The following is a 133,585-nucleotide window of genomic DNA, read 5'->3' on the forward strand; positions in this document are numbered from 1 at the left end:
ACGTCAGCAGCAGTAGCATTCTCTGGCATCTACACAAAGGCATCTAAGCACACACACACACACACACGTGCACATGCAAGTGCAAACTGTTTCTCCTCTTGACTCCCCTACACGCCGGAAATAGCTTGCTCGGCACTCGAACTGTTTGCATTATGATGCACTGCCTCCTCGGCACGCGGCACCCCTGCATCCCCTCCGGTCTTCATACCCTCTGTCCATAGGTTTTTATTCTACTTTCTGGGTTTCTGTTTTCGTTGGCGAAACAGCCGCAGCGAGTGGCTCGATCAGCAACTGCCCATTGGCAAATAGCAGTCAGTGCCTCCATTTACACACACACACACCCACCCTCTAGCTCTCCCTCCTGGCCCGCTGCTGCCAATACTTGCAATGAGCCAAATGGAATTTGTCTTGCCTGCCACTGACGACATCGAGTGACGTGCGGCAATTTGTTGCATGCTGCCTCAACTTGAACCTCAGGAAGCCATTGAGCGGTAATAGCCTCAGATGACTTTCGCCAACTACTTAAAGGCACCTCCGCCATCAGTTTTGACAGGAGCTGCTCCTCCGAGAGTCTTTCTTTGATCCCTTTGACATGTTTTGCCCACAGCGCAGCCCTTTTATTTCCCGCTGTAATTACTATGCATAATTGTTATTTAATTTAATTTTCATTTATTTTTATTTTTTCATTTTTCACACACTCGTGTGGTTCCCATTTTTGTAAGCCGCAGTGCGGCGTATTTAGTGGTTTGTTTTTGTGTTTTGTTTTCTTTTTTTCTCATTTTTTTTAGGCTGCCTTTAAATAACATTCTGCTAAAAACTTACTATATGCTATAGTATGTGCGTGTGTGCGCGTGTTTTGTGGTTTTAATAAGACTTTAGTTAATTGAGTTAATAAAGTTAAAACCTCTCAGATATTGTTGAATTTTAAATGTTTTCAATTTAAAACTGTGGCTAACAAGACATCGAAAATAATTAAAAATAATAATGATATATTATATACTGGCTTTGTGCAAGAGCGAAGACGTAGTGTTGAAAAATCGGAAGTGTGAAAAAAGCGTGGGAAGCGGCTTTATGAATTATGTTTGTGAACCCATCGCTTGAGCTCGAATTCATTTCTAATTTTCATTTGAAACTTAGTACGAATACATTCGCGACGTGCTTCACACTTTACGTAAAATACAAAACTTCTGGATGCAAAATGCAAGTAAATCTCATTATCAAATAAATGTATAAATAACTGTAATAGAAATAACTTTAGATAATATATTGCAGGCAGTTTGATATCTCCCACGAAATGTATGTATCTTAAATAAATAGAGCTCGGCAAGGCCAGGTAATAGCAGCTAGTTTATATATACATTCCCATTCTCATAATCATCTGTCAGTATTTACACAAATTACACAAATAGCAATGAAACGAAAATTCCCGCTTTAAAAGTTCAGCCACAATATCGTAACTCGGGATAACTAAGCCCGAATTGACCGCATTAGCCGAAATTCTGTGCAAAAAGTGGGTGACCGAGCTCAGTGTAGAGTACCTGGGGTGCATAACGAACTGTGACAGACACCGAAAGCAACAGCGACAGCGACAGGAACAACAACAACACGAACAACTCAAACAGCAAATCGTTTGACTGAGATTAGATTTCGTGACTTGCACTTTTCGTTCCCATTTTCACGAGCAACACCCACTTTTACTGCCGCTAACCTTTCCCGCATTCAGCTGGTTTTGTTTATGGCTTCCTAAATACGAGACAAGTGCGCGCTAACAAGAGAAATCATACGCCCCGTGTGACATGGCCATTGTCATTTGTTTATGCTTAACTGTGTGTGTCGCCTGTACGCTCTCTCACTCTCCCTTTCTCGCACCCTCTCTTTCTCACATGCGCCCCATCTCTATCAGTCTGTGTTACAATTTTGCCTTTGGTATTGTTTGGCTGGCAAAAAGTTTTGTATTGCAAAACACAATCAGACGCAGATGCACTTTGGGGGCCAGGCCGACACAAGCAGAGCACAAAGTTTAAGACTCTTTGTGTCACTTTGCCTGGCAATGTGACAACAATAATAACAACAACAACAATAAAACAGAGCAGAAATAAACACAAATAACATAAACAAGCTATCAAGTAGCCTACAAGGACTACAAGTCACGCCCTGGCTTATTCTGGGTGGACCAAAACAAAGGTAAACAGCATCTCGAGCGCTTATTTTCGCTTGGAGCCCAGTCAAGAGCGAACCAAATTTGTAAAAATATTATTTTACGATTTCTTTTTATATTTTCCAAATGATTTTTACAATCCTGAGACTGTTATAAGTGAAATTTTGCCAAGTAAATATTATATATAAAACAATATTTAATCAAATAAAATACATTTTCACATCAATTTAAAATTCAACTTTTACTGAATTTATAAAATTTGAGCACTTAAGCAAAATATATTTAGTTTTTAGATTAAATTTAAGTTCACAAAATATATTACGTAATCGAAGTGAACATAACGAAACTCGAGAGAACAAAAAGTGGAAAATAATATTTCAATATAATATTTACTTAAAAATAAAGAAAGAGTTTTATTTTTAAACAATTTTAATATGGAATGAAAATACGGAAATATGTTGAAGTATATCTGGAATTACGACTAAAACAAGCAAATGTCAACTAAAAATATATTTATTAAAAATAAATTTGTAAAAATAATAATAAATTAATGAAAAATTAGTAAATAGCCAAAAAAAATATATAAAGTCAAATTAGCTGGCTCGAGCAAAATAAAGATTTTAAAAAGAAAAGGTCCCCAAAATTAGCACTAAAAAATATATTAAAATATTTAAAAAGGATTATTACGATTTTTTTCAATAACTGGAAGCTGTGGTCTAGGAAAGTTAATAATTATTTTTTTTGAATATTTAAAAATATCCGTTTAAATTTATTAATGAGTTATAAGGGGTATCAAGAAAAAATTTATATTCTTTTCCGCTTTAAAATACGCTTTTTTAGCTAGCAAAAAATGATATGTGTATACATTTTTTTGTACATTTAAATGACCCTTAAAAAAGCGGCATAAAATTTGAAATTCGTTTTACAGCGTAATTCGATTAACTGAAGTGTTAAACAGACTGCAAACAGCAGGGTATTAAAACCGCCGGCAGCAAACGTTTACAATACAAACTAGGCAGCTGCTGTTGTTGTTTCTGCTGCTGCTAGTTGAGAGGGTGCGGGAAAAGGGGCGTGGCAGGAAATGCATACATCGGCCGTGGGGCGAAAGTCGCCGTTGCAGCATAATAATGTCAGACAGGCGACGTCTTTTTCATGCTGTAAATTGCAAAAATGCAGCCAGCGGGTCACAAACACAAACACAAACACACACGCGCACACATGCACACTGGGCGAGTAAGTTGCATAAACACATGTGCGCCTTTTTGCAGGTTTCAAGACCAAACGGAAGCGAGCGCCGCTCTGACAAGCGGCATGCCACACAGTGAGCGGCAGAAGTCGCACGGAGGAGGACGAGTGCCACAAGCGAAACAGGCTTGAAAAGGCAAGGTTTATGTACATTTAATGCGCGGCTACAGCAGCTACAGCGACAACAGCAAGGAAACAGCACAATAAATCCAGGATACATTAAATAACACACAGCAATACACGCACACACACAGAGAGACACACACACTTGCACAGTCGCAGAAATGTAGGCGGCAAGCGGTCAACTTCCCTTTTCGTGTCTATGCGCTTGTTTTGGCCACGCCAACTTTTTTGTTGTAACCAGAGTGTAGTTGCTTATGTGTGTGCGTGTGTGTGAGTGGCATTTCCTGTTTGCTTCTGTGTGTGGGTGTGCTTGTGTTTGTGGCAGCGGAAGCACAACATGGCGCTGCTGCTGTTTGTGGCGCATCAACGTCGCTTCAGCCTGCTCATAATAATTTCTTATTTAGTGAGCCAGGGAGCAGCCAGGTGATGCGATACACACACAGACAACCACACACACAACGAAACACACACCCACACACACACTAATTTAGTCACTATGTCCAACATATTTTCGCTTATTTTCGCTAGATTTTCCTTTTTTTTTTTTTTATTTTTTTATATTTTTGTTTTTCGTGGCAGCACAAACTTGCCTCAGTGGCACACATACACACACAGCTCCTGCTGGCCCTCACTCCGTCTCACTCCACTTTTGCCTCATTTTCGTGTGTCAGATTTATCTACTTTGTGCTCCTGTGTTTTATTTTTTTCTGGTTTACGTTTTTTTGTCTCTTGGATTTGTGTTGTGCACAAGAAGGTATTTAAATTCAAATTAAGCAAATGTCATGTTAAATTCAGTTGACAGGCGTCACCAGCGACGCCACCGCAACTCACACCCCCCCCCTCCCCCCACCCCCTCCCATACCACCACAGTCAACCAGATGCAGCTCTGGTAGGGACAGCGGGGCGGGGTCTCAGGTGTAGATGTCATTTTTGCTGATTAGCGTAAATTACTTAATGCATTGCCTTTGAAAATTATATTCACACAGATTTTATTATTTTTTATTTAAAAGCGTGTTAAAAATAATGTGGAATAATGGGAGTTTTTTTGTCTGCTTAATATGATTTAAATAATGTTTGTGTACCAGATTTCAATTAGGCTGCTAATAATTGTCATGATTTCTGATTTAAATTACTTTAATTTTAATAATCAAGAATTTTAGGGACTTTCCAACATACATATTTACTGTCTGCAATAGAAGACAAGTAAGAGGTTCCAGTCGGGAGCTCCCGACTAGGAAATACCCTGAACCCTCTTCTTCCAACATCAAATATATATATAACCTATTTTAGAAGCTACTTATATGTCAAGTTTGGTGACTCTAGCTCTTATTATTTACCAAAATTGCCCAAAAAAAAGGATATCGAAATCGATTTTTATCGATTGCTTGGAAGCGGAGTAAGTTATCGATTATCGGAAACAAACTCGATCTGCGCGGACCCTAGGAGCACCTACATCTAAGCTTTCAAGTCTCTAGCTCTTATAGGTTCTGAGATCCTGCGTTCATACATACGGACGGACGGACGGGCGGACGGACAGACAGACGGACATGGCTAGATCGACTCGGCTATTGATGCTGATCAAGAATATATATACTTTATGGGGTCGGAGAAGCTTCCTTCTGCCTGTTACATACATTTGGACTTTGCACAAATACAATATATCCTTATACCCATTTTTAACGGGTTGAGGGTATAAAAACCTAGAAAGATCTAGACTGGTCTAAAATATATATAGACTGGTCAAAAATATATATATATATATATCGGAGATGTCTCCTGCTATGCTTTAAACATTTCATGACAAAGGCTATAAAAATGTATTTAAATAAATTTTCGATTTAAGCCCTTAAATTGCCAAATAGTTATATGTATATACAAATACAAATACAAATACAAAAAACCTTCTCTAATATACTTTTATATTTGTGGAAAAATAACAACAATTATTTTTAAAGATTCGTTAAGGTCTGTTGACTCTGCCTGGAAACAATTTTTTAATCACAACTTTACTTTTAAATTAAAATAAAGTATATAAATTTAATGGCGAACAATAGAATTTGTATCCATGTCCAAGCTGAATCCTCCTGCTTATGCAAAGCACTTATAACTTAATTAAAAAGGAATCCATTAAACAAAAAGGTATTTTTTGTTCTCCCTTAAAAAAAAGGAAATCAGCTCACATTTTGTGTTTGGCAAACTATTTAATCAGTTAAGTCATAATAAAATGCTCAAGTATGTTGTGTGTGTGTGCGTGTGTGTGTGTGTGTGTGTGTGTGTGTGTGTGTGTGTATAAATATGTATGTCACCTACATTTGAGTACACATGAGCACCAGAAAGTCGTGTACTTAGCACGAACTTGGCTTTTAATGCGCTTGTGCACATAAAATTTAATTCAAATCAGCTCATTAAACGCCCGCCACTTGACACATTCATTCATGCGTCGACAGACACATAAATGAGCGGCCATTGTGGGCGGGGCGGTTAAAGCATTGCAGGCAGAGGGAAGCGGTGTTGCAGAGCCGAATAGGAAGTGAGTCGTGGCATGATTTTGTTTTGGCAAGGAGCGTAAAGCAGAGTTTATGTTGGACATTAAAGCGCGGAAGTAACTGCCGCAACAAAAAAAAAAAAAAAAAAGAGAACAAATACAAAAATAACAAAACTAAACTAAAAATGCAGGAGAAAAATGCGAACAGGACGAACAAGAAGAAGAAGCAGAAGAGCAGCAGCAAAAATTCAGACACATTAAATATGATATATTTGCAAGACGGCAACCAGGACACAAGATAAGTTTTATGGCTGGGGTGACCAAAATAAATGGGTATACACTCATAGGTTCATAGGTTGCAAGAATTCATGTTATTCACGCTATTCACTTTATTCACGTTATTCACGCTACAGCTGCAAACACGTTTGTCTTTTATGAAATTTAAATTTAGTTTACAAGCAATTATCTAGTCCAATTGGTCTTTTACCACATAAAATACTAAACACAAACTGCAAAAGAATTGTTGTTGTTAACATGGCAGCAGCTGCTAAGCCAGACTCCTTTCAAAATATTCTTCATATTAATAGTCCTGGGTGTGCCTTTTGTTTTTTTGAGATTTATGATCTTAAGGCACATTGCCGATTAGATTTTATTTTATTATATATAAATCAGGAATATATCTGCTTTTGAATATCTTAAGTATTGCATAAAAATAAATAGTATCAAAGGTTACTCAAGCTCAAACTTAACTGAAAGCCATTCTTGATGCTTCGGGACAAAGGGGATTCGAATCTTAGACAAATGGTAGTAGCTGTTACTTGATTGAAGACTATTTTAATGTTGGGTAGCTGCTCTTGCTACGAAACTATCAATTGATTTTGTTAAGACTCATTTACTTTCCATTTTTATGTTATTATACCCTTTATGAGGGTATTTTAATTTTGCCATGAAACTCATAGACGAAGACATCATCAAGTGTATTTTCTCGATCAGCATCAACAGCCCAGTTGATATATTCAAGTCCATCTGTCTGCCTGTCTGTCCGTCTGTCCATCCCATCTACCACCATCTTGAAACTTGTCACATGTTCATCTCTCCATCTCCGGCTAAAGCATATCATATAGCTGCCATAGGAACGATCGATCGAAATGTAGATTCTCGTATGACAAAATATTATGTTTTCCAATATACTTATTTTATCAAAGTCAGCAGTTACGAGCTTCACTATTTCTAGAAAGTTGTAAAACCGTAAGGCAAATGTCAACACAAAAGTTCTTTATGTTGAACAGGCAACCTCTATCTGGATAGTTCTAAGTTCAGACGCTAATATATTGCCAGAAGTAAGTGCCGCTCTCTTCATCTCTGTCAAATTACGTTTACTCCCAGATAGTACAATACGTTTTTAATATTATTGCTAGAAGTGCCGACCTTACCCCTCTGTCGAGGCAACTTCTCTTCGCTATTTGCATTTCTTAGCACACTCTTAGCCAATATATTAAAATGTAAATATTTTCAGCTACCAAGTCTTGCCACATGATTGGCAATCTCTCAAATTTGCAGAATATTTTAGAATAAATGGGATGAATGCTTGCAAGAAAAGAAAAGAAAAAAGAAAACTATTGCTGAGTGGACAAATTGCAAAAATGCCATTACAAACACCTACAAAACCCCTTTTCCATTACCGAATGCAGTAAAAACAAAAAACCATAAAGAGAAAGAAAAAGAAATATGAAAGAAGCATGGTATGGAGGGGACGTACAGGGGAGCGAAAATCTGTGCAGCTGCCAAGAGCTGTTCACATCGCTCGCGTAACTTTATCAAAATCAACTTGAGATGCATTTTTGTGACGCCAACAAGTGTTGCACTTGATCTTTTTCTTGACACTGGCCAATGGCAAAGGAATGGAGTGTGTGTCCACACACACACATACACAGAAACCCGCATGGAGGAATCGAGCACAAGGCTCGCACCCGCCCACTCTTTTGGGTCAATTTTGCTGCAATGATGGGGAAATTTGTGCCAGCGCAAGCGACTTGCAACTGCCACAGATTGCAGCGAGGTAAAGATTGAAGATTGAAGATTGGGTCGAATGGAATTTAATTTTGTGCGAAACTTTGTGCAAATACGTTGCACAAGCAATACAAGTATCCGTATCTTGTGTTGGGTTAACATTGTGACCGATACGAGAACTTGGCCAAGAACAACAGCCAAGTCCATCCGGGACTTTGTCATCGCATCAGCTGTTTGGCCAGGACAAAAGGGAGTGCGGCCGTGCGAGTGCAAGTCAGAAGGGCAGCTCTCCACACTGACAAGGACGTAGATGGATAAAACCTAATTTTTTGAAAATAAAATAAAAATCAGCAATAGGAAACTTAATACTTTCAGTGTGCTGCCGCGTAGATGCCCTAACAGACTTTGCGATCGAAAATAAAAAAAGAAATGAGTGTGATACAAATATTGGATCTAAGCAGCTGTTTATACTTATATAAGTCAGTTTATATTTATCTATAGGTGATTAAAACTGGCTTTTCTAGGGCATTATTGGTAGAGCATATTTGGTCACAGGTCAACTATTCGATATACTAATATATTTCTGCTTAAGGTTTTTTGTTTAAGATATTTGTGGCTCATAAAATCGCACTTTGCAGCTTCTAATACATTTGGCAACTGTAGTAAATATATAAGAAAACTTTAAGGTATAAACAATAGAGATTTATAACTGGTAAATCAAGGCAAACAATCTGTTTGTATGAGAGTTATACGATCTTGTGATCATCCGCATTAAGTTTCGTTAACATAACTCAAAAACTTGCAGAGTTTAGAGATATAGAGAGATATACAAGCCTGTTATGCAAAAGTTGATCATTGTTAAACAATATATGAACGTTAAATCCTATTTATAGATTCAAAACTATCCTTTTCTGTGCTTAAGAGACTTTTAAGATATCTTAGCATACCCTTTAGAAGAGCATTGGGGCAATAGAAACCAAGCGGGCGGGCAGCTGGCCAAGACAAAGTGGCAAGACAAAGCCCGTCAATGGCAACCAATTGAACAAAATCATTTCAAATTGTCTCTGTGAAAAGTTTTTCAGCCAGTTGCACTTAGAGCCAATGTCGAAATCAACGAGTTGTATCTGATGGATTGTTGTCTGGCTGCCAGCTGCGAGTGCCGTTATTTATTGTGATCTGGCAACGTATCTGGCAGCTCTGGCGCCGCTGGCAAATGTTGCCAATCCGAAATTAAAAGAAATCAAATGCCATTTAAGCGGCCTTCACTCGCATTTGCATGCGAGTTCTCGAGGCGGAAAGATGTGGGGTGTTTTGCACGAATCATATATATACTTATTCGTATATTCGTAATTTAAATGTTGTTTTGTCCAAATTTATTCACATATTCGTTTATGCAAAGTCTACTTACTTGAAAAACAATCAGCTTTTTGCCTTCTCCCTCCCCCAATAAGCCAAACTAAATGATGCGCTTCGGGGAGGGCTCGCATCGCCACAAATACACACACACACACACACACACACACACACACACACACGAACGCACTTGAGCATATATATAGGTATTTTCCATTCCGCACAGGTAATCGATTTTCGTGCTTTTGGCGAAATGCACAAAAGAACCAAACAACAAAAAAAAAAAGAAAAGCGGACCAGAAAAACAACAACAAAAAGCAAAGCAACTTTGTTGTGCGTCGGTTTTCCTTTTTACCTCTGCTGAAGTTGGTTTACACCCTTCTCTGCTACTCCTATTCTTCTGCTCTCTTCTCTCTCTCTGCTTTGTGCATTTTTGTTTTATTTCGCCTGCGTATACTTAATATTTATGTTGAAAACTTTAAGCAGTTAAGAGCTCTTCGTGCTTTAAATATTCCAACGGTGTGCGTTGAAGTTCGGCAACTTGTTGATTTAGTTTTACCTCAATTTGGAGGTCATGCGACCCTTGCCGCATTAAGAAATAAATAAATAAAAGTAAGAAAAAAGAAAAAACCCAAAAATATGCTTGGCATAATCACCATATCAGACGATGTGGAATGTTTTTGATCTTCTCCCAACTAAAAAGCAGCTCAAAATTGGGTAACGCATTTTGATATTCTCGGAAAATTACTTGCGACAAAGTTTACTTTAGAGGACGGCAAATAAAGTGTTTCATATACACAAAGAGCCAGCTTTTAAATTCCTTATGTGAAGCAATGAAATATAATCAATGAAAGCATAAGCCTTCGGTTATGGAAAAATAATACATATATTAATAAAAACTAGTCTCAATTACCAGGCATATCGGGGTCACATGAGTAAGGCAAGTGCTACTGCTTATTCTTTAAGGAAATTAACAAACTGAGTAAATTTGTAAGCCAGCGACTTCTCGTTTGTGAGTTTGATACGTAGACATCTCAATCACGCTGGTTCATAACGCCGTTGTATATTTTGTAATTTTTGAAAAGAATTTTGATATAAGCTTTTACCACAATATGGCGGCTTGGAGCTTGGCTCAGAGCTTGTCAATATTTCAAATGCCTTTTCAATAAAGTTTGCATTCAACATATTAAGCAAATAAATGTCTATCATTTTCACTTCCAGATCTTTATATCCCTTTTTTTGACTCACCTTAAGTACAGCTCAATTTCGGCCGAATTGCCACTCAACGACTTAACGGATTGTTGAAAGAAATAACAATTGAAAAGTGTCGAGCACTGCGACTGTCCCAGGAATCGCACCAAAAATATCTCTAAAATTGCGTGTAAAATTATTCAAAAGTGCAAAGTGCACATGTGGCACGAACAAAAATCCAATTACGAGCATCGAGCTGCGAATCGAATATTTTGACAAGTATTCAATGAATTTAATTTGAAATTTGCGAACATTCAGAGCAGCTGGCTAACACTCTGACCCAGCCCCAGCCCCAGTCCCAGTCCCAACACAAGCCCAAACCCAAACTGAGCCCGACTCGACCCGGCACTCAGATCAGCGCCAGTCAATAGGCAGATGCAGACAGGGGCAGCCGAATGGATGCCAATGCCATTGGCAACGAACTTGCCAAATGCGCCGGCTGCAGTCGCCCTGGGTTATCTGGGTGGTGTAAATGGAATAAGAGGCGGGCGGGGGGAGAACCGAATTAGAAATGTATAGAACAGAAGTTACTCAATTGCCAGTTGGAGGTCCCAGCAGCAGCAGCAGCAGCAGCAGCTATGAAAAATGTTTTGTGGCCATAAGAAGCTGCGAACTGGGAGCCGTTAGCTGGAAAATCTCTGTGCGAGACGCAGCCGGAAAGCAGGAATGATTTCCGGCCTGGCGGGCGATAATTCTTAGGCCAACATGCAATGGGGCGGGCGGTTGAAAACTTTTTGCAGCCATTGTGCCGGGTGTCAGTGCAATGATTTCGCCGGGCCCCAGCCCGAAGCACCCGCAAAAGGGTGTGACTAAATATGAATGATTTAAACAGCTGAGCTGCCGCCTCACGGACCCACCGCCTAGTCTGCCCGTCGAATTATATTCACATCTTTTTTTTCTTTTCCTGTAATATTTTTTAACATTTCTCAGAACTTTGCACGTTGAACATCAAATTTGAGCATACCGCAAACTTTGTCAAAATGTTGGGCAAAGTTTTCTTCCTCTTTTTTTTCTCGACGGTCGGCTAAGAAAAATTATCACTATTGTTACAGATTTGTAAATGGACGGTAAAAATGTGGTTGTCATTTCCGGTTCCATGTGGTTTGTTCTGTCGCAGCTTTAATAGAAAAATCAATGACTAGTTTACCTTTATAAAGAAGTTGGAATTTAAGCATAATTATTTTCATATCGTTTTTGGATATTAATAAGACGGTAAAATGTTTGATGTTAAGATTGAAATCGATCGAAATAAATTTTAATTTTTCCGAGGACTTAGCTTTGAAGATAAGTGCAAAAAGTGGTTTCAATTAAACATAATATTTCTCAAAATGAATTCAATGCCGACATAAATTGCTCGAGTGTTTTTCATTCCCTCACACAGTAGTGAAAAAGATACCCTTAGCATTAGATTAGCATTCAATTAGTCTGATTGACTAATCAGATAAACACAATTTAGTATAGAAAACAGAAATACATTCTTGGTCAACCAATATTATCATGCAGCACACACAACATACCCATTGTCTTTGTTTATTTCGTTAATAGCAAACATATGTTTTCAATATTTGACTGATATCTTTTAACAACTGTGCAAACATTTATTTCCATAGCTCTAAACGTTGATATTTCTTATCAACGATCGCTAGTTCATGGAGCAGCTGCATATCTTCGGGAACTTTGCAACCAGCCGTGTGGAGCCTCTTTAGCTCAGTGGCAGAGCACTGGTCTTGTAAACCAGGGGTCGTGAGTTCAATCCTCACAGGAGGCACAGATATATTTAAAATTTTGTAAATTTATTTTAAGTTTTTAATTTTTTGTATGTCAGAGTTACATAAACAGCATATTTGACCGCTCAGAAACAAAATTAATTTTATTTCTTTTTTATAGTTTTGAAATTCATTTCAATGAGTTTTATTTATTTTGATTCTATTATGTTTAATTTTTTTTTTTTTTTTGGTTTTATATATATATACATTTTTTTCCTTTGGCTTTAATGTGGGTTGACCACGGCAATCTCCTGTCTAGAGTTAGACCCAGAGACTTTACTTTTTTTCTGTTGGCAGCGTGTTGCCGTTTAGGCTAACAGAGAGGCAGGTTTTACGTCTTGTGGCGAATAATATGTGTGTTGACTTGTCTTCATTTACCACAATGTTCCATCTTTGGAGCCATGGTTCGAGGCTTGACACCTGAGCTTGCAGGATGACGAATGATCCGTTGACGGAGCTACAAGTGCAATGGCATCTGCATAGGTCGCGATGTGCAGGTCATCCCTGTCGATAACAGGATGGTCAGCTGTGTTTAGTTTGTATAGGACTGGGCCCAACATGCCCAGTGGTGGGGCCTTATGATGGCATTGCAGATGCCCTTAAGGAAGTCAGGAGCACGTGGAGGATGGAGCTTGATGGTGGCTGCGTCAATGCCGTCGGAGCCAAGACTTTTAGTTGTTTTTAAGCTGGACGCGACATTTTCGCCTTCTTCTACTTGTATGGGTCATGGGTATGGGTCAAGTCCATTTGGCAAGTGCATTGTGCATTTTAAAATAGCTGTGTGGCTATTACATCTGAGGCAGACCATATTATGAAGGGTGTAAAAATACGGTCCAGATGGAGTGCAAAGTCTAGGCTCTCTCCTCGTTGGAACGACACCAGGAGCCAGATAAGTTGAGAATAGGTGCAACAGCTGTAACAGCTACCCTTGACGTCGAAGCTGATTATGCCAAGAGCATTACTCTGAATTTTTTTTTTTTGCCTTTCCGTGGATAGAGAAAATTCTTCTAGAATTCCACACTTGAGGTGGCAGACCCTTAAGGTGGACTTTTACTCGTGGCTGTGGCCACACGCTCTCAGCTTCGCCGGCTGTTATATTGGCCAGTAGATCAGTATTCGGTTGGAAAAATATTATTTGATGAGCTCTTAAGTGCCGAAATTAAAAAGAAATCACTCCATGCGTGCTGGCATATAGTAATAAATCTGTTTATTACTCTACGGCCTTATGGCGTGCTGGCTTCGTCTCAGCATCGGTATTCCAAAAAAAGCTCTCCTATCAACGGTATCCTTCCAAAGCTTTTGATATTTAGCGTTGCCACATTAACTGATTAACAATTTTCTCTTAAGGTTACCATTTGAATGTACAATATTAAGAGTCAGCTGACCTCTCCAACTGAGCTAAAATAAATACACATAATTTTCTTATTTTACAAGGCTGCCGTAACAAGAGTCTTCAGGTCTTTGCATACGCTGTTAAGGGCTGCCTTGTCGCGAGGATTACGACTAAGCTACCGTATTCTGCGAAGACGACGCTTAGTTCTCAGTTGCTCGGTGACTTGCTCTGAGTGCAGATAACGATCTCTCCGCGGTTTCTGCATGTGAGCTGACCTGGTAGAGTACGAAGGAGTGCAAGAGTGCGCAGCGTCATGTATTCTACGTGTCAGAGTTTCCACAGCTTTCTCGATATCCTCACCAGAGTCTAGACTGATAGTGGCATCCATTGTCTCCTACACTCTTTCCTTGAACCTCTCAACATTTGAGTTGCTAGTTAGAAGCTTGGTGATTCGCTTGCGAGGTCGGGTACCTTCCAAATATCCGTGGAACCAATAGGTAGGATGTCTGGACGAGAGAGTGGTGAAATGCTTAGCTTGGATGCAGGGTAGCAGGGCAGTTCTCTTTGGGTTGCATAGCCTGAAGCCCCACTAGGTGTTTTTTGAATTAAAGTCACCCCCAATTAGAAACCTGTGTTCCAGAACAGGATTTGATAATTGAATCCCTAATTTGATGAGAATAGCTGCACCGCTCCGAGTATTGCCATTCAGGTGTTTTGCGAAAATTGGGCCACATCCGTTTATTTGAAGGTAATAAATTGTGTTTGCATTAATTGCACCATGGCCTGTATTTATTTATTTATTTTTTTTTTTTATCAAGTTAATTGAAATGAATTTTATATATTTCTTATATATTTGCTATATTCATTTTATTATTTATATTTTTTTTGACACTTTATATACAAAATTTGACCGCTGTTGAGACAGTTGCTGCCCCTGGGTAACAGAATGAACAAAATGAACTCGGCCAAGCTGTACTACATTTTTGTAAGCTCTTAAATATTTCAAATGTTATATATTATTATATTAATATATATTTATTTTCCCTTATATATTTTAAATATATATTTATATATTATTATTGTATATTAAAAATATTTATTTTTATTTGTTAAGTTTTTTAGGCTTCCCATATATCTTCATTTATTATTTATTCAAACTTTACTCTTTATTTACTACGCTTTTTTGTTTTATTTGTTTTTTTTTTTTTTTGTCCATTACAAGAACAAACCCAGCTTAATCTCTACACAACTTTTCCGGCCCATTAGAGCCCACTTTCTCCCAATTTACATCGACAATTTATTAAGGATAACTGCAGCTCCCCCTTCTGTCCACCGCACACCTTACACTTTTGCCGCTGGCCTATTGGAGATGAAAAATAAAAAGTTTCTTCTGACAAATTATATTTAAATGAGCTGCATTCGAAAAGTTGCGAGCGTTTGACCAAATTGACATGGCCAATGTCTTGGGCCCGACCAAAAAAAAAAAAAGATGACAGAAGTCGCCAAATTAAATATGCCAAAAGTCAAAGCAAATGCCAGTAAGAGAGATTCAAAAAGTTTACATTCGCCCAATTCTAAACTCTTTTTCAGCTCGCCAAGGGTACTTTTTGTTTGTTTGAGGGTTCCTTAGGTGAGGGGCTGCGCTATAGAGGGAAGCAAGAAAGAGAGAGAGATGCTTAATTTTGACATTTTACAGATTTGTTGCGTAAACGATTAAATGCCCGCTGGCTGTGCAGAGCGCTTAAATCTTTTCAGGCAAATGGACGGTGGGGATTGGGGAAAGGATGTTCGGTTTTTGAGGTTTTGTGTGCTGTTTTTCGAAATGGAATTAAATTCCATTTTCAGCTTTGGGCAAAAGTTGTTGTGCGCATTTTTATTTACAACTAGTTTCATGTGTGTGTGTAAAATGCAAAAGAGTTTAATTTGCAATTTGTCGCCCTCATTCAACGCTTAACTTTTCATCTCACACTCGGGCGCCGCTTGCGGTTCCATATGCAAATGCCGTCGGTTGAGAAAGCCATACCTTAACCAGCCCTCCCTCTCCCCCTTTAAGCCAGACTGTGCGTTAAAATGTAGAGAAAAGTTTCGCATTGAGGCGCCACTTGAGCTGGCTTCGGAGTTGCCGCTTGCCGTTCGCCGCAGTGCCAAGTGCGCAGTTTGTTAAATGCCTTTCAACGGCGTGGTTAGCCAAGCGCAGACCTTGAAATGCAACGCCCGGCTCCGGCCAAAGCAGGCCAAAAACTCTTAGCGCATGGAGCCCAGCAGTTGCCAACGGCCACTCGGGCAGCTAACCAGGCGCACAACTTTTCTGTGGGCAGCCGCACAACGCTTGCAACCAACAACAAAAGTCATTTTGTAGTTACTCCGGACATGTTGATTGCAAACAAAATGTTTTAATTGAATAACATACAACAACCACTTTTTTTTCTAACTTTTCTACAGCACTTTAAGCATTTAAATGCCAACATTGCGTATGCTTCATTTTCAGTTAGATGAGGCTTAAGGACATTTATTAGCTTTGAATTGGTTTTGATTTTTTTATGGACTTCTAAATTTCTGAGAATTTGTGTTTATATTTTTTATTCAGGCAACCGTGCGTATGCCTAATATACGCATATGTCAGCACGTACCATATATAATATAATCTTTAATATATAAGTTTGTTGTTGTTTCTACATTGCATAAGTTTGTTAAAGTTTTGATTACATTTTTAGTTTTTTGAAGGGCTAACCGTGCGTATACTTGATGAGTAGAAGCAACTTAGCATATTAAATCAAGTGTTTTTTAAAAAGTGGGCATAATAAAACTTCATTTTCTCTATTTTCTATATATGAATTAATCAACCTTTTATATTGTACGTTGTCGTTGTTCATGTGTTTTCTAAGTTACGCATTTAGGCAAGAGAACAAACGGAATTAATACAAAATTCTGGGCTGGCATATGAATATAAAGTTCTCCATTCCTATAATAAAATATACCAAAATATAAAGTCCTATACTTTATTTTAAAATTTACATACATATTTAATTGTTTTTTAAAAGTTACATTTTATGAAAGCTACAAAATGGAGAACAACAACTCCCGCTATATGTGCAATTAAATATTAATTGTAATCAAACAACTCGTATTTGTAATTCAACATTATTAATATGTAAGTACTTCACTCAAAATAAATGCACAACAATTGCAGAAAAGTTTCTCAGATACTTACGCATTCTTTAGCATTTATTTTAATTATTAAAACGTATTTAAAATACCAACAGGCTTTTGTCCGGGCAATTAAACGATTTAAATTAAATGAAGCAACAGACTGTTGGCCAAATTAAATGCTCATGTTTATGTTTTGATTATTATTATTGATGTTGTTGCAACTAACAAATATTCAATTTGATAATTTAGTTGTGGCCAGCAAAGGATTTGCATGCAAGCGAACTCCCAAGGGCTGGCGATCAATTAGGCTCGTAATTCGAATGCAATTTGCAATTTGTGCCAATGTTAAATCGAAAAATTTAATTAAAATTTTAGCACACAAATTTTTCAAATTGGGCTGCGTCTAATGAAATTGCTTTGAAATTTGCATTGATTGATGCCATTTTGTGATTTATTGTAGTTGAGACGAACTTGAGTTAAACAACAGGCGAATGTCCTGAGTTCAATTAGTCGCTGTGTCTTTGTGGGTGTGTATGTATATTTGTGAGTATGGGGGTGTGTGTGTGTGTGTGTGACAATGTCAAATGTCGTTCAAGCACACACACACACACGCACACTCAAACACTGACAATGTACATTTATTTTACTTGGTTTCATTTCGTATTTCTTTACATGCCGAACCACAATGATTGATGCGGACATGTTATCATCAAATAACTGTGACTCTTGTCAGATCTCGAGGGGGCTGCCAGAGGATTATCTACAGGGAGTGGGCGGAAGTATACCCATGTGCATAAGCCGACATATGTTCTGAGTGTGCGCGTGTGTGGGTTTGTGTCGTTTTGTGCTTGGTCAAAAACTCAATTTAAATTGTATTTATTTCCATTGTTTTGCGCAAGTTGAGCGCAGTTGCCATTTCTGATGTTGGTTACTGTCAGGAGCTCATTTATCTGGACTCAGAGCTCGGGGGTGACTAACTATCAGTCAAACCACCACAACAAAAACAACAACAACAACAACAATAGCAATAGCAACAGCAACAGAACAGATATGTATGAATACATATGAATTGGAGGACTAAAGAAACAAAATCAATCGACTTACACATATTTTCTATATTCTATAAGTATGGCCTCGATGAATATATGTGAAAAAGCTAGTCCACGTAACGAACCATGGATGAGGCAATAGTTTCAAGCGTGAGCCGAAAAGCCAGCAAATTTTCTAAGGTTTCCAGCTGTGAGTCTAATGAAGCTTGCAATTGGTTATGATATCTTAAGGCCATGAAATGTTTATCATATTAAAATTCAATTTTTGACCAATTGTGGTTTGATATATAATAATAAGCTTGCCTACAGGAACAAGGCCTCAATCGACACAAATGCAATCGAAGCTGCACTCATCGTCTTTTCAACTTAGCTAACTTAGCTTTAAGCACATCGGATATTTCAATTCCCTGTTCGCCACAGATCATTTAATTTTTAGTTGAACACACAAAAACAACTTGGATATACATAATTGAAAAGGAAACAAATGCTAACTAAATGTGAATCTAATTACCCAAAGACTTGAGGAACGGTCTATCATCGCTGGTCTCCTCGTCGTCGTTGCCATCCGAGTCGAATGCGTTGTCGGGAATATCGTAGAGACGTATCATGGGCTTGTTTGGATCCTTCATGATCAGATACTTGCCATCTGGCTGCTTAAGCACAATGTCAACTAGGCAACGCAGCACGCCCCAAGCATTATCCATATTCAGATTGATTTGAGTGGCAAATTCCTGTGGCTTGAACTGCTGCATGCCCAGGATGACATGACGCAGATGATCCTTGCCTGCGTAATGCGCTCTATATTTAGGCTATATCAGAGTAATATAATTGCATTAGTATAATTACGATTCACACGCGAGACATAGCCCAGCTTGAGCTGATCGGAACCGGCGAGCACCGCCTCCACGGTCCACTTGGCCAGCTTGCAGGCATTGTTGCGCAGCTCGGAGGCGAGAACAGCGCCGCGTTGGCTGTCCAGCTTCTGGCGCCACTCGACGCTGTTGGCCGCCTTCGAGTCCCACTCGTTGAGCGCCTTGATGGAGAGGAACTGCAACTCGCCGGCGGGCGATTTGATGACGCCGTTGTGTTTGCAGCGCGCTATTAGAACCACATCGTCGCCCAGTTGCCATTCCTTGTAGCGATAAGCAACGGAGGCGAGCTCCACGCCGGGCTCCTCGAAGGGATTGGGCTCATCGAACTTGTGCTTCGGCTCCTGTTCGCCAATCTTGAGTACCTGCTGACTGAAATTGTGATTGATCAAAGTGGCCTCCAAGGACAGGCTCTGCGGCGAATTGATGGAGCCTTCCTCATCCTGCGGCGGCTCCAGTGCCGTCTCATTGACCGTCAGCAAATCGAATTGGGCATTATCGCGCTTGTCCAGAAACACCTTGGTGCCCAGCTTCTCGATGACAATGTCCCAGGAGTAGTTGGAGCGTGTGCAACACATCAGCGTGGCAATTATATCATCTGTTGCGAAGACATTGCCCATGCTCTTCGACAGACGGCGTATGATAGGATCGTCTATAGTGCCCGGCACATTGATGATGCGATCGATCTTCTGCAGCGGCCGCTCGTTCTTTACATTAATGCGATCGCATTGCTTATCATAGTACTCCAGCGTACCGCAGGTGACCACATCCACACCGTCCTTAATATTGGGCAGCGACAGCTTGAGCAAGCGAGGAAAGTCAATCTCCTCTATGGAAACCCAGTCGGACCGAACCACCACAGAGCTTTCGCGCAGACGCACTGGCGCATTGCGCATAAAGCGGCGACCCATGTTGCCCCGTCGCATGTCCCGTCCCTTGCCATACTTGTTGCCGACCCCTGCTCCACCGGTACCTCCGGCACCACCCTGACCCCCACCTATGGCCGCATTGCCACGCACATTGCGACCGTGGACACGAACATTGTTACGCTGATTGGGACGATAGCGATTGCGTTGATAAGGCTTGAGCGCGCGCGGATTGCCGCCGTCGACCAGGTGAAAGGTGGCATCGTCGTCCTCATGGAAGTAAGCGTACTGGCTGTTGTTGCTGCCAAACGTCGAGGCATATTTGTTGGCGTACTTCTTCTCCTGCACGGGCATCATCCAATCGCTGATTTTGCCCAGGCGATCGCTCTTGCAGAACGGCTGATAGGGCACCTCCATGTCTGGCATATCGCAGGGTCCCCAGCCGAACTGATTGTATTCAATGTAGGGCTTGATGAAGGGCGCGTATTGCGACATGATTAATACTGTTTAACCAAAACACACTATTGAAATTCAGATCTGGAATTGAATTCCTGATCCTTTTACTAAAATTATTCAAATTCGAGCTAGATTTATTTATATACGTTTCTTGATTTTTGAGCGCTACGGAAATTGTGATACGTTTTCGGAGTGTGACAAGGTGGAAATGAATACTCAAAATTGATTCAAGTAGGGCGGCTACGTGATGCAAAAATAACTCTTAATCGAAAAAATATATAGTACAGGATATACTCATAAAAAAATATGGATGAAACCATGAAAATATTCCATATATTTTTTTTAAAGTTGAAATAATTTTAGCCTTAATTATTACTATTACTATTAGGTATTGTCAATGGGTATTTATCGATTGTTATGATTGATTGATTCAGTTAAGAGCATCACAAATCGAAAAAAATTTCTAAAAATTGCATAAAGAAAATGCAGAAAATATGAATTTCTTAATTTGAATTAATTTATTATATAAGTTTTGCTTATTATTTATAAGCTTTGCATTGCATATTTGTTCCAGGCTTATTTAAATATCTAAGTAGCCAAACCTTCTAGTATGTCAAAACAAAAAAACCTTAATTTTTTAACATAAATCAATAAATGAACTTTGACAAAAAAGATGGTTGATTGTCTGACGATCTATCGTTGGTGCATAAATACAATTATACTGTGTTTTTGTGCCATATTTATCTTCCTACGCATGTTAATGGCTATCATTTGCCAAGTCGGCGGAAACATTTACCGGTAAGTCGCATATTTAAGAACCATAAAACCAGGCTGAAAGCAAAGCAATCATGTTTCTCTCTGCTAGGTGACACCGAGTGCTAAGCTAAATACAGCTGAAACCTGGCACCTAGCGATGTATGGATAAGCAGAACCGGAACCTGTATTGAAACTTGGCACATAAAATCATATTTATATCTCTTATTAAATTAAATGCAATTCTCTATTGAAATATATACTTTTAATATAAATAATATATTCTAAAAATGTTGAGCATCAGAAAAGTATTTCTTGAGCTTTTGAATCGCCTCAATAACAATTGTAGTTTAATTGAGAAGCACATCAAATTAGTACACTTCATAGGTCTAACGACGTTGTCATGGGAAGTGTCTAGTGAAAATCTGATCCAGGGAAATGTACCCAAATCCCTTACGAACACCCAAAACCCGCACATTTATTATTATAACTTTAGTCCTTTGGCCATTGTGTGGCATTGAATATGAGAAAATGGGCAGCAGAGAAAATGCAGCACAATAGAAATGCGAGTACACGAATTCAAGCGCATATACTCGGATACGCATGTGAGTACTCGTGCTCATCTGAATGAATGCGAATGTGAATGTGGATGTGAGAGAAGAAAGAGGAGCTGGAGAGCATAAACAGGAGCAGGGAACATCCTGCATTATATGCTTGAATGCGGCACGTTTCAGTTACACAGAATGTTGGCTGCTCTCGAGTTGGAAAATCTGGCAACAATCTCGTTAAAAGTAAAGGCCAAATTATAGTAAAACTAACAGATGGTAAAGGTAGTCACATAAAGAGCTTGTTACATAACAATCTCAGTTGCCGGGGCAAGCGCAAACGGAAGCGGATATCAAAAAAAACGTCGAGCGTGTGAATGTCTCCCAGGGGGTGGCGTAGTGTTAGAAGGGAGGCGTTCACTGCATATATGCGAATGGACTTGGAATTCTGCTTCCTATTTTTTCGGCTTGGGGCTGGCTGCCACTCAGCTGGCTGCTAAGCTTTTGTCAGGCCGACAGTGTCATGTTGATGTGTTCATTGTGTGCCAGTGGCAGCTGCTGCTGCTTACAGGCGCCCAACCCAACCCCAGCCCCAACCCCAACCGTCAATCCCGAACCTCTTAATCCCACCCCTCGCCCTGACACCCTGAGCTACAGTTAACACACTTAAGCCACATACGCTCGGTTTGGCTGTGCGTGCAAGTTGGGTGGTTGAGTGGCTGCTCGCGTCTGTTCGTGTGGATTATAATTGCCATGCGGCTGTCAGTGAGTGCCTGCACCTCAAAATGCAACCGCTCTGCCAAGCCTCGCCCGCACGCAGCTGCGGCTCATGTTGCATATCATTTTTAATGCTAACCACATGCCACATTATGCAGCTGCATTGCCGCTGTGGTCGAGCTCCAGCTTCAGATCCTGCGCGGCTTGGTGGCGGCTATTGCTAGAGCTTCGGCTTTGCGGCCCTCCGCCTTCTGGAGAAAGTGTTGTTGCCGCCGCCACTGCTGCTGCTGCTGCTGCGGTTTACTAAAGGCACACGACGAAGAATAATGTTCACGCATAAGCAAGTACCTCTTCAGGAAGCGACAATCTGAGCACAAGTATCACTATCATTATAATATCCTGGGAAAGCTATACTCAAACTTTATAGAACGAGTTCAAAAGTGTATGCTATGTATATTTAAATAATATATTTAAATAATCAATGAGCAGCTATTATTTTAATATATATTATAAAATATCTCAAGAGCAAACGATTGGATTAAGACCAGACTCAAGCTAACATTTATATCGTAGCACACCATTCCCCATTTGGCTATTTAACTATAGGGTATATGCGTAGCAGCAGCAAAGTGAAAAACCGCTTGCATACTTTGCGGCGCTCGCAGGCGATAAGCGACGCTTGTTGCTATTGTTATTTTTGCTGCTGCTGCCGCTGCTATTGTTGCTATTGTTGTTGTTGTTGTTGCATTGGCGCGGCTGCTGTTACCGCGTCGGCTGCTTTTGTTGCATAAAAATTAATATTTATGCGAGGCAACTTGTGCAAAGCACTGCAAATGCCATTGTTTTCATCTGCACAACCCCCGACCAACCCCCCTGCCCTCCTCTTCGAAAGCCGCCGCGTCGGCTACACGCGTGGCAAGGACGTTCCGGATGGCCGCAACTGCATTCTCAGCTCGTCAAGCGCAACGCAACGCAACGCCAGCTGACAAGACATACATATTTGTATGATGGCATTCAATTACCTGCTTCAAGCCACCCCACCCTCACCTCTCCACCCCCCTTCAATCCATACTTAGGCAGATGAAAATAACAGTGCTCACACCTCGTCAGAAAGCGAAAAGCCTCCATTTACCAGACTCTACGCTCCGCTGGCCCACTCACCACAGCCTGTCGTAATGGCGCTTAAATTGCGTATAAAAATGCACGACAAGATGCAAATGTAATTAATAGCATATTAAATGGACCGACCATTAATAAAACATGATTGATTTATGCGGGTAATTAAAGCTGAAGTGCTGACAGGTGCACGACTAGACCATACCCTGCAGAAAATAAAAAAAAGTTTGTACTTGACAAACTAAATTTTAAATTGGCATTGGGTCAATTAAGCGAACAAAAAATGGTTAAGCAAGAGAATTACGAATATGTTTAGTTAGTCGAATAGGCAATACCCTGCAATAGGGTATGAAATAAAGGAAAATAAAATGCATAGGCTAAGAGCGTCAAACATAAATGGAGAAGAATAGTAAAAAGGATTCAAATTTAAAATTGTGTGAAAGTTATGCATGCAGATAAAAGAGGCCAAGTCCAATATATATTTACTGTATATATTAAAATTTATCTGATTAAAGTAGTAGTAGAAGTTAACTATAAAAACCAAAATATATAATTATTCTAATAAGTCTGCTTTAAGAATTAGAAACGTTTTGTTTCGAAAACTATTTAAAACTTTGTATTTCCAATCAGGTTAGGGTTGGTTACAGTATGTTCCAGAAATTCAAATTCAATTCGAAAGCAGGTGCTTCTACAAATTTTAGATTTTTGCACTTTGTTGTTAAAGAAATGCAAGCAAGCTGTTTACTACCGATGAGAAGTGACGTTTAGTTTGGGCACAGGCTATGCGTCGTCCTGTGAGCTGGATCATCATAAGCAAGCAACTCTCAAACCAATTAGGGCAAACAGATACAGCTATAGGTTGTCGTGCCAGCTGGACCCTTAACTGCCTGAAAGTGGGCAATATCATCGAAAGAAGGGACTGCCGTTGTCCTCGAACTATTAGGAGATACTCAAAGAGGAAGATGGAGTTGCCAGAGGGTATTCTAATTGGTTTCGGTAATCCGCTCCTGGACATAACCAGCATTGTGGAGGACACAATGCTGCTCGAGAAATACGATCTGAAGCCCAATGCGGCCATCATTGCCGAGGAGAAGCACTTGCCGCTTTTCGAGGAGCTGACCAATCAGGAGAATGTGCACTATTCGGCGGGAGGTGCCTGCCAGAATTCGATGCGTGTCTTTCAGTGGATAGTGGGCACACCCTTTCGAGCCCTGTTTTTTGGGGCCGTGGGCCGCGATAAATTTGGGGATACAATTGCCAAGCGGGCGCTATTCGATGGCGTCCAGACGCATTATCAGGTCAAGGACGAGGCATCAACCGGCACCTGTGCGGTTATCATATCGGGTCAAAATCGTTCCCTGGTCGCAAACTTAGGCGCCGCGGCTTTGTTCAGTGAGGATTGGCTAGACATTGAGGAGAACAAGTGTCTGTTTGAGCGTGCCCAGTATTTCTATGCGACCGGCTTCATTGTCGCCGTAAACTCACCCAGCGTACTCCGCATAGCGAAGCTTTCCAGCGAAACTAATCGCTGTTTTGTGCTCAATTTCAGCGCTGTCTTCGTGCTGCAAACGCACAAACAGGAAATAGACGCAATTCTGCCATACACCAATATGATTATTGGCAACAAGCAGGAGGCCATAGCCTTTGCCGACACACATGAATGGGACACCACGGACATCTTTGAAATCGGTAGAAAGCTGCAGAGCCTGCCCAATGAAAATAATCGGCCGCGCATTGTCATGATCACCGATGCCGTCTGCCCGGTACTCTGCTTCCAGGAGAACGATAAGGTGCTCGAGTACCCGGTGCCTAAGGTCGACAAGAAAATAATCGTGGACACAAACGGCTGCGGCGACGCCTTTGTCGGCGGCTTCCTTTCGCAGCTAGTCCAACACATGCCCCTTGACTACTGCATCCGCACAGGCATCTTTGCCTCGCAGCAGGTCCTGCGCATAGTCGGCATCCAAATCGACAAACTGCCCAAGTTTAGGGAGAGTTGCATTTAAGAGGCACATGCTCATTTTCAACCAAATTCAAGGGTATATTTGTATCTATTTTATAAATGGGAGCACCAAAAATTGAAGTTGATTTATTTATTATTTTATTTTATTTATTTATAAAAGGAAGAAACATTTTACTTAGACATCTCGAAGAAAGAATACCCTCCCTTGCGTACCCTTATACAGATGTGTGAGCTGAATTTGACCATAATATTTTACAAAACATGACTATTTCTCTACACATAAACTCAACCTAGAGACTTGTAGTTCAATATTGTTAGATACGACTAAAGATATATAAGGGGAAGAGGGAAAGTTATATGGGCCAAACCAAGATCAGATATCTGATAAACGATTAGGTATTTCATAAAAAGTCTTAGACAGATCATTCCCATATAATATATGGATCTGTTCCAACCGGATCCGAGATGGACAGACGGCTATATGAACTCGGCTGTAGATTTTGAATAAGAATATATAAACAATAAAGGGTCGCAGGTGCCTTTTTCAAATTGATTTAAATCTTGTTAAGTCCCACTCGAATTCTGGAACTTGTCTTTAAGCTTAAGATCTTTTTATCAAAATATTTCGTAATTTTGTAAAATATATTTTATTTTTTAATACATTTAAATAGATTGCAACCTGCCTTAATATTATATGTAAATCATGGTAAAAATAATTTCTGATTTTAATGTTAATTAATTTTTAATGCAAATCTCTGCATAAGCCCACGTTACAATTTAATAAAAAAAAAAATAATTTCTGCGAAATTAACAACCATATTTATTCATAATAAACGAAATGCCTTGATTTCCTGCAACTTTTAGGGCACATAAATGTGCCTTTAGCCTTGGTGCAAGGCAGCGTTTCGTTGTTATATGTATGTATATATATATATATATATATATGTATATATATATATATATATATGTGAAAACAAAGGGAATGTTGAAGGGGTGGTGGGGCTGGGGGAGTGTGGGTATTGAGCATGTATGGTCCACTGAGCAGAGCGCAGTAAAAAGAAGTGGAGTAAAAATATGCGTTTCATTTTTTGTAGCACCAATGTACATTTTACCACCCCCACCACAAGCTACCCACCCGCCCCCCTCACGACACCCCGTACCACGTTACTTGTCGCGCTTTGTCTTCTTGCAGCCACACAATCCAAGTGCCAGCTGTTGACTTTGGCCTGGACAAAATATTACGAGTCGCAACTGAAGCTGAGGCTGGAGCTGTGTTGCCTGTGTTGGCGCACGTGACCGTTGCTAGCTGGCAGCGGGGCGTGGCGTAGGAGGCGACTGTCGCCCACTGATTAAAACGATGCGTCCAGCGTTCGCATGACAGCGATTTTTTCTCGTTAAATCCTTAAACGTAGCTTCGTTTTTTAACACTTGCCAGCTTGTAACCTACCACCCTCTCCCACCCTCTCTCACTCTCTCACTCTCTGGCTTTCTCGCTTTCTTCGCCTGCCCACTTTGATTTCTTGCTAGCAGCTAGCAGCTCCAGCGCCAGCTCAAGCTTCATGCTATAATTTATGCATATATCCATTGTGATTTATGTCTTGATGCGCGCTTTTCTTCTTCTACTGTAGCAGCATTGTGTGCTCAATGGCTTAGCCATTTCTTGCCGCATCCTTCCACTTGGCCAGGACACACAATTAGCCGGGAAACTGAGCAGCGGGACAATAGATATGCCTAAGCCACAATCAAACAATGCAGCGTCAAGTCACAAGTGTCATGTGCTGACCCACCAGCCCGCACTTTCGCCCCACATTCTAGGGTTACACACACACACACACACACATAATCACACACACATGCACACAGCTTTGCAGTGGGCAACTGCAAAAGTTTCTTGTGGCAAACAAATTTAAATAAAACTTTATTTGAACCAAGTGGCTGAAAACTTTTCAGATTTGTCATATGCACATCTTCAAGCTAATATTCCTTCACACTTAGATGACATCCAACAAGTCGCTCGGAGTTATGTGGAACAAAGACAAAGATTCTTCATGCCATACTTTAGCAAATGCTTGGCAGCATTTTCTGACAACTTCTGCTAGAGGGCTTGCATAAAGCATCAAATTTTATACATTTTTCTTATGTATGTATATCAAAATGTCTGTTGGCCAATTCAACCACCAAGTAGGGGAAAATTGTAGTTAAAGTTTGTCTCAAAAATATAAAAATCAACGAAATCATATAATTGCACTTCGTAAACATAACGTAGTGTGCCTGTGTGACCGAGTTAGGTGGTTTAAACTCAAAAACGAGAAGTCGTCGGTTCAATTTCAGCAACTATTTAAGATTTTGACCTTATATTTATTTAGTTTGTTCTTATGCACAAAGTAAAAACAAATAAAATGTAGTTCTTTATATATAGGTTTTCCTTTTCAAAAGACTTTAAAATACATTAAAAACAGACAAGACATTGTTTACAATTTTTAAGTCATTCAAGGCATTCACAAGGCATTTTTTAAATGCTTCAACAATTACTTAAAATTTACGCATGATAAGAGTTCCTAGAATGCAATTACTTAGGCAGGCCTGTGCCCAAGGCAAATTTCTGCCACTAAGTGGACCCCTAATACGATTAAGTTCAATGGCAGACAAAAATGCAAAAGACAAGCAGGAAAAATAAAACAGGCCAAAGGCGAGGCAAAATCATGGGTCGCTGGCAAATTACCAGGGGACCTTTGACCTGAGCCCCGCTCAAAAAAATGCACAAGAGCAAAGGCAAAATCAAAGTGTATGATAAAACGTGGAACTAAACAGTTAAAGCGAACAGAGTTGAGATGCAAGACCAACACAGACAGCAAATAGTTGCATTGAGGTTTGGCTCATTTAGATTACTCCTACGCACTGGCGACCTCAGCAGCGGCAACGACTTTGACTTTGACGGTGACAGTTTTCAAATACTGCTTGTAACTTTGCTGCAACGAAAACAGCTAAACATAAACACAACAACAATTGGCAGTAAGTGTGTGTGTGTGCTTGCTTTTGTATGGAACGGCATAAGTTTTCTTTTTACTTTGTGTGCAGCGCTCTTGGCCCGGCGCAGACACCCACTTAGCCCCCTGGCAAAGCCGTCTATTCCCCACAGATGTCGCCTGCCATTAACCCAATGCAGGCAGTGCGTCGCTTATAGAGTCGTTCGGTATTCAGTCAAGTTCGCAACAGATCCTGGCCGGCATCGTAAAGACCTCAGACGCGTTTTGTCCTTGGCTTCCGTTGCTGTTGCCTGTCTGAAGTGCTGATTGTCTGAGACATTGCTGGAGGCTAACATTGAATCAGCACTTCCATTCCGGCTTTAGCTGCTTTAGCTGTGATTGTGTGTGTTTGTAGGTTATTTAAAATGATCGAATATATCCGACATAATGGCAAATCATGTTTCCATTGTTTTTTCATTGCTGGTAATTTGTTAGTCACTCGACACTGATGACACCAAGGATTCGAAACATGTATGTGAGCATCCATGACATTAAAAAGGATCTGCCACAAAGGATCTGCCGCTGACAGACGCTATAAGATTATATTAATTTAATTCGATTGCCAAATGTGATACGTGTATCAAGTACTTGAACTTCATTGCTTCAGTTATAGCATTGTTAAATTGGTTTCATTTATAACAATGGATATCCTCAAAAATGTTGTGTGCCAGTGATAATTCACCTAATTGATGTGCGAGTGGGGCGTGTGCTAAATATTTGATATTAACTTTGAATAAACTTCAGTAACTAACTGGCAGCGCTCTATTAAAGTAGTCCAGATTATATTTCTTAAGATATAAGAAATGAGATTCCGTTTAAATCGTTTAAGCTAATCTAGTTATTCTATTAGGGAAATTAAGAAACTTATATATAATCAAATATATTTAATAAAAAATATATAATATATGCTACAGATTTTTGTTGAATTTTGGCAAAACCGAATACGCACAAAATATTTTATAGATTTTTTTCGAAGGATCAAATCGATAAGCAGTTAATATACACACCCAAAAAAGTAAATATACAATTTGCATTTATGTAAATGCATGTTACATAAGAGAAAACAACTATAAAATACCAAATCTGTTAAAGCTTAACTTTAATTGTTCTCCGTGAATTTTCGTACAGCTCTTCTTGTCTTTAACTATAAATTATTTATTTACTTATGGGCGACACAAAGAGAGTTTCGTCACAACAAAAGAAAAACTTTTCCATAAGCAATCTAGTGCGATAATTTGCAGCAATAATATGTTTTATGGATATTTTTGTGCCAGTTCTTCTTCATGTCTGCGCCAATAAAAAGCAAACGAAACTGACAGCAATAAAAAAGAAAGAAAATAAACAAATGTAAAGAAAATATTACGCTACTGGAAGAGCGGTTGCGGGTTGGGTTTTATTTTCGAAAACTTTGTGCAACTCCATTTTGTTTATATTTTGATTGTCAGACAAGAATAAAAATTCGATGTCAGACGATAGACACAAAGCACCAAATACAAAATAAAATCCGTTTGCTTCACTGACTACAATAAGTAAGGCAAATGAAAATGGGAATAAAAATGTCAACGATATCAAAATTTGTAGCGATTGTAAATAAGATAAACATAATAAATATATCTATACACATATAATATGTAGCTAAAGAGACATTTTGAGCTGCAGCTGCAGCGATAAGCATGACTCGAATGCTACGGATTGCAAATTGCGCATACGCCATTCAAGTGTTGCTCCATTTGGTGCTTTACCGCTGCTGTTGCTGCTTTTGTTGAGCCACTTGACGCTAATGGACTTTAAAGTGTGTTCTCAAGCGTTCAATACCAGATTTTCAACAGACAGTTGCTAAATTTAAAGTGCTCCGCACATTGTTGTCACACATTGCGCATACGCCCCATTGCCTCGGCAGCTGCCAAAACTCCCCTGATAGTCATATTAAGAAAGGCAAAATCGCTTGCAAATGTATATACCAACACATAATTTGCTGTGCAAATAATAAAATGTCCTAATTCGGTATACGCCAAATCAGGCATACACACACACTGTGGCTGTGGCACAACAAAATTACACACAGTTCTGCTCAGCTGGTACTTTGTTAGTTTTTTCCAATTTTGCAAATGGCTTTTATCGCCACACGCAAAGACCAATGCTCCCTGTGTATCTGTGTGTGTGTTAATTAGGAATATCAACAGCTCTTAAATATGCTACCGATTATCAGAACAAAGTTTTCTTGTCTAAGGCTTGAGGTCAGCTTATGCGCTGGTTTTTGCTCTCAGCTCATTGTTTCAACTCTCAGAACAATCGTTTGGCTTTTATTTTTCGTCTGGCCAGTTACTTAATTTGAGTGGGGATAAATAATTGGATAACATTTATAATTTATAATAAAAATTCTAGCTCTTCAGACAAGATTCTAGAACACAATTTAAGCATTGACGAATCGATTCCCAAATACTTGTAGGCAAATCAAGCTATTCAATTCATTTTAATAAAACAATTTAAAATATAACAGTTGAGTAACACATTAATATAATTATTATATTTCCGCAGAATTGTATAACAGTCAAGTATAATATTTTAATAGGAGAATATGAGAATATATTAGAACAATAAAGGAAAAAATCTATCGTGTCGCTGAATAGTGTAACAATTTAGGTATGACAGTTAAGCTTTTCAATATAGTAAAACCAAAGAATCAAGCTGCATAGTAGCATTTTGTTGTATGGCGTTACTCATCTTAGAGTTTATATTGTCTTTGGTAAAACAATCTAGCATAGGTACAAATTTCAACAGCCAGGAGAAGTAATAGATTGGTATAACAGTCAAGTATAACAGTATTATAACATTATATTATATTAAAAGCCAAGAATAGTAATAAGGTGTCACAACATGGTATAACAAATACATATATAACAGTGTATATAACAAGTAAATGCAGCAATCAAGGAAACAGTGTAGCCTAACTGCAGAGCAAAACAGCTTTGACTAGGATAGTTCAAGTATAACAGTCTAGGCAAGTCTATTTTAAAAGTAATCAAAAATTAGAACACAGGAAGGCATTTAACTGAAGTTCTCCCTACTTCAGACTTAATGCACCTCTTTTTAAGCCAAAATTTAAATAATTTAACAACAACTCTCAACGAACGAGTGGCCCATTTAAGCTCCATCCGAAAAGAACTGCAAGTTCCCGGTTCCAGTTCCAGTTTCCTTAGCCCAGTCATAAGTATCAAAAACACATTTGCGCGCATTACACGATGAGAAGGAAATGGGTGTGTAAGTGTGTGAAAGAGGGGGAAATGAAATGAAAAAAAAGAAAGAAAGGAAAATGGCAGCAAAAGAAAACCAAATGCGCATTTAGCAGAAATGAGCTGCGTTTTCCGAAAATTAACTTTCAACAACATGTGTTGAAATGCATTTATCTTCCGGACTCATAACGACCATGCCCCTTCCTACCCCATGTCTCAACCGGACACTAAAACTTCGTTTAACAACTGCAAAAAAGGTGGAAATTAATTTTTGCCTAGGGCGGGGCCAAGCGGCGAGGAATTGCTGCTAGGAAAACCTGCCAAATTGTGCTAAATGAGCGCCAGTTGAAATTAAAAAACGAAATGGGCACACAAGAGCGCACGGCAAGGCGGCAGGGGACTAAGGGGACGCAAAGCAAGACGCAGCCGAGCTACCGTCGCGTAGTTGGAGCAACTGCCTGCAGCAAGTAGCTTCGCATTATGATTGCATCATTTGGGGCTAATTTGCATTTAAATACTTGGGCTCTGTTATTGTTCGAGTGCAGCATGGAAACTTTGCCACCACTTTCTGTGTTGCAACTGCTGCAAAGAAGCCAGCGGCGCAGCGTGCCAGGGTGCCGCCTGACTTGGCGCAAAAGTTATGCCGAGTCAAGGATATCATGAGATTGTCGTGCACTCGTGCCGGCCAACTTCAGCTTCAGTTAATGCGTTTGAATAATGAATGCAGGACTACTTTTAGCCGGCGTGCACCTTGCTAGCAAGCCTCCCCCCCCCCTCGACCATTTCCATCACCCCGCCTCCTTGCAGATAACAATGTACAAACTGGCGCCATCGCGCGGACATTATTTAGGGGGCCGTCCGGAGCAGAGCTTGGGACTTGCAACTGGCGGCCATCTGGCAGCAAAAACGCGTTAAGATTTATTGAATGCCAGATGAGCTATTTTTTCTTCATTTTCTGATACCCTGTACCCATGGTATGAATGAAGGGCATACTGCAGTTATTGCAGGCATTACATATGCCGGCGGAAGACGTATGTTCAAGCAATGTCGCCTGTCTTTAAATTCCAAAGTATCCTGAAATTATCTCAATGCACAGCTTACTTTAAACTATCGATAACTTGCACCCGTTTTAAATAATTAATTTGTTTTGATTGCAAGCCACGGTTTATTTTATCGGAGATTATAAGGAGTATTTATATGATAGTTTATGAGTACCTCTGGATGCCATATTTAATTGCTCAGATGGTGAAAGTGTGTGTGACCCGGAATATTTATAAGAACAACTCAGAGGAACGGACTGTGCACAAGGTATCTCCCAGTTGGATATTCGTATATAAAGCACTCTTAGTTGATCTTTTTTTTTTGTGCTCTGGCGCTGAGGAAACTCTTTGGCGTTGAAGACCTCCCCCGTCAGCCCTTCGTAGCAGCACCCCTCCCGGCAACCCCTGTTGCCCCACAAGCATTGCACTTTTAATAACTTGCATAAAAGTTTTATGTCTCTCGCTGCATGTTCGGGAAAAACTTTGCGTGTGTTTGGCACTTGAAAAGTTTGGAGCGAGCCCGCGAGCACTGTTTACCGCGTCGCGTTTGGGGAGTATGCAAAACAAAATCGCTGGAAAAATAATCGCATCAAGTATTTAAACTGACATTAAAAATATTGAAAAACTCGATAAATACTTGTTAAGTCTGGCTGCGGGCAATGTTACCTCCAGCTTTCTCTCTCTCCCTGTGTTTGAGCTGCTGCTGCTGATTATCTGTAAGGTGTACAATGGAGTCGCGTACAGCGCGGCGTACACGTGTTTATGTGTTTTTTTTTAAACAGACTTTAAATAGATTTGCAACTCCTTAACAGCTCGCAACGCGGAATGTTTTAATAGTTCAGCTGTAGTAAAAGCGTAAATTAGCGAAGAAATAAAATTGTTGTAATGACAGTACTCAATGGGAAAGCAATACAAAACGCGTTCGACTATAGATGTTACAGAATATATTGATCAATGCTGGATCAAGAGCAAATCTAAAGAATAGAGAGTGCACTTACAAGACTAGAAATCTAGATATATTAATTTGTATCAAGTAAAGACCGTTGGCGTTGAGTATCTTAACAAGCCCATTTGTTTCAAAGTATGCGAAGAAAAGCATATGTACTACAAACACAAGTATATATACCAAATTTCAAGAAGACAGCTGCCCAACTAACAGAGTTCACATAGTCAGATTAGACTGTATCTACTTGGATTGTAGCCATTTGAAAGAAAGATTTAATATTTGATAATTAAACAATTATGCGCTTCACAAATTATGCGCACTGCATAAATGAAATCAATTCACTGAAATCGTATCAAAAATAAATTACATTTACTTTCCAAATGGAGTAAATAATCTTCCCGTTCAGTGCACACAAACTCTCCGATACTCGCAGTTCTTTTTTCAGGAGCTTTTCAGTGTCACCGCTTGTGACTGCACTTCAATGTCTGATGTCAGGTGCTTAAAGGGTGCTTAAAAATGCATTTTGGTTCGCTGTCAGTACTCGTATATTTAACTGTAACCTGTATCAGACAAATTCAATTCAGTTCCATTTCATTCTATTCATTTTAATTAATTGAATTCAGTACTCCAATTACTTTTGGTAGCCGAGGAAAGTGCGAGGAAAAGTCATTTATATATATTTGTAAATGTGTACGTGTAGGTGCTCTACCCACACCTGCACCCACACCTGCACCCGCACCGCCCCCGTTACCCCTCGCTGACATGCAACAGGAGAAATTGATATGCCGAATTTGGGGTAAATGTTTTACACTTCAACAGCAAGCTAATGGAAAGCTGTGGGTTTTTGGAGGATTTACCTGGGCAGCTGCCCACATTAGCTTCACAATCAGCGTCCCCCCTCAGGCAATTGATTTGCCAATTTAGTAAACCAACGGAAATATACACGAAACGATGCGGTTCAGTGGGTCATGCAATTACACATCGATTGAGACGAACAATACGAGGTATAGTCAAATGTACTGACGGATTTGATTGAAGGCCGGATGAATGAACGGATGCATTGTCTATCACTAATGTAACAAGGAACTCAATTAAATTTAGCATCTGATCCATGACCCAATTATAGGAAATTATAGACAAAAGCTATTAGTATAAACTTTAATTGCCAGGAAGCGTACGTAAAAATAGATTAATGGGGACCTTTTTCGAAAAATAGTTTTGACAATAAAAACATAAGATAAGATGCACTTTAATAATATTTTTCCATAATTAAAGTTAATCCCACAATAAGCTCTTCGGCCAGGTCAAGAATGTCCATGAACTAAACTAGATTTTTATATCAAACAAGACAAAAACTAAGGAACTTTTCCATAATTTACTAGGTCACTAGAACTCACATAAGAAATAATTTAATAAATTTATAAAAAAAAAAAATCCAATAAATTTTCCAGTATTTAGATCGCACCCCATATTATGAATTTATCTTTTTATATATTAAATAAAATTTTATTAAAATATATAAAACATATAAGTATAACTATTCTATACCTCTTCGTAGAGTCGAGCTCTAATCAAAGTGGCTTCTTTCTACTTTTATAAAATAATATCTCTAACTACAGACAGTTATCGTTGCACGGAAAACATTTGCCACTCGCACTCTTATCTACGAGTTCCTAAGTAATTAATGTCTTTGGAGACCCTCTTTACTAATTTTTTGTTCTCTTCTTCTACTAAAAATATTTGATCTAAACTGTGCACGCTCAGTGGCAAGGGACTGGTCTTGTACCCAGGGGTCGTGAGCCCAAGGTAGAAGTGGGAACCCCAATTTGTAATAGTGATACAAACGTGTAGATATCTGAGAAACAATTTTATACTTCAATCAATTTTTCAAATATTATGCTTTTAAAATATTGTGTTCAAAAATTAAAAGAAAGAAAATCCACGAATGGTAGAGAACTGGAACTAATATTTCTGATCGAGATAGATAAAACGCTAACATAGTTGGAAAAGAGAAAAGCTCATCTCAGGAATCTTTTTAATCAATATTTGGACATATCAAGTCAATATATTATAAACATCCTCGTTTAAATATTTGACTTTAAGTGGAATTTCTGCAGAAATCAGAATCTAAGGACAGAGCTGTGATGCCTTTGGTGGGACATGACAAGTCAATTGACAGACAACAACAATTTGATGCTGTTGAAAATGCGCTTAAGGCGATGCAATCGAGAGGATGCAATAATTTGTAATGTCGAATGCCGAATGCTGTTGTTGTCCGCCCACTATTAAACCAGCAGAACCCGCAGCACCACGGCACCACAGCACCACATGCAGAGCTCCAAGCTGACAAGAAGCATGTAGCATCCTTTGTGGCACACAGACACAGAGACAACCGCATCCTGCTGCCATATAGCACAGAGCAAAAGGTCCTTTCATGACGTCCATATTCACAGTTCATAAAATTGAACCACTGGGCGGGGCGAGGCGAAGCGGTTGCGACGGCGGCTCAGCAAATCGAAATAAAAATTTATGTGCACATGTTTGAATTTATTGCCCATCTTTGGCCAAAGAAGCGACTGCCTGGATATGGGCGCACATATGTATGGCTATGCGATAGCAGGACTCGCTACCGTAAACGGGACTCCGGGGTTTGCGTGTGTAAATGTTATTCAATCAAATGTGAAATCATATGAACGATTGCGTTCCACTCATAAACATTTTATTTACCTTTAATTTCGTGCGAAGCGTCCTTTTGTGATGCGCCCGTGATTTAATGTGATTTAGCCTGCGACCCAAACTCCCCAACCCACCAACCCCTCGAACTCCTCCAACTTAACATGTGTCAGAATTATGGGGCAGCTCTCCCTCGCTACCTCTCAACCCCCCCCCCCCCCCCCCCCCCCCACACACCCCTCCATGAAGCAATTGTTGAATTAAACGCGCGCGATTTTTACGACTAAATAAGATGCTATTACGTTCCTGCGCCCTCCCTTGCAAGCGGCATTTGAATGAGCATCCCTTCTCCGGTTTATTTGACTCAAAATGCCAATTTCTGTTTACCCAGCATCGAATTGTATGAATGGCGCACACATGAACTTGAAAGTCGTTAGTCATAAATAAACACAACAAAAAATTTCTGTTCGGCTCCTGATTTATGGAACTTTATATATATATATATTTTTTATATACGAAATGTTCGGCAAATCACGAGTCGCAATTGTTTTATCGGGCACTTTATTTGTTTAGTATTTTAGGCAGTTCATATTTAATCTATTTATTTATGTTAGGCGTTTGGAAAGGGCAAGTAATTCATATTTTTATTTTGTTTGAAATTCATTGTGGATTGAAGTAATAAGGGGTTTCTTCTCTGCATAAAAGAATGTGTGCGACTTTACTCGCATATTTTATTTATTGATTACAAGGTATGAACATATTTTGTATGATTAAGCAATTCTCCAGACTTGTTTCTAGTAAGTAGTTTTTGGGAACTGAGAGCTGATCCAGTTTATCGATTATATATATTTTCTTAGGGTGATGAGACTGCCACAAATGTATTCCTTATAGAGATTTGTTTAAAATTATTGTCAGCAAAAAAATTATTGCCATATATCTTAAGCTGTTACCTTGATATTAATATAATAACAATTAAGAGGTTCTAGTCGGGAGCTCCCGACTAGGGGATACGCTGAACCCTCTTCTCCCAACATCAAATGCATATATATTCTATTTTAAAAGCTATATGTTAAGTTTGGTGACTCTAGCTCTTATTATTTATCAAAATTGCTCAAAAAACAGGATATCGATATCGAGTTTTATCGATTGCTTGGAAACGGAGTAAGTTATCGATTATCGGAAATAAGCTCGTGGGAACTAAAATTTCAAGTCTCTAGCTCTTATAGGTTCTGAGATCCTTGCTTTCATACATACGGACGGACGGACGGACAGACAGACGGACATGGCTAGATGCTGATCAAGAATATATATACTTTATGGGGTCGGAGATGCTTCCTTCTGCCTGTTACATACATTTGGATTTTGCACAAATACAATATACCCTTATACCCATTTTTAATGGGTTCAGAGTATAAAAATAGTATAAAGTAATAGAAAAATAATAATAACATGGATATAAGTAATGTTAAAAGCAATGATAATATATTTGAATAATAGAATTTTTAATACCAAAAGGAACTGTCTAAATAATAATTAATATTTAAAAAAAAGGCTGAATAATAAATAATAATTTATATCAAATAAAGAAACAAAATTATTTTTATCTCTATATGTATAAAACTGATTGTCCTGACTGACTGGTGATCAACGCACAGCCCAAACCGTAAGCACAGCCAAACCTTATGTGATGAAGATGCGCGTTAAGACGGGAAAAAACGTTTGTGTGAAACTTTTTTTATTTACCCTCCGATCGGCCTCAAGCGAAATTTCAAAGTTCTTTGTTCAAATTCATTTGAGAGGTATTTCGCACTTTTCGGTAAATTTATCACTTCTTGGTGGAAATTTGTGTCAAAGATTTGGTAGATGACGTTTCGCGCTTAAATTCATTTCCAAGGATCCATAAGAAAAATCATTTGAGACTTGTTTTACATTTTTGCAGAATAAAATCATGCTCCGTAAAAAATGCAATTCAAATATTTTTTTCATGTTTTAATTTTTTTTCCAATTTGCTTAAAAATATTTTTAAAGCTTTACATACAAACTAAATGAGTACGTGTTTTAACGATTTGGAAAATTTCAACCGCAACAGTGGTAAATTGGCGGAAAATGTGTGTATGAAAGTGCTTTTTTTCAAAGCTTTTTAAAAACATTTATTTTACGAATGCCACGGGCAATTCCGGGCTATACCCGCTTGTATATTTATATTATTCGACTTTAATCTTTAATATTAAATATAATTGGGAGATAATATAGAGGTATTGCAGCTGATGCGAAATATATTCACTCGCATTTATAAATGTTCATTCAGAAATCATTCACAATTATATTCGGCTTAACCAAATAGTTTAACGCATAAGTACACACAGAAATCGTACTTATGTAGTATATAATGTTCCATTAGAGCTATTGAAAGCTCGGCTCTTGGCTGTCAGATGAAAAGCCATGGCATATCCTTTGAATTTTCATTACAGTCAAGTTTCTGCCATGGAATAATCTGGCAATTCAATGATGCAATTGAATAGTTTTGGTTTCGCTTTTCTTTTTCCTCACTTTTTCCATGATTCCTTTTTTCCACGTTCTGGATTTTACATTTTTTTTCTCTGTTAATTTTGCGGCTGTCGAAAAAGTTGTTGGAGCGCACCTTTATTTAAATGCCTCAGCCAAAAGTTTTCTTAAGATATTTGCAAACATCTGTTTCCTGGTTGCCTGCACCCGCCCTTCGCCTTCCCCCTTTGCTTTTCCCTTCGCCTTTCAGTCTAGTTCATCGGCAGAGGTAAAAATCAAGCTGCAGCTTGGGCAACATGGAGCAAGTGCAGCACCAGCAGCTGCCAGCAAAATCGCTGATGATGAAGTTCCAATGCGGTCTCTCCAACGGCTTAGCACAGCGACAATTCTCAGACATTCATTTGACAAGTTAGCCGTCTTAAAATACCCTATATTTGTGGGGTATATCCGGTGGGGACATAGAGTTTTGAGATTACCAAAAAATTATTGTCGAGAGTTTATTTAAAATATGCCCTTTGTTTACTTAAAGAACAAAATTAGAAAAAACTTGCAATTTGCTTAATATGATTTAAAATGAGGTTTAAAAAATTAACTATTTTCTATATATATACGCAGTCTTCCTTTAACACATTTTCTCTGCATCCACATGTAGGGTATCTTTACAGTCGACAACCGTAGTGTTAGCTCACTTATGCATAATCATTTCCTTACGGCATGAATATAAAATGTTCTATTCAGTTGGCTGCTACTGTTGTTACGTTTATTTTATCCACAGTTTTTTCTTAAACTTTCTTACCGTGATTTTGTCACAGTGTACCGCGACACAGCCTTCATTCCGTGCCGCTTCCTGTGCTGCGCGCACTTTTATATTAGCTAACTAGCCGGGGCGGGGCTATAGTGTATTTTATTCTGTTTAGGTTTGAGATCAGCTCAGGTATTCTCTCTTCCGCTCTTTGACCATGTCGCTCGCTCTCCCTCTCTCTCTCTACGTCTCTCTCTCTCTCTCCTCCTTCTCTCTGTCTGTCCAAATGCAAGCTATTCACATTCTAGTCCGCTGCTGTCCCACCTTTTGCTCGGTGTGTTATTATGCTGCCAGTTTTTTTTTTTAGGTTTTTATTTAGCTTGTTTTTTCTACATTTTATTTTTTTCTTTTTGGTTTTCCTGTAGTTTGCACACAAGTTTTTCATTTGTAATTCAAGATGTCAGTCAGTTGGGAGAGCCAAAACTTAATTAAAGTTCCGCACTTTTCCTGTGCCCAGACGCTGCACTCTCGCTGCTGCTTCTATGTCCGTATGTATTTAGCCAGACCCGTTACGCCCACCCGGTACGCCCACTTTTCCTCAGTTTGTCTGTCGGCATTTTATATAGCTAGGTTTCTTATTTTTTACTGTACGCTGTACCCAGTGAAAATGCTCAAAAAGGGTATAATGTTTTTGTGAAAATGTATGTAACCAATTCCGACCGTATAAAGCTTATATTTTTCTGAACAGGCTGATTTAAGAAACTACAAAGTCTAGAGACGTGATATTTTAAATATAATACTTTATTTTTGTTTGATCTTCCCTCATTTTTATAATATCGAATAAGGAACTAATTTATCCAACATATCTATAAGATATGCCAAACTTTCTGTGTGCTGGTGCTCGTATAGTCTATAGAAGTTATAACTATTTCACTTTTTAGATAAGCTGCACATTACACAATGATCGGACCACGAGCACCAACGAAAGAGACGAAAGCTAGTTCAGCGTTAGATGTAGGGTATCTACTAGTCGGGCACAATCGGTTAGAGCAGTCTTGTTTATTTTTTTTACGTTTTTGGGTGAGTGGGTAGCTTTGAGCTGGGTTTATCTTGCAGATGCACCTGCTGCAAATGGTCGAATATTGCGACTTTGTTTCCATGCTTGGCATACGCTTTAGTTGGCACACCCCACACCCCCACACCGCCACAACCCCCCCCCCTCCCCCTCCTCTCGGACTGCTGCCATAGTCATGTGTGTGTAATTTTATGAGCTTATTTAATACTTTTCAGTTCTAATTTGGTTTTATGTTCATTGCTTATAAGCCATGAACAGATTTCAACTTGTTGAATTAACAAAGTACACGGCGAGTCGACTACAGTTTTATGTCAAGTGAAATTCCCCTTTGGTCAGCTACTGAGGTGGTTTTTGAACATTTGGGGCCATTAGTTGGCACAGTTCTCGCCACATGCCGCAGATCAGTTTCACTTAGCAGCTGACCGGCTAAAACATCGCATTTAATTAGCCAACCAGCCAGAGAACACAGAGGAACAGAACGTTTTACTTGTTCATTAGCTATGCATTGAGTTTTGGCATAGCCAATCCCATCTCAGGAGCTGGCATCAACGACAGAGCAACTTGATAACTCACATATAATTAGCATATGAAGAAATCCGACTATCTTCACAGCATTTTGTCCTTTTGAATGGACCTGTTGGGTTTCCTGGGCAATCAGGCACGTGGAAAATTTATTAAATTGGCCAGCTTTGGTCCCCCTACCCCCCTCCTAAACATGCTGCATCTGTTTGTGCACATGCATGTAAATTTAATTGAATTACTCGTACATGCGAGCTGCTTCTGTGAACAGGACCTTTACAGATTTCAAGCCAAGGAATATCTCACAAAGTCAACTAGAGGCAGCATTTATGCAGATGGCTAAGCAAATTGTTATTCAGGGCATATTTAAAGCAATTAAGGGAATGTTCAAAAATTACAAACGAAATATTTTGAGAAAAGCAAATCAAGTAAAAAAGAATAACATAAAAAAAAAACGTATGATTATGGAAGATTGAAGCCTGTGAAAAAAGGCTTTGGATTTGCGAACTTCAAAAGTCAACAATTTTGTAATTTTTGCTATGAAATGTGATTAAGAAGGGATCATATATATATAATTAAGAATGTAGATTTTTTTAAATAAAAATATCAAATTCAGTTTCCAATTAAAAAGGAAGTTCAGCTGCAGAAATATAGTGAGTACTAAATATGCTTAAAATATTAAACTTCATGAAAATTGATTTAGCTTAGATCTAGTTTTTAGATTCAGAAGAATTTACAATAGCTTATTCTTTCAAATTAAAATGCTACCACGCCTAGAAGATTAACGGATAAATTAATTGATTATTATAATAATATAGTAAATGTATGAATTCTTATTATAATTCAAATACAAGTCGGATTATTTCTCTTGCTTTTCATAACATCGAGTATACGCAGCATAAACCCCAATTTACGAATAAGTTCTCTGCCAGACGACGCAGCGCTTGTTGTTGCCGCCAGTGCTTGCAAAACCTGCGATGCATTTTTATTAGGCCCCCAAGGTGAGAGCCGACATGAGGAAGAGACAATGTCAATGCCATCGGGCTGGGGCATCAGAGTGGGCCAGAGGGGAAATGCCGAAACACAAAATGTCAAGTAGAAAGAACTACAAAATAATCCACTCGTTCGCCGAGAGCAAACACAAATACAGCCAATGGTCCGGGGGCGATTGTGGCTGAGGAAAGGGACGCGGGGCGAATAACGAATGGGGCGCGGGGCATGGGTGGCAATGGGGCCAATAACTAAATCAGTTAAGAGAGCTGTTGGCGTCCGTCGGAGGTCGAGAGGCGGCTGCTCGCCAAGTGCTGCCCCCAAGCCCGCACAGCCCTCACTTTTCAATGATTCGCATTTCTCTTGGTTCTTTTTTTCTTTTCTTTTCGTTTTGTACTTTTGCATTTTGTTTTGGTATCATGGTTTATTTCGTTTTTCCCTTGCTTGCGAAATTATTTATGCATTTTGCATTTTGTTCTTTACGTCGAGCGTTTATTAGTTGCAATTTGCTTGCGGTAAAAGTTGTTCGCCAACAAGTCGAACAAATTAAATAATTTAACACAAGGAAAGTTGCGAATATGGGTAAAAATAAAGGCGGCGGCGGTGGAGGCGGTGGAGGAGGAGGAGGAGGAGGAGGAGGCGGCGGCGGCGGCAATGTAAGCAATATTTGTGTTATGCAACTCGCGTTTTAATTGTGAGTCTAAAGATATCATCATTAAAATTAGTTAAATACTCATTCTGATATAGACTAACCATGAAAACCTCCGACTATATTGATATATATGTACGTATAGAGAATGAGCCCATTAAAATGTACAGCAAATTAGTTAGAAAAAGTTTTCTTAATAATTTTTTAAATCACCTATAAATAAGCTTATTCTATACTTATTTATAGAGGATACTTTACGAATATCTATGAATAAACATATTCTAGACACAAACAATATTGAGGATACTTTACTAATATTAAGACATTTTTAGAAAATATCTGTAAACTTAGTGTAGAGTTATTTATAGAAGATAAAGTATCCATTATTTTTATTTAAATTAAATTTATTTTTAATCGATATGTATTTATAAAAGTCAGACAGCAGGAGCTGTCAGACGGAATAGACAAACAGCGGAATAGACAGATAGACGAGCAGCCAGATAGAGAACTATTCGGACGGACTAATAGTCGGAGAGATTAACTGCCAGTTAGATTTGTAGACAGACAAAAAACCAAGTGATCAGAATAAGAACAATTGATGTTTAGTCCAAACGGTATTTTAAATTAACATAAATTCAAATTTGGTAAAGTTCTCTACCTCTTTGATAAGCTCTCTAAGATACAGAAATAGAAATATATGTTTAATAAATTTAGAATAAAATGCATAAAGGTTTGGATGCATTTTATAAGAATGTTATAAGGACTATGCACTACTTTGCCTTAGATTTAATATGCTAATTAGAATACAATCTAATTAACATTTTAAACTCGATGATTCCAGAGTTTCAAAAAGCTTAGCAAGATAATAAGCGCAGCTCTCTTGAGACACACGCCAAGTCCATGAAGAATAGCACAATTTATGTACTTACCTGTTGCCATTGCTTTTTCTTTATAAATCTTTATTATTATTTGCACTTTTATCACTTTTGTGTAATCCTTTTTTATGATTCCTGGTAACAGAAAAAAAGTGGTGGTGGTGGAGGCGGCGCAGCAGGTGGTGGTGGCAAAAACAAAGCAGCTGCTCCGGCCGCAGACAAAGCTGGCGCCAAGAAGGGGCCAGAGCCCAAGGCAGGCGGCGGCGGCAAGAAGGGCGGCAAAAAATAGGACATCACATTGCCAGGAAAGCGCATTAAATTAAATATTAGAATAAATATGTATGCAACTATATTTTTTAAGTTTAAAACGAGATATTAAACGCGAGAGTTTTTAATAGCCGACTGTAGTTAAATTACGTTATTTGGCTGCATATTGCAAATTGTTTGCATTTAAAGTTTAGCGCTCGGAATGCACAATTACAACACACTCACGCACACGCACACATACACACACACAGCTGAGTGCAGTGGCAGCTGCTGCACGGCCTTCCGCTTGGCTGAGCGCGTTTCGTGCTCTTCACTTGGCCACTTCATTAGACGCATCTCAGCTGTGGCGACCAGTGGCTGTTGGCATCGATGGCATACCCATTCCTAGCGGAACCACTCCTGGGACATGCCAAAGAATGTGGCGGCGCTTGACTTGGATTTGTTGTTGTTGATGCTGCTATTAGTGCTGGCGCTGGCGCTGGCATCGCTTTTGCGCCCGAGCGGCTTACGCGTTGGTGTCGTCGTCCCCTGAAGCATTTCGAAAGATATATGTGTTATTAATGAAGTGCGTAATTTTTGTGATTAATCTATTCATTTACGGCGCACACGGTGCACAGATTTATGGGGCAAAGCAATAAACATGGAAGCAAACATAATTAGAGTTCAATTTATTTGCTGAAACATGCGACTAAATGTGTGCAAATAAACAACAAAGTCAGCGGCTATAAATTAACATTTGCCTAACGATTTGATTTCAATAATGGACCAATTCATTAATTAGCCTTGAAGGTACACTCTCACGAACTCACACACACACTCACGCTCACACACCCGCAGCAGAGGGAGAAGTGTACGGCATCTGCCTAGTTGCAAGTTTTTTGGTTTCTGTTTCGGTTCCTGTTTTTTGGTAACTGGTAAAACTTTCGCCCAGCATTTATAAGTGGCAACTGCTGCTGCTGCTACTGCAGCTAATTATAATTTATTTTACGGCAGTTTTGGTTTATTTATTGTTAATTGCGCAAATTTGTGAAACGCTCTTCAGCTTAAAGATGCATTTACGCAGCTAATCAAATGCATGCTAATGAAAGTCCAGTATAATTATAAAACATTTTTCAAAATGAAATGAAATTATTTGTGTTTTAGAATAGCCAAAAATAATAAAAAGGACTAAGCATAAAAATAAACTAAAGGTAAGTAAAATGCCAACAAATACAACAGCTGGGTTATGTTTTGGCTAATCTACAACGGAAACGTAGGAAATACAAAGCAGTGCAAACAAGCAGTTACTTTTAACACATTTAACATACAGCAAAGCAGTACAAGCAGACTCGCAACTGTTCACATTTCAGTTAGCCGCAATTTGAAAAATTACTGTTCACAACATAAATATAAAATAAAATGAAGATTTAAAATCATGAAGTTTTAGTAGGAATACCAAATTGAGGCTTTATAAAAATCAAATATTATTTATAACGTAAAAATTCAAGCAAAAAATGCTACAGCTGACGAACGATAAATAAGCAGTAAGCCGACATATAACAAATTCATTTTTAATCTATCTAAATATATAAAACCCCAATAATAAATAACAATCATGCAACATTTTAAACATATCTTGCGTACACAATGCCTACCCAAAAACAATATATGATGATACATTTTAGAAAGAAAATTACAATTCAAAGAGCGCCTATAAAGAAATATATATATAAAAATGTATATACCATTACGATAAGTTAGGGACAAAAAACAAGAAGAGTTATCTTCGACGTGTCGAAGAATGTATACCCTTGCAAACCTATAGCAGATGTAGGTTATCTGTGCCTATACTGAAGTTTTCTCTTGACTCGAGTACAAAATTCGACCTCCTATTTTCAACAATCTTTATTCTACCCAGGTAACGCAGTGTTATTTATTGTAGTATGTGATGTATATAGTAGTCCCAAATTAAAGAAAAATACTGAAAAATGGCAGTTTATAAAACAGCTGAGAACTAGGCGGACCGACAGACTCAGATATGTCTATAAAGACGCGGTTGAAACGAGCCGCGATATAGCTATATATAATTTCGTCTTCAAATTTCGTCTTCCCTCTGCAAGGGTATAATCAAGATACAAATCCAAGTTCTCGTGTAATTCTTTAAAATTCACATGGGTCGAGGACTTTGCATGTGCTATATTCCATATTTTAACAGCGAGGTAAAATATTATCATTAAAAATCAAAAAACTTACCTTATCCGGCGCTGAGGCAAGGGATTTGCGCTCAGCCTGAACAGCTGCTGTTGCTGCCGCCGCTTGCGGCATAACAATGGGCAATAGGGGAAACCATAGCGACGTGGAGCCAGTGGAGCTTAAACAAAGCACATTCGGGTCAGCTTCATGCGACAGAGCGCTGCCACTGGCCGCCTGCGTGTTATCCTGCGACGGCGTCAGGACGCCCAACTCGCCATGCAGACGCGTCGTGGAGCGTGATACCTGAACTGTAATATGCTCAGCGAACAGCTCAAAGTCAAATGGATCGATGCAGTCGCGCAGGCTGCGCTGCAGCGCATGGAACTGTTCATAGAGGCTGCGCTCCTCGCGAGTCACGCCGAACACACTCTCCAGAAACTTGAGATCAAAGTACAGCTGCAGCGCAATGTTCTGGCTGCAACGCGTGCCCTCCGCCGCGGCCAGCTGTTCGTAGTGGGCCAGGAGTTGGGTGAGCAGCTGCTGATTGAAGGCATGCAGCACCTTAGGAGGCAACGTTTGGGGCACAGCATCGTTAAGGGCTTGAATCAACCCGTGCAAATACGTTTGCAGTGAAAGGCGTGGCTGGCTGGGTATGCGTATGGTGGACTGCACATTCTGGTCGTGCTCCTCATCGCGCTGCTCCAGCGTCTGCGTTTGCCAGAGCTGCACGGGAATGGAAGGTGGGTTAGCTGGCCGCAACAGGAACTTGGGGTAACTTCAAAAACTTACAGCAAAATCTCGCAATACTACATCGTGTGTAATGGGATGGGGCAGCTTCTCTGCGCAGTTGTGCCTGGCCAAAATGTCATCGACAATGTGCAGCCACAGCTGCAGCAACTCCTCCTCGAACTGGGCACACAGCCGCTGCCACTGTTCGACACCGCCAGCTGTCAGATTGCCCGCCCATTGACGCCAGCTGCTGGGCTGGCAGAAGCAGAGCTTCAGATGGGGGCACAACTCGATCAGGGCGAGTGTATTGCGCAGCGCTTGCAGCAGAGCATGACGCTCCTGCAGACGCAGCGCCTTCAGCTGGCGCAAATATTCCGTCATCTGTTGCTGTGCCGTTTCGCGTAGGAATTTGATCAGCGCCAATTTGTCCTCGGCTCGAGTTGTTTGCTCCTGGAGCAGCACATTCAGCTCCTGCACTATGGCAGCCAGCTGGGCATCGAAGTGGCCGCACAGCGCTATGGTCGCCGTTTCGTAGCCCTTGGTGCGATTCGCCAAACGCTTAGGCTGATCGCTGAGCGCCGCAGCCAGACTCAGCGGCAGGTCGTCGCTCTGCTCGCGCCAGATCTGCAGCGGTGCTGGCGGCGTGCTGTTCTCCACCAGCTTAACCACCTGCTCGTAGGTTTGCTGCAATGCCGCCGACCAGCTGCTGCGTATGATCTCACGCACACGCGCATTAATAAGCGGCATGTATTTGATCCGGTAGAAATCTAATTGAGCCTGCGGCAGCTTCAGCTGCTGCTCGAGCTCGGCATAGCTGCGACTGGCCGTCGCGCCTGCTGCCAGCTTGATGTCCTGTATGGTCTGCATGTTGCCGACTAGCGCGAAGATTTGCTGCAACTGCTTGGCTGCCAATCTGTCTATCTGCGACATCCACTGACGCAATGCATCGCTCAGCTGCTGCGGCGCCAATTTTGGAGTCTCGAACTGCGGCTTATAGCCGGCTATAATGTCGGGCAGCAGATACGCCAGCTGCCTCTCGCTACTGTCCATGCGGCTGATGCTGGGCGGCGAGGTGGGCGCGATGCACTCCGCCAGGCGCACAAAGAGCAGGCCATTGGCTAAAATGAGAGAAATATGTTATTAATTATGCTTTCAATTTAACAAACTTGATTCTTAAGTCAATAATATACTTTTACAAGGATCTTTGAAATTGATTTTAGAAGACATCTAGTGAAAACCAAATGGAAATGGGCTGTTATCAAAACGTAGAAGATTCATTCAATTAGTCAATCAATCTGTCAGGCAATCAATCGAGTCAATGCCGGCTAAATTAATCTAGTTCTACGGTTTGGACTGTGTCTGTCTGTCAAACATTCAATCAGTTCATCAATCGATGTCAGTTAAAAGACATACATCTAGTTTCCGCCGCTCACCTAGCAGACAGGTGTCAAGGAGCTCAATGGTGCCGTTGAGTATATGCAAACTGGCCAGAATGCGCTCCTTGACACGCCTCGGCTTATCCTTGTCCGCATCGCTGCTTTGGCTCTGCAGGCAGTTCACGTATGCCGTGGCACGCAGCTGCAGAAAGGTTTGCAGCACCTGACCCAAATCGCATTTGTCCAGCAGCAGCAGGCTCAGCATGCAATCGACGGCCATCTCAGCGCTGAGCTGTTCCCGCTCCAGCACTGCGAGCACCGACTGCTTGATGGTCACATGAAACGGACGCAGGATTTCCCATTGCTTCAGGGCGACGGGAAGCCGTTGCATCAGCGCATTTTTCGCGTCCAGCTGGAGCCCGGTGCTAATGTGCCGACTGAATATGAAGAGCTCGGTAGCTGCATAGAACTGTTCCCGATCAATGTGCGTCCAGATGAGCTCCGGCAGGCTGCTCAGCAGCTTGATCTGCACCATGGTGCTGTAATAGTTGCTCAGCTGTTTGTTGGCGGTCCGCTGCTGCAGCTGCACCTCAGCGGCTGTGGGCGTGGTCTGAAAGCCCAGCAACTGTTGTTCGTTCAGGCTGCGACAGTTGCTCTGGACGCAGTGCACCTGCTCGATGAGCGTGCCGGCCGATGTTTGCATGGCTGCTATGGTGTCGGCTGCTTTAAGCAAGTCCCGATAGCGTTCGCTGAGATAAAGCCGCAATTAGTTATATTGCGCTGGCTGGCCAAAAATGCCACATCACGATATGGTCCCAAGACTTACCCGACCATCGTGCGCAACTCTTCGCGTTTGTTTTCCACCACCGTTTGGATTTTCTTCTGCACAGCATCGATCTCGGACACGCCGTGCTGTTCGAACAGCGTGTCCACATCTAATTGCAGTAAATCGGCGCTCATTTATTCTTATTATGCACCAATTATAAAATTCTTTTCGGCTTCTCAACTCGTTAACTACGATAACAACTATTGTGCATGTCATCAAATGAGGTGGTCGGCCGATAGGCTGCTTGGTACAATACTATCGATAAGAATAGCTGCTGACAGCTGTTTGACACACGATTATTTGTGGCGGTTGCGCGATTTTTTCAGTCATCGCCCTCAGTTTTTAAAAGCATATCGCTCTTAATGCACAATTTTTTTGTTTACTATTATTAATGTATTTAAAAAAATTGTAACTGCTCTGCAATAAGTAATTGGCAATGCCAATACACTGTTTTTCTGAGAAGCCTTCGTGGATTTCGTGTATATTAGCCGTTTAATGATTATTCATGGCAGTTCTATATAAATCGATTATATAACTTATCGCCCGCCAACTTAAAGTGCAGATGGCGATAGAAGCTCGACTCAATTGCTAATTTCTTATTTGTTTATTTTAACTAATTGTAAATGCTTTGCATTACACAATTAGCAATCACAATGCGCTGAATTTCGGAGGTGCCCTCGTAGATTTCCGTGACGCGGGCATTTCTATAGTAGAGCTCAGCGGGCAGATCTGTTGTATAGCCCATGCCGCCCAGGATTTGGATGCACTGATGCGCACAGTAGGTGGCCGTTTCGGAAGCGTGCAGCTTGGCCATGGCTGCCTCCTTGGTGATTGGCAGTCCATGGTCCTTAAGCCAAGCGGCGCGCCAAGTGAGCAACCGAGCGGTCTCAACGCGTAGCGCCATGTCCGCCAGTTTCTGCTGAATCATTTGCAATCGCGACAGCCGCTGCCCAAAGGCTACACGCTTCTCCGCATAGTCGACGGCCAACTCGAGAGCCGCCTGCGCAATGCCCGTGGACTGTGCGGCAATGCCTATGCGACCGCAGTCGAGGGATTCCATGGCGATCTTGAAGCCTCCGCCGGGCGTTCCGAGCACATGGGATTGCGGTACGCACACATCATCGAGCGTCAGCTGGCACGTGGAGCTGGCCCGCATGCCCAGCTTGCTCTCCTTCTTGCCTACGGACAGGCCGGGCACATCCTTCTCCGTCAGAAAAGCTGTAATACCTTTGTGCTTCAGGGATTTGTCAATGGTGGCAAAAATAAGTCCGCCGCTGGCCTCCTTCGAGTTGGATATCCAGGCTTTGGTGCCGCTGAGCAGGTAATCCCCGTTGGCATTAAATTTCGCTGTGGTGCTGGCGGCGCTGGCATCTGAACCGCTGCCCGGCTCCGAGAGCGCATAGAAGGCTATGTGGTGGCCCTGGGTGTAGGGCACCAGAAACTGTTGCTTCTGCGCCTCCGTGCCATGCTGCTGCACTGCGCCTAGATACAGATTGTTCACGCCCATTACAATAGACACGGCGCCATCGCCGCGCGCCACCTCCTCCATGCCTATGGCGTAGGCCAGATAATCCAGCCCGGCGCCACCTGCAAGTAGTCGTCGTTCAGGCTCTGCACAATCTCTGGACCACGTGCTCACCGTACTCCTCCCGCACAGCGACCGACATTAGCCCCAGCTCGCCCAGGCGGCGCACCTGTTCCGCCGGATGCAGCTCCTCGCGATCGTGGCGTCTCGCGTGCGGCGCCAGCTCCGCATTAGCGAAATCGCGGCAGGTCTTTTGCAGCATTTGATGCGTTTCCGAGAGCGCCGCCAGGGAGGCGATGCCTCTGCCGCCGAAGCCGTTGCCAGTGCGTTGACCTACAAAGCCGCAAAGCTTCAACTAATATTTTTGTTATTGTTATTAGTTTCTTTATCTATTACCAAGCGCCCATGCGCTTCTACAGAGCTTTTGCATTGTGTCCAAGCTTCAGCTGCGTTGCGTATGGAATGCGAACAAAGCTTTTGACGCCGTCCGCTTCGAGCAACAATTCGTCACACACTGAAAGCCTTCGAGCAATCGTAAAGAATCAGCGATCCATAAAAGCTTTTATATGCATTGCAAAAAGCTCTGACATCAGTTGAAGCTGGCGCGTGCAGCCAGAGGCGGCGTTTTGGGTGTGCGCCAGGGGCTCTGAAGCAGGCAGCAAGCAGTTTGTTGCACGTGTGTGAGGATCAGCACTCCTGAAGTCCTTTGAAGACTTAGGTACAGCCCTGAGAAGAAGAAGAAGTTGATCTAATACTTGGCAGTTGCGTGAAAATCTCGTTAGATATGGTAAAGCAATGGTAAGCTGTTCTCCTTTTTGTAATTAGTTGGGAAAATATACCGGTTAGGTATAAATAAGCAAATGAAGGCAGTTTCTTTTTAACGATCTTGTTTTATTGGCAAGCAGTAGAAGCCCAAATGTCTTATTGGAATTTGGTACAGTATCCCTGATTAGGCTTATAAGAAACTAACGAGATTTCCAAATATTTGGTAGTTGCATGAATATCTCGTTAGATCTTGGTAAAGCAGTGGTAAGCTGTTGTCCTTATCGGAATAAAGTGGGAGAATATAACCGTTAGTTCAAAATAAACAATTGACATGTAATTCCTTTAAACAATCCTGTTTTATCGGCAAGCAGTAGCAACGTATATTTTCGCCCTGATTAGGCCTATAAGAAATTAACTAGTTTTTCTATTAGGAAACCCCATTTTTTGGTACCTTGCTAAATATAATGTCAAACAGATTAAAACCCTTTTTAAGGCGCCACTGTCCTGATTAATATACACTGCGCCTACTTCAAGTAGATTCAAGTTTGCATATTTGATTACTTCTTTGTGTTGAGCTTTTCATGCCGCAAGCGCCAAGTACTCTATGGGGTATACGCCACTCACTAGCCACCACCATATAGACGCCGCTCTCAGCCTAGGGTATCTGGCTAGTCGTGCACAGCATGACATGTAAAAGTGCTGTGCTAGGTAGAAAGTTCAGCTGCCCGAAATGGAAAGCGGTTCAACGCTTCACGGAAACTGTTCGCACCTGACGACAAACTTTGCAATGCAAATTAAAACGCGATTAAATGACATACGATATGCGAAATCCAACACACCCACTTTTGCAAAGGAAATGTTTACAGCTGTGGCTATTCCATAAACTATTTTCATGGATAATTAAAAGAAACAAAATCGATTTTCAAATCCAAAATCACTCTCAATGAGAATAGCCTAGCGCTTTGGTATGTACACGCTTTTGTGTGGCATATTTAAGCCCAACAAAATTTCATTCAGATCGGACTATAAACACCGAAGTTAATAAATAATTGCCATACATAGTGTGTGGGACAGTTAAAGAAGAAGCATATGAATGTATAGAAGGAAGTGTGTAAGATTTGTATCGTCAGCTCTGCTCCAGGTTCAGATTATCTGACTGTCGAGCACGCCCAACCAAAGTAGTCGTGTTGAGTATAAATATGAATTATCCCAGTAGGACTTCTATTCTAACTCAATAGCTCGTAAATGTGTATATATATTTAAATTAAAGGCAATCTAGAGATTTGAACACAGCTGCTGCAACAAATAGGTTCAAAATTATTTTAACTGGTTTCTTTTAAAACGTTTCCAAAGCAAAACTTTACAAAAATACCAACATGAATTATCTCATACAGCGCGGCAAGGTGCGCCAGCAGGCCATCAACGTGCCCGAGGGTCTGCCGGAGCTGCTCTCCGACATAACACGCGAGGTCCTGCGCTGCCAGCCGACCAAGGAGTGTCTCTGCCAGTTCATCATTGACTATTTGCACTCGGTGATTGTCACGCGCGAAAAGGCCCTGGGTGAGCTATATTCTACGTAAATAATGTATATGTCGCAGACTACCTCGTATTTCCCGATCTTGCCCTATTTTTTGATCGTGGAAAATTTAAATCTACTCACTACCTTGAACTCGCGCGTCTTAGATTTATATATATATATATATATATATATATGTTAGATATAATTTCAATTTGAGTTTAAAAAAGGCGCCAAGGCGCCCAAAATCGCTAAGGCACACGCTAGAACAAAACCTAAAGGTCATTGGAAATGAGTTCGAACCAGTAACTTTACTTTCCACATCTTAGACTGTCGTTTCCACTAAAAAAAACAGGTGGATTTGGTGAATACTGTGAAATACCTCTCGAATGAGGCATGGTAGACAAAAAAGGTTCGACAGTATTCCGGTTCGGGCTGTCGATCACCGACAGTTAATCAGAATGAACGGACTTCTTGAATATATATTTTTTAACAAACATTTTTCGCAGTGGCTAAAAGCATATTGGATCGCGCTCTGCGCCAGGTGGACAGCATTATATCCGATTTGTGTGTGTGCGATTTGTCCAAGGAGAAATCGGATGAGATGGCCCAGGTGATGGAGGATTGTTTCCGCAATTTCCTAGAGAAGCGTCGCTGTGAGATGCGCCGCGGCAAGGAGACGATTAAATTTGCCGACATTGACATGCTCGAGGAGCTGATCAGAAAATGCCATTTCTCCGAGACAGAGCTGGACGCCTCACGACCAGCCATTGAGAGCGCCTACAAGCGATTCGTGGATGCGTACATGGCCGCGGGCAAGGACTCCCAGGGCACCGAGATACTCTATCAATACTTCCGCGATCGCGAGCTAAAACGCATCGAGGAGCTGATGCGCAGCCAGGCGGCCATCACCATACAGGCCGCCTTTCGCGGGTATCTGGTGCGTCGCATGATGGCGCAGCATATCTGTGTGTGCACCTGCATGCTCGACGAGAAGGATGACGATGAGTACATGCGCATGGACAAAGCTGCACGCATTTTGCAGCGCTTCTTCCGCTGGGTTCTATCGGTGGGTTGTCGCTTTCATTTTTAATTTTAATGGATATCAGCTAATACCCTCGACTTTGCCCTACAGCGCCAGCCCATAAAGCCGGTAAGTCTTGTAGATGCCATACTCTGTCCTGTTTTTGACCTCCAAACTATCCTATTAGATCGAGGATCCTTGTCAGGAAAACGAAACTCCTTCCTCCAAGGATGCAGGCTCACCGATTGCTACAGAAGCCACAGCTGCTGGGACAGCTCCCGCCACAGCCGCTGGCACAGCCGCTGGCACAGCCGGTGGCACAGCCGCTGGCACAGCCGCTGGCACAGCTGCTCCTACGGCAGCTCCTACAGCAGCTCCCTCCGAAGCTAAATTGAAGCCCGCTGCAGAGGAGGCTCCAGCTGAGGAGGCTCCACCTGCACCTGCTGCCGAGGAAGTGCCCGCTGCCCAAGCTGCCCAAGAGCCTGAACCTGAACCGGAACCGGAAGTGCCCAGGGCCGAAGAACCTACAGCGGAACCAGCTGCAGCTGAAGCAGCACCACCAGCTGAGGAAACCGCCGCACCACCGCCAGCTGAAGAGGCGCCACCACCAGCACCAGCTGAAGAACCAGCTGCAGAGGAAGTACCACCAGCCGAAGGAGCTGAATAGGATTTTTTTTTTTTTTTTTTGAATGTTTCCTTTTTTTAACCGCATGATTCTTTTTGCTTCCCTTGGCCTTTAAGGATTTGTGATCTTTAGCTTGTAAATTAGTTCAACGTGTAATTGTATGTATTTAAAATGTCTTGAGGATAGCCGTCGGAACATCCAGAACGATTAAAGAAGGTTGCACAGACGAACTGATCTGATTTTATCATATATATAGTTTATTCTTACAGAATCTTCAATTTGGGTCTAAGACAACAACCTATAAGTCGGAATAAATGGTTGTCAAAATTTCTGAGAGGTCGCTGGTTCAAATTCAGCAAAAATTTGTAATTATATAATTGTTTATTAAAGTCGTTATCCACATATAAATAAATAATAAAGACATTTAAAAAACCGATTGGACGTGGCCTGGTCTACTTTATGCGATCCTGAAGCCAGTTGCTGAAGGTAGATACTCTTGTGTAGACATCGGGCGATATGAAGAGTCCGCACACGACCAATCCATAGGACACCACTCCAACCTGCTTCAAGCCGTTATCGTTGCGGACCAGTGGACCACCGGAGTCACCCTGTGTGTGGGACTTTCATCTTAATATAGCTTCAACCCCCTTCTCTGCAGTTGCTTACCGAACAGGCGCCCCTGAAGACTCCTCTGGCACAAATCTCGGTGTCTGAAACATCTGTCATGCCCATATCTCGACACTCCTGATTCGTAAGCGTACTGTAGCTCATGCGCTGCAGCGTATTTGGATAGTTGACGCTCTCTAGGAATGGAAAGGCGACCGGCAAACGCAAGCCCCAACCTGTCAGGGTAACTGGCTCGCCGCCGCCCACAAACTCTTTCGAGGCAAACTCAATGGGCGCCACGCTGACATTGTTATACACTAAAGGCGGTTCAATGCTGAGCACTGCAATGTCGCTGGTCACTAGCTCCCTGTAGTCGGGATGTATGTCATAGGAGAGCACACGAGAGCGTGATCCGCCTCGATCGTCCAGATTGCGTATGCCGGCAACAACGGACATGCGCATCGCATTCAGTCCCTTGCAACAGTGGGCGGCCGTAAGTATGCGGTTCGGGGCTATAATCGAGCCGCCACAGAAGTGCACATGTCCGTCGCGAACTCTGTACTGTAGCGAGACCTGGTAGGGCACGTAGTCGCCATGCGGCACATCCGAGCCGCCCACGACGCGTGTGGGCGTAAAGCCGCTGGTCCGGCGTGCTGCTGGCAAGTGTTGTAAAGTATTGAATTGCTTCGACCATTTTTCATAACCTCAACTTACAATTGGAACGCGCCGTGGCGTCACCTAGCATCACAGCTGTTAACAAAACTAGTTCGACTATAGACATGCTTGGTCTGGTTTCTGCTGAAGTTACGGTCTATGCCGCAGGCTATTTATAGGATTGAAGCCCACCTCCATTGGGTTGCATTTGCATAGATAACGCAGCGGTTATGCCATTTATTTTGATCTTGAAATTAAAAATTTAACGAGCTTTCATGGCGGTAATTGGCATATGCTTCAAACGTCACCCTAACCCAGAAAACAAATTTTCACAGCTAGTCTGTGGGCTAGCTAAGGCGAATTGCATGAGGAATTGTCAGAGCTTCATTGGGGGCAAATAATTAATTGGCAAGACTCCAAGATCTAATGGCTCAATGAGCAGTTCTCGTCTTAAGTTTCCTCTCGTACTTTCCACAGTTCGTTGTCAACATTTTACATTTCTTCACAGAGCTGCCTACCAAATAAATATTGCCGTTGGCTTGGTTCACTTAAAACAGTCTTTTTAATTTTATAAACAGAGATTTTGGTTGGAACCTGTGTCAACATTTCCTATAATTTTGTCCGCTTCTCTTCTATATAGTATTGTTTTGCTTATAACTTGATTTTCGTTTATTCTCACATTCTACTCTTTCTCTCAGTGTAGTCAAGCAGAGCAATAAATTCCCGAAATAGTTTTATATTATCTTTCCATTAATATTGACCTAATACGTCTCACATTGTCTTTGGATTTTAGACATCTTTTTATGCTTCTCGCATTAGCATTCGATAGCCTAAGTAGGCCAGTTCTCAACTTGGCTCCCGAATGCTGGTCTATAAAACTGAGTTGTCACTATATCAGTCTGCGGTTCACAAAATCAGCTCGCGAATTTAGAGAAAAACTAAAGAGTCTAACCCATCCCAGCTCATAAGCGACAATATGCATAAGTAAGCAGATGCCATTCAAGTTGGCCACAATTCCTTGACGCTGATTATATCTTTGGTCTGGAACTGGGATATTTTAACATATTTCGGGAAAGTATTTTTTTTGCACATCAGGAACAAATAGATTTTAATTTTATTATATTATATAATTTATTTTACTCTATTCTCGAGTGTATTGTACTCCACGGATTGCGTCATGCTGTTCAGGAATTAAATTATGTGCTAATATATGCACATATGCGTCTTAACATTCTTAAGCATAGAATAACGAGAAGTAAATATTATCTTTGCTATGTGGAAGATTAAATACCCTTTTGACAATATTGGCTTACGATTTTGCAGATATGTGGATGAGTTTCGTAAAGATATTTCGAAAATAAACAATATTTTGTCACATTGAAAAAATAACTTATCCTTCGACTGCTTCATCCTTTATCTGATCTGATCTGATCAAGAGCTTATATATACTTGATGCGTATATCTCCTTTCAGCCTTCTACACAAAAAGCATGCCCAATGCATCATACTCTTCACAAGGGAATAGAAAAATAAATACAAGGGAATAGAAACAACTGTAAGCTTTTAACGGTTTCATGAAACTGGGAATCTCGCCAGCATTCAGTTCGAAAGAACTGAGTTTGAAATTTCGCAATAAAAATGAGCATAAATAAATTTTGTTGGGTTTAAAAATGGAGAGGTTTCGTATAAAAGGAATCAGTTAATTGATCGTCATAACATTTGCGATTTGGACATGAAACTGTGCATAACGCTCTTTTGCCTAGGTAAGAATGCTCAAATAAACAATTTTGAATAAAACAAATTCCTCCTCCCAGGTCTGGTCCACTTGGGCGGCATCAGTTCTGCCGAAACTTACCAAGAGGCGGCCGGCAGAACAATTGCTATTCATGTGCCGGAGCAGAGCTCATCGAGTGGAGGCTACAAAGGAGAACCGAAATACTTGCCGCCGGTTTATCTCTATCCCCCACCTGGAATTGATTGTAATTGCCCGCCGGGTCCACCGGGCCCGCCCAGTCGTCCAGGTAGACCGGGCAGACCCGGAAATCCGGGCACTCCCGGCAGTCCTGGTCCAGTTGGACCCAAGGGTGATGCCGGTACCCCAGGCGAACCTGGCGAAAAGGGAGACAAGGGAGATACGGGCGACATAGGCCCACCAGGACCCACGGGTCCACCAGGCATAAGTTTACTTCGCCTGAATGGAGATGCGCGCTTGGTGACTCTGTCCCTAGACGAGGGCTTCGATTCGCTTGAGGACGAAAACAATTACTCTATTGTAAAAGGCATACGAATTGGAAAAGAATCCAAAGACGCATCATTGGATGATAAAAAAGATACGATAAGATTAGCCTGCAGAGCTCTCTGACATTCAGGATACAAATTTTTAACTACTTTCTGTTAGACTTTTTGCACTGCTTGACTGAAATAAACAAAATTTACTTGAAACCCGCTAAAAATAATTTGCTGGATTTTATTTGCTTATATTGTTGTTTTTATCAGAATATTATTAATATATAATCTATATATGTATATTACTCTATAGATATTTTTATTATTACTCTATATAATATATATAATCTATATATACTCTTGTTAGGGAAACAGAAACAGACCCTATAAAGTATTAATACCTGATCGACCTTCAACGAATCGATCTCAGACACGGTTAGCACTAAAAAACTTAAGATTTCGAGGCTCTCAATTTTTTAAGCCTCAAACTCAAGTTTAATTGAATTTACCCATAGCTCATTCACGAAATCGATCAGTATCGATTTCCAGACTCGGTTTTTTGAACACATCTCGAGGATTATAAAAGCTAGAAACGGCAGTATTTAGTTTGTAAGTTTTTAAATAACATACACATACACAGAATATAAAAATTTTTTAATAACTGTTGCATTTTCGGATAGAATTCCCCTTGGGATTCCCTTAAGAATTCCCGACTACCATTCGAAAACTTCTCTTGTTATGGTTATTATAATTTTTTTGGAGCTGTTGAAAAGGCAATATATACCAAACACAGACTAGTTAACTCTCCTAACATTTGTATAACTTAGAATCGTAAGGGAGAAGCTTGCAGCATTACTTAATATACGACAAGAAAACAAACATGTCATCTATTATTTACTAGAGATTCATTAATAATGACTAAGTTTATACACAATTTATATTCATATTTGTTAGAATTACTCATTTTTAAATTTTAATTTCATTGAGGCTTTTAAAAGCTATCCCATTCTCTGTTTTCATTGAGATCTGACCTTTATCTAGGTTATTAGGCACGCGACTTTGCATTGTTGTTAGACGAATCTTCAGTCCATTAAATTCAATCTTTATGATCAATTTGTGAAGTCAACAAAAAAGTAAACAAAGAACTAAGAGCTCGTGTAACTTATTATGCAAAGTTCATAAATATATATATTCAAATCAGCAAAAGTTACTACACATTCTCGTTCCTTGGCAAATTAATGACGTTCAAGAGGTGTGGGTTTAACATCTTAAGAAAATATATAAATACATAAATATTATTTTGATGAACTAATGCCAAAAATCCCCATGTTCATATGAAAACATTTGGTTTCGATTCCAATCGAGTTGAGTCCAGAGCATATTTATACATATTAATTGTGGGACGATGAGGCGACCATATGTGGAGGCTGCTATTAAAAGAACAGTAAGATAGTAAAAGATGACGATTAAAATAAGATATCTTGACGTATATTATGCTTAACGGTTCCTTCAAATCTGGATTTCAGAAAATGATCTCATTTGTGTGTATATGTTATGCATATCTACAACCGATCCATTTCTTTGCTATAAAAGAAAGCAATTACTTGTCGATCCCAGCAAATTAGTTTTAGCCATGGCACAGCTCGCGACGCTTTTCTGCCTAAGTAAGTGGCCTTTATCTTCGATATAATATTTCCATCCTGCAATCTCAACCATTTCGCAGCACTGGCCATCTCTGGCGGCATCAGCTTGTCCACCAGAAATCAGAACAACAAAAATGCTGGCAGACATCTTTCAGTTCAGTTGCCGGCACCTACACCCGCTCCTGCGCCATCTCCGCCGAATGTGATTATTAAACGGCCCGTTCACTATCACCCGCCACCGCCACCACCGCTGCCACTGCCACACTTCTACCCGCCACCGCCACCGCATCATCATTATCCCTCGACAAAGTGTAATTGTCCGCCCGGGCCACCTGGACCACCAGGTCCTCCAGGACACTCAGGTATGTATTCCTGACAATGACAATCTTAAGGCTCTAATCTTGCAATGCAATTGTATAGGCGATCCAGGAAAACCAGGATATCCAGGGTCGAAAGGTGACAAGGGTGATGAGGGCGAGAAGGGTGAGAAGGGCGACAAAGGAGAGAAGGGCGACAAGGGCCACACCGGTGCGCAAGGAGCTCAGGGACCACAAGGTACGCAAGGACCTCAAGGCCTTCCTGGAGCTCCAGGTCCACAAGGTTCTCAGGGACCGCCAGGCTCCCAAGGATCCCAGGGAACACCAGGCTTACCAGGATCACCAGGTTCACCAGGTTCTCAGGGACCTCTGGGATTACCAGGCTCTTCGGGATCTCCGGGCTCACCGGGAGCGCCAGGCCCTCTAGGACCAGCGGGACCGCCAGGACCTCCAGGACCACCATCGCCCACATGGCCCATACCACCACCTCCACATCATCACCAACCGCCGCCAATCATTTACCCTTACCCTTTACCGCCATACAACGGACATCCATCTCATAAGGGAGACCATCATCACCATCATCACCACGAGCATAAGCCGCACGATCATCATCATAAAGGAGAGCATCACTCGCATGAGCATGAGCCGCACGATCACAATCATAAAGGAGAGCATCACCCACATGATCCGCATGACTCGCATGATTCTCGTGATCCGCATGATCCCCATAGGCCTCACAAGCCCCACAGGCCCACAAGGAAACCTATGACAACTGATCCCGGAGTAAGGAAATTCCATACCCTGGAATCTGCTCAGCCACAAGAAATTACAACAGACTCTTCTGAAACTGAATCGGAAAATGTGCAGCGAAATGAAGAGGAGGATATAAGAAGCGAAGAAGTCGAAGATAATGCTGTGGAGGTGCCTGAAGAGGATGCGGCGCAAATGAAAGATTCTCTGAGGCACGACTCCGCAGAAATAAAATCTGATGCAGCCGAACAGGCTAAGGAGAGCGATGAAAAGTTTGAAGATCAAGAAGACGAGTATGAAACGAATAGCGAAGAGAACAACGACATAGAGAACTCTGATCCAGCCATTGAAGGCTATTTAGTTCAGGAAAGAAGTGGAAATAGACCTTTGATATTATCAATAAGCAAACGTCGCGATCCATTTTCTATATATAGAGATTTCGTAGATATATAAAAAAAACGAAATAAATGTGAATTTGTATTTTAAATAATATTCTTCTGCCAATATTTGACCATAATCCGCACTGCTTAACGGCAATTTTGCGTCAGCTTAAAAGTATGCAGCAAAAAATTGTAGTATATTGTGCACTGCTTGCGTTCTTTGCATACTGCTTGAATTGAGCAACTGCCTTAATTTAATGAACTTTAATTTATTTTGTCAGCTTTGTTTTAGTAGTAAGGGTATGTGTCATGTATGGTGTGGGCATGCACCGCCTAAGCCATGCGCTCTTTAATCCAAGCATCAAACATGGAGACGCGAGTGTACACATCGGGACTGTTTGAGGCGCAGAAGGCAGTGCCATATGAGACGACGCCCACCTGCTTCAGCGACTCGCCGTTGGCCATGACCAAAGGACCGCCCGAATCGCCCTGCACAGGAAGAATAAGTCGAGGAGTGATTCAGTCAGATTTAAACTTATCCAGCCTTTCGCTACTCACATTGCAGGCACCCTTGCCAAAACGCTCCAGCGCACAAATCTCCGTATCCGTCAGCTGAGTCATCGTCTGCTTACACTTGGCATTGTCGAGCGTCTTGTAGGAGAGTTTCTGGAGTATGGTCGGGTATTTGGCAAAGGGTCCGGTGCCAAAGTGAAACACAGAGCCCCAACCGGTAAGCAGCACTTCCTGATCAGCTCCAACCAGCTCATTGCTGCTAACATCGATGGTGCCCACGCGTTTGCCATCCAACTCAAAGGGTGGATCAATCTTCAGTATGGCTATATCGCTGGTCACCAGCTCCTCGTAGTGCTCATTCATCTCATACGACTGCACCAGGGCGCGATTGCCGGTGTTGTCATTAAGATCACGTATGCCCGCAACCACGCTGATCCGGCTAGCATTCTGCCCATTGACGCAGTGCGCCGCGGTGAGCACCCGGTTGGGCGCTATTAAGGAGCCACCGCAAAAGTGTCGCATTTTGCCGCTGCGTGTTAGAAACTGCATGGACACCTGGTAGGGCACATACTCATCGTCGGGCACATCGTAGCCGCCCACCACTCGCTCCTGCGAGCTGCTGTTCGCCATCTCAAAATATGCATCCACTGTGTGTATGGACTAGGTAAGGCTGCTCACATGTTATTATATTCTTGCACTTACAATCTATTACGTTGCCCACGGGGTTGCCAGTTGTGAGCTGCAGTAGACCGAGCAATAGCAAGACCAAATTCCATCGAGCTTCCATGTTGTTCTTGTGCTTTGGGATTAGTACCCTCTACTGTTTGGCTTCGACTAAGCATTGGGGGTTTTTATACATTGTATTTGGGCTCATTAGAATTTTATCGGGGCGATAGCTGTGGGCGGTCTGACCGCATATAATAGTTAACAAGGTCGTTCCATAAAGCAAGATAAGCTTGTGAAGCTAGCCAAGCTTAGGGTCTGATAACTGGCAGCTCATAAAATGTGACATAGTTTGTTTGTTCTTGTTAAAACCAGCTGCGATGAGTTGGTCTCCACTCAATTTAGGTTTTTTGATGGCTCCGGTTGCAAACCAGACTTTCGTTTGATTCTAAAGTAAAACTTTCGAATAAACCGTTTTCAAACCTAAACTGTTTTCCCAGCCAGTTCAATGGAATTGACTACCGCATTTAATCAGAATTTTGTGCCAGGGCGAGAACAAAGCCTAATGAGTTAACATGCGGATTAACCTGTCAGGGCGACTCGGTGAGCTCACATGCAAATTAAAACCAGCAGCTTAATATAAAATTCACCAAGATTCAAATCCTGTCACGTTGTGCGGCTTTGCAGGGTGGTCCAATTAACAAAAGCCAAAGGCGGACGCAGCTGGAGTGGGGCGCCAACGGCACATCCTGGCCAAAAAAATAAATAATAATAATAATAAAGCCATTTGAGGATCAAATCGGTTCAGGTAGTCAGCGCCAAAAAAACAGAGCCAACAATTAACACAGTAGTCCAAAGATCAAGACCTCAACATGCGATTCCAGGAGAAGCTAAGACCAGCCAGAAAACGTGGAGGTGTGCATAATTAATTTGCGTCGCTGCCACACACTCTGGCGAGGCACAGCAAAATGATTCATTAGCCGGCCTCCAATCAGGCCGGAACTGACACATGGCAGGGTTTCGGAGATAGCCCAGGTCTCTGGGCCCGCCCAGGTTCGCAAGTTGATTTGCATCGAACATGTGCGCCCCAGCAACAGATACTGTCTGAAATGCAGCCGGAAAGGTGTTGATTGCTCAACTGGCTGCGGTGCTCCAATTGCCTGCGCCGAGCTCCCGCCCTACCCTCAATCACCACAGAGCGCCACCCATGCTCCGCTGTCTACAATGAATTAAAAGAAATGTCCGCAGCCAGCAGCAGCAGCAGCAGCAGCAGCAGCTTGTTTAATCAGAATATTTAAATTATTCATTGATTAAAACTGCAACCAGATCAAGCTGCAGCCACTCAACCTGCCTCCGACTGACATCCCCTCCACTCCACCATCCCCGCTGTGTGTTCCTCTGTGCTGCTTGCTGGCACTTGTGTCTGTGTCTTGTCGTTTCAATTTGGTTGTAGGTGTTGCTGCAGCCAGTCTGTAGGTGCCATTCCCAGGAATTGAAGAAACCGTCTCCACCTCCCCCTAAGACCAGCTCTGCTAAGCGCTGGCTCTCTGTCTGCGCGCAAAATGCCACCCAAAATGAGACACACAAGAAGCTGCCCACAACAAAGCGAAAGGGAATTCAATTCCTTGTCATGATTAATGCATTTGCCAAGCAACTCACTGAAAGGGTATACAATCAGTACTGCAATTGAATTTTCTAAGCAGCCGTTACAAAGCAAATGCAATTGTTCAACAATTGTTAAAGAACAAAGCATATTTAAGATTCATGCCAAGCCACGGCCCAGGGCTTAAAAGGGTTTGTTAAGCCTGGAAACTTCAAGTTTTCTATATTTCAATTTGGTTGCACGCAATGTCTTGGGTTTTGGTCGGCTCTAGCTCCTGATCCTTAAAAAATAGGAATACCAACAAATAGCCACACATATTTTGAAAGAAACATAAGAGCGGAGTTTTCAGAATTCCCATAACTCTATGGCAATTATGAAATATATTTGACTGAAACTTTTAGGATTTAATTATTTGATATGATAGAATTTGATATTATATAATAAAATATGATACGAGATTAAAAGGAGTACGGTCACATATAGCTTGTATTATGCTGGAAAAACAAAAGATTTTCATATGCAAAACTGTTGCGATCAAGTGTTCCCTAGGAGCTATGAGAGATCGGAGATAATATGATGTGATATGATGCTACTGAAAGATTCACATATTGCTTGAAATTTTCAATTATTTAAAATATAAATATATTTACTACAAAAACTCATGTACCGACCAATTGTTCTATTGGAAATCATATGATATTATGGATATGATATGATATTAAAAGATGTATAACTCGTAATTTTAAAATGTGATTGAGATATCTTGGAAAAATATGTTTGGCATATAAATAGTCAAGCTGCAAAAAATTATTCCTTTAAAAGCTATATGATAATAGGAATCAGAAATTGTTGCTTAAGATAACTTAGAACTCAAAAAATTGTTTATTTTTCTAAAAAACTGAAGTTTCTATCTAACGGGCAAAAAGACAGACAAATATATTTCATATTTTATTTTAAAATATGTATATCTCTCTCACATTTCACTTCAATCTGTAGTTCCTGACTTGGTCGCAGTGGGACAACTGCTGCCGCCCGCTGTTTGGCTGTGCGTGCCCGACAATCATAAGAGATATCTTGCAGATGAGCTCGCTGCAATCATATTCTCTCACCGGGTTGACAGAAGCGCCTACCTGTTGTCATCAATTAGGTAACAAGCACACGCGACCGATAAATATTACGATTAGCGAGAGTATCCAGGGTATCCAGTAACCCGGCGGAGTCTCCTGGCTGCATATCTACAAATGGTTTAAGCTGCTTGCTGTGATCTCAGATCTCTTATCTGATTTGTAAATAAAAATGTTTTTTATTTGGACCCATCGAAGGGGCTCTTAGAGTAAGAGGCTGAGGGATCTGTTGCAGATGGGAGGGGGGGTGAGCACTCGACTGCAGTCATAATTTATAGTGTGTGCATATGGCAGGCTCCTTGGACGGGGGCTGCCTGGGTTGGCGCACCTCGTGCTGCTAGCAAATTAAGTACTAAAATAAACGACCAATTTACTGATTATGCAAAACATGCAATTAATTTTTTTCCACTCCGCCAACATTTATTCCAAATCTTCCATGCTCGGTATTAACTAAAACTTGTTGTTGTTTTGTTGTTGTTGTTGTCCCGCGAAATTGTCGTAACGAGTGCGAAAATTAATTGCCACAACAACAAGTGGAAAATTTATTTGAAAATGCGCTGACTTACAGGCATGTAGAAAATGCCAGGTCTTATTTATTATCCATAACTTTAGCTTGACTAATTTGCATATTAGGTTAACTAATTGAATTAGAAATCGAAATTATTTTTACTTTTAATTGAGTTTGTGTTTTAATAGTATAGAGGGATGTCCCGTCGAAAGAGGGGCAAGGCGTCCCTGTCACCGAGACGGCGATGAAGGAGAGAAGCAGCTTCGATCTAAAAAATCTCTCATCATTCAGCTACGTTTGTCAATCAATTGAATTCATTTAAATATTGTCAACAAATAAGACATTAAGTAGTTATACATTTTTCGCTTTAAAATATTATATGGAATCCTCAAAGGGAAAGACCAATTCAGAGCAGAGCACACGTGCAGGCCGCAATTAAATTCCCAGCTCCAGGCTGGCTTCTGTTTTCGAGGGTCCAGCTTGACGGCCGCCAAGTCGGGTCATAAAATGAGCGGCTTTGCTTTTGAGAACCGGGCATATAAATCAGATTGAAGAAACAGCAACAGGCAATAAAAGTTGCAGTCTGAATATTTCGTGAGGCCCTCTTCTGCTGCCTGGCCGGCCACACGCACAATTCCCTAGAACTTGGCCATCGAACAAGGCCGACAATGAGGCGGGCAATCAACCAAAATGTCATAATACTGATGGCGTTCCGGCGACGGCCACAGGATGCTTATCTTGTTAACACCGTGGCCACAACCCGACTGGTCCAACAAAAACCTAAAATCGGGTAGCAAACTGATAACGGATCTGCAGAAATGCTTATGAAATGCTGTTTTTATACGCTTCGAGAGAATATTATAGCTCTGTCATGAAATATACATATATATTACAGATTCCGTATAAAAATCCCGAGCCTATATTGCCTATTCACCAACTAATTAGTTGGGAAACTTCTAGCCTTCGTCATGAAACTTTATCTATATTCGCAATTTTCTTGCATTTTCCGTCTGATCCAACGACTATATTATATAGCCGACCATTGAAAATTAAGTTCCAATATGAAGATCAGTTTCATTTATCAAGATATATTTCCCAAACTAGGTATTTCTTAACTTATATCGAACTTCTTTAACTTATAGTTTCTTAGAAAGAATTACACAAAAATTCAGATTTTACATGGAAAGCTCAGGAATTACGAGCTTTACTGTTCAAGGGTATTTAAGCTCCGGCCTATTAGTCTTTCAATTATATTTCTTTTTTTTTTAAAAACAAGCATTTTAGTCGGGTAATTTGTTGAAATGAATGAAGAACTATGTCGGAACTGAAATTGAAGTAAGAATTTTAAAAAAAACGTTTATGCGTCTTTCTGGGAACAACCCGATAAACTCGAAAAAGAACCTAAAGAACTTGTTCCAATAAGAGACATAATTATAGTCAATATAACTGAATGTGATCAATCATTTTGTAAAAGCAATTAATCCGCGAATCGTGTCAACTGGCAACGCGTTTAAAGCCCTGCTTAAAAGGCTGAGCCCCAGCTGGGCCGCAGGTGTCAGTGTCCGCGTCTGGCCCGAAAGAAGCATGTCAAGAAGCTTGAGTACAGCTTCCTAACGTCTTTAAGCAATTAAAGCCACAAATAATGCGCGAGGCGATAAATTTTGTTGAGTGCGTTCACATGAAAGTTGTCAAAAAGCGTTTGAGAAATTTTCACCGCGAGCGCCACATAAAAAATAAACCTAAAAAAAACCTAAGACATGACTTGGGATGTTTATCAAACACCTCTGCCAATGCGTGAGGCCTCGAGGTGTGGCACCAAGCATGCCGCACGGATCCATGCTACACGCAAGACCCAGACCCCAACCCATAGAGCAGAGACAGAGCCCATACTTGGGACGACGACGACATCGCCTGATAGCCAAGCGATAAGCAACATTACCGTACAATTTTCAATTAACACGAGGCAACTGTAAAGAGCTCTCGGCTCAGGTATGCCACATGGCATTCCGAATGGACCGATAGCCCGTGCCTTGGCTCTGCCACCACCAGAGTGGCGCTTCCAGGCAAAGCCTGAAACGGCTCCGCAGCTTTTCTACAAATTGTCTAATCTATGCGCGCCTCCGACTCCACTCGGGCCTGGTCAGTCTGGTGATGGTGGTGCATCGATCTCTGGTAGTGAAAACTTGTCGACCAGCAGGCACCACGAGACCAGAACTGGCCACAGTAGACTATTTATCATTCGAGCTGCCGCCTAGTGGCGGTCGTAAAAGCTCTTTATGGCTGCTTCTGCTTCTACTTCTGCTGTGGATCGCTCCAGCCGTATCCTATCCAACTAGCTCCATATACATTTTCAAATGTCTCTTAGGCAATTGGTTTTTTTCGTTTGCTTTCGGTGTCCACGCTTCAGTTTGACAGTTTGCATTGAGCTGTCGCTCGTTTTATGCATGAAATGATTAAGCTTAGGGTGAAGGCATTATGCAACAGTAGCTGAGGCTATTCCAGAGAACATATGGGCCCCTCTTGGGCTTGATACCCTTCATGTGTTCCAACGGAGGAAAAATGATCCTCAGAGCTCTATATTGTTTAGAGGAGCTCACATACCATGTTTGGTAACTCTAACATGTCTTGTCCCAGAGTTGAATTAGGTGCAGCCAGACTTAAGAGCCTGCAGAAATTGCTTTTTATTAATATTTAAATCTCATTTTCTTGGGATTGGTATCCTTGCAAAGTGTGTATTAGGAACAACAATTCATTACCAAATACTAAATTGCCCAACTGTAGCATGTGTAGTTCCGAAGTAAGCAGGTTTCAGCCGGACTCAGAATACCATAATTCAAGGTGACTCGGAGGAAAGATAAATAATATTTTTAAAAGCATAAGAACAGCTTTAAATATCTGCTAACACTTCTTATTCTTGGAGCATACATTTGATATGCTAGGGTTCGACAGACTTACACAGTATACATATATCATTAGAAACCTGTTAAATACTTTATAATTTTGTACTGAAGAACTCATATACCCAATTAACCATCTTCAGATCGCGTAGTTCCTGAGTTAGTTGAGTCCAGTCAGATTAAAATAGTCTGTATTAATTACAGGCGGTACAGTAGGCAAGAATACTAAACTACATTCAACCGTTTGTCAGACTTTTATTTTCTCAGACTCTAAAAATTTTAAATTGTAGGCAATGTCTGGGCTCTTAAGACTGGGCTACGGTGGTCACCTGCTGAACCTCTGCTTTGGCAGCAGACAGAACAGGGGCGCCTTTTTGGAGCCACCCAAATGGATATCTCGGGAGCTGCAGCGAAAATATTCTCATAATTGTGAGAAATTTACAGTAGTTATGGTGCGGCATGGGGAGTCCGAGTGGAACCAGCAAAATCTCTTCTGCGGCTGGTACGATGCCCAGCTTTCGGAGAAGGGGCGCAAGGAGGCGAGTGCGGCGGGCAAGGCCATCAAGGATGCCAAGCTGAGGTTCGACGTGGCGCACACATCGCTATTGACACGAGCCCAGGACACATTGCAGTCCATACTGGAGGTGACGGGACAAAAGGATATATGCATTCAGAAGACGTGGCGTCTCAATGAGCGCCACTATGGCGGGCTGACGGGACTGAACAAGTCGGAGACGGCCAAGAAGTATGGCGAGGAGAAGGTTAAGATCTGGCGACGTAGCTTCGATACTCCGCCGCCGCCAATGGAGCAGGATCACAAGTACTACGAGTGCATAGTCAAGGATCCCAGATATTGTGATGGACCCAAACCGGACGAGTTTCCCAAGTCCGAATCCCTCAAACTGACCATCGAGCGCACTTTGCCCTACTGGAACGATGTGATTGTGCCGCAGATAAGGCAGGGCAGAAAGCTGATCATCGCCGCACACGGGAACAGCCTGAGGGGCATTGTGAAGCATCTGGATCAGATTTCCAATGAGGCCATCATGGAGCTCAATCTGCCCACTGGCATACCCTTTGTCTACGAGCTGGACAAGTGCATGCTGCCGCTGGCGCCCATGAAATTCCTGGGCGATCCCGAAACCGTCAAGAAGGCCATGGAATCTGTGGCCAAGCAGGGCAAGGCAAAGTAGTATGGGGACAGTCAAAGGTTATGCACAGCAGCCAAAATAAATTACGATAAATACAAGAAAAAGGTCAAAATAATAATTCTTACCCAATGCACTTGCCTGTCCCAATCTATAGCTGAATCTGTATCTGAATCCGAATCAGAATCGAAATCGCAATCACAATTCAGAGAGTGAGCGAAATAAACGCGAATGTCAAGCAGCAAATAAATTTATTTGATTTTAATTGACAATGAAAAGTCAACAAAGGCTGCAAGACAGCTCCTCTGCTGGATGTATCTACATATATATGCATATAGTTATATATATATATATATATATATATATATATATATATATATACATCTCAGAGTTAGCTGGCTGCAGGGTAATAAGTATGTCTCAGTCTTTTGTCTTCGGTATGCAGTCTGTTCAGAGCCAATCCCAGACTTATTTCAACGTCGATTTTAATTGTTGTTGTTCGGGTTCAGTTGGAATTTCTGTTGCGCGACATTCAAATGGGTCGAATTTTAATTTGTTTAAATGAAATACTCATTTAGGTTTTATTGACAAACAAATTGAATTGATTGATCTAAATGAATTTATGCGGTCAGCGACGAACGTCTAACAAATGCACGCTCCCGCTCTTTCTTTCACTCTTTCTTTTGTTTTTTTTACCCCCACCTTTACCCCTATGCCATGCACAAGTTTCACACTCACAATAGCTTATATTCATATTCATATTCTTATAAGTCAACACTGAAAATTTTTTGAGTCAATGTTGCTTCTGGATATTACGAGCTTTAACTGCCGAAGCAACATGCGTCAAAAAAGGTTAGATTTCTCAGACAACTTATTAAACAGTGTGACCATATTGATTAATATGGTCTGGCCAGTGATGAAAAAGACTAATAAGCGTGTGATACGAGATTTCTGGGGTTAAACAATAGTTTCAACTTTATATTTATATTATAAATATGAAAAACATAATTCAAACAATTATATAAGATAAAATAATTGTTAACCCCAATTCCAAAATTTTGATTATGCCATTTCTTCCGTTAAGTCTTCTTTATTAAAACAATCAAAAAAAGACAAAATAATTTTAAATAGTTAAAAAAATATTTATCAACTGTTGCAGTATTACAGATTATTTAGTTTGTTTTTCCACTTGATCTCCGGATAGCTTTAAGGTATTTGGCATGCACAAATCGAAAAGCGTGAGCTCCACATTATTTGAAACTTAATTATGTAAAAGAAAAGCAGAGCTGGTGCGCATCTTTGGCATCTCTTGCGCGAGTTGGTTCTACTACAAATACGAATGCAGCATAGAAATTGAGGGAACATAAAAATGTTTGCACTTCGTATTTGTCGCACATAAAATCTAATATCGAATTACAAGAGCTTGCGCGGAGAGCTAGTCGCCACGGTTCGGGCAACGCGTTTCATGGGGCAGCAGGCGGCATGCGGCATTTGGCATGCAGCAGGTCCATGCAGCGTGCGTGTCAGCGAAACTTTGTCTGGCCGACTGGCTGGCAGGCGTGCCCCAAGCTACAAAAGCTGCTGCCCAAGGTCCCGCTGCCCCGTCTGTGGCTGCCCATAAAGAAACTGAATTGAGTTAAATGTGCGATAAATTGCTTTTTGCATTTATCATGGTGCGCGCAGAGCGGGCCAAAAGCTGGAGTCGAGCCAGACCAGGCCAGACCAGCCCCGACCCAGGCCACAGGCCAGACCTAGGCCTAGGCCCAGTGCCGGGCTGAAGACGCTGCCAGGCCAGGCTGCCAACGGCTGTGGCGAATATTGAACAAGATTTTTAATTAGCCGCAAAAAAAAAAAAAATGAAAACAAGCAAATGTGCTCCAGTCGCGGGAGCCCGGCTAGGAGATGCCCTAGACCCAGCGGGAAACTGCCGAAACAATCCTTAAATAATGACATTTCTCCAGCTTATGGAAAAATGTTTGGATGTATCCAAAAGTTAAATATTATCATTCAGTATATGATTGTTATGAGATATCGATAAAGAAGATAAGATTCCTCTCCGATTGGTATAGAAGAATATATATTTTTATATGCCAGTCTCTAGCTTTTGGAAAGTCCGAGATCACGTAGATTAACCCAGCTCGTTGTTTTGATCAAGAACGTACATATACATATACATTTTACAGTCGGAGCTGCTTTCTTATGCCTTTTACATATGTACGTGTGCACAAAAACGTAATACCCCTTTTCATCACTTTCAATGACTTTAGGGTATGAAAGGAAACGAAATAAATGAACAGTAGAAATGAAGGCAAATAAAATGTGAACCACAAGAGAATTTATCGCTTATGCGTCGCCTGGGCCAGATCCTGGCTAAGGATCTTGCTGATGTAGGGCAAAAAGCTGGAGACACGCGTATAGACATCGGGCTTGCCCTGGGCGCAGGTGGCGCTGCCATAGGACACAATGCCCACCAGCTGCAGTGGACGGCCGCTGGCCGTCAAGATCAGTGGACCACCCGAGTCACCCTGTTGGTCGGAAATGCCAGTAGTTGAGTTAAGCAGGGCAAATCTTAGGTCAAACGCGCTACTCACCATGCAGGCGCCCTGGCCGGGCGCTGAGAGTGCGCAAATCTCGTTGGGTGTGACGCGAAAGCCTTTCTGGACGCATTCCTCATTCGAGATGGTCTGATAGTTGAGCACCTGCAGCCGATCCGGCACCTGAGCGCCCGTACTGGTGGGTGTTATGGAGCCCCAGCCGGTAAGACGGACCGGCATCTGGCGGCCAATGCGTGCGCCGCCACCCAACGGCACGGCGGCAATCTCCGCGAGCTGCAGCTGAAATGGCGGACTGATCCTCAGCAGGGCAATGTCATTGATGATGCGCGGACTCATAGTATACAGCGGATGCACGTGCTTGGCCACAATTCTGTGCCGATGGCGTCCATCCAGCTGCCAGTTGAGTGTGCCGCCCAGCACGCTCAAGTTGCCCACCTGCAGCTTGTCCACGCAATGCGCCGCCGTCAGGACATGCTGCTCGCTGACGATGGAGCCGCTGCAGAAGTGCCGCCAGCGTCCGCGGCGCAGCATCTGTATGGAAACCTGAAACGGCACCGATTCGTTCATCAATTGGCCACCATTGATGCGGGCTGCATCCAGCTCTCCAGTCAGACCCTTTCCAGACTCGGGAATGTTGCTTGCAACTTCGCCTGCTAGAATCAGACAGAGGATAATCCCGAAGAGCAGTTGATATTTTGGTATCATTATGTCAGTTTACACTTTACGAATATGTGCGTATCTGTCGAGCTGTATCTTTTATACGGCATCTTCAGCTGGGGCTTGATAAATATGCCTGAGATAAGACTAAACAAATGCTTGCAATTTTTTGTTGCATAAAAAAAATATTTAAGCTCTCACAAATATATTTTTATATGCATATATATAGATGATTATGAACAAGGTCATGGTTGAGAAATTCTCACCTTAGGAAATCCAATTAAAGTCAAGTTTTTTTACACGAGTTCTAGGTTAAAGATATTTTTTATATTTGCTGTAATCAGAATTAGTTCCTCAGATTTAAATAAAAAATCGAAAACACATAATTTTTATAAAAACAAAGCCCCTGTGAAAACAGATGGCAGAAAATGCCTTTTGAATTGGAAATTAAAATATATTATTAATTATATAGTGGAATAAATTATATATGGAAAGATATATAAGAGTAGCGAGCCAATGTTCAAGAACGACCGACATATCTGTAGCCATCGATCAACTTTCTAAACGTATATATTTAATTATCTATCACGTTCCGTTGCGCCTAATCATATTTCGTAATGAACTTTTCTTTTTGCCGAAAATAAATGAAATGGCGCTTACAATTACAAAAATTTCAAGTGACGCGTGAGAAGGTCAAAAGTTTTCCGGACGCAGTGAATGTGGCCAAAAGACATGACGGGAAATTGAGACTGGAAGCGGCAGCCGCACTGAGACCTCGACCGCGACCGAAGCCCCTACCAAACAGTGGCCAGCGTTGGGGCTACTGCACAGCTGCAGTTGAAATTGAGATGCAGTTGCAACTCACACACACATACATGCAGCACGTTCATGAACTTTGCTCGGTTAACCTGCGCTTGTGGTTCCTGTTGCTGTTGCAGTTGAATTTCGGCTCGCATAGCTTGTACGCGTGGCAATTTAAGCACCTGGGGCTGCTCGCAGGCTCCTCACATATGCGAACTGATCTCATTTTCCGTTTTCCCTCGGCTAATTTGATTTGTCTTTGCGTAAATTGAAAATGAGCCTCTCAAGGATTTCATACACACATTCACATAAGTAGTGTAATTTCAAGCAGCTGCAACACTTATGTGCTCATATGTGCTCCATTTCGAGATTGATTTTACAATTTGAAATCAATGCTAATTATGGTGATTGCATTTGGAACTGTAACTGATATGCAAATTTGGTCGGACCAAGATTAAAGACGGATATTCAATATAATGAAGTCCTCAAAATGTTCTTCAATCAGAACTAATTGAATGATATTCAACTGATTTTATATTCTATGAAATACTATCATATAAATAAAAAAAAATAATCATAAATAAATGTTGTTTTTAATATATACATCTATTAATAAATGGCAGCTCTGTTTTTTTTTATTATATTTAGAATATGTTATCAAATAGAAGACAATAGAATATAGGTAAGGTCCAAAGTTGAATTTCTGAGGTAAACAATGCACTCAAGTACATATTATCATTGTAGTCAAAAAATATAATATTTTCTATGACTGTGCATTGTCTTTATTTTTATATATTTTTCTAATGCTTGTACTTTAGATATAGCATTTATTTGGAGTTTATTCCAGGGAATACAGCATATAAACTTAGAAAAAAGCGTATTTATGAGTAGGAGTACCTGTGAGATGCATATTTACGAGTGTGTGTAAATAACAATGTACGTATCTATGAGTATACCATACTGTGCGTATGAGTACATATGAGTATTCGTATCTAATAGTATGCATATAGGTGAGTATTGTGCTTATCTATGAGTATGAGTACTTCTGTGTAGAAATCTATGACTATACGTATCTTTGGTATATATGAGTACGCATATATGTGAGTATTTGTAGCAATACGTACACGTAGTTATGCGTATGCGTTTCAATGAGTATACGTACTTGTAAGTATGCCTATCTGCGAGTATTTCAATTTATGAGTTTTCTCATATGTGAGTTTCTAAGAGTATGCATATCTTTGTGTATTCATTTATAAGTATGCATATCGTTGAGTATGCAAATCTCTGAGTATTTGTGTGTGTCAGTATGCGTATATTTGGGTATGAGTATATTTAGCAAACAAGAGGATACGTTTATCTTGCCCGACGAATGCTTATCAGCATTAAGAGAGTAGAAATCATTATATAACTTTAAGTATAACTTTGTCCAAATCACAAAGTAGAAATCATTTATAATTTCAGCTTGAATTTTCGCAAATTGACTTCTAGCTAGTCAGTCACTATATTTAAAAAATGGATGTGTGTCCCGTTTCCAGCTGTACTCTATTAAAAACACACAAAGGCCTCAAAATGTTCTTCTTCTTCCACAATTACTCATGTTCCCAGGGAAGCCACCCAAGAAATTAGTCGAACTGGTCAGCTCACAGGCTTAGGGCAGCGAGTGCATCACATAGTAGAGTCCAAACTTAAGAAAGCAATTTCAGATGTGCCCAGGCCCGCACACCTGTGTACCTGCCCGCCCCACACCTAGAAGCCGGGCAGCTGGAAGTGGCGCTGCAGACGAGCATCGTTCATGTGGGTGTGTGAAATAGGGCTAAGAGCAAAGAGCTGGGAGCTGAAAGCTCCACGAGTTGCGACTGCGTGCTGGACAGGGACTTGCCAATAGGCACAGCTAGAAACAGGGCGGGGCGAGCGGGTTGGGGGCGTTACGGTGTGGGTTGCATGGCACTCAGCATGCGATTTCATTTTGATAATAATGGCAAAGTCAAATAATTATAATGATCATGATTACAATCATCGATGCGAGCAGCGCTGTCGAGGCGGAGGCTGCAGCCGAGTATGAGACGGTGACTGAGACTTAGACTGAGGCCGAGGCCGAGTCTGTGGCATCATCAACGCAGCAACTTGGCCAAATGACTAAGCAATTTACCGTTTTGTATAGATTTCAAACTCATGCACCCATCTACTACTCCCCCTACCTGTAACTCTGTCCCAGCATCATCCGCTGCCCCTGACCATGGCCCTGGCTGTGGCTGTTGCACGGACGGCGCGCATCTTCAATGAAATTTCAGGTCAATTGTGTTCTGCGGCTGCGTCTGAGTCCCAGAACCCGCCTGCAACTACTTTGCCAGAGCGAGAAGGTATGCGAGTGCGAGAGACGTGTATCGAATACGAGTCAACCGCAAACACAGCTCTTGCCAATTTCTATTTTCGTACAGCATTCTAGACAGTATTTTGTGTGAGCAGTGTGTTTGAATACCCTAGCTTCATAGGGATAGTTCGAATCATGGCGAAACTTGCAACATTCAATCCTTTAAAGTTTTATTTAGACATATGCCACCCTTCGTATCCTCTAAAGTATATACATACATAGATACAAAATGTAATGCTTGAAAAATGTATATACTTATTTTCAATTAACTTTTGCAAAACGAGTTAAACTGTATGCTGGTGCCAAGCTTAGCAGCATTATCTTTTACCAAAAAAGTATTCAAATTCTTAATCATGACATAAAGAGCCCAGTCAATGAGCTATGTTGATCTGCTTCTTTTCAGATCTGTCCCCCAGCCTTAAAAATGTCTAGATGAAACGGTTTAGATGAGTAGCATATCCCAAAAGAACTAAGGGAGTATCGGTAAACTAAACAAAATGATGTTTTAAAAATGTTCTTGGTATCACGATAACTTAACCAAGCTCAACAGTATAAGTTAATATACCACTAATATATGATATACATAAGCATCAACATCGGGAAATATTATACTTACTGATATTAGTAACATTTATATCATAGCACCAATAGAAATCAATGACCGTACACCATTTTTTTTCTAGTAATTTAACATACCTTAACATTATTTAAAAAAAAAAAGATTTTCAATATGTTGCTTACAGCTAATTAAATTACATTATCGGAGTACTAAATGATATAGATTTTATAAAACAATATTTTCAAATATTTGACCGTGCTGCGTTTTTTATTTATACATGCTTTTCTATCTAAATTGAGCCAAGAAATATATCTAGCATTTGTATCTGATTGTGGGTGCAAGGGTATATTATGTGCAACACTTTCCCAGTTAACTGTTTTGTCTGGTTTTTTATTATTATTATTTTCTTGTTGCACCCATCCCCCCTTCCCCACGCTCTGAGAGCCCGCTGCGTAGGCGCTTTCCACAGATTAATTGAAGTCATAAGCAATTGTAAACTTATCGCTTTGGTCTGTGGACGGGGCCAGACGCTGGTTGCGGGCGGCAGTCGGATAACTTATTTCGCGTCTCTTAACTATTTTCATCTTCTTCTATATATATATATATATAAATATATATATATTTGTATTTTATGTTGCGGCTTTGTCGATTTATCGATTCGCAGGCAGAAGTAGAAGCTGAAGCAACCGCAATGACAGTTAGCTTTGTTGTTGCTGTTGCATTTGGTGCTGGCGTTGCTTAATTTGCTGCTATATTTGATTGTGGCACACTTTGCGCAATTATTTGATTGCGTTTCTATTAAGTACCGATACAGTTCAAGAGTTCAACAATCAGTAGCCAATGGCAGCTCATTTATTTTATTCCGCTCGAGGTTAAATTCCATTTGCTCTTCAGCGTGCAGTTGAGGCAGCCACTTAATGCCGTTGGAGGCACTGCAAACTAATCAAACAAACTCTTTAATTGAGTTGTTGCACTCGGTTGTTGCCCTACGCTGAGTAACAAAACGGAACTTGCGTTAAAATTTTGGGACTCACGGGTGGAAATTAACCCCCCATCAAGCTGGATTCTCTAATTAATCAAATGATATTTGGACTGAAAGGCGTTAGAGCTTAACACAGGAGAAGGACAACGAAACAGTCCCGACAGGCTCGGACCTTGAAATTCATTTTTGTGCGGGCCCGGGCCTGTCCCGAAAAGTACGATAAGACATGGATCCATATCTGAATATTGAAGCTGATCTTACTTCTTGAACAATCGATAGAAATATCTACTTCCCACAACCTATTTAAAATGAAGCGGTTGTTATATAAAAAGTCTTGAGAACAATTCAAAATAAAACAAGTAAGAGGTTCTAGTCGGGAGCTCCCGACTAGAGAATACCTTGAACCCTCATATTCCAACACCAAATAAATTTAAAAAAAAAGTTCCCTTGGCAGGATTCGAACTCGCGAGGACCAACATCTAATATTTCAAGTCACTAGCTTTTATAGGTTCTGAGATCCTTGCGTTCATACATACGTATGGACGCACAGACGGACGGACAGACGGACAGACGTACGGACAGGCGGACATGGCTAGATCGACTCGGCTATTGATGCTGATCAAGAATATATATACTTTATGGTGTTGGAGATGCTTCCTTCTGCCTGTTATATACATTTGCATTTTGCACAAATACAATATACCCTTTTAAACCATTTTTAATGGGTTCAGGATATAAAAAACATGTGAATAAGAAAGTGTAGTATGTTTTTTTGTTGCGTGCACCTACTGAGCCGGGCTTTGAAATTAAAACCCCCGCCGGTCTCTAGTAGATACAGCTGCGAAAGAAAACATACCACCAAGAAGCATTTAAATTGAGCACAGATTTAGTTACTCTATGATTCTTTTAGACAAGTGCTTTACGCAGCTTTAAACAATGTCAAGTCAAGTTTTCACTCCTATGTTACATTATGATAAAGCACACATGTTTTATAATTTGGCCCAAATATTAATCGAGGGAAAAGAAAATCGAGGGGGCGACAGTTGCAATTCATTTTCAATTAAATCCGCAACAACATTTTAATTGTTTGTCTGCGGCAGCCCCAGCAACGAGGCGAATGAATAAGCAAACATATGTTCAGGGAATTGCGAACCATATTTACACGCCAGTTAGGCGAACGGGGGGATCCCCTCCCATTACTGCACCCCTCCTTCCTCACACAATCTGCCTCAATCCTTACGTCCGCAATCTCAAGCGGAAGCCCAACAGATTTAGATTAAGGCTTGCGGCACGAGCTGAAACTTGAGGCTTTGAGGCACGTTTAGTTGCAAGGCACACACAATAAAACACAACACACACACACACACACACACACACGCACACACACGAACACCCACTGGGCGGCTTTGCCATGAATTTCAATTCGCGTCTTTTCATTTATGCTCGCAAGCGTAAGCAAACTTTCAAGACGGCAATAAAATTCGCTCTCTAACGCCGTCAAACTTCCGGAACCACTAAATTCACGTGCTGTGTATTTACATATGTAAGTGTGAGTGTGTTTGTATGTGTGTGTGTGTGTAGGGGGAGCATGCGGGTTGGGGGTCGCAATAAGGAGCTGCTGAAGACAGGCAGCTGCTGTTTGTGCTGCCTACTTCTACGACTGCCTGTCACATTTCCATTAGCATTTGCCATTTAACTCATCAGCTATGCATGTGTGTGTGTGTGTGCGTGTGTGTCTCTGTGTATCATCCTGCTGCTGCGTCTGTTTAGCACATTTATTACCCATATTTTGACATCCGGCTTTTATCCTTTCGCTCAATCTCCAATCTGATGCGCCATAATTGCAGCCTTTAGCGACAGGCACAGCCCAGCCGTATATCATATGCATAAATGTGTGTGTGTGTGTGTGTGTGTGTGTGTTTGTGTGTGTGCGTGTGTGTGCCCAACCATATCCAGGCAAAAGTTTATTATTGCCATTGTTGTTATTGTTATTATTATGCTTACATATGTTCTCCGTTTTAATTATTCAGCCACTTGGCAAGCGTTGAGCGTTTAAAAAGTTTATCCTTTCAGATCACAAAAAAAAAATATATCCATAGAGTAGGGGAGTCACAAATTAAAATCATGTCTAGGGCTCGACTAATGTACTTGCAGCACTCGTATATGCTCTTAAAATCACAACTTGGCTCTTTAGTTGCGCATCGCCTTTCTATGCGATTTTCACGAGTTAAAGCCACCTAGAATGTTGATTCCTTCAGACTTCAAAACAAATTCTACTGTGCATATAATTGATATACTTTTTAAGCTCCGACTTTCTTTTTCAATTGCACTTCACCCTTCTAGGCGATTTTCGCCGGTTCAAGCATTTGAAAAAGTGTATCCTCTCTGATCTTTAAAGATATTTTTCCAAGGATATATGTGCAATGCTTAGTGAGGGTGCATAAACTAATAGTGAGAGCTTTCTGCTGACTGATATAACTGATATGCTTTAAGACTTTACACTTTAGTTATTAATTGCAAATCGCCTTTCTATGCGATTCTCCTGAGTGGTATTTGCTAGAATTTGATATCTCATGGCAGGGAAGCAGCTTACGATAGTTGGCACTAAAGTATATATGTTTGAATTTATGTTTCTATTCCCTGAACCCATTAAAAATGGGTATAAGAGTATATTGTATTTTTGCGAAATCGAAATGTATGTAACAGGCAGATGGAAGCATCTCCGACCCCATAAAGTATATATATTCTTGATCAGCATCAATAGCCGAGTCGATCTAGCCATTTCCGTCTGTCTGTCCGTCCGTCCGTCCGTCCGTCCGTCCGTCCGTCCGTATGTATGAACGCAAGGATCTCAGAACCTATAAGAGCTAGAGACTTGACTTTTAGATGTAGGTGCTCCTAGTGTCTGCGCAGATCGAGTTTGTTTCCGATAATCGATAACTTACTCCGTTTCCAAGCAATCGATAAAAATCGATATCCATATCCTGTTTGTTGGGTAATTTTGGTAAATAATGAGAGCTAGAGTCAACAAACTTGACATATAGCTTCTAAAAGAGAATATATATGCATTTGATGTTGGAAGAAGAGGCTTCAGGGTATCCCTAGTCGGGAGCTCCCGACTAGATCCTCTTACTTGTTGTATATGAAAATCGAGAAATTTCATATTTAGCCTAGGCTTCTTGAATGCAACTCACATGCTATGGATCTTAGAGTTAGTCCAATCGTAAATCTTAGGTATTCCATCTAACCTAAAGTTGATCAATAGCCATTTTGGTTGGTTGCTGCTGCAATCATTAGCAACTTTGATAAATTGATTTTTGTGGCAAATTTGACAAATTTGCTAATCAAACAAAATGCCAGAAGATTGGGAAGAGACAGAGGAGAGCAGCAGAGGAACAGCTTTGCCTTTAACAGTTGAAAGGTGTTTTTAATTACACAAAGTAGTTGACAAGAGGAACAATTAGAGGCCGACGACGACTGAGCTCTGGCTCGGGGTGACATTTAACCAAACGGAAAAGTGCAAATATTGTCAGTTAGTCCCAGATTGAATGGAATGGTTAAGGCAAAGGCAAAGACAGAGGGAAAGGTAAGACGGGCATAAACCCACACAGAACATCATTAGTGTCTCGCTCCGCCGCCCCTGCCATTAGGCATCAGGGCATCAGAGGGATGCTCGACTTTGTCTTGAGAGTTGAGAAAATTGACAGCCAAGTCGCAAGGCAAACAGCACAAATTTCCACCAGGTCTCCGGACCGCGACCAGCTTTTTGGCTCTGTGCAGATTTTCTAAAACTAAAATAATTTGCTAATATTTGCACAGCAACAAAGTTGAGATGCCGCGCGCGCCACATCATTAATTATTTCAGGCACAAACCGAGCCGAGAAGAGACGAGACGAGGCGAGGCTCAGTTTCAGTTTTGGTCTTGGGTTCGAGCTGGCGGAGGAGGAGCTGGCGTTTGGGAACGTTGCTGCTACTCTGTGGCACCGGTCGAATGCCTCTCTGAAAGGTTGTTAATTAATAGAAATTCGCGTTGGAATTTCACAATTTTTGCATTCGCATTTTCAACTCCACATGGCATCCATTTAACGTTAATCTATGGCCAGTTATGTTTATGATTCACAACTGGTATTTTGGTATGCGCCAAATTTTCAAGAATTTTTAAAGAATGTCTCGAATATGTGTAAAGGAATAAAGCAGTTGATATATGTATATTATGCATGTATATTATGTGCATTATTATATAATTTACCAGAAATATATGCAGGTTTAAAGATATTTTTAATTTTATAATTGGTTTTGTTACAATTTCATAGGTTTGACTAATACAGAAATAAATAAAATTCAAGTATATTTTTAATTTTTTTAAAAATCGCTCTCAATATATTTTTTAACGAAGAAAAGTATCTATTAATTGGGTTTTCAGATTTTAAATAAGAATCCTATTATCATTTATATTAATCTTATTTGACAATTCTATCTGTTTCGGAATGATCTTATGATATGTTATAGATTATATATCCCATAACCTTTTTTATATTTATGCCCATTATTTTTGCCCTGTATTTAACCTACAAAAATGTTTTATTCATTTTTTTCAAATATTTTAATATTCTAATATTATTTTCAATCAACTTAAATTTTCCATTGCTTATTAATATAAACAGAATATGCTAACACTTTACATCGCTGTTAAGCCAGCCAATTGGCAAACTGCTCACTGTTAATATCACATAAGAAACGTTTAACTTGACGAAACTACCGAATTGCTCATTGAACTCATGCACTCAGCTGCATTTACACTCACTCACACTGGCACACACATACCCATGCACACTCGTTCGCTCTCATGCTCAGCCATAGCGCCGCCCCTTTTGTTGAGTGTTTTGCTGAGCACCGCAGCTGTCTGTGTGTGCGTGAGAGCGAGTGAAAGAGAGAAAGAGAGAGAGACAGAGAGACAGAGAGAGAGAGAGTGCAGAGCAGCGGCTGGCGCTCATTTTTTATTTGCTAATCAAATTGTGTGCTACTCTAACCTTCGGACCTGCACTACGAGACCCCAGCGCTCCAATTGTGGCGACTTTGTGTGCGTGCGAGCGAGCGAGATGGCCGCAGTTGATGAAAGACGCATGCAGAGCGAATTGCCGAGGAAACACGCGAAATGAGAGATTTTCCAGTTGGGAGGCGAACTGGCGACAGCCAAGTGGAGCACGCGGCATGCTGCGTCTAACGGTTTCTAGTCGAATCTTTGTTTTTGTGGCATATGCTTATCAGTCGGTCCGCTTATCATGTTGAGTAATGAATTTCTCGTGTGCCTTTGTCGCCGGGCTTCCTACACATATATACATATATTTTATTATTTCGTATTTTTCGAAGCAGCTATTAAAAAAAATATTGAGTTCTTTACAGTCAGTTGCAGGAATTTCAATAATAAATAAGAAGCGTTTATCAGCAGCAGCAAAAATCCATAAAGATTAAAATCCCCCCGAAAATGTACATAAAAAAAAAAAAAGAAAACATGATAGACTTTGTGTCATAAGCTGGCAACAGATAATTCCGAATTCAATGAAATCATTTTGCTATATTTAGTTGCCCTCTCGAGGGGCTTCCGAGGCTCAACCATGTAATTAATAACTTGTTGTGCCAATACCCCTTGAACCCCTTAAACAAATAGCCCCTCGACCCTTGCCCAAAGATGCTGCGATCCATTCATCAGAGTACGATTTTATTTTGGGTTTGAAAAACTGGAAAAAAAAGTTAATTTTTGTTAAAGAGTTCATAAAGAGAAAGGGATGATGCTGATGAGGAACAGACAGGATGCGGAAAGGGTCTCACCCTTATTGCCTGTGTTAAAAGCGCATATCCTTAAAGATCAAAGATGCTGGTCCATTTGGCCAATATTTGACTGGGGTTAAAAACCAGAAGTATGTTCGCTTTTCTTTTCTGCTTTTTTGGATAAAATCTTGAACTTTCTTTATTAATTGCCGCTGACATTTTGTCAGAGGCGATTCGGGTGATCTGCTTGGTTCAGAGGTGACAAGCGGTTTGGTCCAGTTAAAAAACAGCTCTCCGCTCTCAGAGACTGGAAATGATGGACAATTGGCCGTTAGGAGGTCGGTTTTCCTGCGAAAGCCAGAAGCTTATATGAGAAAAGAAGTATTTTTTGAAGTTTCTAGTAACTGCATTTTTAATATGAGCAAGAGTCTAAAGAGGAGCACTTTTTATAAAAAATAAAGAATGGCAATTTCTTTAATTCCAATTTCAACTATTATATATAATTTTTTATAGCATAATTTAATTCAGTTTTATTGAATATATATTTTTTTTAATTTGGCTTTTGGTTTCTTCTTTCTTTCAAATTTAGGTTATTTCATTTAATTAATTTAATTTATTAAAGATTATATTTAATTATGTATAATTGATCATATATATATTAATTTTAAAAATATGTATGTTTACTTTATTTTAATAGCCGGCTCGAGGAACAAGCTTAATTTAGTAAAATAAAAAGTTGAAAACAATTTTATTTTAATATTCATTCTCCGATAAATACTTATTATTTTAAATTTTTCATCAGCATTTTAAATATTATTTACTTTCATTTTCATTAAGATTTCATATGTTTTAATGTTCATGTTAAAATCGAAAAGGCTGGAACTATAATTTTAACATTTAAAACATATTGAAAAATGTGAAAATATTTTGGTTCCATTTTGGGAATCTGTACTTTTTGTTTACATAGCTCACCTAACACACACCCCACAAAATAAAAAAAAAAAACACAAAAATAAAAATTATTTCAACACATAAAAATCGAATTAGTCACAGCAACAGATAAAAATGATAATTAATGATCTTTCGGCGAAAGCAGAAATGTGTGTAAATGCGTTGAATTTCGCGCACTTTTCACAGCGTCGCCTCCTCCTTCAGGCCGAAATCTGGGTGTAAAAATGAAAATATACAAAAATGCGAAAATATAACTAAAAATGCGAAATACAAATGATTCGCAGTGCAAAATGCATTGAAAATTGACAGAAATAGTGTCAAGCGTAACGAGGGAAATGGCAAAACGGGCGGAGGGGAACAGCGGCACATCAAGATCAAGCCTGAACTAGGGCATAATATTTTTTTTGCATATGTGACGAGCGGTCGAAAATGCATTCGCATAGAAAATTGTTGCCGCTGCACACCCCGAAACGACAGACGATCGTGTCTGTGTGCGTGTGTTCAATGCTGACCTTTGACCCAGTTTCTTAGGCTTTGCCAATATTTTTGCATCTTTGGCTTTTGCACATGCAGCAGCCGCAACAGCCGCTGCCGTCGCCCTTTGAATATTTCATTGCATCCACGTTGAAGGCAAACAAATTCATTTGCTTTCTTCTTTCTTGGCTCGAAATTGGGCTAAGGCTGAGGGTCCGGAAAATGGCAAATGAAAAATGTGAAATGGGTATGGAAATGTGCAGGGAAAGCCGCGTGGCGTCGGGCAGCGCCCATTTTTTGCACTTCACAATTTGTTTTGTCTGCATTTTCTACTTATATTTTTTTGCACCTTTGTCAAGTTGACTTTATTATTTTTGTTTACGCATAATGCATAAATATTTATTGACAGCTCGAAGCATAGGCGCCCGAGAAGAATGGGAAGTAGACAATGGAGCTGGAGCATTTCGCGCATTTTCTTTAATAATTTGTAGGAATAGTGGAAACAAGTTCGCGCCTAAATGATGATTTTCTTGGTCTGTTGGTTTCGTACAAATAAGATTAAGGAAATATACAAAATAGAAAATATAATATGTTATACATAGATCATATTTTAAGAAATTTTGGATTAAGGAACAGAATGATGTAAGAAAATGATTTTTCTTTATATGAAAAAATCTTCGCTTCCATATGAGCTAATGTATATTATAGTGACCCGATTTTAAAACGACTAGGCTCAAATTTCAAGCACAGACACAGTCAAGCTCGGGATTCAATACTATCCAAGTTTGGAATATCTTGAAATGAAATTATGAGTTTTATTCAACAAATTATTACTCGCTTAACTCTTTTTATGTAAAATACATATATTTCTCTGAGAATAAATTTATATATTTATTCGTGAGATATATATATATATATATATATATATATATATATATATTTCACAAAGAATATATATATATATATATATATATATATATATATTTCACAAAGAATATATATATATATATATATATATATATTCTTGGTGAAATATATATATATAATATCTGTATGATATTGTATATTGATAATATAATTCCTATATGATAAAGGTAAGCTGAAGCTTTTAGCAGCTTATGTTGCGCACGTTATTTTGAAAAGAGGTATTTGAAAAAACTCAATTTTCCACTTTATTCAATATATAAATAATGTTTCTATCTAAAAGACTCCAATATATACTGCCCGCAAGAAAGTCGATTCTACGCCAAGTTTTAACAATTTATCTTTAAAATAGAGATTTGTATAAAACAAACAGACATGTCTACTACCAATCAATTACAATTACTAAAGTACCTTATCTTTCTATCTGGAAGACTCTAATATAATTATTCTGCGTGTAATAAAAAGGCGGATCTATACCAGGTTTTAACAAGATGTCTTAAGAACATCTATTGGAGCCAATCAAGAATATATATACCTTATGAGCTCAAAAAATACACACTTCATACAAAAATTATGAGATATATATAGGAAAATGGTTCAAACAAAATTTGATTTTAATTAAAAGAAAATATTAAACAATTATTTGAAAAGATTTAAATATTATTTATTATATTTAAAATACATAATTAAAGTTGAGCCAATTCAAGAGCTACAAAAGGCACAGCAGCAGCTATTTTATGGAGGAAAAAAGAATTGCTCACATATCCTGCGTTATATTTTATGATAGAGAGCGTCTCGCATAAATATATAATTAAGTTCACTTGAGGCATCACTTCGGGCTTATATATCCAACTGTAGCATTCGGTTTTATAACTCTCATATAAAGTAGAGCTCCCATTTCGCATAGATGACAGCCGGAATGTCAATCGAATTGAAGGTGCCAACTGCCTTTTGTCAGCCCCTTTTGGCACGCCTCATAAAAATAGCAGTCGCCGCCACCAACGCCGAAGACAGGGGCAGGAATACCGCTCACTCTCCCCCCTCTCAATCTCTCCCTGCATCGATATTGGTGCTAATTGAATTGGGCAAGTATTGGGATGTGTAAAGCAGCGCAGAGCGGACATCTGCCTTGAATTTGATTGCACAAACGTTGGCACAATCAAACCTCATATGGTTTATGTCTTGAGATATGTCTAGTGCGATACGATTGTCTTGCTTATGAATGCTCTTGTGGACTGTCACGCATAATAAGCCTCGACGGCGGCAATTGCGATTTCATTTTTATGATTTTCTAATGAAAAATCACAATTGAAGATCTTTGAGCTTCGGACAGCAGCAGCAGCTGGACAAATAAGCGCGTAGAAGAAAACCAACCCTTCGGCCAAAGTAAACAACGGTCCGGCATTGACCTTAGCTGACCTCAAGCATTACTTGCATTTGCATAGTCCGTTAAGTTTTAGACAATTACAATTGTGGAATTCTTGTTCGCATGATTTTTACAAATTTTCTTACATTTTTTTGAGGAAAAAACTTGATTTATTTTTGGACGAAATGGGGGAATTTTTTAATGCATTTTCTTGAAGCTCTGCAGGGTGAGAAAAACCCAAAAACATAAAACCGAATATGCTGTGTATGCCTATTGAACCATTTGATTGAAATGTATATTTCGATTTTCGTTTTATCACAGATCCTAAGTTTCTCTAGAGGCTTACTTCATAATTCCTTGATTGACATTTCGCTGGCACTTCCATCAAATTTCATTTCTATTATGTTTTTCTCTGTTTTTTGTATTTTTTAATTGCATTTGACAGAGTTGCAAAACAAGATCTTCATTTTTTTGTGAAGGGTCGCGCAAGGGTCGCAGCATCTTGAGTTTTTTTGTTGGGGTTTGCTCATGAGATTTCTGTTGCATGAGGCCGGCAGCTGCCCTTTGCTGCACACAGAAATAAAAGTTGACATTGGACTTATAACTGACATTTGACCAATGGTCAGCTGGGTTACCAAAGGGTTGTCTTTAGGGTTGCCCCTGCTGATGCTGCATGGTTAGGATTGATATTAATGAGGTTAGCATCTAATGAAAGTAACGGTCATTGTGTAGCTAAGGGTTAAGATCTCTTGCTCTCTATCGCTTTCTTATATAATTTTCTCAAAAAATAGAAGAATACAAAGTCAGGAGTTGCCTCTAGGGTTGCCGCTATTGCGGCTGTGGTGCAAGTTTTAAGGTTGGATCTAAAGAAAGTAACGGAAATTTTGTAGCTTATGCATTTAAGCTCGTTAGCTCTCTCTCTTAGGCAAATGGACTACAAGACAGTCGAACACACAAACAAGAGTTAATCTAGGGTTATCGCTTTCATTTCATGCTACATTTTAACTACAAAATGTAGAGTTAGCGCTGGGATTGCCCCTAAAGCTGTTGGCCATAAAGAGTGCAAATTTTGAGGTTAACAAAAAATAAAGTATAAATATTTTCTGACTCTCTCTCCCTCTCACTCTCTCTGCCGCTCTCCCGTTATTTCCCTCTCTATTCTATCTTCAGTTTCCTCTTAGCCAAATTACCTAAAAAGCTGGCTAATCAAAACATCTAATAAAGTATCATATGGCGCATAACCGAACAGGATTCTTTTCATTTTTATTTTTTTTTTTTTGACTGCACAAATTGCTTGACAAAATTACAATTGCGGCTAAAGAACAATAAAAAAATAAAAAACACAGCAAATAACAGAAATGGGCCTACTAATGTTTTGCGGTTTTCGATTTCCAAAAAATAAAGGATGCTCACCAAAGGGCTGAGCCTTCGAAATTGATACCGACGCGAGATGCGGTCCAAAGGGGTGGCAATTGTTGCCACACGAAAAGTGGAAACTGTAGTAAGAAAATAGAGCCTGGCAAGAGTATCGCATTACGGTCCGCAGATTGCAATCTTTAACCCGCCGAGGGACGGATTGCCGCGTGCCTAGACAGGCTGAGGCCTTAAGGCATTATCTAATTACCGCATTAGCCGCCGGCTAAGAGCCGGCCGGCAGCTGCCACGTGGGTGTGTTGGCCACGTTGCGGAATACCAAATAGTTTAAGCCCAGTCGCATGGTTTTGATGTCTTTGTCAGCAGCAGCAGCAGTTGGCAGCCACAGGAAGCCCGTTGTTGCCGGCAAGGACAATGGTCAATGGGCAACACCTACTGAGGCGGCACTCTCTTGTTGCCATTGACTTGATTTACGTGCTGACGAAAGGACCACAGAGCGACCTGTGACACAAGCACACACATACACACACACACACACACATTGTGTTCTTGTTGTGTCTGCCAGCAGAAATAATTGCCCATATTTATGAGCATTTTAGCCTTTTATGCTAGCATATTTCCTTTGCCAATTGTGCATTTATTACCACATTTCTTTAGCTCGGACAACTATTTTAGTTTCTCTGCCGACGCCACGCCTTGCCACAACCACGCCTCCATATCACAATTGTTTTAGGCCTTGTTTTTGTGGCACATGAACTTCCTTCCGTAAGCAATTTCATGCTCATTTTGTGGGCGTTCAAATTGGTTTATTGTCCTCGGGGCCAGATGCTCAGAGCCAAAATGAAAAAAATAAAAATATAATAAGACAAAAACTGTACATTGGCCAGTTGACCAAGGCATAGGTCTAAATGTTCAGGTGATTAGTGGTCTGGCTTCTGTTTGATTACTCGTTCTCTTGTTCTAACCTGAACCCATTGAACATGTTTTAAATAGGGTGTTTTAATAGTTTTGGGCATATCTGTCTTTTGTTTCAATTATAAGTAAGGCCGGGAGAAGAAACTAAATTTAAATATAAAATTTAAATGCGCTTGAAGAGCATATTGAAGCAATCGGACTCGCATTTTTGTCGCCTAAGTTAGAGTATTTAAGATACTTAGGGCCCGTCATCGTGCTCCTACTAAAAGTGGAAAAGCCAATGTTTGGTTTTCTAGGGCTAACCAAGAGAAAGCCTAATATGGAATGGCCAGGATCTAAGGATCTTCTTTAGTTAAAATTCATGTAAATAATATAATTGAATATTTTCTTCACTTTAGTCTCACTGAAAGATCTAAGCTTCAAGCCGCTTATTAGATTCTGTTTTGATCAATTCCTTGCAACGCAAAAATGAATATCTAAACAAAACGATATGTAACAAAAAGTGTTTACCCAAATATAAAAAAAAAAAAACAATTTAAATTATAAAGTGCTCTGTTGCTCACTTCTAATGCCGCTCGCTGAACCTCTGCCCTCTGCTCCCAAGTGTGTTCAGATTTCAAAGTAAACCAGCCCAAAATATTATTTTACAAGAGCTGCTCATATGAGGCTCGGGCTTAGGTCTCCTCTTACCGGTTGCTCTCAGATGCTGAGCCAGGAGATCAACAAAAAGTTTAACCCCTTTTAATTTGGCCGGTCACTTTTTATTGTGGTCAACAAATGATTTATTTTCCTCACCACAGTTTTTATTTTTTATGAAAATGTTGCTACACATGAGCGAAGTTTGTGATTACAAAATTAAAATTAAAAAAAAATAATGCACTTTCGCAAACAAATATATTAAAATGTCAAGCAGGCAAATGTCAATACGCGGGGTTGCTTCGGCACAACATCAATTATATGATTATACGAGCATGTTTTTTTTTTTTTTCTCCTACTCTGTTTTTTTTTTTTTTTTTTGTTTTGTTCTCTTCGTCTGATCTCTGCCGCAGTGGCTTTCATTTAATTGTCGCCAACAATTTTCAGGGGAAGGGGTGGGGGCAGGGTAGCGGGGTTGGGCTTAAATGCATTTTGATTTTGCAACTGGCTCGAAGTTCGTGATCCGCGAACTCTTGACAATCCGCTTGACATTTACAAGCCGCCTGCACTTTTGGTTTTTAATTAAATGAAGCCCAAGCTGGGTGGTCTATCCCCCCCCTCCTCCTCCCTTGCACTCTGTCTCTCACTCTCTAGGTCTGCGCCTTGGGGTCTGCTGATTATCGACCCCAGCGCTTAGATCTTGCCGTCGATTAAGCTGCTTAATGCCATTAACATGATTAAGTAACTGCCTGTTAATGATTAGAGTGGAGCAGTAACAGAGGGTGGGGGCACCCGCTGACAGCCGATTGGTGGAAGGGGGCGGCTTTGCACTCCGGGAGCGGGAGCTTTGCATTCAAATCAACTTGGCATTCATTCATAATTCTCTTCATACACAGAAGTTTTGCGCGGCAGCTAATTGAACAATTGAACTCTGATCGCGCATTCATAATTATAAATGTGAAGTGAATGCATATGAATGGGAAATGAATTGACTAACGACTAGTCGCTAGCTTCTCAGTTTAAGTCGCGCAAGTTCCGGGGTTCAATGTTTTCTTCTCTTTTTTAGGCTATCCTGTTGAACGGGTCGTGCTTCATTTTAGGGTGGTTGGTGTCAAAGGTCAAAATGAGCGAAAACTTCCCATGGGTCAGTTTATTTTTTCGTGCATAGAAAACTCGTTTTTGCGCCAATTTCAATTACTTTTTTTGGTATTAAATTTTAATATGACCTTTGAACTTAGCCAAGGCCCGCTTGAGTATAAGCCAACGCATATTTCCAGTATTCTTTTTCTTTTTTTTTTTTTTTGGGTGGGAAAGCGCCTCAAAGCAGCTGCTTCAAGAATGCACAACTTACAACCAGAAATTTTGTCAGTTATCAGCGCGGCCATAAAGCAAAGTCTGTGGCATGTGTAAATTTATTCAAGTCTATTTGCATTTAGCGGCAAGATTTTTAGTTGAAATCTTAACTATTTCATACCAAAGATATGCACCAGCTGACGCAATCCACAGACTACTTTCTCACCAAATTTATTCTTATGAATGAACTCACTTGAGGCCCTCTGGGCTCCAAGAAAGAAATTAACTAACAACTAGAGCTGAAGGAAGTGCGAGTATGCGTAATGCAGTAAAAAACAAACAATTGTCTAAAACACAGAGACCCAAACAAGATCTTCCAAGTTTATCAGCATGCAAATATTTGACATCATAATAGAACTGTGCAGTGCAACTGGGTCGCCGACTGAATCTTCGGATGCGCCTTGGTTTCTAAACGAGTATATGCACAATCTGTTGTCTCTGGAGAGCATTTCGTAAATACCAGAGGTGAAAAATGTTGTGGGAACTGTTGAAACTTAAGTCTGAGAAGCGAGCCAGCGGAAGTTTCAGATGTGTGTGGACATAAAAGTGGTTCCGTTCAGGAATAAATGTTTTATTTCTGATAAATATAGATGTGCAATTATATAATGATAAGCCAATAGAGTTTATAACTAGGGCTCTTGAGCAAAATGATGACTATAATTTATTAAAACTATGCGCAAAATTATATTAAGAAAAGCATTTCGAAAAGGCTTTAAACAAATCAGTAAAGCAATTTAATCTTAGTCCAAGCAGGTCACGCTGTCATATACCTAAAGAGCATATACATATACTTTAAACTAACTTAACATTATTACCATATAAGCTGAGAAAGAATTCTCATTACTTCTGCATGAGCCTTAAGTGTTTTTGAAACTTATACTCTGGTCACACAGTTGTCACTGAGAGCTAATTTATAAATATATCATGCATATGCATAAGTATTTCGTTGACATTCCTGAATAACAACATCTGTGTCTGCAATTTTGTATTGAGAATGTGTTTAGCTTTTAATGCAAATTTAATTCCATACGATACGACTGGCATCCGGTCTTCAATATGCATATTTTGCCAGAGCTATTTATACGATTTCTTGAGCATTGCATTTCTTGAGTCGTTTAATTACTTCCTCGGTGACGTTTTGAAATGTAAATCGCTGACATTAAGCGGGGAAAAGGGCATTCGATTGACCACTTGGCGAGTAGCTGGACAGCCGTACCGGAACCTGGTTATTTAACACTTTCGATGCAACCCTATCGTATCGAACTCGTAATTGCTGAAACTCAATCATTTTCTCACATTGTTTGGTTTTGATTGCCTAGCGGTTTCGAGTTTCTATTCTTTTTTCTTTTAGAGGAACCTGAGCGACAGTTGCCAATATCGAAAAGGGGTGTAAACATATCATGGTACGGTCAATAAACGACCCTCTAAGGGTTGCAGCAATAATATTTAATAGCAATTGATATAAATATTGAAAGTATTATTGAGTCTTAACTGAGAGCGAAAAAAGGGGTGCAGTTGATTCGTGTGAAATTTCAGATATTGGGCTGCTGATAAAAGAACGCAGAATCTCTATATTATAATCTTTTAACTAGCTTATCTGAAGTTATACTTAGTTTGGGGTTTTGTAAATTGAGTCACTTATTGCTGGCCGGCAATAAATAAAATTTGAACTAGTCAATTGGAAATAAAACATCTCTTTCTTCGTGATAAGCCACAGTCATAACGCTTATCGACTGATAATTGGAGCTGGAAACAGAGCATGTCTTTGGCAGATAACAGGCGGCCGATCTCAACTTACAGTTCACAAAACTCGTAAATAACTCAGCAGCAGCGCATGCGATAGCAAAGGATTTCTCTTCGTGATCTGAAAAGTTCAGTCAATGCCCCCACATCCTCATCCTGCCTGTTGGTGTATAAAAAAAATGTCATATACTTCTCACGGAAATGTTTTCTCTCTGCACTGTAACAAATTCCAACGAGTGCACGAAATGCACGCCTTCGAGCGACAATTCCCCCGTTTATAGTTAAATGTCGTGGAATCGATTGGGTCTCCTTCATAAATTGTAAACCTCCACGGCTAAATTGTCGTAGATCCTCCCAAGGAATATGAAATTTAATTTTTTATTTTTAATGCCTGTCCAGAAATGCCCAGATGTTTTCTTAGCATATTACCATGTGTCGGGATGTTTCCTTATTTAAATGTTTTCGTTGGAGGTTTTCTTCTCACACTCGTGTAGCTAATTTGTGATTTCTGGTGTTTTCGGTGTTGGATTCTTAGTTGCGTGTTTGTTTTACGGTTGCTTTGTCAACTATTTTTCGGCTATTGATTTCATAAGTTCCTCGCTGTTGCAGTTGTTGTTGTTGCTGCTTTATTGACACTCGAGTGGACGGATGACATGCAAGTGCCGAATGATCTAATGATTTATTGACATGTTTACCAAACTGCGGTTAGCGGGAGAGGGAGTGAGTCTAGGTTTAGTAAATTGCAAGAGAGCTGAGCTATGCTAACTTCGACTTGATTAACAAGCAAAGTAAATTTCTGATATGTTCTCTTGAGTTTAGAATATCTTCTTTTTATATACTATTTTCAAATCTCATTTATATTGTGTATTTTCTTCTTTACTGCAAAATTTGATCCTTCATTTTTCCATAAAACAATTGGGGATATGTGCATATGCTGTCTTTACTTTTCATAATCTTCAATTAGATTTTTTATAATAAATCCCTTTTTTACTATTAAAAGTAAGACCTTCTTTTCTTTTAAGATTTCTCCCTGCATGCTCATTCTCTCATTCAGTTCGATCCTGAGAAAGTTCACTTCCTACACCTGTTTGGGCCAGAGTCTAACCTGCCTATGCAAACACATCCTGTATCCGGGTCACCAGGAAATCCAAATGCTCCAAAATCACGTAAAAAATTTAAATATTTACCTAGAACAAAAGAATACCATACCGAAAAGTCACTCGAAGAATAAAATAGAATGTTACATGCCACAACTGCTGCTGGCCTTTTCCCAAGGATATTCAACTACACGCAGGCATGCGGGGAAAATGCATTTTCCAGCCGAGCTGGAGGGGTACAAGCGCGTTGTGCGCAGGCGGCGGGGGCGCAATGAGCGTAATTTGAACACCGCGAGAAACGCGGTGCGGTAATCCATCGGGTATCACAGATTTCCAATTTGAATTTCAAGCAACAATTTCCCACACTTTTCTCAAATGATTTTCGGAACACAAAAAGAAACAGAGAAATTAGTCAGTTTATTCTTAATTAGTTTCTCTGTATTGAGTTGCAGTGAAATGTCGCAAAACAGGCTGACCCGCTGTGAAATGCTGCCAGGTGTGGAGCACCATGCACCTAGTGCTACCTGCAACTGGCAACCGAGCCGAGCCGAGCCCTGGGCACATGCTGTGGTTTTGCCCTAATTGCACTCTGTAAGCGAGAGGTAAACAAATCACGCCAAACAAAGCAAGTCAAGTGCTCGAACCCAACTGATCCGTGGCTACCTGCTGTCAGGATATGTGCTCGGACTACTGCTGCTAGCCTGCGCAGTCAGTGTTCGGTTTCACCTGCCGTTTGTGGACACAGGACATGGACACTGGACAGGGGCTGCACTTTTAGCACTCGTTTTGCGGTTTTGCGCACATGTGCGCCCACCAACAGAGATATATATTTTTATATATTTATAGTCCATGAGTAGTCTCCAGCGATCGCGTGCCAGAGTCTTCTGCTCGACTGAGCTGACCTTAGGCAAATCAGCAAAGGTTTGCCTTTAAATTTATTAAAAAAAAGTTGATTCGGGTATTTTTCTTTAAACTCTAGCTTATTATTTTAAAAAAATTTATAATATAAAACTAAGCATAAATACGCAGGTTGTCATACACTGTATCAACTGAATATCGAGTAAGTTTCTTGCACAAATATGTAGCAGGAAGACGGAGGCATTAGAAATTATTGTCCAGCATTAACAGCTGAGTCCATTTATCCATATCTGTCTGTCCTTCGGTCGGTCTGTCTATATATATGAAAACCTCTGAGATTATAAAAGCTATTTATATAGTTATCGAGAAGTTGCCCCTATTCCATGAAATCGATAAGAATCAAAATTTAAATCTTGTTATTTGATCTTATCTCGAAGATAATAACAGCTTGAACCCCAAATTTTTTATATAGATTCTCGTTTAGTATACGCAGATCCAGATTATTTCACTCTTAATACGCCCGGTGACTACATAGTTATTGAAAGAGGCCATTCTATGATCAGCAGACCTAGCTATAGACTCCCCCCTTTCGAAGCTTTCTCTTGTTGAGAATTGTAGGCTAACATAATTTCCGAACACAGCCCACTCACCTAGCTAGAACCTAACAGTTCCCATGTCAAAGCACATCATTAGCTATCTATAAATAGTATTTTATACACGACAGGACTAACAGAATTTTCCCACAAGCCCATGCATATGCACAGCCTGCAAGCATCCTGTCAATGCCTGGCGCAGGAAATGATCTTTTGATCCGGAAACTATAAAATTGGTTTGTGGTACAACAAAATCTGTGTGTAAATGTTTTTTATGTAACCAGGCGAGTGGCACGCAAACACCAAAACAAACGTTGAGGGAAACCACCTGCGAAAGGCGCAACCGCAGGGGCAAAGTAATATCCAGAACAGGGGCTGATTACTAGGGGCGAAATTAGGCGCAGTTCGAGTCAACGCGGTGGGTGTGGCGGGAGGGGAGTAGAGTAAGTAAAAAGTGCAATTAGTGTTTGCTTTAAAATTAAATTTTAATTGGAACTACCGACTTCTGGGGTTGGTTTGGTGAGAAACTTTGGGTAACTCGGCTCCTAATAAAAATAGACATGTCCTCAAAATATGCCGACTCTGACAGTTGTCAATGGCAACATTTTCGAACATTTTGAGACACTTTAAAAATATCAATTTCTCACCTTACAGAAATGAAAAAAAAAAAAATGAAAATCACACACCACAACGCTAGGGCTTCCACTGGGACCTTCGTTTGTATTCGCTTGGGGCGATCGTATTACCACGCAGCCTAATCCGCTTGTTGACAAAATAAATACCGAGCAAATCGAAAGGGGTGAGTCCCGATGTGTAGGCAGCCGCTTGCTTGCTTGTAATTAATTGCCTTCTGAGGAAGACTGAAATTTATGCGCGTCAACAACGATTAGGCGGCAAATGAAGCGGGCAGACACATGCCAGCAGGCCTCTGAAGTTCCCGATCTAGTTCCAGTTCCACTTCCAACTGTGGCTACATATTATTTTCTTTAAATATTTATAGAGCTTTGGTATTACATATTACAAAAGATCTTATATAGAGGTAAATAACTTTTTAAAAAATATATAAATTTGTCAAGATCTTCAGATTTTTTACTACTACTTTGGATTGTTTTTTCTATAGTTTCTCCTATATTCAAGATTATATGAGTGGATATATATATATATATAGTAGATACTCGAATATTCAGAGCTGTCCTAGACTTGACGCTTAAAAGAAAATTTTGCAAGATCTGTATAATATTTTAACATATCCGCATAAGACACCACAGGCTATGCACGTGAGGCAAAGCAATAAAGAAAATTAATGCACTAACCGATAGCCGCTCGGCATCAAGTTTGTAAAGACGACCATTCAAAGCGTTCAGAAAATCTCGGCGCGTAATTTACGTGACATTTATCGTGCGCTGGCGAATAAAATGGAAACACAGGACATTCGCCAAAACGCATTACACGACTAAGCTGTGAATATCCTTTAAGTAGAGGCGAAGCTGGGCGACCAAATGGAGCTATATATATTTTTTTGTAACCCTTTGACGTCTGCCAACATCCCTGGCACTCTTGGGTAGTCCGCCTGGCAATTGGTGAAGTTTTCGCAAACATTTTGCACGACTTGGCAAAGGAATGGAGATAAGCTTATGTGAACTATTGCCGGGCAGATAAACAAAAGCAAACACACACAGAGGCACACACACGCACGCGGCACGTATGTCCTGCCATCCGGAGATCGGTCAAACTTTGGAGTTTGCGTAAATGATATCCCGTGGCGAAAGGATTTCCTTTATAGGCCGCTGCACACTTTAGCAACACTCAACAGTCGACGACGCCTCGATTGTCTTTCGGCGGCAACCCTTTGCCGTTTGCCGGCATGTCCTGAGACGCGGCCGGCGTCTGTTAATGTCCTTTTTGCATATTACTTACTCGACTGCTCACAGTGGGATGTTTGGTATGTTGCGATATGTTGTTGTGCAGCATTCCCATTATGCTATTTATCATAATTTTTCAATTTAACACCGTTCCATAGAGCCACAGGCTCCAGGGACAGGGTATGTGCTGTATATCCTGTCCTGGCCTATTCTGTCGTGGTCTGTGTATGTGTGTGTGGATAGTTGCCTCAATGTTTACTTGCGCAAACATCCTTTGACAAAGTTTCAACCATTGTCCAGTTGCTTTGTAGGCTTAGCCTGTACTTTTCGGATTTTTGCATTCTCATCCAATCGATTCATCTCTCTCTCCTTTGCTAGCTGCCAATGTGTTTGCCCAGCGCCTGTTATCCTTACATGCCATCCCAGTCATATCTGCAGCCGCATCTGCATTGCATCCAGGTTTCGAATCCGCGTTAAGGACTTTTGTTATTAATGAGCATTTTGACACTTACGTCTTGACATTTGCACAGCTGCTCGTATGTCTTCAGACTTTCTTTCGGTCATTCCGCAGCAACTGTAACCCCAGAGATAATAATATGGGATATGGCATCAGCAAAAGGTCAACAGACTTCATTTATTTGAATAAAAGGATAATTATGTTTGATTTTCTTAAAGGTCACCGAATTGATCTCGGGGGTAGTGCTTAGTGTACTTACACTAATGTTTGCCAAGCCAAATGTAAATAATATCCGTTTATTGAATACAAAGATCTTTCTTCTCATATAGATTGAGATGGTTGCGAATTTTAAAACCAACGAAATATGATGCAGAAATAAAATAAATTGTATATATACATATATAAGCAGCATGATTATCATACTCTAACTCCATTGTAAATATGTAAAAAAGTATTAAGTTTTTGGGCAAACGTATGTAATATTCATCACAGTTGAGTCTCAATAGCTACGTTCGACTGTTTATCTCATTGCATCGACCTCGGAAACAACAAAAGCTAGAGATTTGAAAACACTTGGATTTTTAATCCTAACTCGGGGATTATAAGAGTAAAATACACATGAGTAATATTATACAAATTGGTAATCTTTCACTTTTTGGATACTTTCAACCATTTTCCCCGAAATTAGAAAAAATGTATTTTTAAAAGCCATATACCTGTGTTTCGATGTTGACATACTATAGTATGTTATATTTTAGACGAAATAGTGAAGTTCGTCAAAAATGCATTTCGCAAAATTAGTTCTAAGGGAATAAGACCTTGCGTAAAACTCGCAGCAAGCTGTGTGCATCAGTGTGTCTGTGTGTTTGTTTGTATAGAGGAAAGCTAGAATAGCTTGCAGTGGCAGCTTGGCTTTGGATTCAGGGTATCTGCTAGTCAGGCATTCTCGTCCAGAGTATCCTTTTTTCTTTTCGTATCACAATTTATTTGTGATGAAAGCACCAATATAGACAAGTTCCATATCAATGTGAAGACTCGGTTCACTCGGATAGCAATTTTTTAAACAAACTTCAGACTAGAGCTTCAGTTTCTAAGAATCTGACAATAAGTTGACCTATGCTCGACAATTTGATTTATAATAAACAATGTTTTGCTTTAATAAGTATATTACTCAGTTCGTACTTTTAACTACTTTAATTACTAAGTTTTATTACTTTGTTAAGGTGCCAAGTGCAATCAAATTAAAACATAAATCCAAATAGGCAAAACAAACAGACCGTTCAGACACAGTCACCGCAATACACCCCGCTCTCGGTTGCTCAGCGCCTGCCCAAGTTCAGAATTGCAACGCTGACCAATGTCCAGTCTCTTGCCAGGCAGCTGTCCACGCAAGACCACCCCATATTTATTTATAGAGAGAAAGAGGGAAGTGTGCAACGGCATCCAGAGCTGGCTGTACCGGTCCCTGTCCCTGTTTCTGTACCGTACCGAGACACAATCCCCGTGCGGTATGCGTCTTTGTGCGGATTGTTTGCCTTCAATTTGACTACAAACCATAATTTATCTTTTCAGACGTGTTGGCTCGCTGGTCAGCCGATGCGACAATGTGAGGCAGCCAGCGTCAAGGATTATTGATTATGCAAAGTGCCCCGAACCGGACAATGGCGAAAAAACAAAAGGCTTAAGCAAAGAAAAAGGATGCGAGCTGTGTATGTAAAAAAAAATAACCCAAGGAGGAAAAATCAGAGAATGCACAAAATGAAAGGGTTGCAAACTGGACATCAGAAAATTATGAATTTCCAGTCAGGTATATACCTCAAGGAATTCCCGAGGAAAGTATCCCCTTACGGGCCCAGCGCGTGTGTTTATGGTTATTAGAGAGATAATAGTTTCTGACATTGACCGTTCGGAACTGATGCAACTGATGGACTTCGCCGTCTCCCTGGTCAGTTTCGCTATTTTGGCATGGTTAATTATTATCCGGCCAGTCGGACGTAGTGTGAGAAAGTTGCGCCTAATGATCCACAGAATTCGTCGCCTGAAAACTGTCCACTGCGAACTGGGCAAGCGGCCAGAAAGGTGAGCAAAAGGCTTCACCAAATAGCAGGCGTTGACGGCTGCTGACGGATTAGGCCCATAATTAATGATGCCATTTTCACAAATTGACCAAATCAATGGAGAGCAAAGGCTATAAAGGGGCTGGCCAAAAGGTCGCCTATAGTGCGCCTAATTTATTAATTCATTTTCCCACAGCATCTAGTTATTTTGATACGCCCCATTTATATAGATTACTTACGCGGATTTCTTTGAGATGTCAGAGATCTTATAATTTCAAAATAAAGACGGCTTCTTCATTTAAATATTATTTTTAAGCTACAAAAATAAAAGAAATAACATGATATTATAAATAATAATAATATAAAAATAATATATGCTATTAAAAATCGTACTTTTTGCAAGTCTTATTAATTATTCATTTTTAACTTCACTTAAGTGCATTCCCCAAATGGAAGCATATTTAGGAGCCTTTGTTACAGCAATTCATTCTTTGCATATATAAAATTACACATTCATGTGAAGTAGGCAGATGATGATTCTCAAGTGTCCTAAGCATTATCCTTTTATGCCTATTGTCTGGGCAACAAAATGAAGCTTAGCTGCGAAAGGCACTACTCTAAATAAATGAGAGTTTATTTGTGATTAGATGCAAAATATTATAATTTTTTTCCTTTTATTTGTTGTTAAATATTTTAATGATTATAATTAAGATTATAATAACTATTTTTATTACAAAAATAAATTTTTCTTTAAAACTGATTTTATATCCGAAAATAATATCATTATATATCTAATATTTAATATAAGTAAATATTATGATTATTAATATAATCATTTTAAATAGTATTAGTAATAATACTGATTTTTTAATTATTTTTAATTTATTTATTTTTTAGATAACATTTGATCAAATTTATAAGAAATAATCTGCTGTTAATTATTTTTTATAGAAATTCGTTATCTTCTGTATCAAGTTTGGGTTCATAAATAAAATTTAAACACTTGTAAAAATAATTAAAATAAATTTTTGATTTTAATAATTTGTATTAGATCATCTAAAAATAGAGGCTTAGCATATCACATGGAATGCTGTAGGAGTTCCAGTTAATCAACATTTTGCATATTCGTTATTTTTTCCCATTTCAATAGGCCACTTTGTCAAAGCAATTCAAACAAATCTAATCGAATCCCAAGCAGGTCCCTTTTTTTTATATACTGCAATTATGTTTGACGCTGCACATTTTTGGGGTCTTTCAGTCGAGTGTCCCAAAACTATTTAAATTTTTATGTGCCTTCGGGATTCGGAAGGAAACTGTAATTCAATCGTAATTCCCGACTTGGACAGCATGCGGTCAAACAAAAACTAGAACTAAAAGAAAGAAAGTGAGAGAGAGAGAATTGAACGGGCGTCACATAAAGTAAGAAGAATTACGGCTAAAATGGCTTAAAGAAAAAGATTTTTCGAGATAAATGGGCAGCCGGCTAATATCAATATCCTTTGACAAGATCTACAGAATAGTCAAGCTGTGCTCATTAAACGGTATTTTTGTGGCCAGCCAGAGTGCTGCCCGCTGCCCATTGTATCTGAGAGTTTGCATCTTGTTAGCAGTGTGCGTGTGTGTATATCTGTGTGTGTGGGACTGCGAGGGTGCACATTAGACAACATTTATAGCTTCCTTTGCGACAATTTGCGGTTGGCAAAAGAGAAGCGCAGAGCAGCCAGCGAAGCATTCCATACCATCCCATCCCATCCCATCCATCCATCTATGCCTCAACTCCTGCAAACAAAAAGCAGCCTTTGTTCGGATTTTGGGTTTGGAGTTTGGGCTCGTGGGATCGTGCGGCTCCTGCAGCAGCCGTTTTAGCTGAAGTGCACTCACAGCCTGGCATTTTCTGAGCGCATGAGAGAGGCTGGGGGTGGCAGCTAATGTGCATCTAATATGAATATGTATCTATTGTCTGAACTACTCAAAGTGAACGGCTTTGTTCGGTAGCATGGGAGACAGACACACAGAGAAAAATGTAGCTACACTCAGAAAAATCTAGCATAGAATAAAATTCAATATTTTGTGTTCTAAATATTTGAGGTATTTTTCATTTCAAATTGAAAACAAATAAAAAATAAATGGTTTAAAGCTCTATTCTATTTGAAATAAGCGTAAATTGTATTTATTTAAAATATACAACATCTTAGATTTCTTGAGATCAGAAGTTTTTGTTTGGTTGAAGAAATTGGCGAAGTTTTTTTCCAGTGTATATCGAAAGATGCAGCTAGTATAGGTTTAGCTATAGATACATTCATGCCGCATGCCCAGTTGCCTGATTAACTTGCAAAACAATTGCATTATCAATGGCAAATTCTCGACTTGGCAATCGATTCGCTTTCATGCTCAACTAAGCAGCGCTGCTGGGCGCCTTTGGCTGTCTTTAATCTCAATCTCGGTTCAGCGTAAACCTAATTGAAATTGTTCACCCTAAAAATTGATGTCACCAAAGATCGGCAATGCTGCACTGCACACAGATCAGGACCAAAAGTTCAGCATGGAACTTACTCTACTTATAGGCAGAGTTAATCGAGGCATAACAGGAAAACAAAATAAAAAAAAATATATATAATAAAATATCAGTAAAATATATTAAGACAAATACAAAAAACAATCACACTCGCCGTTACTATCTATAAGAATTATATAAACCATATGCGATTATAATTAACAACGCGCGCAAATGCTGATGCGTGCGTCTGATAAGACAGAGACACAGTCGGTCAGACAGACATATATAAGTATGTACCATAAAACCTGAATATATATTTTGTATTAAGATTTTTATTTGAGTAGCATTTAGCTGCTAATTATGAGCGTAGATATTTTCTTATAAATATTTTATTTATATTTTCTATGCAATTTTGTTTACATTTTCAGACAGACAATTGACAGCCTGTCATAAACAAAAACAGACGCAGCAGCAGGGAAGTGCTGCTTGTATGTATGGGGGGGGAGTGGGGGGAGTGGTACTTTTGAGAGCACTTTTGATGAAACGGACGCGCACAAGTCGCCGCTTAAAAGCAGGTCAATCGACCTCGTCCAGCATTTTTTAATGGGGCTTATCAGTGGTTCAAAAGAAACAAAATGCGTCTTATCAACAAACTGTCTGCGGCAACAGCAGCAGCAACAACACTTGAGTTGGCAGCAAATCATAAATATATACATGCATATATAGTATATATAGAGAGGGAGATATGTACAAAAAAAACGACCTGTTTTCGCCCCCCTTGTAGTACTATTTGAATTATATTGCTTGTCTTGGGTGTTTTTGTTGTTGCCTTCATTTTAATATTTATAAATTGTTATTTATGTATAAGTAGTCAATAAATAAAACCTTATACCACAAATTGTATATATATGTATATATAAATATTTACAATATGTGTGCAATTGCTCAATATTGTAGCAAAATATAGTAACATAATTTGGCATATAAAACTAAGTTAATGTATGCATTAGGATCTCTAACCTGAATTTTGAAGTTCTTTAAAATTATTCATAGACCACTTTAGAACACTCTAGGATCTCTTTAGTATATCTTACTTTATCTTTTTTAAATTTGTGACCATTTGAAAATGTATCTTATTTATATTCAATAACATTGACAGCTTTAAAGTTTTGAAATCTTTTCAATGTCCTTTGGTACAGTTAAGCCAATGAATATGCAAAATGTAAAATAAAAGCCCCAATGATTTGATAATATTTAAATATATTTGCCTAATATAATATAATAATAACATTACCCTGTTTGTCAGATTAATTCACATTAAATCAAATCAATTGATGTCTAATGTTTTTAAACACCTAATAAACAGCTAGCGTGGGGGCTTACTTCCGCATTTGATTTCTATTAAATGTGTAGTAAAAATGCGCTATAAGCCGTTGTCATGGGAACTTGTTAATGCGTTTTATGTAATATAAAGAAATGAAAAAGAAAATGCCGGAGTGACAAAGACAAAATAATAAGTAGACCGTCGCCATACCCTTTCCACCCTTAACAGTTGCCTGCTCGCTGAAAAGTTTAAGCGATTAGCGCAATTTAGCGAAAATAACACGTAAAATTGCGCGCTTCAACGCCTTCTCAATGGCACTCAAAATGCACACACACACACACACGCACAGTGTGACAAGTGTCAGAGATAGTGAGAATTGGAAAGGGCTGTGGCCAGGGGCGTCCCTGCTGAGTCGAGCTAAAAATGTGGGAAAAACTGAAAATGTTGCCGTCACTTGTCGCACGCCCACTCAACAGTTCGCGAGCAACCCTCGGGCAGAAGAGTGTTAAAAACCTTCTAAACAATGGCAACAATTGTAGATCCTCACAATCGGATTGCTATGCTAATCGTTCCATATTCAAGCGGATGCGTAAAACTCAATGAGCATTCGAGAGCCAGTTGAGAAAACCCTGACAGTGATGTTTTTTTGAGCTCAAACCTGGGCTTAGGGTTGCGGGACAGTAGCTGGAGTTGGAAAGAAAAAAAAACAAACAATGAGGCAGCGCAGATCTCGTAATCCTTTCAATGCGCCACTTAAGCCGATCAGGCGTGGCAGACGGCAGACAGAACGAGATCAAACCCCTTGCACCCGTATAAACCCTATGACCAAGGTCCGGACCCTGCGCGTGCAGCAGCCTCCGTGTTCATTGTGGACCATTCCGTGTGTGCGTGTGGCTCCTTAACCCATTTATGTTCGAAACGAAGTTGGCTCGACAAATTAGGGCACTCAGCATCAGCATCGGGGATCGTCTTCTTCATCATCAGCTTTGTTCTTTTTTGGGCTATCATTGAGCTCGGGTTTGTTTGCATTTTAATGCTTAAGATCAAAATGTTTGCACTGAAGGGTTGACCTTGTTCAGCGCCTTCTTTCCTTTATTAATTTTTTTTTTTGGTACATTTTATCGCTCTGTTTTGCCATTCTTCTGGTTTGATTTATATGCGTCTGCATTGCCGATCTTGATTTGGGATGCCTGAATGCTCAGGTTCTCGGCTGCTGTCTATTTAGTTTGACTTTTGCACTCTCATTTTTGGTCGGGTTTCCCTTTTGTTTTTTCTTTTGTCAGGCTACACGTGCCAAAAGAACTTGCATGATGCTCGTTAAATATTAACTGAAGTGATGTAAACTCTGTTTGATGAAGTCAACAATATCTTTACATGTTTTCAGATGCTGCAAATCCTATTCGAACCTTTTTAATATAAAGTTGATCGTAACGTTTTATTATTAGTATTTCCTGTGTGGACGTTAAGAAACATTTAAAATATTTTTTTTTTTCCATTTTGTTGAGAAATGTTTAAGTTGATTGTTTTACTACATTCTATTATTCTACTTCTCGAACAAAAAACAATAATAAGAAAATGTTGTAATAAGAATAAAATATAATATATGTTAAGGACCAAAAATGCCTAATTTTAATGTTCAGAAATGTTATTCTATGATCAAAGTAAATTTGTACCTTTTTTTTGACTTTGATCTGATCCCTGATCCCTGATCCCTTCCTCTCTCTTTTTCTTTCACTCCTCAGCAACATATCCAGTGTAAAGCATAGAACTTTCTCTACTCTCTCTATCCCCCTTTATGTGTCTTTCTTTATCTCCCCATCTGTTTTTCTCTCTCTCTCTCCTGATCACCTTTCTTGCTGAAACTAAAAAGCTTGCCTGAAGTTCTTCCGTGTAATCATATTCTATTTCAAATAAAATATATCCTTTTAAGCTAATTATTCAAAACACAAACCTAAGCTGTACTGTAAAGCTTCCGCGTGGAAATCTTTTGATTGATGTTGGCATTGTTTTGGTTTGTCAGCCCCGATAAGTTGTGCTACGCAATTGCGATTCGAATTACACCTGGTGGCAGCGATGTGTAGACTAAAAAGGGGCGCAACAAAGGCTGTGCGGCCATTTCAATTATACTTCCGAAGCAAACAGATTATTTTCATAAATTAGACTTTATTAATCATTAAGAAGACAGGCAAGAAGTAGATCTGGCCTGGCTTGGCCAAGCCCATGCTCAAACAGGACAGTTGAAGGACAACGAGTTGAACTTCCATCCATGCATCCCTTTACGCTCAAAGAATATATTATGCGGCGGTCAGCTTACAAACTGGACATTGGTCAGCGCATTGGTCAGTCACGCACGTAATTTTCGCTTGTCCTTTGAGACTCGTACAGGATACCCAACGGGATCAAAGGTCAGCACCGTACTTTTGAGCATTTCTTCTCACAGTACAACTCGTCTTACTCGTCCTAGCAAACAGCAGGAAACTTAAGACATTTTTACGTTGAATTTTAATGATTTTTATATTCAAATAAGCTTTGCGCGTCGCGTCAGAAAGTGAGCAGTTTTTTTCTTTGCTGCTTGCCTCGTTTGCCCACTTCTAGAGGCAGGGGAGTGTCCGACTCCCAGTTGTCCTCATAGGTCAAGCTGCGCGAATATATTTTCAAAATGGCCCTGGTCCCATGTGCGGCTCGCATTGTTACAATTCCGCCAGAAAGGGTCAATGCGAAAAGGGCAACATTTCATATGCCAGGCGCATGTGTTGAGTATTTGTCGCTGTAGCCATTTTGTTGATATGTGACCAACCAGGCCGCTGAAGAGTTCCAATCACATAGAAATACTTTTTACATACATTAACGCGTTTTACTTATATATTAATAGTGCTAAGCTTTAAAAAGCCCTGCTTACTTAAAGCTTTCCCCTTTCTACTCATCCTTAAACGTTTAATAAGCTGCTCCTCAGCTGGCCACATCGTTGATGGTAACCCTTGTGGCTTGTAAGTTCCGTAAAACTAATTATCCAAGCAAACATCCGGCGCTGTTCACTAAAAACTAAATTTTCTTAAAAATACCAGCGAAAACCTATTTGGGTGAACCTTTGTGGACCTCAAACGTTGACTCGTGTGGCTCGTAAAAATGGTTTAATTTATAACTTCATAAGGTTTTTGTTTCTAGAGCAGCGACCGTCCAAATGATTTTTCATGGCTTTTAATGGCTTTTTAACGGCCTGCGCGACGTGTTTGTTTTAATGGTCACATCTTGACCAGCACCGTTGACACCTGCAGCTCAATTTGGTGACAACTTTGTGTCGCTGTGAGGGGGTCTTTGTTCCAAAGATCTTGCTAATTTGCTCACAGCTATGCGGCGCTCTGAGTGCGTGTATCTGACGGATGCAACTGCAAACACAGCTTTTGTTTGTTGTGCTCGATGAACTGCTTTGTACTGAACCGCCGACTGCTGCTGCTCTTCCCTGGAAATATTTACAGGTAGTGCACTTCCGGAACTGCTGCTGGCCCTTAAAAAAAAAAAAAAAAAAAACAGAAAACGTTTGTTCATCTTCAATGAAGATAAATCTTGTTAGATGTGTTCGCTGGAACAGGCAAGAATCTGTCAGATACGAACTTCTTTATACAAGCTTGCAGTTGTGTTTTGGTTTGAAATTTCACCTATTGACACCCAGCAGCCGCATCTCGCTCTGCGTTTCGCTTGACATGTAAATTAATAAACTTCCTGGCCACACAGTATCCTCTGTGCAGGATAACAGGCGCGTAACAGTCAATTATTTGCCTGCGAGTGGCATATCCCGTTTCTGCTGCCAGCATCCAGTTTCGCTGTGGCATCATCATTATTAACACTTTCCACGGCTCTGCACAGCACTTGAACTTCGCTTTCAGCTATTGTAGCTCTTGTTGTTGTTGTTTCTGTTGCTTTTGTTGTTTTTGTAATTTCATATAATTACACCATCAAGTTGACTGATGACACAAATGAATCCTTGTCGCTCCCTTACAACACGATCTGCATAAATTCATAATTTTTCTACTACTTCGCGGCTGGCCCAAAACCGAACCCCTTTTTTTAGGCTTAGGTATAAAGGTTTGACTTTCACAAAACATATTATGGGTACACCTAAGCTACCCTCTAAAGTAAATAGGATTTCTTTATGGACTAAGCGCAATTGAGGTATTTATTTATATAGAAGCGTTTGAAAGATAATATCTGCCTACATGAAGTAAGCTACAAATTAAGAAATCTATAAAAATGACTATTATATTCAATTCAGAATCTTCATCGCAATTTGACCTGTTATCTCTCTGATTTAAAGTAACAATAGAGGAAATAGGATTTAAATTCATAATTAAGAAAAGTTATCTCAAAGTCTCTCAAAATGAAGAAATTTAAAAAATTTATTTAAATTCTCTCGGATTTAAGGTAAAAATATGAGGGAAACGTTTTTTGAAAATCAGGAAAGCAACCTAAGAATTAGAGAATTTGGAAATCTGCAAAAATTATTATCAAAGAAGTATTTTTTCCTGGAAATGGAGAGTTTCGTACTCTTTTTATAACCTGAACCCATTAAAAATGGGTATAAGGGTATATTGTATTTGTGCAAAATCCAAATGTATGTAACAGGCAGAAGGAAGTATCTCCGACCCCATAAAGTATATATATTCTTTATCAGCACCAATAGCCGGGCCGATCTAGCCATCTGTCTGTCTGAATTAAGAATATTAGGTTATTTAAATTTAAGCCTTATGTCTTAATTCTAAGCTTAAGTTGCGTTCCCACAATTTCTGTGTATCTTAAAGATGATGAACTGTGTATAAAAGCAAATAATTTCAGAGACGATATGAGATATATTAGAATTATATAAGAAAGTTTAGGTATTCAGAGTATGTTTTATTTCAAGACATTATAATCTAGATGTAAGCAGAATTCACCCACAAAAGCACGTTCCGGCGCTTTGGCAGAGGGATGTAATTCAACTTAAATTAAAGGCTATGCGGATGAGCTGATATTGTAAGTTAAAGGATTCACTTCTTGATTTTCACCATCTCCGTAATTTACGGTCTTTATAGAACTTGAATTTTAAGAGCCAAATATAATTTAAAACTTCTTTCTGTTAGATAAAAAAAATGGTACAAAGTGCCCAATGAGTGCTGCACGATTGTTAAGAAATAAACCATATGGTGTTTGCTCTGGGCTAATGCGTTTTTGTGTCCCACCTCTGGCTGGAGTCGATCTGTCATAAGCCACAATTCGAATGTCAAAATTTGTGACACTTCAATTTCTTGCAAAAAAAAGAAGCAAAAAAAAAGAAAAGTATAAAGGAAAAAGAGACGAGCCAAATGTGCGACAAATGAGCAGCGCGCGCGTTCCTCTGGCAGCATTCAGGATGAGGCTAGGCTGACAGGAGGATGGGCATGGGCATGGGTATGAACTGGAGTGTTGGCTGTGTGTAGGTGCAGCCGTTGCTGGGCAGAAGGACATGCGCCTGTCACTCGCGCGTTGTCATGCGTCAAAATGAAAACACACACACACACGCGCACACATACAACTAGGCTGAAGAGCTGAAGTCAAAGCAAACAACATGAAATGGCAGCACAGGAAAATTAAATTGAAATTTTCAACGCAGAGCAACCAGGTTGCCACAGTTGACTCTTTTGATAAACACACACACAGACACACACACAGACACATACTCATACACGTACATGGGAAGATATCATTTTCAGGCTGCCTTTTGCTCATTGCAAAATGTTGATTGCAACTTCCAGCGACAATAACAAACACACACACACACTCAAGGCACACGGCGACACATGAGCCCGACATTTCCGCCTTTGAGGCCGCAGCCGCAAAAGGACATGCGCCAAAAAAAGGAGCAAAGGAAATGAAAAAATTTACAGAACGCGATTCGCAAAGCGGGAAAAGACACAGGCGAGACTGCTAGACTAGTAAATACCCTGCAGACAAAAATCAAAATTGCTTACAAAAATAGAGCGAAAAATGTTGAAAAAAAAAATTGAATATAGTTGTGTGCAAATGTGCGACTGCGATGTATCCTATAATACACAAGTTTTATAAAATAAAGCTTGTATACAAATGCTTTAAATAGTATAAATTTGCTTTTATTCATTTCAAATTCAAGCACAGCTCAGTGTACCTTTACAAAACTGATTAATCTCCTGTAATTATTTATTCAAAAAATGTGTGAGAGTTATTTTATTAATAATATTAAGCACTCTGCAGCGGCAGCTTTCATACCCAAACTAAAAGTGAATATGCCCTATAGCCAACTTGTTTACATCAGAATATACAAATAAGAGTATCCATGTCTGCCGGGGCTTGGCTTTGTTATATATTTTAACTGGAACGCGTTGCCAAAAGAAAAAAGGCGCGTCAACCTGGAGCATTGACTTCCCAAACAAAATGGCGGCGCTCGTCATAGAGCTTGACTTTAAGAGCTGTTGAAAATGATGTGGAAATAGAATTCAATTCAACTCGGACGCTCACCTGTGTCTGGATCAGAAAACTTTCAGCAAAAGAAAAAACAAAACAGGACACTTCAAGCGAGGCGACGCTTAAACAAACAATATTTTAATATAGTTGAAAATGAGGGAGTAGAAATAAAAATAAAAACTACAAATCACATTTCCTGTGCAGCGTCAACTTCCTGTTTGTTAAAAAAAAAACCTCCAAGTCACTTTTTCACACGGCGCTGGCGTTGTCTCCGCGCTGTCATGTGACAACTGAAAAATCAAACGAACCTGCCACAGCTGGCCGCAGCTTTGATGTTGCATGCAACGTCGTCTATTTTCCGCTGTGTGTCGCTTAATTGTCAGTCAACCAACCAGTCAGTCAGTCAGTCAGCCCGTCAAGCTGCTTCAGTTAAGGCAGTCAGAGTCCTGTTTGGTCAGTCATGCACTCAATCTGTGGCTGGACAGGCGGCATACTGTCCAAGCTAACAGGCCAGCAGCCCAGCCAAATGACTCAGTACTTGTGGCGGGGCAACCCTCATAGCCGGGGCGGAGTCCGGTTGTGCTCACACCCTCGCAATCGAAGTTGCAGGAAGTTTGACTTCCTAAGCGGAACTTGCAGCGTTATCCTTCCATGGGAATTTTGAATGCTTGACTCGGAGGGTGGGGCGGAGTCCAGCATTGTTGGTAACAACCAAAGGACAAACAGTTTATGCTTTATGATTGCATTAACTGCGTAAAATGTGCGCAGGAACCACTAAGAGTAGCTAGAAACGCATTTGAACCGTTTTGCGGTATAATAAATATCTTGCTGTTGCAAATTGTGAATAGAGTACCAAGGCATGTCTATGCTTATAAACTTGGACTTTGAACCGGTTCAAATGTAGTTCGAAGCTATAGCCTTGCATATATTTAAGTTGTCCCTGCAAAATATTCTTCAGGACATACCAACTAATATCATCTCTTAACCAAGTCTATGAACCGGTCCAAGGGTGTTTGGGTTCAAAATTCAACATATATTGAATGAGTGATGCTGAAATTTTGTTTGTAGACTGTTTTTTGAGAGTTATCCATAAAACAGGCTCGTAACATTCCCAGTTTGCCACATTTTAAGTGTTATTTGGTATTAACCGATTCACAAGTGGATCAGCATTATACCTGTGCAAATAAATATATAAAAAAACCGTGCCGAAAATTGGTGTATGTTAAAAAAAACATGCAGACCAATGCAGACCATTATCTGTACAACAAATTTCTTGAATAATTAAAACTATCCCGATTATATCCATTTCATGTTCTTGGCCTCAATGAATACACAGATATAATGCCACCACATTAAGTTCCACTGCCATAAACAAATTTGTCGAATTCGTTTGCCATTAGATATAAATATTAAAAAATACTTTTATTATATCGAAACGCGCTCAAGCTAATGCCCCAGGCAAACCGCACCTGCCAATCCATCCATACGACGGCCCACAGAACGCGCCCAAAAATTGTAAGCCCATAAAAATCTAGCATTAGGATGCTTGACATTATTCAAAATACGAAACTACAAGATTCCCCAAATGCTTGAGGAGGAGCAGCAGCAGGGACAAGCAAATGATGCGATAATGCCACACCCTGCCCCTATGCCTACATACGCCAGTGTGCCTCTTTGCCTCCCTCTCTCCCTGCAAAAAAGGCAATAAAATTTAATGTCAAGATGCAAGCGGAACGAGCGGCGCGAGTTCCACAAGTGGAGGCATCCAGTCCATGGAGGCAAACGATATAAACGACTTCATTTTTATCTTAATGTGCTAATAAATTTTCCAGCGACGAAATCTCTGCCAAAAACCAAATAAATTTACTAATACCAAAAATTAACACAATGTGAATGGGAAACTTCCCAGCACAAATGAAACGAAGCGCCAACTTGACTCTCGAGTGTGGCATGTGTGGCATCAAAGAAATGCAATTAAGGCAACGCCAGAGACAGCGAGAGTAGGTTACAGTGAGAGAGAGAGGGAGCGAGAGGGGGGCGCTGCCGAGCAGACTTCCAAAAATGATATCTCAAGTGTTTAAGTAGCTAAACGCTCTGACAACTTGGAAAAGTTATAGCACAGCCTGCAACTGTTGACGGCACGTGCTTCCAGAGAGCGTCCACGACCACGCCCATGCCTACGCCCACGCCTATGCCCTAAGTATTCTGTCAACACACAAAACAGTTCTAAGACAGAAATACATTCTACACTTGAGCAGCACCTATTGAGCTGCTGGCAAAGAGTTTTATGTTGCACGCTTGCAATTTCTACTGCTCTCTAAAAGGGTTCCTGATGCTTGTGCTCATAAATTTACAATAGATCTCAAGTGTTATTTTTATGAGCTCTATCACCTGAGGTTGGCTAAGTTCGTGGCAGCAATTCATTTGTATGGATATTCAAAATTGCATTTTGATATCATTTTTACGACCAGCTGATGGAATATTGTAATAAATATGTTATTAATGTCTAGATAGCCTTGATAGAAACTACAATACTTTAAAACTTGAGCTTATATGCATACCACTCCCTTAAATATTTTAAATTCCATCTGCATTCCTATTTGCCTTTCTTATAGTAAAGCCTGAGTAACGGACCCCGGGCGCCTTTCGTCCAGTTCCACCCCTAAGGTCCGTTTTCTTTGGCTGCAATCTCTTCTGCATTATTTTGCATGTCTGCCGATTTGGCTATTCAGGCGTAAAGGTCAAAGATCAATGTTGACAGAGTTGTAATTTCCAAGCAGCCGTGCAAAAAGGTAAGTTTTCACCCAAAATAAATGCCTGACATTTTCACATTTACTGCTCTGATTCTGGCGGCTGCTGCTACTTCTTCTTCTTTATTTTCTTTGGGTTTCAAAATTTATGCAGAGCTGCCTTTGTCCAGCGTCTTAGACGCTGATTAGGCGTGAAGTCGGCATTTGAATACGATTTTTGGGGGTTTTGTTTTAGCTGACAGCATTGCAATTTATTCTGGCGGTAAAATTAATAGTACCAAGACCAGGTGTACGTGCAAATGTTATCAGATTTATAGGAAATTTAAATACATTTCGAATTGTAACGAAAAAAATTAAAGATTGTAAATATTTTTGTTAATGTTATTTTGATATTTATTGGATTTCTTTATTTATTTTTATGTTATAAGTTACCTCTCCCAAATTTTTGAAAATAATATTTGGCTTTATTATATTATTATTATTATATAGTAAAATATATGAAATGGAACTATTTCAATTTTTAATGCAATTATAAAAATATTAAAAAAAAACTATAACACCAAATTAAAAATGTTGAGGAAGATTTTCTAAGGTATGAATATTCTTGGATAACCTTCACATAAATATTCTATTGAAATAAAGTAAAAACTCTTTTAATTTCATTCTATTATAAAGCACACTTCTTAAATATCTTTTATATAAATTTTCGTAGCCCGGAATGCTCATTTTTGATTTCTCTCTTTTAAAAAAAACTTACTCAAAAGGTCAAGATCGGCTAATTGAGGTTATGTCTACCCCAGCTACAGCTACAGTTCCTAGCAACACGTAACGCCCTATTATGACTGCGCGAACAAAAAATATAGCAAATTTTGCAACCCCCACAAAAAACACACTTAAAAAATTGCAAACATGTTTTGCATATTAAGGCCGATACTCAAATATTCACATAATCAATACAAAATTGCTACGAAAATCACAGAAAATGCATTTAAGATCCTTGCAGATCTTGAGTACAATCACCAGAGGTAAATAAGTCCAGTTCGTGTACAGCTGCATCTGCCGCGTTACCTGAGATCTTCAGACACTCTACGCGCTAGTCTGGGACACAGATCCATTGTTGCAGGACCAAGTAGAGCACGGATATGTAGGGCGCCTAGGCATGTGCGAAAATCTACCCCATAATCCTTATGAAAATCCCAAAATTAAAATTTCCGAACGAACAAAGGCAGCGAAATTCAAATGATTCGCAGTTTTGTTTATTTGCGTATCGAAATGTTTGCCTAAAGGTACGAATAAGCATAAATCTTAATTGCAAAGAGAGAACAAAAGGCATGGAAATAAAAAAAAATATATCAGATTATTTTCCTGAATTTCACACACTATAACTACAAAGTGTAGTTCGAATACGTTGACAAGCGTGAACATGAACTAGTTCCGTTAGCAACTAATTAATTTAGTTAGCAACTGACAGTCGGAAATGTCATGTGGCCTAAATATTATCTAATAATTGGTGTCATAAAAGTTAGTTAAAGCCCATTGAATGTCTGTCAAACACGCGACATTTCCGTATTAACTCTCAACAGAGCCAATAAACAAAAAGTAAAACTCGAACTCATATACCATATATACCATATATGAACTGGAAACTTCAATTTCTGATGCGCATTGCGTGATTTAATGTGCCTCCCATTGTTTCGATGGCATGCCAAATGGTTACATATATATGACATTTTACCTGTCAGCGCCCTTTTCAGCATAATGACAGGTTCGTATTTCCACCTACTGTTCAGGTGTGCGTGGGTATCTGTGTGTGTGCAATTTGCGCCACTCGCAAATAGAAAATAATCACAATTTAACAGCTCGTCTGCAGCTTAAATCCTAAATAATTCACATAAAATTGCTTTAATAAATAGTTACATATTTATAGCGTTTAGTTGAGGTCTGTTAAGTTACATTAAACAAATAGACATCGATTTAATATATAGCTTATATCTATCTTATGATATTATAGACTCTGTCTCAATATATCAGAAACGAATGACTGTGTATATTAATAGAAATTGCCAGAAAACACTAAATATAAGATTAAATATCTTTACGATCTCAAAAACTACAAGAGCTAGAAACCTACAATTTCGAATATATTCTTCTGTGCCATGGGTCGAAAAACTTCCAGAATATCCATACATTTTTTTTTAGCTTTGCTCGAGGTATATGAGCTAGATATACCAAACCTGCTATGTAGTTTCTCCTAAAGTATATTCACTCTGGGAATATTTCAGTTTGTGGATACCTTCCAACATTTCCCTTAAAATACGAAATAGAGATTCATTATTAGAGCTAGAGTCTAGCGATTTTTTTGTGTTTGCCATATTTTATCCCTGATGATTTCATAAGGATTAAAAGTAAATTACGTATGCATTTAATTAATTTTATATTCTTAAGTTATTATTGTCTAAGATGATTTAATCATGAGTGAATTAAACTCTGATTCATTTGTGGAACTAGTCATGCCTTAAACTTTCACTTTTCGTTCCTACGCTGCGCAAATGTCGTAGTTGTTGAAGAACTTGTCTAAACAAGTAGGTAGCTCTGTCAGCAGCACCATGATCAACAAGCGATCGTTTGGTGGTTTCAACAAGACAACGAAAGCAACTCTTAGTTTGGGCGAGTGTGTGTGCGAATGTGTGTTCAACTGGCTGACATGTCTGTAAATGTTATGGTCGATCGAGGATCGGCAACACAAATCACCGATCGCTGGCAGATCGCGTAGACGCGCAGCCAAGGCACAACAGTGGCAAATATGTTGACAGGGGGAGGCGAATTCGGGTTGGAGTTTTGAGCATGCAAAGTGAGTTACATACAAGTTGTACGATCAGTTGGCGCAGACACAGTTACAGATACAGCAAATGCAGCAGACAGATACAGATACAGATACAAAATACAGTCGACAGATAAAGATGCGATAAATGCTGCGCAAAAGCCAAGCTGCATCGATAAGTGTATAGAGACAGACGGAGAAAGAGAGTGCGAGAGAGAGAGAGAGAGCGAGAGGAATTGTGGCGATCATGTGCGAAAATGTGGGACAGAGTGCTGGAGGCACTTGACAGGCTCGAAATGAAGAAATAATTCCATTGAGCTGGCAAGAATGCGGGGAATCTCAAGCGAGACGAAATTAGACAAGCGTCGTGATTTACGGGTACCCTTAAATCACATGACAGCACACACACTGCCACACACAACAATAACGCAACGACACATATTGAAAATCGAAGTGAAAACTTGCCAGAAGAAAATGCTTTGTCGAACTGAAAGTCTGCGAAGCACATGTGCAACTGGGTGGAACCTGAAAATCAGAGCACCACACAACCACACAGCCAGACATTGATAATGTTAATGAACACGATCGTAATAATGATCAGAGGAATCATGAGGATGATCTGCTCTGTCGCTTCGTTGACAACAGAATCGATCGATGCTTCCGCTGCGCAGCGCCAACTTTGCTGATTTATGGCGCGAATTCATCTGTACCACAAGCTCGAAGTTTTATTTGCCGACTCACATATCAGAAGCAGAAATAAAATAAAAATAAAAATAAAAATAAAAAAAATCACAAACATAAGCGCAGCATATAAAGATCAAAGCACATCAAAATGGACAGCAACAGCTTTTTTTATTGATCTTTGTTTTCTATCCATGTGGTTATTTAATATGCTTGTGCTTAGCGTCCAATCATTGATCATTCTGGGCATTTCCAGCGATAAACATGTATTTGTTTTTAACCCAAACACAACAATCATCCAGCTTCCGCATCGAATACGCCGTATTGCCTTTTTCTATGATCAACAAATAATAAAGGTAATAAAAGAGCGCCAGATCTTACAACAACACAAATCTTTCACACCTGTTTGCTTTTTGTTAATAGCACGTTGGCGCTAGGCTAAATGTCTTGTTATGAAAAACTATACAATCTCCAGCAAATGCTCTTTCCCATCTACAAACTGTACGAATTACGAAAATTTTTTTTTAAATTATTAAAATTTTAATTAAAGTTAAAATAAAAATATTTTGCTTATTATTTAGTTATATAACATTTTTAATAATATTTTGAAAATTAAAATTTCGAAAATTCCATTAAGAGTAAAATATTGGCCCCAACTTTCTATGTCTTATAGCACACACTTTATCCCAACTAACCCAAGTCAAACTATGTCAAAACTGTATAAAATTTCCATATGAAATACTCTGAATTTGTTTTCTTGCTGACTGCTAAATTTGTATAAATTGTGCAAATGAAATTTGCTTATAACTTTTGGAAATGGAATATAATTTATATGGCGCTAATCAATGTCTTAGTTAAATACATTTTCGAATGATTTTCTAACTGATTTGCATTAAAGCAAATCAAAATTCTGGCAACCAGTTTGTAACTCGCAGGAAACTCTTGGCATATAATTAACTCCATGATATCAGAACCGCATATTTCATAAGTTACATAACCATAAGCGAGAATATTTAATTAAAATATATATTTTATGCGTACTGACAACCTCAAAATACCCGCAAAAAGTCCCCAAATTAATATAAATATATATCTCCCACGAGAAGGCATTTGATATAGATTTTAAAGTAATTTGCATAAACAGAAAAGAGATCGCATATAAACTATCAGCTCATTGACTTTTTGGGCGCTGTCTTGGGACAAACAGAAAAATAGGTTCGGAACCCGTTTTTTATAGACTCATCTATTTCGTCACAAAGCCTGTCAAATCTAAATTCACATTGAAAAAAGAACAAAATTTTGCGGTTAGCGAAGATTAAGTGGCCGGCCAAATTGTGTTTTTGTTTTTGAGCTGAGTAAAAAACGAGTTTCTATCTTTTGATTTTTGGGTAAACATATGGGGGGAATTCTGCTTAGATTGTTCTTGAATTTCATTAATATCGAGGCGATAAACGATAGGAGCGATGCCTATAAAAGCGAATTCTTGGCCAACAGCCGCACACAGTTCGATTTCTCAATTTGACAAAAACACAAGCAAAAAACAATAATAAATAAGTTCAGAATGCGTGCCGCAATCTTATTCGCCGTGATTCTGGGTGTTCTGCTATCCCTGGCTTATGCCCAGGAGCAGGCTGAGGAGCAGGTGCGCACCAAGCGTCAGTTTGGCTTTGGTGGACCCTTTGGCGGCGGCTTTGGCGGACCCTACGGCGGCGGCTTTGGAGGACCCTATGGCGGTTTTGGCGGCGGCTATGGCGGCTATGGACATCATCATTACCGCGGCGGTTATGGCGGCTATGGCGGCTACGGCGGCGGCTTTGGACGTCCTGGCTTTGGTTTCTATGGCTAAAATGTGTAATAAATAAGACTGAAAGTAGCTGAAAGTATTTTTTATTCCCTTTGATTTTGGCCCCCAACAAAATATACTGCTAATTAGATTAGTGCTTTTCCGTATTCGAGTTCTTAAAAGTGAAATTCCACACATGGAGAGCAGAACTTGACCTCGCCCATGGCAATGTGTTGACCCGGTTTAGGTTGTGCGTGCCTGTTGCCGCGACGCTGTCTGCTCGGGATATGTGTTTTAAAAATAAATAACAGCAAATCTCCATTTATTTATTAATCTTTGCCTGCAGTCACCCCAACTCCCCGCCGTCCATGACCAGCAACCTACTAATTAGTTGATTTTCGTGTGTGCCTGGGCCGTCTGTTTGTTTATGTTCCAGAGCTGTCACGAGTTGGCGGCTGTTTCTACTTTTGGTTTTTGGAGACACGTCAGAGCATCATCCAGCGACGCATCACAGAGTGGTGTTCGAGTGTGTGTGTGTGTGTGGGTGTGCCTATGTCTTGCTGCAATTATCACGTACAATTGCCATAATTATTATCATTCGAATTTTTATTAGATGACCTTTGTGTGCCTACTCTCTCTCCCGCTCTCTCTACCACTCTCTCTTTCCGTCTGTCACCTTTGTTTGTTTGTTTTTTTTTTTTTTTTTTGATGCTCTGCCAGCAACTGCGTGTTGTTTTCCCGCCCGTTAAACAAAATACGTATTTAAATTAATTTGTTTGTTTCTTCAAGTAAACAGCGCGTTCCGCATAAATTACCTTTGAGGTGGACTCATGTGACCCGCACATACGTATTCCTTATATTCTAATGCCTATTCTTATAATCTAAGCCTATTCATGGCTATAAATTCATTACAGATGTGTAAAGGCATATAATAAAAGCTTTTAGTTTTTCATATACCCTAGCTTTACTTATATGATCATATAGCCTATACAGTCTACATTCAAGTAAGCTTGATAAGCATAAGAAGAGCTTAAAGTATGTAAAAGCTTAAAGCTCAAGCCATAGAGTAATAAACAGATATTTATTACTCAATGATACCAAGCTAAGCATAGAAAGAGGGAGATAGAGCGCGGAATAGAGAGAGAGAGAGAGAGTAACTACCTTTAAACTAACAGAAAGTTTAATTTTAAAATCATTCACTTTCCAATAGCTTTCCTTTTCTCTTTTTAATATATCAATTAGTTGCGCCCAGCGTCTGATTACATCCACAATAGACCAAGTACTGACAGTCTGCTACACACAAATAGACACAGACTGACAATTAAATTTGCGGCATATGCGTTAAGCACGCAATAAAACCCGAACTCACAAATTGAACCAAATATCTGCTGATTAGATTAATGATGTATTAATCCTGCTAATAAACATAAAAATCAACGCAAATAAAATTCTGCTCTCGCCCCTTCTGGAAACCGCTACCCAAACCAAGCACGCATATTAATTTTGCGCCAATTCAGATGGTTATCCCTGTGGGGCATATGGGTGCTCGTATTCGTATTCGTACTCGTATTCTTATTCGTATGCGTAAACATATTCAAATTCATATCCGTGGCTTGTTGTGGCAACAGTTCCGCCCCCTGGCTTGACTGTTTCGGGCTATTGTTTAATTGTCAATAGACATCGGCTTCTATCAATATCATAAAAGCTAATATTTTGCGGTTGGCTGGACGAGGCGAGCCGCTGAAACAAACTGACTTGTGGGCATAAATAACCGCAAAACATCCCATCCAACCCCCGCATTAATCCCACCGGATATGCTCAATCAAAGCTCAAAGTGTGCGTGCTGCTGGTGTGAGGTGTGACCAGGACGAGGGTTCGTTCTGGACTCGAACCTGTCGAGTTTCATGCCCAACGGGGGTGGCTTGTTGTCATTGAAAATCGTCGTATTTCATTCATCATTTTGCGCCTTTTCAACGCCAGCACCAACAACCCCCACAGTTAGTTAAAGGTAGGTTGTCCAGGACCTCGAGCTGAACTCGAACTCGAACCCGAACCCGAGACCGGGACCGGGCCACAAACTGACTTTCGTGCCGAGCATGTTTTGATATTAAAATTGCGTAATTATAATTAACCACATGTGGGTTTGCGGCAGAGTAAGAGTCAAAGCTAGAGATGGGGCTTAACGTGTTCACCGCCTGCTCTCGCTCGTCTTTCGCTCATTTGCGGCGCTTTTGTGACGAGGTGTGTTGCCGGAAGGAAGCGAATCGGTTATGTTTTGCCACATACAGGACAAGCAGGACACGTGCGCCGTGCGGGCACATGGTAACCGATATGCGGATTGTCCTCGCCCCAGGGGCATAATCCATAATTTAGCATACTGTCAGCCAATTGATATTGCCGTACCTTCAGCCGATTGTATCTATCTCTCTGTGTGCGTCACATGATTAAGCCCCAAATTTTAAATTTAATTAGTGCACGATTTTACAGTTTACATTTGTGTGTGTTTCTGTGGAACACGTGTTACATTGTGGCTTCCTTTTTTTGTGGTTTAATAAAAATACATATCTTTAATTAATATTTTATATATATTTTGTGCAAGGATGAGTAAAATGAATGCCAAATAAAACGCACCAACTACTGATAGAACTTCGGCTTAAAGTAATGCGGATAAAATCAGATAGAATTGGATTAAGATTATATTAAGATCGAAGCTGCAAACTAATTTAAAACCGATTAACTTTAAATACTTGCAGAGAACCCCTAGATATATATATGTATAGTCTATCTAATAGCGCTGTGTTTTTTTGATGAGAACAGAGAATAAAGGCCGCACAACCGAGCCCACTACTTCCAATTCGGAGTTCATATATATTATTTAATATCAACAGAAAACTCTATCAAACCAATTGCCCAAAAAATAGCTGAAACGATACCCTAACTAAACCATGTTTTGTTTTAGTTCAAAAAATGTAGTTCAGTAAGTCAGTTAGCAGGATAAACAAAAGCGTTAAATAATTTTTAAGTAAAATATATTTTAAAAACATAACCGATTTATTGCTAACTTTTTTGAACACGTACTTATGATAGCCAAGTAATTCATAGCATAATTTACTGTTAAAACTTTTAATAATCATCAAGTTATTTTAAAATTTAATTTATATATTCAAAAACGGCTTCCATTTTATTCAAGGAAAAGACATTTTAAAATTTTCTGCAGTTTTCTAAGAGGTACTTTTACTTTTTGCTGAAAAGAAAAATAGAAACTAGCCCAGCTCCTAACTCGAGCCCATAGCTACTAGATGCCTAACCCACAGACCTCTAATTGTAATTATGTTTGGGAATCAAACTAAAAGAGAAACAAAGGGACACCGAGAGATAGAGAGGGAGAGAGAAAGAAGAAACTAAATCTAATAAAATGAGCATGAAACGAATGTGTGGGACAGGAGTAGGAGTCTTATAAGAAATTCCAGGCGTGCACACATGAGCATGGTTCGTGTAGAAGCTGGATGAGGATGAGAGGGCGGGGGGCTGGCACACCGGGCAAACGTAGATTACAAACGTGTTGCCATTAGTTAACTTCAGCTTTGATTGATTTCAATTAATCTTGGACGCGTGTAATTAATCATTGAACACTTTAATATGGTTAACAACTCTTGACCAAGCAACGGTTAAAAAGGTTCAACGAGCCGCAGCAGACTTCTCAGCCCAGACGGTACGCGACGGTACCAAACGAGGCCACAAGACCCAAACTGACAAACTGACAAAGTGACGTACAAGCACGAACAGAGGGGCAGAGAGTCAGACTGTGGAGACTGGGCAGCTTAAGCTGAAGCTGTGTCTGTGGTTACCTTGGCAGCCGCCATGTGCAGTGTCTAAGAAAAATGACCAAGTTATGGAAAATGCGTTGGAGTAACGAGCCCCAAAAGATTTTCATATGTGTGCCGGCCAAGAGGCAACAAATCTGTGGCCGCAGCCCCAGCACCCGACTAATTGTAGTTACACTTCGCGCTAAGAAAATGTTGGAAAAACGGCCCGCGATTGATGGCTATCAATGCCGATGACTTATGGTGCATGTCCATGTCCATGTAGATCCATCTATGTGGCACATTGTTGTTGTTCCTCGTAGGTATTGTTGTTGTTTTTCGTTGCCCAACTGCAGCCGCCGGGCCAGACGTGCATTTTCCTGGCCAAGAAATGCACATTGATTTTCCCATGCCTCGCAGACTCACCAAATAGCCAACGGGCAGGGAAATCATTTTGCGGTTATATTTCCACTCTCAGCATTTGCTTTGAATTTGTGCTGGCCTTCGATTTGTGGCTAAACGGAGATGCAAAATGTGGGGCCCACTGTGTGGTTACTTTAATCCGATTTGATGGAAACTAAGAAAGATTCAAGATTTGTGTGCGGGTGTGTGTGAGAGTGTGTCTGCCTGACTGTAATTGGACTTAAAGTATGAACTAAAAGAAATATTTTTCAATAAATAAACAATAATTGTAAAGTCCTATGCTTAGCTATCCTCTGATAATAACTATATGCAAAATTACTAATAATATTGCTTGATAATTTGAATAATTTACAGTGAAATCTTTACTAACGAACAGCTTTCGTGGGCTGACTCATCATTTCGCCAAATTGTTTAATTGTAACAAAAACATTTAAATTTGATTTTATTTATTTAGCATCAAAAAGTCCATAGTTGAAGCTGCAATATTATTTGCAACCAAAGTCACATAGTTATAGCACATTTCTTTTATATTCTTATTACATTGAAAACTCTCCTGAGCGGACAGTCGGCGACAGTCGGGTAATTTTTGACAGCACAAGAGGAGTGCTCGCCTTATAGAGAGAGAATGAGTATGGAGTAGTTCATAATGGTTTGAGAGAGAATGTCAGCCCCAGGTGTGCCCCAATATGGAAAACAATAATGAATGGATATATAATATAGATTCCGAGCTTGCAGATATGCGAGTAAAATAATTTGGTGAATGTATTTGGGAAAATCGAAAATATTTCTATACAAAAACTCTGTGTTAAGCAGATCCTTCTTAGAGATATATACTAGATTCCTTAATGATGTATAAATATACATAACATATATGCCAAATGTGCTTAATATTTATGCGATGAGGCACATAAGTAAGTGGAATTCATATTTTGGTTAAGACTGCTTTAAAAACAAATACAAAAACAATGTTATTTTCGACAGATTCATTTTACCGAACTATATAATACTCCGATGTAAAGAGCACAAGTGCAGAAAAACCTTTATCATAAAAGAACCAATTTTTCGACCGATTGTTCCTATAGCAGCTATATCAGCTTAATGTTCCGATCCGGATACGTCTTCTTGTATGCGCAAAGGTCGAAAAAATTTAAAAACATTTATATACGTAAAAAATGTGAACAATATTTATATTTTTATGTGTTCAACAGATTGCTTTTAATTATGTTACGCTCTTTCACCTCGAGCCGAAGCTGTTCGTTTTAGAGAGTTTTTACCGTATCAACTGCAGGCATAATCCAGAGGACAGTGTTCAAATAGAAAGTACCCTGCCCTCTCTGGTATAAGATTTTCTTGCACATATCTCAACTTCCTTATAGATAAGACACATACATTTTCTCAATGAATACTTCATGATACAATTTCTTGTATTTATTTATTAGCAACTAGCTATAAGTGATTTGCATTATTCACTTATTTAATAAACTGTTTTGGTTCTCGCTTCTCTTTTCGCAATATATTGGACTCCTAACTATAATGCGATAAATAAACATTCATAAACCATTTAGACCGCAACTAGTCAGTGCTCAGATGAACTCGTTGGCTATAAGATGCCTTTGTTTCTGTTGTTGTTGCTGTGGTTGTTGCTGCCACCGTTGGCTGCCATAATTAAGCAGTCAAAGTCAAACGTTGGCAGCCACACACTGGAAAAAAAAGAGTCTCCAACTCGAGCCGAATGTTTTCTGTCTGGGCTGGCAGCTCTCAACAATGGCAACTCATTTCACCCGCCAGCTTCGAGTCTCGAGTTACAAGTTTGAGGTTTGATGAATGATCTCATCAGCGAGGTGTCGGCCACAACACAGTCGATGATTGGGCCCCAAGTTGTGCCACAGTCACCCGTTGTTGTTGTTGTTGGCCCCATGCGCTGATGAGGCTCATTTGGGGCCAAGTGTGTAAGACTTAAAATTTAATAATTAACAATTGTTTTTTAATTCCACGGCAGCCAAACTCGAACCTTAGCCTAAACTCAACTCGAGCTCTCGCATTACTTTCGCCCGAGCCACTTTTGGTAGCTGTCAATCGCGGCGCATCACCCAAATGTCCACCCTCCCGCAGCGCAGATGCCACGCACTCGGCGCAAGATCTCTTTGTTAGCGAATGATTAATGGTACGAAATTATGAACTCGCTTGTTCTAAGTGACGTGCAGCAGAATGTGGCAAAGGGGGCAGGCAACACGATGGGGCAGGACTGCAGCGGGGCAGGGGCAGTCGCTTGTTGTAAGTAGTTTTGTTAATCGGTTTAAGAAAAATGACTTCATTAAATTCATTAGCGCCCATGTGTGAAATTCGTTCAATTCGTATTCAATGTGAACCTCAAGAGTGCTTTCATATGAGCGCGTATTAACCGGCTTTGCAGGGCCAACGCATTTTCAGCAGCGTTCTTATTGATGATTTCTCAAATAAATTTTCCATCCAACCATTTTTGACTAAATTTACGTAGCAATTTTCCCAAATACAAGTCAAAGCTTTGCCTTAGGACTTAAGAGGCAGACATTTGTAACACGAGCAGACTTCCAGCTCTTATGCTTTCATCAATCAGTCAGTCAGTCAAACAGTCCGACAGTTCAAGCAAATCGTCTCCTGCATACAGATAATTATGTTTCTCTCAGGCTTATGATAATGTTTCTTTAAGTTTTTCATCAGGGCTGCCAGTCATGAAATGTTATCGCAGGTTTGGTTTACGGTTCAAACCAGCGTCCTGCCTCAGTTTTCAGCACGTCAAGTTGATTTACTATATCCATGCAAGTTCTTTGTTTTAAGCCAATACATCTGGCCAGTAAATCTAATTCATTCCGGAATTCCTTCATATTAAAACAACAAAAGGAATCCAGGTTCCAGCCAGCACGGTTCAAACTCACTTTGCTTTGGTTTTCATACCTACTCCCAAAAAGAAAAGTCAAATAGCCAATAGCGAGGCAGACTATGGTATATATCTAGCAGTTTTCTGCAAGTCCTAAAACTTGATCTCCCCCAACAAGAAATCACTTTTAGCTGCTTGGAAAAAAGTTTGTTCTTCCAAATATTTTTACCTCGGAAAATATGAAGAAAAATCTTGCTTTGAATAGATGTATACAAAAGTGCATGGCGAAAAAATGTGAAAAACGAAGGAACTGAAACAGGAACGAGGCGCACAAATGCAACAGACCGCAAAGCGTTGCGCTTCATTAAAATCGGATTAAAGTCCTTTCCAAGCTGACGCTGGTCAATATCCTTGTGCGCAATTCCCACGCTGACCAAAAAGGACACACAACGCCAACAAATCTCGGCGTATGCAAAAACTGAAAGATGGAAATGCGTATAAAATTGACCCAAAATCAAAATCAACCCCCCTCCTAGGCCAGAAGGAACTCCGTTCCAGAACCCAGCCAGGTAGAACCCTTTAGAAGTATGTGAGCGTGTGTGTAAGATTTTGAGAAAATCAAGCAGAAAATTTACGCAAAAAGGAAAAATTGATTGCATTTGCTAGCTGACCAGTGTGTGTAGCCTATACGTAGGGTCCTGGCTAGGGGGTTGAACTTGTCAACGTTGCGTCATGAGGTTTTCGCCATCGAGCACAAAGGTTAATTTTCTTATAGCATGGGGTCAGCGCCGGACACTCAAAACTGGAAACTACCTGAGCCAGCATCCGCAACAGTTCAGCATTTGAATACTTGCCTCTCGCATCTTTTGGCTATTGTTCGCTGAGGAGCAGCCTCTAACCTTCTGCCTGTGGCCGCAATTAGGTAAAGTTTTTAAGGTCAACATTATGCATTTGAATATTTTGCATTAAAATCTTCTCTTATCTTTTAGGCGCAAGCCGAACCGCTGTGTTATTTGCTTGGGATTCCAAGTAGTAGTTATATATGTGGCCTGGGCTATCGAGCGCCCCATTTTGTGTGACATTTTGACACCCGATTTGAATATGTGCTAATGATTTGTGACATGTTCTCCATTGCAGTTCCAAACGGCCAGCCCAGCCTTTTATCGCAAATGTTTAATTCATGGGGCCTTGGACAATGCTATGGAAGCGCGAAGGGATCACGGAAAAGTTCACTTAGAGAAAAAGTGCATGCTACATTAACTTTATTAATATTCTTAAACTAAGTATAAACCAAAATAAAGTTTATTGAAAAAAATTGAAATAATGAATTAAAATATTTATTTGAAGAATTTGCAGGCTTTAAATAAGTTTTAACAGTTCGAAATAAACATAAAATTTAATTAGCTAGATAAATAACGATTTGAGTTTAGAAATTTCAGCATTCAAATAAATGTGTTTGAACAGCGAATATCCATTCAAACAGTCCTGCCTAAGTTGATTATAGGAGTCATAGTCTTTTCTCTGAGTGTAGCTTTGCTTTACATGGGGTTGGACTTGGGCTTGGTCGAGACACATAAATAAAATTGGGCGTTTTAGTTGCTCATACTAAAAAGGGGAGGCTCGCATGTAATTACTGCCAAGCACAGCACAAACACACACACACACACACACACACGCACACACGTGCGCGCTCACACTCAGACACACACTCGCTCAGGTGACCCTTTGACATGCGCGCTCGAAATACATTTCGAGTGGAGCACAAATATATATATATATATCAATGCATATATATAATTATATAAAGGGCTATTTATTGAGGGAGTATATATGTATGTGCAGTACTATATGGCATTTGAAACCCTTAAATTTTCCGCTTGCATGTGCTGCATTTGATTGGGCTCAATGCATTTAAAGGGCAAATGACTCTCATAATGAAAATTGCACTCGAATTGTTATTGGTCTGCTTTTTAATTGAAGGCATAAACTTATTTTTAAAATATTAAATTAGTTTTTTATTCTTAGGTGGTGTGAGTTTTTTTAAAATTGACTAACTTAAATCTGAAAGAGCTGAAAAGTGGAAAAGTTGCCTGAATTAAAAGCTTATACGTAAAGATTACTTTGGATTACATTTGAACTTGAATTGTAAAAGATATAAACATAACTACCTTATTTAGAATTTTGCATGATAAAAAGTTCGAAGTATTTAGAATTAATTTTAATAAAATAAAATATAAAAAATAAGCTCTACATATTAGCAATTTAAAAGATCATTAAATGCAAAGGGATATAGTAAAAGCTTTGAGATATACTCTTGTATTTTCATACTCTTGTGTATCAGAAAATCTTTTCTCTATATCCATTTGCATTTAAGGAGTTTTAAAATGGTTACACGAAAGTTTTTTGTGGATTTTAAATATCATTGTGAAACTTAAATTTCAAACATGTTTCATACTTCTTGAAAAGTCCGCAACTCTAGGATGCTAAATGCGGGGGAAAAGTTATGGGGGCAAAGTTTTCAATTCTTTTCTTAAACTTATTTTTAAAGCCCTACATAAAAATAATATTTTCAACTGTGGAATTTTGGAGAACAATTTTTTTTCTCAATTTTTATTTTTAATACCTTTGTTAGAATTTATGTTTAATGAACGAAAGAGCATGTTTAATTTTTTACGGACGGGAATTGTATGAAAAAGTTTTTTTTAAAAGCTATGCACAAAAATTGACACGAGCAATGACGGGTTATACCCGCTACTATTATATAAATAAATTTAATTTAAAACCTCACTACGCGACTTAAGTGAGTGTTAATATTTCAGTATATTATATGATCATCTATATAGCTCTGTAAATATCTATTTCTATTTTTGGTAAAATCTCTATAACTTTCTGTCTGTACAAGCAGCTTATATTATCTCAAAAGAAATACAATAGCTCAAAGAACTTAACAAAAAAAAAAAGAAAAAGGAAAAACTGTGCTTAAAACTGTTGAACATTTTTTCCAGAGCACAAAATATGAATCCATCATCGAGACGCAGAGTTGAGAAACTCCAAACTCCGTGGCTCAATTTCAAATGGCGGCTGTGTGTGATTGTGTGTGTCTGTATGTGTGTGCATCTGTGTACTTGTAAAAGAGCGAGTGAAAATGTACACGCGAAAATATTTTGTTCATTTTGCGACGGCGACGGCGACGGCTCCACTTTCCCCAATGAATCATCAGGCTGTAAAACAAAAACAACAACAACAAACAAGAGATACGTTTTTTCAAACGAAAACTGGAGCAGGGGCTGTGCGAGGGTGGCGGGACATTGCAGATGGTATGCTTCTGCTCATCAGTTTAACCAGGATGACATGGCCCGGTCCATTGCGGTCCTGGACTCTGGCATTTTAGCACTTATTCATAAAGTCGTCGCGCAACCAGAACTTGCCCCAAAATGCGGCAAACAGGGCAAAACAAGCAAAAGCGACGAGCCGAAAAGAGGAATTACTAGAAAATTTATCAATGTAAAAGTTTTGCGCTTCACGCCAAACCCAGGAGCAGAGGGTTTTATTTTATTTCGTAGGCGAGCCGAGGGGGCGTTAGGGTGTTTGCGGGATGAAGGCGTGGCAAAAGGGAAACAAGCAACAATGTAAATTATATGCCAGTTAGCTGCTGTGTGTAAGAGTGTGGACTATAGGGACTGTAGGGGGATTGGAGGTTGAAAGTTGGGGACGAGCGAAGTTTGGGCGAAGTAACTACGTAGCTATGTAGATGCTTTATAGCTGAAGCTGTATATATATATATATGTGTGTGTATATCTGTGTGAGTTATATAAGTGCACTTCCTGCTCGAGTCCTTGGTGCATGAATGCATGTATATATATTGCATATGTATTTGAAAAATTGTATTTCTATTTACAGAGCACCCTCAACTAGCTACAGTTAAAGCAAATACTGAATGTTATAAGACACAGGTGAAACTTCAAAAGTAAAAAACTTGTGCCATGTTTAACCATTGTTGCCCGTGAAAAAAAAAACTATACAGAAACTTGCACTTATTTCTCTCAATTAAATTAGGCTATTTGGCCGGAATTTAATAATATTTTTTCTGGGCATAAACAGATTAAGGATTCTCGCAAATCCAATAAAATAATAAATTATTATTTCCTTTAGTTTCATATGTTCTGCTTAGTTAATTAATTTAAATTTAAGTTACCCCAAAAGCTAATAGTAATGTTAAAAAAATAAATGACCCGCATTCCATCTTAGGGCAAACGACCGGGGGTAGATCGTATATAGTATAAATATTTGCACATATACATATTGTAACAATATATTTTCGACATAGGCAATGATAGTTATCTATAGAATTTTAAATCTAAATTTGTTAAACAGTATTTTATTATATATATTTTAATACATTTATTATTTGTATCAGCATTTTTACATTTCTATATACAGATAAGAAAAAGAGTTAAAGATAAGCAAATATATAAATTGATACTAAATTATATACATAAATTATTAATAATAAAGCACAGCATTTTTTTAACCGCAAAGCTAGAAAAATAAATAATACTTAAACATAAATAAAATATTAAGCTTCAATTAGGCAACCGTTTTGTAACAGGCTTAATTCATGCTTAAGCTCCTAGCTCTCAGTCCAAATTATTTGAGTCTTGTTATTATAAGAGAATTATAATGTATTATTAATTAAAATAAGTTAAACTTTCTGCAACAGTGGTTGCTCGCTAATAAGAACGTTGCGTCTGCTGCGTTGATAATATATTATATAAAATAAATATATATAAAAATTAAGACTTGAATTAATGTTATATAAATATATAAATAAATAAAAATATTGATTTATTATTTATCTTATAATGCTGATTTTTGCTACCCATATTTTTTGAAAATATTAGCTGGCTCGAGGTCCGGGCTAAGCTTGTTAAATATTTAACAATATATTTATTGTTATAAATTAAAGGCGAAGCCAGCTAATAAATTAATATGTGTTACATTATTTTAGAATATATTTATTTAATGCTATTTGCAAACATTGATTACTTTTATTGGAAAGATATTGAAGGCTAATATTCTCTAATCGAATCGAGTTGTTGGAGAATGATAAAATCATGATAATTCTGATAAGTGAATATAATAACATGGAATAAGTGCATATTAAATAATTTATATATAATATAACCATTTTTTAACCATCTAGACCCCTTGTATTTTAAATATTTTTTTAAATTATTTAATTCATTATGGAATAAAATTTTTACTGGGATTATGATCTTAAACATTTTGTGTTGTTGTGTATTATTATTTGAATTTGTATTTATTTTATTGTTGAAAAATAAATATTTATTTTTAATATTATAAAAGTAGAAATCCCTTTACTTAAAATTTCCAGAGTGTATTTCGTTGATTAATTAAAATTTAGCCCTGCTCTCTTTTACGATATGTGCTTTGGAATAGTATTTGGCGTTATTTAAAGCACATATCAAAGCACTGTGCCCGTACGGAAATAATTTCTTTTTGTTTAAAGAGAACATTTAACGTGCAGGCACCTACTTTCAATGAACTGCCCAACGTAGCCGCAACGAGGAGGAAGCAAAAAAAAAAAAATTGAAAAAAATTACGAGTAGAAAGAAGAATGGAACTGGCCAGTTGCCAACATGGATGGCAAAGTTGGGGGTTAGGTGCCAAAGGGGCAGCAGCAGGCAAGGGGCAGCGGGCAGCGGGCAGCGAGTGCAAAGAGGCGCTCAAATGGGGTTGTCAGTATTTAACCCAAAAGGGTGGAGGTGCTGCCTGGCTGCGCGAACTCTGCGCAGAGCCACGACCACAACAATGCATTGCCAAAGAAGCTGGGCCAGAGGGGAGGGGGCAGGTTTGGAGGGTGGCAGGGCGAAACGAGTAACATACGAGCCACTAACAAGAGGTGCCGAGAACCAAGAGATTAGGTTCAAAGGCAGGACGTTAGCATAAAAAAAAAGCCAGCTACAGGACGTGTTAAACCCCCCAACGCCCCTGCCCCACTCACCCCCTCCTGCTGACTAAGCGGCAGCATCAGAAATCCAATTGAATTAGACTTTAATGGGCGCCAGAGAGAGACATCTAGCGGTGTTAATAAAAAGCAAACTCAACATTTTTAGTTGCTGCCACTTTTTTTTGCTGCTCTTCTTCTGCTATTTTTTTTTTCGCCTTTCGAAGAGCGCCAACAAAAAGCAAATTCCGATACAGTTAATGATAAGCCAGCCGCTGCGCTGTATCGTGTGCAAGCGAGATAGCTGCGCTGGCAGCGTGAACGGGATGCACTATCGAAGGCGTTGCCAGGCTGTCTCGCATTGAGTGAGTGAAATTGAGTGTGAGTGTGTGTGTGTGTGTGTGTGTATGTGTGAGAGAGCGAGTGACTCAACGAAACTTGACGAAACTTGAGTAAGTGAGTGTGCTGCTGCTTATTGGAAACACATAGCAAGCACTTCGAATTGACACTCGACTTATTAGCAACTACCTGCGCCCTGCCCACCCGCGTCGCCCCCTCAACTGACTGCACTCCACCTTGCTGATCATCCAATTGTACGTTTGCTCCGCTTGCCCTACCCCAAAAATAAAGATATCTGACAATTGTGGGTTGAGGGCCTGTTTGGCCTCTCAACTGGGTCGACAATATTTTCAATATTTTTGCTGCAGCTTCCTAGCATACCCCCACCCCCCTTGCACAGACACTACCCTGCAGCTAAAGTTCGCGTGCTTTCAAATTGTTTAGGCCTCAACGCATTTAAATTGTTGTTTCAATTTCTACGCTTTTGCGTGCAAATTGCTGCAATATGCTAATTCGACAATGTTGTAAAAGAAAATAAAATATATTTATGTTGGCGTTTCTAATAGTGCAACTCTTAGCATGCCAAATGCCAGACTTGGTCAGGTGTGGGCCACAACGTGCCACATGTGGCATCGCTTTGCCGTCTCGTTAAAATCAAATTAAATTATGAGTTCATGTTTTGGCACTTTTCAAGTGTATGCAATTGCATGTCGCGACACATCGCTGGTGTCTAATAAGGGCACACTTGACTTATCCAATTAGCATACGATATTATTCTAATTTGATTAAGACGCAAGCAGTCAATGGGCTTCACTTGGAGCAGCCCGAAGTAATAGTAAATGGGGCGAAATTTAAGTAGAAAAAAAACATGAAAGAATAAATGAGGGAAAAAAAGTTTTTTTTTTTATTTATTTTATTTATTTATTAATGGTCGACAAAACGAGTGTCTTCCTCATTATTCAAAATTGTACAATTAATGTTCCTGAATTTGAGAATTTAGCATTAACTCTGAAAATCTGTAGTACATATATAATTCTGGAAAGATTTATAATATATATATTACAAATATATAGCACATTTTAGCAAGCAGATAAAGCTTAAAGTAGTATTACATCGATTTTTGGGAGGAGAGAGCCTACATTATTGAACTCTTCAATTGTCAAAAACTCAAGAAAACTGAGTTCTGATCAAATTAAACAGTTAATGCTTGATTTATAAAAGAGCAGAGCGTACATATATCGAACTTGGCAAAAACTTGCTCATTATTTAAGAATTTATGCTAGTTTTAAAAAAAAAAAACAAATATTTTAAATTTACTATACAAATATTAAGGTAGAATCCAGAGTTTTTATTAAATACACACTTAAAAAACTAAGTAAATAAATCTCCAGAATTATTAAGCCCTAATCAAATATTTAATCTGAGAATGATATTTCAGAGAGAACAAAAAACTAAAACCAAGCTTATTTTAAAATTTATTTTATAAATTGAAGAAATTATATAAATGTGTACGTAATATTTTAAGTAATATTTAAAGTTTTATTTAATCGCTTTAACATCAATTGTATATTCACACATTATATTTTTCTCCATGAAATAAAAAGAGAAACTTTGCAAGGCCCAGACTTTTTAGTTTACTTAGCTTATCTGTTGGCACAGCCAATGGCAGTCGGCTTTAAGAGTATATACGCAAGTATATCTCGCCGATCGGCCATTATTTTAAAGCAGGCCAAAGATAAGCGCACACGACAAATTTGTCAGCAAAGGAAGCAAGAAAATGTGTAGCACACCGCACTTTAAGCAGCCAACCAGAAAACCGTACATGTCAAAATTTATATACTTTTTTTTCTAGGTAGGTGGAGCACATTTTAAAGTAGCCGAAAAAGTTGTTTTTGGGTGCAGTTAGATAAGAAACTTAACGGTAAGTCAACTAACAGATGCGCCAACTAAAAAACTAATAAGAGAAGAAGCAGCAGCAGCACACCAAATCCAAGCAGAACTAAGTTCTTGTTGGACGCCCAACGAAGTCCAATGAGCGCGAGAGGCAGCCAGCTTTTCACTCACAGAGTGAGGGCAACAGAGAAAGAGTGAGAGCGTACATGAAATGCAGCTGTAGAGTGAGCCGCTGCTGTTGCTGGTGGTGGTGCGACTGCTGCTGGTGGTGATGGTGGTGGTGATGGTGGTGGTGGTGAGTC

General features: G+C 39.8%; 13 protein-coding genes, 1 long non-coding RNA gene and 1 other non-coding gene across 16 annotated transcripts; 9 read left to right on the top strand and 6 right to left on the bottom strand.

Moving 5' to 3' along the window:
• The first annotated feature begins 12,321 nt into the window (after positions 1 to 12,321).
• Positions 12,322 to 12,393, top strand: TRNAT-UGU (transfer RNA threonine (anticodon UGU)). Its single transcript has one exon. It is a non-coding gene; the product is annotated as a tRNA-Thr (tRNA).
• Positions 12,394 to 18,320: 5,927 nt separating this feature from the next.
• Positions 18,321 to 20,320, bottom strand: eIF3d2 (eukaryotic translation initiation factor 3 subunit d2). The gene is made up of 2 exons (XM_002056670.4): positions 18,770 to 20,320; positions 18,321 to 18,707 (listed from the first exon to the last, which is right to left on the bottom strand). The coding sequence occupies exons 1-2, from the start codon at positions 20,151 to 20,153 to the stop codon at positions 18,427 to 18,429; spliced, it is 1,665 nt and encodes a 554-aa protein (XP_002056706.1). The 5' UTR covers positions 20,154 to 20,320; the 3' UTR covers positions 18,321 to 18,426.
• A 3,547-nt stretch (positions 20,321 to 23,867) lies between these two features.
• On the top strand, positions 23,868 to 25,328 carry Adk1 (Adenosine kinase 1). The gene has a single exon (XM_002056672.4). It carries the CDS (start codon positions 24,028 to 24,030, stop codon positions 25,249 to 25,251), a length of 1,224 nt encoding a protein of 407 aa, XP_002056708.2. The 5' UTR covers positions 23,868 to 24,027; the 3' UTR covers positions 25,252 to 25,328.
• Positions 25,329 to 42,453: 17,125 nt separating this feature from the next.
• On the top strand, positions 42,454 to 43,878 carry LOC6632347 (uncharacterized). 2 transcript variants are annotated; one of them, XR_001449967.3, is made up of 2 exons: positions 42,454 to 42,651; positions 43,627 to 43,878. XR_001449967.3 is itself a non-coding variant. In XM_002056673.4 (2 exons), the coding sequence occupies exons 1-2, from the start codon at positions 42,536 to 42,538 to the stop codon at positions 43,768 to 43,770; spliced, it is 222 nt and encodes a 73-aa protein (XP_002056709.1). In that variant the 5' UTR covers positions 42,469 to 42,535; the 3' UTR covers positions 43,771 to 43,878. The 2 variants fall into 2 exon arrangements, 1 of the variants encoding a protein (XP_002056709.1); XM_002056673.4 differs by having other exon boundaries at positions 42,469 to 42,613.
• On the bottom strand, positions 43,808 to 49,060 carry Cog1 (conserved oligomeric Golgi complex subunit 1). The gene is made up of 5 exons (XM_002056674.4): positions 48,852 to 49,060; positions 48,083 to 48,774; positions 46,710 to 47,767; positions 45,981 to 46,643; positions 43,808 to 44,276 (listed from the first exon to the last, which is right to left on the bottom strand). Exons 1-5 carry the CDS (start codon positions 48,983 to 48,985, stop codon positions 44,133 to 44,135), a joined length of 2,691 nt encoding a protein of 896 aa, XP_002056710.1. The 5' UTR covers positions 48,986 to 49,060; the 3' UTR covers positions 43,808 to 44,132.
• A 264-nt stretch (positions 49,061 to 49,324) lies between these two features.
• On the bottom strand, positions 49,325 to 50,907 carry LOC6632349 (short-chain specific acyl-CoA dehydrogenase, mitochondrial). The gene is made up of 3 exons (XM_002056675.4): positions 50,773 to 50,907; positions 50,491 to 50,709; positions 49,325 to 50,438 (listed from the first exon to the last, which is right to left on the bottom strand). The coding sequence occupies exons 1-3, from the start codon at positions 50,804 to 50,806 to the stop codon at positions 49,465 to 49,467; spliced, it is 1,227 nt and encodes a 408-aa protein (XP_002056711.1). The 5' UTR covers positions 50,807 to 50,907; the 3' UTR covers positions 49,325 to 49,464.
• Positions 50,908 to 52,386: 1,479 nt separating this feature from the next.
• Rsbp15 (Radial spoke binding protein 15) lies at positions 52,387 to 54,536 on the top strand. The gene is made up of 4 exons (XM_032433948.2): positions 52,387 to 52,701; positions 53,167 to 53,726; positions 53,793 to 53,810; positions 53,869 to 54,536. The coding sequence occupies exons 1-4, from the start codon at positions 52,518 to 52,520 to the stop codon at positions 54,346 to 54,348; spliced, it is 1,242 nt and encodes a 413-aa protein (XP_032289839.1). The 5' UTR covers positions 52,387 to 52,517; the 3' UTR covers positions 54,349 to 54,536.
• Positions 54,537 to 54,630: 94 nt separating this feature from the next.
• On the bottom strand, positions 54,631 to 55,699 carry LOC6632351 (chymotrypsin-2). Its single transcript, XM_002056677.3, has 3 exons — positions 55,627 to 55,699; positions 54,973 to 55,565; positions 54,631 to 54,914 (listed from the first exon to the last, which is right to left on the bottom strand). Exons 1-3 carry the CDS (start codon positions 55,691 to 55,693, stop codon positions 54,759 to 54,761), a joined length of 816 nt encoding a protein of 271 aa, XP_002056713.1. The 5' UTR covers positions 55,694 to 55,699; the 3' UTR covers positions 54,631 to 54,758.
• A 1,500-nt stretch (positions 55,700 to 57,199) lies between these two features.
• Positions 57,200 to 58,007, top strand: LOC138910949 (collagen and calcium-binding EGF domain-containing protein 1-like). The gene is made up of 2 exons (XM_070207336.1): positions 57,200 to 57,328; positions 57,380 to 58,007. Exons 1-2 carry the CDS (start codon positions 57,298 to 57,300, stop codon positions 57,925 to 57,927), a joined length of 579 nt encoding a protein of 192 aa, XP_070063437.1. The 5' UTR covers positions 57,200 to 57,297; the 3' UTR covers positions 57,928 to 58,007.
• Positions 58,008 to 59,400: 1,393 nt separating this feature from the next.
• LOC6632352 (uncharacterized) lies at positions 59,401 to 61,016 on the top strand. The gene is made up of 3 exons (XM_070207478.1): positions 59,401 to 59,455; positions 59,515 to 59,796; positions 59,855 to 61,016. Exons 1-3 carry the CDS (start codon positions 59,425 to 59,427, stop codon positions 60,955 to 60,957), a joined length of 1,416 nt encoding a protein of 471 aa, XP_070063579.1. The 5' UTR covers positions 59,401 to 59,424; the 3' UTR covers positions 60,958 to 61,016.
• On the bottom strand, positions 60,980 to 62,233 carry LOC6632354 (chymotrypsin-1). Its single transcript, XM_002056680.4, has 3 exons — positions 62,100 to 62,233; positions 61,443 to 62,044; positions 60,980 to 61,373 (listed from the first exon to the last, which is right to left on the bottom strand). The coding sequence occupies exons 1-3, from the start codon at positions 62,182 to 62,184 to the stop codon at positions 61,218 to 61,220; spliced, it is 843 nt and encodes a 280-aa protein (XP_002056716.1). The 5' UTR covers positions 62,185 to 62,233; the 3' UTR covers positions 60,980 to 61,217.
• A 6,177-nt stretch (positions 62,234 to 68,410) lies between these two features.
• On the top strand, positions 68,411 to 69,590 carry Pglym87 (Phosphoglyceromutase 87). Its single transcript, XM_002056681.4, has one exon. The coding sequence runs from the start codon at positions 68,486 to 68,488 to the stop codon at positions 69,383 to 69,385; it is 900 nt and encodes a 299-aa protein (XP_002056717.1). The 5' UTR covers positions 68,411 to 68,485; the 3' UTR covers positions 69,386 to 69,590.
• A 1,775-nt stretch (positions 69,591 to 71,365) lies between these two features.
• On the bottom strand, positions 71,366 to 72,627 carry LOC6632356 (chymotrypsin-2). The gene is made up of 2 exons (XM_002056682.3): positions 71,932 to 72,627; positions 71,366 to 71,865 (listed from the first exon to the last, which is right to left on the bottom strand). Exons 1-2 carry the CDS (start codon positions 72,598 to 72,600, stop codon positions 71,677 to 71,679), a joined length of 858 nt encoding a protein of 285 aa, XP_002056718.1. The 5' UTR covers positions 72,601 to 72,627; the 3' UTR covers positions 71,366 to 71,676.
• Positions 72,628 to 95,936: 23,309 nt separating this feature from the next.
• Positions 95,937 to 96,395, top strand: LOC138910972 (uncharacterized). Its single transcript, XR_011416222.1, has 2 exons — positions 95,937 to 96,117; positions 96,178 to 96,395. It is a non-coding gene; the product is annotated as an uncharacterized lncRNA (long non-coding RNA).
• A 21,312-nt stretch (positions 96,396 to 117,707) lies between these two features.
• Positions 117,708 to 118,090, top strand: LOC116650383 (neuropeptide-like protein 31). The gene has a single exon (XM_032433925.2). It carries the CDS (start codon positions 117,779 to 117,781, stop codon positions 118,061 to 118,063), a length of 285 nt encoding a protein of 94 aa, XP_032289816.1. The 5' UTR covers positions 117,708 to 117,778; the 3' UTR covers positions 118,064 to 118,090.
• The last annotated feature ends 15,495 nt before the right edge of the window (positions 118,091 to 133,585 follow it).

The sequence above is a fragment of the Drosophila virilis genome, chromosome 2 (assembly GCF_030788295.1).
Source record: "Drosophila virilis strain 15010-1051.87 chromosome 2, Dvir_AGI_RSII-ME, whole genome shotgun sequence".
Taxonomy (NCBI): Eukaryota; Metazoa; Arthropoda; class Insecta; order Diptera; family Drosophilidae; genus Drosophila; species Drosophila virilis.

Bases quoted from the DNA above. Each gene is read 5' to 3' on its own strand.
- eIF3d2 (XM_002056670.4), bottom strand. From the start codon at position 20,153: ATGTCGCAATACGCGCCCTTCATCAAGCCCTACATTGAATACAATCAG. The intron at 18,708-18,769 runs GTAATTATACTA...CGCATTACGCAG, and splicing joins CTATGTCTCGCGTGTGAATC to GCAAGGATCATCTGCGTCAT.
- Adk1 (XM_002056672.4), top strand. From the start codon at position 24,028: ATGCGTCGTCCTGTGAGCTGGATCATCATAAGCAAGCAACTCTCAAAC.
- LOC6632347 (XM_002056673.4), top strand. From the start codon at position 42,536: ATGGGTAAAAATAAAGGCGGCGGCGGTGGAGGCGGTGGAGGAGGAGGA. The intron at 42,614-43,626 runs GTAAGCAATATT...TCCTGGTAACAG, and splicing joins GAGGCGGCGGCGGCGGCAAT to AAAAAAAGTGGTGGTGGTGG.
- Cog1 (XM_002056674.4), bottom strand. From the start codon at position 48,985: ATGAGCGCCGATTTACTGCAATTAGATGTGGACACGCTGTTCGAACAG. The intron at 48,775-48,851 runs GTAAGTCTTGGG...GCTTTATCTCAG, and splicing joins GAGTTGCGCACGATGGTCGG to CGAACGCTATCGGGACTTGC. The intron at 47,768-48,082 runs GTGAGCGGCGGA...CTCTCATTTTAG, and splicing joins CCTTGACACCTGTCTGCTAG to CCAATGGCCTGCTCTTTGTG.
- LOC6632349 (XM_002056675.4), bottom strand. From the start codon at position 50,806: ATGCAAAAGCTCTGTAGAAGCGCATGGGCGCTTG. The intron at 50,710-50,772 runs GTAATAGATAAA...GCGGCTTTGTAG, and splicing joins TAGAAGCGCATGGGCGCTTG to GTCAACGCACTGGCAACGGC. The intron at 50,439-50,490 runs GTGAGCACGTGG...GACTACTTGCAG, and splicing joins CGCTGTGCGGGAGGAGTACG to GTGGCGCCGGGCTGGATTAT.
- Rsbp15 (XM_032433948.2), top strand. From the start codon at position 52,518: ATGAATTATCTCATACAGCGCGGCAAGGTGCGCCAGCAGGCCATCAAC. The intron at 52,702-53,166 runs GTGAGCTATATT...CATTTTTCGCAG, and splicing joins CACGCGCGAAAAGGCCCTGG to TGGCTAAAAGCATATTGGAT.
- LOC6632351 (XM_002056677.3), bottom strand. From the start codon at position 55,693: ATGTCTATAGTCGAACTAGTTTTGTTAACAGCTGTGATGCTAGGTGAC. The intron at 55,566-55,626 runs GTAAGTTGAGGT...ACTTGCCAGCAG, and splicing joins CGCCACGGCGCGTTCCAATT to CACGCCGGACCAGCGGCTTT. The intron at 54,915-54,972 runs GTAAGCAACTGC...TCCCACACACAG, and splicing joins TCTTCAGGGGCGCCTGTTCG to GGTGACTCCGGTGGTCCACT.
- LOC138910949 (XM_070207336.1), top strand. From the start codon at position 57,298: ATGAAACTGTGCATAACGCTCTTTTGCCTAG. The intron at 57,329-57,379 runs GTAAGAATGCTC...TCCTCCTCCCAG, and splicing joins CATAACGCTCTTTTGCCTAG to GTCTGGTCCACTTGGGCGGC.
- LOC6632352 (XM_070207478.1), top strand. From the start codon at position 59,425: ATGGCACAGCTCGCGACGCTTTTCTGCCTAA. The intron at 59,456-59,514 runs GTAAGTGGCCTT...ACCATTTCGCAG, and splicing joins CGCGACGCTTTTCTGCCTAA to CACTGGCCATCTCTGGCGGC. The intron at 59,797-59,854 runs GTATGTATTCCT...GCAATTGTATAG, and splicing joins AGGTCCTCCAGGACACTCAG to GCGATCCAGGAAAACCAGGA.
- LOC6632354 (XM_002056680.4), bottom strand. From the start codon at position 62,184: ATGGAAGCTCGATGGAATTTGGTCTTGCTATTGCTCGGTCTACTGCAG. The intron at 62,045-62,099 runs GTAAGTGCAAGA...CCATACACACAG, and splicing joins CGTGGGCAACGTAATAGATT to TGGATGCATATTTTGAGATG. The intron at 61,374-61,442 runs GTGAGTAGCGAA...CTTCCTGTGCAG, and splicing joins TTGGCAAGGGTGCCTGCAAT to GGCGATTCGGGCGGTCCTTT.
- Pglym87 (XM_002056681.4), top strand. From the start codon at position 68,486: ATGTCTGGGCTCTTAAGACTGGGCTACGGTGGTCACCTGCTGAACCTC.
- LOC6632356 (XM_002056682.3), bottom strand. From the start codon at position 72,600: ATGATACCAAAATATCAACTGCTCTTCGGGATTATCCTCTGTCTGATT. The intron at 71,866-71,931 runs GTGAGTAGCGCG...TCCGACCAACAG, and splicing joins CCGGCCAGGGCGCCTGCATG to GGTGACTCGGGTGGTCCACT.
- LOC116650383 (XM_032433925.2), top strand. From the start codon at position 117,779: ATGCGTGCCGCAATCTTATTCGCCGTGATTCTGGGTGTTCTGCTATCC.